Consider the following 115,434-nt stretch of genomic DNA (forward strand, 5'->3'; position numbering starts at 1 on the left):
TTTGTATATCTGTCTGTTTAATGGCAATACTTTTGCCTGTAAATACGAGCCAGAACCAGGTTAGTTTCCACTGAGTGCAAATAAGCTTTGCCGGCATGTAGCCTGGATTTCATCGGGTTATTTAGTAATGAACTCGGTCAACTGTGGCCTGGCCTCGGAGTGCCTCATTACTCCCAGTAGATCACAACTTTATTATGGACCATCATGTCAGGGTAAAAGTATGATACACAGCTTTAAAATAGTGGAGCGTAAAGCAGCATTAATTTGGTCCACTTTGTGTCCAATACAAACCTTATTGAAGGGAATTTGCCAAGAGAGAGAAAGCGAGAAGAACGCATGTATTGAAATGAGCTCTATGTGGCAGGGCCTGCTTACTTGTGGAATGAGATGCTAAGGTGTACAGATAAATTATTCAATTTTAAGAATCTTTTTTTTTTTGAAGTACAACAAACCTTCCATTTGGCGACAGGTGTAGAGAGCGATGCTGCTTGAAAACAAGAATGGCTCGGCGTAATGTACTCGCTGGGCCATTTTCTGGATGCGCAATAGCTCTGAATAATGGAAATGGTTTCCCTCAACAGATCTATTCAGCTTTCAAACAGCAAAGCAATATGCAGGGAAAATACAAGACCTAATACTCATTTCCTTTCATTCACATATACCGGTAACAACTGTTTGGGAAGTATTTTTAAAGTCTCATCTCATTTTATGAACCACTTTATCCTCACTAGGGTCACATGGGTGTCTTTGGAACGTGGGAGGAAAACGGAATACCCGGAATAAAACCCACGCAGACCTGGGGAGAACATGCAAACTACACACAGGTGGACCGATCTGGATTTGTGAGGCTGACGTGCTAACCACGCCGGGTATTTTAAAGTCTTGATAAAAAATAGAACGGTTTCAGAGATGACACTGTCTGTTTTGTTTATTTTCTAAAGAGTCCCCATAACACTGCACTCTAGCAGAGAATCATTCGAACTAATTAACCAATTCCTACCCTCAGTGATCGCTGCAGCCTTTATTACAGGCAAACTCTTTCCTACATCTGTAAAGTGCAAGGCTTTGCTTTACCGCTCATTTCCTATACCGCCTCCCCTTGGCTGGCTCTTTATTAAAAAAAAAAAATGGGTGAAGCGCCCTCAAGCCTTGACCGGCAACCTTTAAACCGCCCCACCGCCAAGTCTCATTCCATTCCTTAAACACCGGAGCCTAGTCGGCTCTCCTCTCTCCTTTGCTGTAAGCATAACCTCTCCCACTTCCATCATCTCAACTCCAGAGCCCTCACCTTCGGCCCGTTTCATTCCCTAGCCCGCACCCGCAGTCTCCTATCTAAGGTTGATCTTTGCAGTGATTAATGGGAAAGGGAGGAGGAACGACCCCGACATCCCCAGCGCCCAATCGAGGGTCATCCTCTGGGGCCTCGGGGTCTAATGGGAGAAGGAGTCGACACTATTTCCATCCCCCTTTTATTTGTGTTTCTGTATATGCGCCATTGCAGATTTTTAGCCAAGCAGGCTTCACAACACTTGACAAATATGGCACGGTATTGGCGCCTAACGTTCCTCCTTTATGTGCTGTTTATTTCTGTTTTTGGGCTTTCTATGACCAAAACGTGTAGACATTGCTGGAGGAAAGATGTTTTTACACTATGTTTCCATTATGTGAAATATCCACTTCAAGGAGTGTACCTGGAAAGTCATTAAGTCATTAAACCTTCCAGAAGGCTTTATAAATGACATACATAGGTGGCCATTTTTCACCAGGTTACCAGGGAAACGGATGAAATCAAATGCGTCGATCTGCGTGGCATCATCATATCCCCCCCCGTTGCTTGTCAACTGGAAGAAGGTGAATATTAGACATTCTACTAGGGTCTTGCAAACCTCATAAAAAGGAACGAGTGGCAAAACAATGTTTGAATTACGAGGATAAGGATCCCACTGATAGATAAAGTCTTCCTAAAAAGCACAGATGATAACTCAAAAGCACCTTATTATACGCCAAAAAATTGACATTTATGTATGTTCTTGAAATTGTCACTTTGCAATAGCGTTTATTTAAGAAAATCTTGACTGTTGTGATCCATGATTCCTCTTTAAAGGAAGCTATGGGCTAAGGTAAGCTTTAATTGGCGAGCCAGTACTTTGCTGTTGCTGGCCCATTGATTTTTATTTGCATTATTTGTTGATGGATACAAAGCCAGCGGCAGTCTATTGATCAGCCTCGCTGAAGCGGCGTTGAAAGTATGTGTGATTAATCTTTGAATTAGAAATAATGAAGATCAATATTACAGTATAGTAGAAATGAGAAACAGGATATTGTTGTTGTGTGGGGAATTGGAATATTGCAAGAATTGAGGAAAGAAGTTACATTTTTTTTCTTATTTGGACATAAAAAAGCATGCATTTGTTCAAAATTAATACTGTAGTCTTCATGTTTAGTTCCGATTAGTAGTCAATAATGCTAAATGATTATTTTTTCTAAAATGTCCTTTTGAGATTTCACAATAACCAATTGGAATATTAACTGTTGTTTTGGAGTAATATGCTGATGAGCATTAGGCTGGTTAGATGCTGTACAATTAATTTATAATATATATGCAAATGTTTTAATATTGAAGGTCAGACCTTACATCCTGCAGTTCATCGCCGTCACGTGTTTACTCCTGGGTTGCATCTTTTCCATCCCTATCAATCCACAGGCAAAGATTAGTGTTGTTTAACAAGGTTTTGTAGGCTGACTTTGACACATGATGCCAGCTTCCTTTCAGAATTTATTCCATTTAGGGGTTGCCAAAGTGATCCCACTCAATCTCTGTTTTCCACGCTTTCCACAGATGACAATGATGTTAAATGGATTAGCACAGGTGATTATTGGCGTTGTTGCAAAATGTTCAAGTTACGCCATTGCGGAAAGAAAGGGACAGAGCCATGCGGCAAAAAAAAGGGTGAAGAGGCAAATCGGCTATGCTGAATATGGAACAGAGGGCGACATTGGATTATAGCAAAGCAGTGGTTGGTGGCTTCAAGGGGAGAGGTGGAAACTATCGTCAGCACAATGCTGAGAGTCTTGGCCGCAGATGAGTCGGTAGGGAGGTTGGTCGCTCGGATTGGGATAGAAGAGGGAGGGATCGGAAAGAGGGAAGACAGATGGACGGAGGTGTGAGGAAGGGAGGCGGGCGAAGGGAGGCGGGCGACGGCAGGCGACGACGGCATGTCGACAAGGGAAGAATTGTTTCGGGTGCACCATGCCAAGAAAATGCTTCCATGAGGCTGCCAGGGCAAAAAGAGGGAAATCTGGATGGTTGGTGACTATAAATAGTAAGGGATGAGTCCAAATGTGGTCTAAAAAGAAGCGCTAGGAGGCCAGTTTTTAACACTTATGGTTGGGATTGAAATTAAATTGTACTGGATGAACAAATGAGAAAGGATTCATTAAGTGAAACGGGAAAATCGACCACAAACTTTGAATTGACATCTTTTATTGAAAGGTCAAGTATTCCTGATCCTATATCAAGTTGGTACACATATGTCTTCTGGGAAGATAACAAATCCGCACCAAAAGAAGGGAATTAGCTTAAGGTTGTGATTTTATGTGCATTTAAAAGGCTTATTTTATCACTTTCTTTATTCTTGCTGGTCTTCCTCATACTTTTGTCACAATACTAGCCAACTTCATTACCAAGCATCATGCCAAATTGAGAAGTTTACAGAAAAAAAACTTTGCATCCACTGAGAGTTGAACAATCAGACGCGACAAAAGTTCTGCCTTGAAATACTTTTAAAATGCAGAAGTCTCAATGGTAGTCCACTTTGTATGGCAACGCTAAAATGCAACCATCCATTCATATTAGAGGCCTTCCAGATGACCATAATTGATTGTAGATGAAAGCATTTAAGCACAATGTTGTGCCATGCTGAAGATTATTCCTAAAATAGTCTAACATATTTAGCACAATACTGTTACAATTTGACAATAACTTGCTTGTGTGAGTGCGTATTTAACTTCCGCAATTTGACATCATTCATCAGGGAGCAGAGTGTGTTCGAGTGGAACGTTACTTTTCCCCAACTAAACTTGAGTGCTCGGTAGAGCCGCCTGGGTTCTTACCCTTGTTATAATTAGACTCCACTTTTCTTCCTTTAGATTTTTAGTTTTAAATGTGTGTTTAAATATTATACATTTCCAGACAAAGTGGATGCCATTAACAATATGTTGATTATATTGGATTTAGTATGTAACTGTCCTGCTTTATACTGAAATATTCATTTTTCACTTTTTTAGGATGTTTTTTGCAACTATCTTTGATGCCTATGTAGCAAAAAAAACTACGATTCCTACCTTTTTGAGGCTACCGTATTTTTGGGACTATAAGGCGCACTTAAAAGTTTTAAATTTTCTCCAAAATAGACAGGGCGCCTTATAATCCAGTGTGCTTTATATATGGAAAAATTAAAGTGTCATTCATTTAGGGTGTGCCTTATAATGCGATGTCCCTTATAGTCGTGATTTTTCTTCATTAGACTCCTCCGCATGCATACTTTCATTGATTAGCAACAGTGAAATAATGTTCTCAAAAGAAAACTTTTTTTTTACTTTCAAAGTAGTGAAATGGATAATAAATGCTCACATTTTCATGTATTTTTACTTTTAAATTCTGAGTATGGCTCTCAAGGAATAATGTTTGAAAATATTAATTGTTTATGGCTCTCTTCGTCAAAAAAGGTTCCCGACTCCTGGTTTAGACGCTTCTAATTTGAGGTGGGAAAGGATTAGGGATTCTGTTTGGCTAAAATGTGAGGAAGTCCCTCTCAGAGCGAGTTTGAGTAGAGAGTTTGGTGAAATGTGCAATTTAGCATGAAGACAATTTCATACTTTAAGTTACATTTTTTCCAGCCGCCAGCCTGCTGGTGGCATTGCCGAAAGCCCTCCATTCTGATTTGTCGTGTGTTCACGGGAACAAATTGTCAGCGCCAATGAAACTCGGACCAAGCTGTCTGTCGGATTGAATGTCAGAGTTGATTTGATTCCTTTTTTTGCATCACATCTTACATCCATCGCACGTGTTATTTCTCACAATTTGTCATCCTGCAGTCACGGCGACATGAAGTGCCTTAAAAATGTGTACGCATCGATGGCCTCCTTTTGAGGTTCGTCTAAGTTCAAAACCTTCGGGGCGGCTTCATATTTAGGGCAGCGAACCCACAATTCTGCTTCCCCTTGACTTCAATTTCCACTTCATGGACATGTTTTCCCCCAAACTAATCCAAAAACTGGTTTAGTTACTGAGAATGTTCTTTAACCACAGTGACTTAGCTCTAGGGTGAGTCTAGCAATGTTTTCCCTATACGACGATTTTATTTTTTCCCCCATTTAGTACGATAAAATGGGAATTTGTTGTTGCAATAGCTGTCCACAAGGAGCAGAAAAGCACATGATTTGAAGAGATCTTAAGGGAAACTTGACATTCAGTCATTGTTTGGTACTCTGGCCACTGGGCCTTCACACCCTGCTGGGTTCAGTGAATGGACAATTGAACATGGTGCTCGCTTGTCCTCACACATCGTACTCAAACATGCACAAGGCAACTGAGATCACACATCCAGGCGGAGAGAAGACTATGTTAGAAGGCAATAGCTAGAAGGCATGTTTAAACAAAGCAAGAATTGAGTTGATTAAGGCATTCTTTGCTAACCTTTTTGGAGATGTGGTACACTTTTTTTTGCATTGAAAAATGGTCGGAAAATCATTTCATTTCAAACAATGTCGACTATATTAATAATAGAACTTTTCATCAAAGTTTTACCAGCATAAACCTCCCAAATGATTCCAAAATCTAATTTTTCACACTGACCTAATGTCACTAAAAGTTGATGTCTGCAAAACTTTCATAACTGCCGGTTCGAGTGATGCAAAAATAAGTCATGTCATGTTTTTTATTGCATAACATTTCTCCAAATATGACTTCAATCTGTTAATACTTTACATCGCCAAAAGTTGATGCCCCTACAAACCAAACAACTTCTACTTCAGGTTAGAGAAAAATAATCAACAAAATGACTTTCACAATTTGAATCTTGTAATAATATCATCTATAATTTAACATTCATCATATTTTCAATTGAACCTTATATTACTTCTATTTTAATCTCCTCTAGTGATAAGATTTTTTCTCTCTGAATATTACATTGTATGACTTCTTGCTCATTTGAACATTGCTTATGACACAGTAGCTAGGAAAGACTGGATTAAGGGAATTTGCCCCGATGCTATGAAATGCTAAATGCTAAAATCTGTAGTTTGAAAGTGACATTTGCCGCAAAGAAATTTCTCTGGACAGGATGCACTGATAAGCATCAAAACCGTCCTGCTTGCACTTTGCTGCTATTCCCTAACCGTATCGCTACTGTCTAAAGGATAACAACTCTGGGAAGGTCACGCTTTATAATGTTACCTGTCAGGCAGCCAATATGCCATTGCCCCGGAAGAAATTTAATTAACTTGAAACGACAGCAGAGAGAGAGAGAGAGAGAGAGAAGCGACATTAAAGGGATTGAACGATAACCAGCTTTTAATCCTGTCCTGGCAAAAGAATAGACGCAGTTGGAGAATCCTTCCATCGAGCCGCCATGACTTTGACGGAGGTGGAATTCTTTTAACGTGATATGCGGTGTAATTAGTAATGTGTGTGTGTGTTTACAAGATAAATAAACCACCTTCACATTCCTTCGTATATAAAGGAGACTTAGTTAAAGGGGAGAAAATAGCTAGGGCTCAACAATTTATGTTTCATTTGTTCATTTTAAAACCATAAAATGACTTGAATCTTGCAATGTTAGGACTTTTATTACTACTATTAGTTCACTATTAATAACACTGATAATAAATCCATTTCAAAAATACTCTCTATCCCAGACATGGGCAAACTACGGCCCGCGGGCCACATCCGGCCCACCGACAAGTCCAAACAATGTTTTTTTTCCCCAAGATGGCGCCGTTACGCGGAAGACAGTTGCAGTAGCTCTGTCCACTCTTATTTGTTTTTCGTGTTTTACAGCCCCGCTATCTTTTGTAAATTACATTTTAATATTTCTTAGTACATTCCTTTTTACTTTACTTTGTACTTTATACTTTTTACTTTAATGATGAGTGATGAGTATGTTAATACTTTAGTCCCTTTTTTCTGTCTATGTTTCATATTTACTCTTAACGGATGCACTTTTTTATGTCTGTATTGTGTCTTTATAGGTAGACTACTGGTGCCAGTTCAACACCAGACCACGGGGACCTGAAAAAAGCACCTGGCAACAGCAAAAACACAGACTGTCCCACCAAAATGAGTATGTTAATACTTTAGTCCTTTTTTTCTGTTTATGTTTCATATGTACTGTTAACAGATGCACTTTTTTATATGTATCGTATCTAGTGCTTGACCAAGTTAATGTGGCCCCCGGGCCGAAAAGTCTGCCCACCCCTGCTCTATCCTAATCACACGACTCCAAAGTATTCTGCAACCATATCTAGTACTAGTAATCTTGAAATGTATTGGAGCCTCTAAACGCAACAATCAGTGTTTTGATATGCCTCTCCCGCTTTGTGCGTATAGCCTTATGGGACCATCTCGTCTTTTAAAATATTCCCACAGAGACACTTAGTCTAATTAGTGATCATTCATACTCTACACTAATTAGTCCAAATGTTTTTTTTCTTTAGCATCTCATCTAAAACAATAACGCCAATGCGAGAGGGTTCAATAAGCCTCGCTCAAGCTCATTTAGTTAGACATGCATTGTTTGTTTTGATTGGCCTATTAGATTAGATACCGCATACAAATACGAGACTGTATAAACCGCTTATTAGTAAGTCAGGCACAATGAAAAATATTATATAAACTTAGGTTTGTAGCACCAAAATCAGAACTGAAACCTGATTAGCAGAAAGACCCCTTCATTGATTGACTGATAATTATCTACTTAAGGTGCATTTGTCTCGGGAATATTTATGAGACAAACATCTCCAATGTTTTTTAGTTTTTTTTTCTCCCCTAGACTTTGTTCAAAAGCAGTACATTCTCAACTTTAACGACATTGATTTTTGTCCAATTTGTGCCCATAAAATGTATTGGCTCTTGTTTGTTTCTGAGCTTCCCGTGGATCAGAATCATCCCTCCTTGCCTTTGAAAACACGTGAGGAAAGGAGGGGAGGTTGAAGATAAATCAAATCCTCCCCTTTTTTTTTTGCTTTCAAACGCCACAGGTCCATAAGGACAGTGGCTACTTCCTTGCATTAATCTTTTAATGGACTCTCCTCCCTTCTCTTTGGCAGCTGCACTTCCTCCGACAGGTCAGCCACGATTGCCAGGGTCATTAGTCCCGTGATAGGCTGAACGATAAGATCAGCAACAATCGGGACAAGGTGTGGGAGAGACGGCGCTGAGCAAGCGACATAGCTCCGAGTTATAGAGGGGGAGGAGGTGAGAGTCTTTGCAAGGTCGCTGCCACAGCGCAAAATGCTCCATTTAGCACCCAATGTTTGGGTTGGTGATCCAGTAGCCATATTTTACGTCCTGGGTGCTTTATTCTCAAAATAGCAATAGCGCCATTGATGGAATTGTCTTTTTTGTATCCCCCAAAACATTTGAGGAACCACACGTTTTAGGACAGCGTTTCATAAAACCTGGGAGAACAATTTTTTTTTGTCTGTCGTCTGAGGCGGTAAAATTAACTACAGACAAAAGCAGTTCAATCTACAATGTCCCAAGAGAACAAACGCTGTGGAGTTGATGGTTTGATAGCGCCGAGATGTATTTCTTAATCAACGCCGGGGTGGAGGGCTAACACAGTAAATGTGGCCCACTACTCACAACAAGTCCCCTGAGAGATTACACCAATTGCCTTTTCAGAAATGAATTCAGTGACCTACTGTAATATGAAATTCATTTGCACACTGCCAGACCAATGTGTGTGTGTGTCAGCATGACTGTGTGTATAAGAAAGAGATTGTAATGCATTCCACGCCAATGCCGCAATGCCGTTTGAAACAATAGAAAAAAAACACCCAAATGCTAGAGAGACCAGGATAGATAAGGCATCAGTTTACAGCTATGACAGCATATCTGATAATCGAGTACCGTATTTTAACGAGTATAAGGCGCACCGCATTATAAGGCGCACCCTCAATGAATGACGTTTTTTTCACATATAAGGCACACTGTATTATAAGGCGCACTGTCTATTTTGGAGAAAATTTAAGACTTAAGTACACCTTATAGTCGTGAAAATACAGTAATTGCTATTGACTTCCAGGTATGAAGCACTCACTACACAGTCACCTAGAGCCAGCCATTGTTGATGTTTTGATTTTTTTTCTATAAAATCTTGCAGTGGGGGAGAAGCTAGCTATATGATGGAAAATTTTGTAAACTAAGATGGCATTTGCATATTTAACAGTAATGTTTCAGTTCAGGCGTTTGTCTATTTTGGAGAAAATTTAAGACTTTTAAGTGCGCCTTATAGTCGTGAAAATACGGTAAGTTGTATGGTGTGTGTCAGGTATCGCATGTTGTTATCCTTGTACATTAAATCCGATTCAAGCCAGATGTGAAGTAGCAAAAAACCCAAACTAAAAACTATTGTTTTGTCTCAGTTCTAGCAGCGATGTATGTTTGAGTGGCTTTTCTAACTATGGCAATGGCGGCAAATTCGGTCAAGACACATGGCCCCATTTGTTCAATGGCTTATAATAGCCCACCCCGTCATTTACTGTGCGTGCACCATTAGCCTGTGATGACTTTGCACTTGATGACTGAGATTAACAAGGTAATTTGGTTTTAGGGAAAGTGCAAAGCACACCTAGTCGAAAACAATTAGTGCATCTAAATCAGCAAGATCACACATTCACAAGCATCAATTCTCCAAGATGTATCAGCAGTATTGGTTAGGTTTACATGGGAATCCATATAAATTTAGAGCTACCATTCTAAAAACCTGCACACAACAAGCAGTACTTAGAACCCAATTACTTCAATGACCAGCACAGATATCGCTTTCCGTACTATTGCATTTAAACAATGTCCAGGCTTCCTTTTAAATAGGTTGCGGTTGGGAGTAATGGATGGAAATGGAAAAGTGGGCAGCGAGATCGGGAAAACAGATGGGTGAAGGATTGGGACATTGTGGATTGTCGTCCAAAGCACTAAAAGCTTTAACGGGATTGTTCAAGATACCCCACTGGCTTTTGTTGCTTGCAGTGTAATGATCAGTTGGGGGGCTATTTTATATGCTGGATGGATAATTAAATGGGTGGGTACAGTTCTGCAATCAATATGAGCCCAGCGATAGAAAGTAATATTAAAGTCTGAACTGAAAATATGTGGAGACATACAGTTTTTGGAAGATTGTGCGGCCCTGTCTTTCTTTTTAGCAGACAGTTATGGAAATTATTTGGGATAATACTGACTGGCGGCTCTACCATTTAAGGATTCATATAGAAGTATAACCCTTATTCAGTTTTTTATAGATCGAAAACAATGTTTACTTTAGCTTTTTTAGATATTTTTAGATTTTACAAAAGAAATTGAAGAAAAAACAGAAAAAATGATTACCGAATTACAATTATTGATTTAAAAGGGGGAAAATCAGGAAATTTAATATCCATCTATACTCTTAATTTTAATTTGAACCTAAAACAGAAAGTTGGCACTCATGATTTACTTTCCCGGGCCACTCAAAATGATTTGGTGGGCCAGATTTGGCCCCCGAGCCGCCACTTTGACACATGTGATCTCGGCTTTGACATTTAAAATAATGCCATTTCAAAGGACGGAAATATCCCCATGTGTTTTTGCACATAGTAGCAGTCCGGCCAAATTGCAAAGGTACATTTTCATTTTGACATATTAGATGCTCGATTGAAATCTTTTAGACCGGAGATGCCATTAAAGAACACGGCTGCTTTAAATGTGGGTCACCTATCGACTTAACCTCACATTGGGCGTCGGCAGGGCCTCATTGGCGTGTAATTATGTCGGGAATAAATGGGGCATTTTGGCTTGTGGCACTCTACCACACAGCAGCGCTTGTAATGGACGGCGTGAAATCCATTTGTTCTCCTCTCCTCTGTCCTGATCCCTCTTCTCAACCTCCATTAACTCACTACATTTTTCATTTCTTTCTCTGAGCCCCTGCTACCCTTTGGTCCTCTTGCCATCTTTGTTTCTGTCCCTTTTTTTGGGCGGGGGGTAGTAGCTCCACTTGATCTTATTCTGGTCGGTCCTTCAGCTCAAAAGAAGTGGCAGTTAAAGTGCAAACTTCCTTGAACCATCCCCGTCGATTTGTTTTACTTGCTAAAGATTATTCTGACCGGATTTTAGCTTTAACGTATTATTACCCAAGAGAAGCTTTGAGCGACTACCGGTGAGTTCTGTCAATAACTGGTTGGGTGTCTTAATGTGGAGGTGAGCACCTCGGTAATTGGGCCTGGAGGCTTTTGTACCTGGAGTATCGACCAATCAAGTCAAGGGACTTTTTGTAGTGTATTTGACTGCTCATTATTGTGGGAATACTTTGCAAAACCTTGGTCCATTCAGACGGTCGCAACTTTGACAAAAATTGACGTGACCCAGGCTCTTTCAATTCTAACCTTAATATTCGGGATTGCAGCAACAAAAAAAAAAAAATAATAATAAAATAAAAAATTCAAAAACAAGTTAGTTTTGGACAAAAATATATGCAATCCACCAACATATAACACTGTTTATTCAGTGCTATGTATAGCCCAAATATAATAGCTAGTGACCCAAAATGTAAGTCCAAAAAATAAGTCACCCACTGGAATATAGAAGCATCAATTTAACATTATATGCAAATGAACAAAAATAGAAAATTGTGTCTTTCTGAAATCCACCCCACCCTCCAAAAAAAAACAGTCCATCTTTTTCCTCAAATCCATTGTCATTGTTTTTAATCTGGACTAATTAATTTGAAGAGTACCCTTCACAAAATAATAAAATTGTCGACGAGAGCTTGTCTGTGAATCCCGGGCTCGTGTTTGAGCAGAATACTCCAGCGCTATTCAATAATTAAGCACTTTTATGAGTCGCTTAGGGAATATCTCCTATTCAAAGCATATGGATGATCTTTTTAAAGGGCTTGTGAAAAAATCGCTCTACTAAGGTTTTGCTGGGAAGAGTTGATTTCATTTTTTTGGAGAGATATAGACACATCTAATGTTCATGTTTTTTTCAACAAATCAACAAGTATTGAACTAATGCGCAACAGAAAAAAATCTTGATTTCTCTGGACTAGATATGGTAGATGCATTATTTTTTTCTGTTCTCAAACTCTGTTGCAATTTTGATGTGTTTGAACCAAAGTGATGTCGCCAACCATTTACAAGACTTTCATTCTGATGTACTCATTAAAAAATACAAAATAATACATGAATCAAAGTATGCAGCTGTATCTGTACTTCATGAAAAATACAAATTGTCTAGGGTCTTTTCGTGAATAAATTCTTACCTCAGAAACCTTCACATCAAAGTGTAAACACTTACAATGTTGTTGTAAACAGATCCTTCATAAGCAATGGCAAAAATACAACCCCAACACTAATCATTTTTGGCTAGTTTTCATCAAATTCTGAACTTCTTGAACAAGTTTTCAACAGAAAATCTCTTCTATGTCAAGCTTCAAAGCCCCATTTCTGTCTGTTATTTGGGTCTGCCCTTTCCTGTCCAAAAGACAGACAGATAAACATTTCACTTTACGTACAGCAAGTCACATGGAAGCTGTAGGTTGCGTCTCTCTGAGTGCCCGTCTCAGGCTGACAGCAGGCGGTCCTCCAAGCATTCTGCAAAAACCGACCGTGACTGATTTCTCCCAGGCACGGCAGCACCGCAGGAAGCTAAATGCATGTTTCTGTTTGATTTGCTTTCAGTGTAACACTGCTTGACATTTTGTCTTTTGGGTGGACTGTCTGTATCACCAAAGAGTGCACATTAGTGCTTTTTTTGGTACTCTATTCACAGCTTGATGTTGCAACTAGCACAAAAAAAGGGGAGATTTTCAACTATTTTTAATCGGAAATTTCTTTCCTGCAACTGCCATACCTTTTTTTTTTTTTAAAGCTTAGCTAAATGCAAAATATTTTTCTTTAATTGCCTCCGGTCAGAAAATGCCATTGCGGTTATAGGAAAAGAAAACAATAACACAATATGCCATTATGTCCAGTATCAGGTGAGCAAACTTGGGATTACAATTTATGTGTTTCTGTCAAGTACCATATTTTGCCGTTTACTATACCCGGGTATATTAAATGATTTTTGCTTTTTTGATCCTCCCGTTTGTGCGCCATTTAATATACCTGGGTGTATCAAATGATTTTTGCTTTTCTGAGCCTCCCGTTTGTGCGCCTTTTAATATACCACTGCCGTTTAATATACCCGGGTATATTAAATGGGTACCATAAGTAGGAGTTGGTGTCATAATGGTCATGTTACAGATTAAGCCACAATGTTTAATTGTGCTCCAATATGTTACTTTGCTCAACTGTCTTGTTTGAGAATGTATCTAAACCAATCTGAGTTGTACAAGTGTTCAATATTATTTGAAAGGTTAAACTATCCTTGGGTCAATATCACCCTTGATGGAATTAGCACGAGGCTATTGATTGGAGCAAGTGATTATTCTTTATGTTGCCAGGTTGAAATACTTGCAAAAAGTAGGTTGCGTGGAAGAGCTTTTTGTTGAAAAATTGTTCAAGAAGTTAAGAATTTTATGAAAACTATCCAAAAATGATTAGCACTGGGCTTTTATTTTTGCCGTTGCTTATGAAGGATCTGTTTACAACAACATTGTAAGTGTTTACACTTTGATGTGAAGGTTTCTGAGGTAAGAATTTATTCACGAAAAGACCCTAGACAATTTGTATTTTTCATGAAGTACAGATACAGCTGCATACTATGATTCATGTATCATTTTGTATTATTTAATAAGCACAAATCTTGTAAATGGTTGGCGACATTACTTTGGTTCAAACACATCAAAATTGTATATAAAAAACTCCTTTAGAACGAGTTTGAGAACAGAGAAAATAATGCATCTACAAATCTAGTCCAGATAAATCAAGAATTTTTCTATTGCGCATCAGATCAATACTTGTTGATTTGTTGAAAAAACATGAACATTAGATGTGTCTATATCTACCAAAAAAATGAAATCAAGCCTTCCCAGCAAAACTTAAGTAAAGCGAGGCTGTACGTTTCTGACAGCACAATTCAGGAAAATATTCTATTTTGTATTGGCATGTTAATTATCTTGGTACCAGTGGTCCAAATGTATTTTGCTGAAACTTTGGTGTCTTTGTTTACATCTAAAATGATCTAAAATGTTGGTAACATTGGTGTACTAAGCAGGCCTTTTGTGTGATAGCGCAGGAATAAAGAAGTATTCACCATATCTATTGTCATATGGATGGTGGATGTTTACATTGACAGTCTTCCTATATAAGAATAAACATTCAGGTGTGAATAGCAAGTGTGGAAACCCCTCATGGCATTCGTGTGTACTCTGTGGAACAGTTGCCAGGGCGACGTTATCACCTATTATCCGTGGCTGGATGCAACAAATCTAGCCTATTCACGCTGTTGTTTTTTATAGAAATGGAGGTGACAGAGTGATAGCGCAGGGAGTTCTTTATTGATCAGCACAAGACTCGATTTGTCCCATTTGTTCTCTGGGAGCAGTTGTATACGTCCTCATGTGTGTGTGTAGGTAGGTGTGTGTGTGTGTGTGCACGGTGTGCCGTTGAATTCTCGTTCGATTGTGGTTTATGGCACCTGTCATTGGTATTCGGAGGAGTGTGGACCACAACAAGCTGAGCCCAAAGAATCCCTTGGGAAGGATAAATGTCTGAGGTGTGTGTCAAAGGTGGACGGTTATGTGTGAGACAATTGCCCAAGAATTTCAGAAAGACGTGGAAATTGAAAAAAATAAAAATGGTTTGGGGGATTTATTCACCCCAAGTTTTCTATTTATTCCTACGACAGTGGTACCTTGAGATACGAGCTTAATTCATTCCAGGACTTAGCTCGTATGTCGATTTTCTCGTGTATCAAATGAATGTTTCCCATTGAAATGGACTAAAACTAATTAATTTATTTTAACCCTCTGAAAAAACACCAAAAACAGGATATTGTATTGGAAAAATTTTTTTATTTGTTCTAATTCGCCATCTATTAACAAAGTAACACATAACTCGTGGTTTAATATTACTAAAATGTGTTTAATAGTACTAAAATTATATGGATTTCGAAGGGGGGTCTTTTTGCACGGCAACACACGTAACATAACATAAACACATTTAAATAAACTTGGATTCGGATGCAGACACACACAAAAATAAATATAATCGAACCTAACACTGTACTTACTTTTGCCTGAAATTTTACTCAAATTGCTCGTATGTCGGGCCACTCATATGTCGAAGTACCACTGTATTTGAAATAGTAACAACAACCATTATTCATAATACAAATACAGCAACAGAAAATCTCAACAAATGGGAAATTGTTATATGCTCATGCCCAATTTTTGTAGAATTCATTTTCTTTGTATAAAACACATGGGTGACTTTATTGTGTCAGAGATAATAAGTTAAAAGACGTATAAAATTGGAAATAGTTTAAGCGTTGATTTGCAGAAATGATGCCATGCCAGAAGAGAAATGTGAATTTAGATTTAGTTGTTTTGCAACACTATATATTTAGAATCAGAATATGATTGACATGTGTATTAGTTGTACTGTGCACGATGGAAATACGGCCCACGTAAGGCTGTAGGTTTTCCAACTCAATCATTCATAGCTTAATGGATGTTTTAAAAATTCGATAAGTGCCTCATTAAAAGTTAGAAATAATTACCCTGTCAAAAAACAAAAAAAAACAGGTTCCACAGGTTTTACCTTTTGGCAGAAAATATATTGGAGTTTAACAGCACATTTCTGCAAATTTCAGATTATTTCACCCTGCTTACACTTTTTAGTGGGAGGCTGAGTGTTTGTTTACCTTTCCAAATTGCGGCTATGGCAAACTGTACAATCCCGCTTGGTGGAAACGGGGCTTTAGTTGCATCAATTTGTGTTAAGCTGACAAATGCTCATAGCCACACAGGCGGTTAAGCTGGTGTGGGCCGACATTGTTACAGGCTGCTGTGAGTGATTTGAGCAATTCCTACTTGACTCCATGTCTTGGGCTTGCTGAACCCCCTCGACGATGCCTGCAATGTAAGACGAACAGGCGGGGGCGGAGCTTTTCCTTCTAATGATTTATATGGCAGACGGTCCTAACGAAATGTAATGCTCATCTAATTTGCTTTCCATTTTGCAAAAATTGATGGAACTTTCAAAAGGCCGTGTCGTTGTTGTGGAGACGGGGCCAATCAATGATCATCGGCAGTTACTAGTTTATTGACAAGGAAAATGGGGCAAAAAGCACAACACCTGGCGTGATATTTACAACAGCAAAATGTCAGTTGGAGGAATTTAAGCCTGATGTTCTGTCTGGCTTTTTAGCAATTTCTTCACATAATGTCTGAGTTCTTAGAATGTGAAAACGATGTTGAATTTCATTGGGGGAAAAAAATTGAGCTTAGCAATACACAATGAGTTAAGCGTGGGTTTTAAAAGGTAAAACTTTGCAAATATTTCTACTTAGGCTGTCTATTTAGGTATTAATTTAATAGGCTTTTTGTCATTTTCATGGAAAATTGATTAAAAAATGTTATCAATAAAATTAAAGTTGTCCAGGTCCTGAAGTAGCAAAGCCACCCACTTTTTTTTAATTTATTTTTTAATATTTTGTCCGCTCTCTTATTTTATCTGTGGAATTTTATTGCAGCTTTTGTTTTTATAATATCTTTATATCTGCCTGACTTCATTTTATCAGAAAAGGTTCTATTTAATTAAACAAGTCCAGAGGTAATTTAGGCTTCACTGAAGTCAGTTAAAATCAACTCGACCAAAAAAAAAAAAACCTGATTAGCCACAGTTAATGAGTTAACAAGGAGGAAAACACTTTTTTTTAAAAAGAAACAGTGCAACATAGCAACTAACTTTTCGCTACACATTACTACCCACTTTTACTACACCTAAAAACTGGTCCAATCCTATGGAAAACATTCACTATGACTACCCCTTCTTTTTCCACCACATTTCTCCCTTAAATGGAACCGAAAATGCTTTTAAACGCAAACCTGCACAGCCCTTCCAAATAAAAGTCCTGAACCACTTGTCTTCCACGTCGGCTTTCGAGATGGCCTTCCTCTGTTCGAGGAGATATATGAGATGGAAGATACAAAGCCAAGGCTCTTAATAAAAATCATCCATTTTTGTCAGAGGCAGCCAGGGGAACATTTGCAGCAGCGTCAATAGACAGCTACTCCCTGCATTCTCTCCCCCGCCACTTCTTCATCTCCATCTCATCTCTCCATCTTTCTGACTTTCTTTCAGAGCTTACATCGGTCGAGAAAGAGAGAGAGAGAGAGAGCGTCACCTCGCCTGACACGAAACATCCCTAAATCATTGCCATTCTCACTCTGCAGGGCTTCTTCCCTCGCCATTCATTTTTCACCTATCAAGTGACGTTGAAAGTTCCACTTATCACAAGGTAAGGGATGACAATCTCCTGCTGTTTATTCATCTCGTTTTCCCCAAATAAGCAAGTTTGTCATTATTTCCAACATATGCAATAGAGGCCCATAAAATGTTTGTAAAAAATCTTGAGTATTAGTCGCAGACCCAGCCAAATTATGATGGAAACAATGTGACTTATAGTCCAGAAAATATGGTACTTTACTGTATGTATTGACACAAGGATTATACCACATATGACTTACCGTATTTTCACGACTATAAGGCGCACCACATTATAAGGCGCACCCTCAATGAATGACATTTTTTCCATATATAAGGTGCACTGTATTATAAGGCCCACTGTATTATCAGGTGCACTGTATTATAAGGTGCACTGTCTATTTTTTCAGAAAATCTAAGACTTTTAAGTGCGCCTTATAGTCGTGAAAATACGATACTGCCTAACAAGTTGGTCATCGGCCTGCAAAACAACACTAAAACAGATTGAAACCATTTATAAGCAAGCTTTGAAAATATTGGACAGAATGGCAAAAAATGCACCCCCACAGTCAGATATAAAAAAAGCACAAATGCCTGAACTGGAACAATACTGTTAAATATGTGGATTCAGCCAAAGCACCTTCTTTGTTTACATAACCTATCGGTACGTGTCATCGTTTGTTTTCAACCTACACAAGGGACTAAAGATAGAAATTAGCCCTCGGCTAAAATCACATAAATATGTTCATTAACATGAATATAAATATGTGCTGTCCCCTTATAAATTCAGATAAAAGTAGCAAAAGCTTTACAATTGATCTGTAAACTGCCTATGAATTAATACATAGCAAAAAAATAACTAAAAAGGTGAATAAAGGCCTTTTTTTCAGGAATTCTGAAGTCAAAATGTCCTCCAATTCTAGTTAGATTAACTTCAACGTTCTCTCTTGAGTATTTAACCCCCTCCCCCTTTTATATTTGGCGAGCCATTCCACAAATAGATGATTAGGTTTTCTTTCTCGGTAGCCAATTTGCTGCTGCATGAAGAAAAATGCGCACCTCTCTGTTTTCAAATAACGGGACCCTGTTCTTGCCGAGCTGTGACTCATTGGCTGTGTAAGTTGAGGAGTCGCTCCCGTGAGTAGCGAGGGGTAAATGTGATAAGAAAGAACGTAAACACATCAGTCATAGCCGTGTTGCGGAGGTTTGCCGATACACTCATGTAGGTGGGATTGTCAAGCCTCGGGATGACGGTGCAACTCCGATCCACAAGAGCATGAAACGGGATTACCGGCACATCAGCGAATATGCAAACCACCAAGCTTTATTTTAAGGACAACTAACGTTTGGTTTTGCGGTTCCATTTATCTGCACTGTCGCATTAGTGTATGTCAAAATACTACAAGTCGGTGAAAGCCGGGGATTTGTAAATGGAACCATTTCATTGGCTTTTCAGGAAATTGCAAGGACTTATTGCTTATTTAGAGGGAGGGAATTTAGTGTTATTTATAGTAGCCATGTCAGTCGTTGTGGTTTCTGAGAGAGGTCACATACAGGGTGACCCAAAAAGATGCGTACCCATGAACATTTCTATTTTGACTTGATTAAAAAGCTATTTATTTCAAATTACAACCACATATTTTTCAGTTTATGGAAGAACATTCACCAGAGTTTCAGCTATTTCTGTCAATTTTTAGTCAATTTATGGCTTTCCCAAGATGTGTTTCAAATGTCCACCATTCCTTTGCAAGGAAACCTGTACTAGTCTGACAAAGTTGTCAATCACTTTTACACACTCCTCTTTCGGGATGGCTCTTATTTTTGCTGTGATGGCAGTTTTCAGTTCCTCAATTGTTTGAGGCATTCGTTAAAAATAGATTTTTTATCGAATGAAATATGGGTAAGCATCTTTTTAGGTCACCCTGCATTTTGAATTTGAGTTTTAGTAGGTTTCTTTAGTTTTGGTTTGGTGATCAGGTGTGGATTCCAAAATAATTAGACTTGACTTGAACATTTTGAAAAATGTTTACTAAGAATTTGAATACGCAATCATGACTGAGGTATAAAATTCAGGGAGGGCCTAATTCCTCTTTTCATTTTCAATTAGTTTTAATATGTTTCATTTAGTTGATCATTTTCATGAAAAATAAATCAATGTTACCGTATTCTCACGACAATAATGCACTCTTAAAAGTCTTACATTTTCTCCAAAATATAATCCAGTGTGATTTATGTATGGAAAAAAAAAATCAAATGTCTCATTCATTCAGGGTGCGCCTTATAATATGGTGCGCCTTATAATGTGGTGCGGTGCGGTTTGCCTTATAATCGTGAAAATACGGTAACGTTCAACCTTTTTGTATTTTTTAACAATAAATTTAAGTCATATTCTCTCTTTCATTTTGAAATGAATGCTGATAAACACACTATATAATGTAACCAAAAAGTATTCACAATCCCTAATTTTTGCTTTCCAAATCTCTATCCTTTTTACAGCCCCAATAAAAACCATTCACAGATGAAGATCATTTAACACAGAGTGATTTCCCCTCCTTCTTGGACATGATACCGCTATTTCCACCTGCCATTTTCATCACGATCACGTCAAATAAATCAAAAGGTGGAACTTTTTGGTAAATATGACCGGGCTATTACAGCCAAATGACTAACTGCTGCATTCATTTTCATTCCTGATGATATTTTAATCAATTTGGCAGGTGGCACATGCCCCATACAGATGTGGCAACCTGCACCCCATCACCACACGTGGCATGGTGATTCTCCCCAAGGTAGGAAATGTAACACATGCACCCCTTTTTGCACTTGATCTGTTCTGCCTGTCAGATTGCATACCTGAACTGTGCCAAATCTGCTGGCTCGCTAAAGCTTTGGCGTGAGCTTAATTGGCACTAAATGCGTGAAATAAACCGATGTGACCGATCACCATCTGTCCAAGCGTGAAAATGTAGCAGATAATACCACTCCTTTTATATGTTAGACACAATTTATATATATTGACGTGCGTTACAGAGTACCGTCTCCTCTCACTCGCTGTATGTTTTTCAAAGAAAACCATCTTGGTCTCGCCTCTATAGGTCTGTTTTTATTGATCTATTTTTTTTTTGTCGGATTCCGTTTGCCAGGGAAAAGATTTAGATGTAAATTCATGTGTTGCCTTCGCTGTCCGTCGAGAGCGAATCAGTCGGCGAGCCGGGAAATAGGTAGACATGTCGGGACGATAAGCGGCCAAATGTTCTCCTTCCCAGGCCGTCTTAAAGGAGCGGTGAATAAATTTCCATTGGCGTCGAGTGGGCGCTCTTTTCTTGACTTTCCTACCAAAGGACGCCTTTTCGCTCACAATATGTATGCAAAGTAGTTCACAGCACACAAGCGTTTAGTTGATATGTTTTCGGGCCAGCGGTTTCATGATAAATGCTGTTATTTATTATGGAAAATTTCCAGCTTGATGAAAAAGACAAACTCATGCCGCTGTGACATGAATGCAAAAGCAGCTGACTTGCTTCTTGGTTACATCCATATTGATGAACATCTACATTCAATATGTTGCTCCATTGATTCTTCATTATTCCAATTCCCGAGATCGTTCCAATGTGGCATGGCGGCAACGTGTACACAATTAACTTGCTTTGCCCATTAAAACGGAGGCTTTAAAGCATGCCACACAAGAGTTTATAATTAAAAAGCAGCTGCACAAACTATCAGGCGACAGCATCATTAGTATTTGCTCTGTGTAATGTTCATTCCCTGGAGTCAGTGAAATAGTCTTTAGCTATTCCTATGCTGATGGATGCACAAAACTAAATGTAAGGTGAAGCATTTTTAAAAATGGACTATTTTAATCTGAGAAGACTTTGATTTTTTTCTTATTTTAGGTTGAAATTTGGGTTAGAAACTGGCAAAGGTGCATTTTTTGCATGGGGTGCGATTCAATGCAAAAAACAATACGGTAAAAGCTATTATACAGGTTTGTTTACGACTTGGTTATGTTGGTACAATGACTTAAATGTTATTTAGTTACCCGGACATTTCGTCGATGGAGTATATCATTGTTTTACTGGTTAGTCAGCACCATGGACAGAGGTCGCATTTGTTCAAACTGGGCAGATGACCTTCGAAACCCTGATGCTGCTACACAAACTCAAGAGACTTCACAAGAAAATTTGCCAAGGGTGCTATTGTGCAATGTGCATTCATTGCAAACAATAAAGAAGTAGGTTAAGTTCGTCCAATCCCAGCAATTCAAGTCACAGGTGTGACCTCTGTCCATGGTGCTGACCGACCAGTAAAACAATGATTGAGGGATGCAATAATTCAGTCTATTTCCTATGTAATGCTGATTAATACAAGATTTAATTGTTGTTAGTTGTTTAATGTCGGCTTTTCTCTAATGAACGCAGTTTCCTATTCAAACAACAATAAATGAACAAACCAATGGTGATAAACAATTGGCCTTTATGTTGTAGTAGCACCCCTGGTCAGTTTCTTGGGCTGTCCATTGAAGAATCTGCCAGTATTGAATAGACAAAATTCCACAGAAAAGCTTAGACAAGTCAGTGTGTGAGGTTTAGTCGTATTCTGCCATTGACGGCAATAGGCATCCAATCCATTTTCATTGGCTGAACATATACATACAACAGATACCCCTACCGTTTAATATACCCATGCCGTTTAATATACCTGCGTCTATCAAACAGCAAAATACGGTACTATGATTTGAACACAACAGATAGGTAACAAGAACAAAAAAAATCAATGTAAACGTGTTTGAAATGTATTGAAACAAATGCTGAGATGAGAACAGTCTGAGAATATCTGAAATAAATATCAGTAACATTTAAAAATTTGATTTTTTTCAACACAGATGAAAGCTTAGGTATTAAAACCTATAGTTTACAGTCGCAAATGACCCTGCACGTTAACACAATGTTACCCAAGCTAATTCTTGTCAGAATTGTCCATAATCAATTCCATCCAAAATTTGCATGGCGACAGTGTAAGGGAAATGATGTGTACAGTTTCATGGTGATCATTATGATCTGCAGTCGGGAGGATGTTGTGGAGAAAAAAGCACAGTTTCAACACATGGACATGATTCATTGTGTTTGTAGATTACAATCTTCTGCTATTTATGTAATCAGCAGGGGACCTGCTTCTATTTGCGGGCTAGGGTCGCTCATAAGCAAGCAAAACGTTTTTCCCTAGCACTGATTTTCCCTCACATTATCTCACACTCTTTATTTCCGCCCATATTTAATGAAGATCTCCGATAATGAGTACCGTTAAATGCAAAACGTGGCCAACTTGACTAAATGACCATTTCTTATTCATTCCAATTTTGTTTTTAATTATGCAGAGGCCATTCAGAATGTTGAATTGTTTCAGGGTGGCGCTCAGTTCACATTTTAGAACCCAAAAGAATCCCCCCCCCCGTTAGGTACCAGTGCTCAAAATGTGTGTTTTTTCAGGAATTCAAGCAATGAATTTATTGTTGCATGTCATCGTGCAAGGCATTTACAGGATTTTCCCAGTAGCAATCCAAAATGGATTAAAAAGCCAGCGTATACGCTACGCTCCACTACGTACAAATGAGTTAAGCGACTACATGTTACCAAATCCTGAAAGGTCAGTTTATGCACCTGTTTTTCTCATTTTGATGTGAACTGCTCAAGCGTTAGAAGGCACCTGAACGACAGGAGCGTGAAATATCGAAATGAATTTCATTGTCAGGTGGCCAAATAAATAATACAGGCTTTGTCACTTATGCTTTTCCACGATTTAGTAACTGGATTTCTACTAGAAAGGTCCGCTCTTCACGATTTGGCCTTCTAACGTGACATGATGTGGTTGTATTTTTTAACGCGGTGTCTCAGCGGGTAGTGTCGAGATGGCTTGTGACTTTCCTCGCTCAGGATGGGCCGAGGATGACGTTATTCTAGTTGACAAGCTTCTCCGTATCAGGCTGTAATCACATTCCCGCTGCATGCTCTTATAACTTTTGCTCGTCCATAATTATTTTAACAATGGATTTCAGAAGGGCCAATGTGGATACGTAAGACATGCTTGCAACTAAAGCGATGAGACAGAGAAGTCTTTCTAAATAAAATATCACGTTTCTGTTCTTGTATGTGCCACTTTTCCATTGCAGAATAGCTACAATGACAATATTTGTCTAATATAAGAATAGAACAATTTGTAGTTCTTCTTTTAATATTCAATAGTACGAGGGGGGAAAAGAAGCTTTGCATTTCATTTTGTAGCTTTTATTCAGGATTTTATTAGAGTAGTGTTGGAATGGTTTGTTTTGAAAGGGTTGTATTTTTTAAACGATTTAGGATGATGCATTCTCATCTTAATATGACAAACTTATATACATATACAAATAGGCATATAGACTTATATACATATACACATATACAAATAGTCATATAGACTTATATACATATACATATACACATATACAAATATACATATAGACTTATATACATATACACATAGACATATAGACTTATATACATATACACATAGACATAGAGACTTGTATACGTATACACATAGACATACAGACTTATATACATATAGACATATATACTTATATACATATACATATAGACATACAGACTTATATACATATACACTATGTATATGTATATACATTCCTACTTTGTTGTAGTTTGACTTCTACCTGTTTCTTTACATTTTTCTTCTTCTTCTTTTTTTTACACTATTGCTTCATTAATTTATATTTTAGCCAGCTTTTGACCTTATTCGTGAGAATGCCTTACGTCCCTGAATTAGATAAACCAAGCGACCCCCAAATAACGCGTACACACTAAGGGCAAATACACAATCCTCTCACATGCTTGTGTAGTACGGCAGCTGTGTTGGCTACATTAGTGCATTAAATCAAAGCCAATTACTGCCGTCTCAATGGTCTTATTTCCCGAGAGGGGTAAAGATGCACGAGCAAAAGTACGCTATCCCTCAGTCTTATGAGCAAAGGCGTTTTGGATTATGTTAATTCTTTATTCCCTCTTTGTTAAACTGCAGGGAAAGATGTCAGTGTTCTGATAAATGTTATCAATACCTACCCAAATATGAAAAGTAAAGGATATATATATATATATATTTTCATTGAAATTATTGGCAAAACGCTAGTTTGAACAGGACTCGGAGTCAATTAAATTCTCTTTTTATAGCGTAGTTGTTATTGTTGCTCTCTGTTTCATTTGCCCTCAGGTTTTCTTGTTGGGTAATTACCGAAATCTGGACAGAAGTGCTAGTATTGTTGTTCTGGAGGGTGTTTTTTGCGTAAGTCTGTGACTTTTTAGGGTCAAACGGCACACTCCGACATCAACTCCAGCACTTAGACGCAGTGTGATGGAGGAGGCTTTTCGGGGACAGCGCTACAGGGAACGGGTCAAAGCGCTAACCTCTGAAATCGTGGTTCTTGTGAGCTTTTATGTGAGGATAAAAATAAGAAAAAATAATGTCAGACTAAAAAGAAAGACGGAATGAACTCGACGGGAAAAATGAGGAGTAAAAAAAACAAACAAAAAGACAAATCAAGTAGGGCAGACAGAGGAAAGATTGCCAGGTCGGAAAATTGCCAGGTCGGGACACCAGTCGTCTCCGGCGAGACACTTTGGAGGTGTGTGTCAGGTCAATTAGGAGTACAGTGCTTACATTTTCCCCTGACTTACTTCATTAGTGTTTTTTTTTTTTTGTCTGCAGCTTTGAGTGCCTTCAAAGTGTCAGCATGTTGAAGCCGACACTGGAACTGTCGGTCTTCACCGTTAGAAATCTAGTCAGAGTGCCAAGCGTTGGTCAAGGTTGTATTCATGCTTCAAACCTTTCAGGTTTACCGTATTTTCACGACTATAAGGCGCATCGCATTATAAGACGCACTGTATCATAAGGCGCACTGTCTATTTTGGAGAAAGTTTAAGACTTTTAAGTGCGCCTTATAGTGGTGAAAATACGGTAATTGCTATTGACTTCCAGGTATGAAGCACTCACTACACAGTCACCTCTAGAGCCAGCCATTGTTGATGTTTTGGATTATTTTGTATAAAATCTTGCAGTGGGGGAGGAGCTATATGATGGAAGATTTTGTAAACTAAGATGGTATCTGCATATTTAACAGTATTGTTTCAGTTCAGGCGTTTGTGTTTTTTAATATCCGACAGTGGTGGTTTTTGGTTTTCTGTTTTTTCCATATATTAGGCGCACTGTCTATTTTGGAGAAAATTTAAGACTTTTAAGTGTGCCTTATAGTCGTAAAAATATGGTACATTAAGCCACAACCTATTCGCCACTTGCCGCGTACAATTAAAGTCTTAAAAAGGATCATTCTGGAAGATTGTGTCAATTCAACCGACTCCCAAGAGTGGAAACTCTTGGTATCTCTGCAATCATCGATCAACTGTAAGCTTATGAGAAAAGCAGCTCAGCGTATTAGAAGGGTATTATAACGACCGATACAAATCGGATTGGGAAATCCACAGGATGTGCCGTAAGTTCATTGGAATTAGCTAACATAGGGTTTTTAGGGGATGCAAGATTCGTGATTAGGGTTCATTAGAAACGAGGAAAAGAGCTTAAAAAGATATCATATTTTGGATGGCTCATTTCGAGGCCATTTTTGGTGTTTTGGAGATGAAAAAAAACTAAAGTGTAGTTCTTAACCCCATTCTATGCCTTTAGCGTTTATTTTTTAAGTCTCTATTATCTATAGTTCATCACTAAAAACTAAAAAAAAAAAAAAAACTGAACACAACCGTTCACGGAAATTAAACCAGAAAGGGTGACACATCCTTTTGGTCAAGTGAATTTAAGCGAAAATCTGTAAAAAAAAAAAAAAAAAAAAAAAAAAAAAAAACTGTTTGTTTATTGGATCTAGCTCATGCCTCAGGAGATTTCTATTATTTTTTTATTTTTTTACAGCCATAGCGGGCAACCAAAAAGCTTTGAGTGAAGCGAGAGACATCCGGAAAAACCCGGTCGGTCAGGAGGGCTTCAGACGAGGTAGCTATGTGGGAGTTTTTGACAGCAGGGACATGTTTTTCCGATCCATCTTCCCTTTGGTCAGCTTAAAGCCTCAGTAGCTGTGTAATGGCTGAACTGCTAGCACTTTCAGGGGTTACGGTGCGGGAGATGAGGGATCTGCGATTGGTGAAGCCCAAATGAGAGGTGATTTCCTCACCAGAAGCCTCTTCATTTGGGCGCTTGAGAAGGTATCAGTGTGGCGACTGCTGTTGCAACCCTGCAGGGAAACAAGTAAATTGCTCCCCGCAGGAAGGTGGCACTGCTAATAAAGTGGATGTGACAATATGTAGAGTGCCGTCCGTCCCTGCCACTGCATTCCTTTCAACTGAATACCTTCATTCATTCAGCCTATTTCAGTCGTCTGTCCATTTTGGGCTACCGTTAATCCACAGATTTCTTCTTTTTCTTCCATCTGGCCAGCAAATGTAGCAATGCGCCCATCCATCTTAATCCCTTTTCTATCTTTTTAGACATCTATCTACGCTTTTACCCATTTTCTACCGTTCTCATTCCACTATTTGCTCCATTTGCTGAAGTGTCTGTTTTTTGGTTCTTTCTTTACATTGTCTTTTTCTTTTCTCTTGTAATGTGTTTGGTCACAGCTTCTTCTTTGTAATGTCTCTGCGAGCACTGGGCGGAGCATTGCATTTTTTCAGTGTTTTTTTCCGTTAGTCATTGGGAATGGCGGAGCTTGTTCGCTAATACGAGAGGAGTATTATATACTATATCTTGTTGGCAAGTGGTTGTGCGTTATACTAATGTGAGGACATTTGTGTGCATCATTTTAAGAGTATTTTGAAGGGAATACAAACGCAAACAACCCTCGATATTGACTGAAAGTCAGTGTGGAGGCTGGGCAAATGGAGCCAACTCGGGAGAGGAAAGGTATCAAAATTTAAAACAAAATTAGAATTAAATTTAGTCTAAGGTTAGATTCGATTTATTTTTGAGTGTGTCTGCATCGTAATACAAGTTCATTTAAATTTGTTTCCTATAATATGAGTGCATTGCCGTGCAAAAAATTATCTTCTCTCTATACTTTCGAAATACGTAGAATTTTAGTACTATTATACACATTTAAGTAATATTAAACTATTAGCAATGTGTTACTTTGTTAATAGGTGGCAAATTAGAACATATTTTCCAATCCAATATCCTATTTTTCATGTTTTTTCAGAGTGTTGGAATAAATTAATTTGTTTTGATTATGTTACAAGCGTGTTGCCGTGCAAAAAGCACCCCTCCTCTCTTCTATTAAACACATTCTAGTATACACGTACTATTAAACCACTAGGTATTTGATACTATGTTAATAGATGGCGAATCAGAACAAATCAAACATTTTTTTCCAATCCAATATCCTGTTTTTGGTGTTTTTCAGTGGGTTAAAACAAATTAATTAGTTTTTAGTTCATTTCAATGGGAAACATTTGTTTGAGTTACAAGAAAATGGACATATGAGCTCAGTCCTGTAACAAATTAAGCTCCAAAAAAATGACTTGCTTAAAAAGCCAGAGACCACAGAGCGCTTTGAACTTTCAGCCATCTTTAATTGATGCCGGTATACCAGAGGGACAATTTAGGATTCATTTAACTCGGTGAAGATGAGAATTAGAATTCCAAACCGTGGAACACACTGTTAGAACAGTCAAAGGCCGTGGGCTTCCTTTTAAAAGTGCAAAATGAATATTGTATAAAGGCATAAAAGGTCCTTAGCGAAGCGATATGAAATTGAATTACTGATAAGAAATGGCACATATTTAAAGAGACGCTTACTAAAAAATGCCGCATGATTGTTTATTTGTAGTCGTGGGTCGCATTTTGTCGCTCTCTAAATTCAAATCAGTCCCCTCCTTTTTCTCTGCCGTCAGGCAATATTTCATTAGTCACGATTGTTCCTTTACCACGCGAGTAAAAAAAGATAAAAGGAAACGTGCCTTTTTTTATGGCAAATGCTCTTGACGAGTTAATGAATCAGTCGGGATAAAATCAACAGTAGCGGATATGCACTTGTGCGCAGAAAAATTCAATTGTTTAAAAAAAAATGGCGGAGGAAAAAAATTGTAAACCCGTGAATAAAGTGGAAAAATAATGGAGCAAGATGTTATCGTTTCAAGTTTCCGTTCACTTGTGTTCCATGCAATGTTTCAACTAGAAAAGATCAGTCTAGTACAGGGGTGGGCTAGGTTTTTGGCCCGGGGGCCACATTGACTTTAAAAATTTGACAGATGGGCCGGGTCAGCACAAGATACGATACATGTAAAAAAGTGCATCCGTTAACAGTACATATGAAACATAAACAGAAAATAAAGACTAAAGTATTAACATACTCATCACTCATCCTTAAAGTATAAAGTACAAAGTAAAGTAAAAAGGAATGTATTAAGAAATATTAAAATGTCATTTAAAAAAAGATAGAGGGGCTGTAAAACACGAAAGACAAATAAGAGTGGACAGAGCTACTGCCACTGGCTCCCGCGTGACGGCGCCATCTTGGGGAAAAAAAATAAACGTTATTTGGACAATGTCGGCAGGCCGGATTAAAAACCCTAACGGGGCCGTATGTGGCCCGCAAGCCGTAGTTTGCTCATGTCTGGTCTAGTAAATACATATCTTGATAAACCACACGCAGATTCATAATTTTTTATCTATTTTTGGCTCCCGCGTGACGGCGCCATCTTGGGGAAAAAAAATAAACGTTATTTGGACAATGTCGGCAGGCCGGATTAAAAAGCCTAACGGGCCTATGTGACCCGCAAGCCGTAGTTTGCCCATGGCTGGTCTAGTAAATGCATATCTTGATAAACCACACGCAGATTCATATTTTTTTATCTATTTTTCTATCTATTTCATCTTATTTAGAAGAAAATCATCAAAATGAATGTGGATTTTTTGGGACAAAAGTCTTATTGTCTTCAATCTCTGCTTCAGTTTTTGCAGTATTTAAAAGGTCCGTCTTCATTTGATTCCAGTCTGACTGCAGCAAAGCAATAGCAAACGATATATCTGCCAGATTGCCATGGCAACGGGCTGTCTGTCAACGCTTTCCTTTTAACCGACATCCTTCAATCAAATAGGAAGATATGTTTTGATAGAAAAGGCCAATTTTAGAGCTTTTATTCAAACGGTAATAATTGAAGTATAACACAGGGAGGACTTATATTTCAAAATCGTTAACGGAAATCTACCTGATATGATCACTGAAGGAAAATACTGTAATGAGAGATGAGCATATTGTGATGTCAGCACCATGGACAGTTACCACACCAGGCTACTGCTTACCTGGTATCCTTGAAGAATAATCACTATAATATCAAGAAATGGAGATTGTTCCAATAAGAAATGACAACGTATGCCTTTTTTTATACCCCCTGCCAGAATTTTTATCCCAATCTTTTAGATTGACCTCGACTTAAATCCATCACCATGATGAACAATGAGCTTCAAAAAAATCCAATGATCATCTCCCCCCCATCTGCCCATCTTTGCCAGCAGGCTGATTAGAATTACAAACTTGTTCCGTCGCACCCTTCCAGCGTCTATAAAAGAGAACACGAAACCTTTGCTTAATAGCAAGACGCAATTATCGTAAGTGCGGAGCTCACGCAAAAAAAAATGGAATAATTGCCTTGAATCTAACTGTCTCTCACTATTCTATTTGTGATTGACGTTAAAGCGACAATCCAAACAGTTTTGACTACCGTGATAGACTTTTGATGAGCAAGACGTAGAGAGCCTGGCAGAAAGTGCTTTTGGGTAATGAAGCAGCAATGTCAAAGAATGATTTATGATGTCAAAAAATACTCTCTTGGTGGAAAGAAAATCACATTCTGACCACGTACAAAGTGATCAGTGTACTGTTTTGTAGGAATCGGATTGCATTGTTTGTTTAAAATACAATCGGAGGTCTTTCCATGTTAGGTCAGCATATTTTTGTGTTTTTTTTTTTTACATCAGAGCAGAGGCGTCCGATAAAGATGGCGCTGGAATTGCCTTTATGATTCCAGACAGAAGAGTCACGGCCGGGCGAGCCCGTGGGAGGGTCAGGGTGAGCTAATTAACAGTTTACAAGCAACAGTGTCAGGACACAAAGTCGATTTGCAGTTTACAATACGCCGTCAAATAGCATCATAAAGTCAATGAGTTGACATGTAATGCTGGATATTTACTATTTTATCATTAGAATTTATAAGAGCCCTGTTTTTATGCTGTACTGGCGCATGGCTGGGATATACATTTCAACCTGGAACGCCATTTTGCATAGTTTTCGAACACCACGAACAAACATGGAGTCGGCCGCCGATCAGATACTGACTTCATTTTGTCGAACGGGTCCTTTTACCCTCTCTGACATTTACGCCTGTTCCTGTCAGAGCTCGGCTCGGCGAGAACCGTAACCTATCACGGGCTTTCATTTGTCTTCATCGGCAGCACCTGGCGATGCAATCACAGTGACCTGTCTCTCCTGGAAGCGTGAAGAATGGATGTGACCGGTAGAGGAGGGCGGCCATGTTTATCTTCCGCATGACGCGTTAGATCGCCATCAGCCTTTCGCCGTAGACCAATCCTAATGTATAACCTAGAGTATTGAACAGACCATCACTTGCGAGACTATAATCCACTGGTGTCAAAGTGGCGGCACCGGGGGCCAAATCTGGGCCGCCGCATCATTTTCTGTGGCCCGAGAAAGTAAATCACGAGTGATGACTCTGTTTTATGATCAAATTAAAATGAAGATTAGAGATGTATATTAAATTTCCTGATTTCCCCCCTTTAAATCGATAATTGTAATTTTTTTTATAATTTTTTTCTGTTTTTAGTTCAAAAATCATTTTGTACAATCTAAAAATATAAGAAAAAAGGGTATTTCCTGATTTGCCCCCTTTTAAATAGATATTTGCAATTTTTAATCATTTTTTTCTGTTTTTTAGTTCATTAATCATTTTGTAAAATCTAGAAATATATAAAAATATTTTCTGTTTTCCACTTTAATATGGAACACAGAGAAAAATTTGGTTTCCTTTAAAAATCCATTAAAATATTTTCCTTTACTAAGAAAAAAAGCTCATACAGTTTTAGAGCTATAAAAAACGGAATATTTGGGGATTTTGATCCAGTTCCATTAATCCATTTATAAAAAAATAAATAAAAATCTAAATATTATGTCTAAAATGGTCCAGCCCACATGAAATCGAGTTGACATTAATGCAGCCCGCGAACCAACCCGACTCTGACACCCTTGCTATAATCAGTCGGCGTGAATTTCTGGAGGTCTGATTCATGGAGGTCTTGGGTTAGTTGGTAAGCATTGATCATCTCAAAATGCAGATCAGAGCACTGCTTTGTATGCACGCGACAACCTCGCTGCTAATCAGAGAGAACAAACTTAACTAAGCTTTTAATTGTTGTTTGTGTAAATGTCGGAGCCCATTGAAATCACAGCGGCGGCGGCGGGACTGTAGACCAAATGCAAAGTGGAGATTTGTTATGTCATCGCAAAGCCGTGCAATTAAAAAACAATCGGGAAGCGGCTCTCAGTCAATTTTGAGAGGGCTTAATCAGAGCGTGTATTATTCTCTTTTCCAAAACCATCTAAATCATTGAGAAGAAGCAGTAGATAAAGATGTGTATTGGAATACACCATTCACACCTGCCAATGTCAATGTGTAAGTGAATGAGTGCTCATGCAAATTGCCTTGGATATGGCAAAAAAATAAATAGAAATACTCGCCATTTACAATTTGATGTTCGGAGATTGAAGGTTTGAAACCCGGTGGCTTTGTGGGTCACTGTGTTCTCACTGGGACTGTGTGGGTTAACTCCGGGTACTCCGGGTTGTTCTCATGTCCCAATAACTGGTTTAATAGTCTGAAATGCTCAAAAGTTTAAGTGTGCGTTTGACTCGTTGTTTTTCAACTTGTGTACTGTGATAAGCTGGCGACCAGTTCCTTTGCTGGTTGGCCATAGCTCACCTGCTACCATTGAAAGTTCCCATTGAGAGTTAACTGGGAAGGCTGGCATTGAATCTTTTGAACCATTAGAAATGACCCTCGCCATCTTGACATTTTTCTGAAAGTGGTTTAGAACTTGATGATTGAAATAGTGGGAAAAATAAGCCTTCCATATAAAAGACAACAATGATAAATAGATCTCTTCTATATGCTTTGAAAGTCAACATGGAAATACCATCAGAGCCTGCGTCAATTTGTTGTTGTAGACTTAATCAAAGTGCGTAATGTATGAGTAGCTTAATGCTAAAATAAATGCATCATTGAGATTCTGTTTTCTCTCCCATCTTTTTCGTTACTTTTCCACTATTTGTTAGTCTCGTCGGGTTAGCCTCTAGCCTTTTAACGGATTAATTTTCAAGGGCTGTCATGATTTTTTTTTTCTCCCCTTCTTCACATTTTCCAGGGCTTATCAGCCTCCCCCTTTTCAGCGGTGCACCACACCGAGCGTTTTCACAATGCTGACTCCCAGAGCCTCTGTCCTGCTCCCGAGCATAAAAAATGGAACACGGATGAATTATACACAACACCTGCTCGTTTGACATGCCAAATATAAGGGCCTTATGCCACGGGACAGGAGCTTCTGCAGGAGCACACCTGTTCCATAATGTGACAAGGCTCTGACGCCTCATTTAGACGCACCCTGACGCCTCCTACTGAATCATTCTGTCAGGATGTATTATTGATACGTGTAATCTTTCACGTCTTTCAGACTCTGACCCTTCACTGCCTTTTTGAAAGCTAGGCTGTATCGTGGAATAGACTCTTTGATTCCTTACACTTTAATTGCTTTGTATGGAGATGAGTGTGGACAGAAGGTGTGGGTGGGTGGATGTGTATGTTATAGATTAAGACTGTCAATCACACTGAATTTTAAGTGTAGTTTGGAAATTGTACCTAATAATTAAGAGAAGAAAGTGACTGTCCAGATTGGAGTCAGAAGTACCATATTTTCACGACTATAAGGCATATATAAGGCACACTGTATTATAAGGCGCACTGTCTATTTTGGAGAAAATGTAAGACTTAAGTGCGCCTTATAGTCGTGAAAATGCGGTAATTGCTATTGACTTCCAGGTATGAAGCACTCACTACACAGTCACCTCGAGAGCCAGCCATTGTTGATGTTTTGGATTTTTTTATAGACTTGTGGGAAAATTCCACAATTAATTAAAATAGTACAGTCCATATTGTCTCGGCTACTTCGAGGCGTGATAAAATGCATTAATTGGTCTATGTTTTTTTTAATAATCTGCCTTTTCTGTTTTCCAGGTTAACAGTCACATACATCCACGTGAAGGATAAGAACTGTCCGGTACCACTCTTCAAAGGTCAAGCAAAAGAAGGTAAGGGCTTAATATAAGATCCAAACACACACACACATGCACACATACTTCGAGGCGTGATAAAATGCATTAATTGGTCTATGTTTTTTTTAATAATCTGCCTTTTCTGTTTTCCAGGTTAACAGTCACATACATCCACGTGAAGGATAAGAACTGTCCGGTACCACTCTTCAAAGGTCAAGCAAAAGAAGGTAAGGGCTTAATATAAGATCCAAACACACACACACATGCACACATAAACTGCATATAATTGCAATTGTAAATGAGAAAGTTGTCAGACCAGAAAATGAATCCAGAAGGCAAAGTGGAACAAATATTCACCTGAACATCTGTTCTTATGGAATGCAAAGGGGATGACTGCACATAAATGGCAGCCCTTTTTGGTGGTGGGCCAGTAAAGAATAGCCTAGAAATGAGAGTTATTTTCATAGTGTGACAATATGATATCATATTATATGCCATTACAACATTTATGGTCATTTTTATGAAAACGTGGAGCCAACAGCCAAATATTTTTCTGCTTTCCTCTCTCCCTAATTAATACTTGACCTGTGTAACTATTAACTGAAGTCAACATGGTTTATAACTTACTCTTTCCTATTGTCACTTATCTTACCCATTGGTTAATAGGCGTATATGGTCTCTATATTTCGGTAAGGTTATTCGTCAATAGCTTTTAACAACAACCCAAACTTGAGCTTGTTTTGTATACTTTTTTTTTGGAAGTACTGCATTTTGAATATTGTGCTTCTGCCACCAACAACGACGCTCCATTCTTTTGTATGTGACACCTCGATCGTTTACTGCAGAGTCAATGAGGCGGCTTTTAGAGTTGGTGGAAGTGACACTGAAATAACATTTTAAAGGTGCCTTGCCTCTATAATGGGACACTTGGAGAGAGCTAAGTGAATGTTTTGGCAGGACACCATATTTGCAGTGTGCCAACAAGGCCCAGAAGCTTTTGGAGCCAATCTTTTAAGGCTTTTTTTTTTTTTTTTTAAATCCAATAAAACTGACAAAGGAGTGCCATGATATACTGTAACTTTAAAACGCTCCTATTTGTTGTTTTCGCCTTGCATTTTTTGGCCCTTCATGGAGTCTTTCATAAGCATGTTATTTTTTCTTTTGCTGCTTAAGACTTTTAAAGTTTAAAACTAATGAGTTTGGTTTTTTCTGGGTGAAGACAATTGAAAGAACAGAAGGTAGTTGCTTTGATTAATAAGCATCTGGAAACCATTTTCTTCCTTATGCTGGAATTCAAAATGGCGACGTCGCCCGTGTTGCTCGGCACCATTCCACGATTACATTGAGTATGTATGGGATACCATGTCTGGGTTGGTATGAACGAACGTTGCATAGGAGAATGTTGCAATGCATCATTTGTATGTAAATCCCCTCAAGAGCTGGAAGCATGCAGTTAAAAGTCGTTTGTTTCCTTTCCCAAACACTCTGCGGCAATGTTTAGAGACGAAAAGCCGATGACTCGAAAGCAGATGAAATTGCAAACAAGGGGAATTGCTCACATGAGTTGAGATGCAGGCCTCCCATGACTGTTATCCCCTAAAAAAAAGCAATGAGCACCATTGTAACCTGTGACTAAGCACCCAGTGAAAGGCCGGAATCCCCATCGCAGACTATGTACCGTATTTTCACGACTATAAGGCGCACCGCATTATAAGACGCACCCTCAATGAATGACAGTTTTTCCATATATAAGGTGCACTGTATTATAAGGCGCACTGTATTATAGGGTGCACTGTATTATAAGGCGCACTGTATTATAAGGCGCACTGTATTATAAGGCGCACTGTATTATAAGGCGCACTGTATTTTAAGGTGCTCTGTCTATTTTGGAGAAAAAATAAGACTTTTAAGTGAGGCGTATTGTCGTGAAAATACGGTAATTGCGATTGACTTCCAGGTATGAAGTACTCAGTACACAGTCACCTCTAGAGTCAGCCGTTGTTGATGTTTTGGATTTTTTTGTATAAAATCTTGCAGTGGGGGACGAGCTATATGATGGAAGATTTTGTAAACTAAGATGGCATCTCCATATTTTACAGTATTGTTTCAGTTCAGACGTTTGTGTTTTTTTAAATATCCGACAGTGGTGGTTTTTCGTTTTTGGTTTTCAGTTTTTTCCATATATAAGGCGCACTGGATTATAAGGCGCACTGTCTATTTTGGAGAAAATTTAAGACTTTTAAGTGCACCTTATAGTGGTGAAAATACGGTACCTCTAACGAACAGCTCTTCTGACTCACATATTTGCCGCTACAATCATATCGTCCACAGTCCGGATGAAAGAACAACTATTTTGCCCAAGGCCGACTTGTTCACTTGCTAAAGAAATATACCACTATAATGCACCATTTGACTTGATGGCGATCCAATGAAGTCGAGCAGTCTAATGAGATTGGGATGCCTCAATAAATTAATTAAGAAGTCAATAAGTTCCACTACTAAGCCATGCCCCTTAGAAGAGGTTTCCACGCCACTAAATGTAGAATGAGCAATTTTGCTTGATGAGTTTATTGATTTGGGTCAAATGAAGTATAAATTATCTTATGAGCCAGTCACAATGTTATGACTGATATTCAAGCTGTGAGTTTAGAAACATGTATTTAACCTAATTTGGCCTCTGTCAGTGTAGAGTGTTATCCTTCAAATAGGCAATGAGTCGTGTTATTGAATCATACATTTTCATTAATGCACTGATTTTATTGCACTTGCCTGTTTCTGAAAGCCATTTTCATCCTTAAATGTACATATTTTTTTATATATAACATACAGTGGTCGGCCCATAGATGTGTCGTGGAATTTGCTCGCTCTTCCCGAGCTTGCATGGGTTTTCTCTGGGTACTCCAGTTTCCTCCCGCATCCTAAAAACATGCATAATAGGCTGGTTGAACCCTCTAAATTGCCCTTATCTTTGAGCGTGAATAGTGCGCTTAGCTCTAGCATTTTTATAGCTAGCTAGCTATTTTGATCTACAGCAAAATCAAGTATTAACTGAAACCACACTGCCATCTAGCATTTATATAGCTAGCTATACCGATTGATCTATTTTCATAGACAATTTTGACAACACAGTCAGTTCAGCTATCAGAACATCTATTTCAACCTTATTGGGTTGTTCTTTATTGCCCATATAAAGGGTATTAAAAGCCAAAATAGAGTTTCATCATCCAAACAGTTGGCTCCAATGTACACTTTTGTCATTTCTGAGCTTTTGACCCTCAAACAGGCAGTTCTTCAAAATGGTTGTTGCAGTGCTATACCAGAATTAAGGTTAATGTCAGGAGTCGCTGGATCGCCTCTCCTGACATGACGTCACGGTAGTTATCAGCCGTGGCTAATTACGTGATTGGATTATTTTTGGTATTTAAGCATTGTGACTTTCTGTAGACGCCGTTGGATCGTCTGATTTCGTTCTGGTGTAGTACTGGTTTAGTTCTGGTTTCGTTTCCTGTTAATCCTCGTAGTCATTGCTGTTTCCATGACGCCCCGCCGCATGTTGTTTTCGTTTGTAATGAGTGGTCAAGCTAAGTTGTTGAAGTTATGTTACCCCGTTCAATAAATCAACCTACAAGAGCTACAGACCTGCCTCACCTTTCCATTCCTTCGGCGACTCTGCATCTGGGTTCAACTTCCCCTCCGATCGCCTCGCACTTCGCGGCGGCGATCGTAACAGCACGATCCAACCCAATATGGACCCAGCGGAGCGCCACCCACGCTCGCGCCGACGCACTCGGCGACGCAAACCATCCACCTCGAAGACACCGGACTGCTTGGAATGTATAAGTAACCCCTCAGAATCGTTTAGGAATTTTGTAATGAACACACCGTGGTGCGGGGCTCTCAGGCACATCATTGCTAGAGATGAGCCGCAGCTGGTAGGAGAGTTAGAGCCGCAGCGTACTCATACGCCCCACCACTGCTATGCACGTCGCCCTGGGAAGCCTTTACCGTTTCATCATGAGGCCCAGGTGCGTACAACCACCAGAGAGCGCCCAAGTTATCTTATGCCTATGCCCAGAGGAATTGATTCACCATGGAGGGAGCCTGAGGATTCTGGTCAGGAGGACATCGTTGAGGAAATTGATTTTTTCGCTGGCGTTTCGGAATCCGATGATGAATTCTTTGACCAATTCGGACCCCGAGACCTTCCACTGGAGGAGGATTATCCCGATTGTTCCCCCGATAATTCCTATTACAAATACCCCGACCAGCAATTGCAGAGTGGGCTGGCCACCAATTGTGGGGCGCGGCGTGGTGGCGGGGGTGCTGTGCAGTCCTCCCAGAGGAGGCGCCGAGCGCCACGCCGTAGAGCGAAGCGAAAGCAATGCCTGGACACACTAACCACTGTCCAAGTTACGCGCCCGCCCACGTCCTTCCAAGCTCCCTTTCCGCCCACGTCCTTCCAAGCTCCTTTTCCGACCACGTCCCTCCAAGCTCCTTTTCCGACCACGTCCCTCCAAGCTCCTTTTCCGACCACGTCCCTCCAAGCTCCTTTTCCGACCACGTCCCTCCAAGCTCCTTTTCCGACCACGTCCCTCCAAGCTCCTTTTCCGACCACGTTCCTCCAAGCTCCTTTCCAAGTGCCCGAAGTTACTCGGCCGAACACGCCTTTCCAAGTGCCCGAAGTTACTCGGCCGAACACGCCTTTCCAAGTGCCCGAAGTTACTCGGCCGACCATGCCTTTCCAAGTGCCCGAAGTTACTCGGCCGACCCCGCTGTACCAGCAGCTCCTAAGGACTATGCAGCCCTCCCCGTTCCAAGTGGCCGAAGTCACTCGGCCGACCACGCTTTTCCAAGTGCCCGAAGTTACTCAGCCGACCCCGCTGTACCAGCAGCTGCTAAGGACTATGCAGCCCTCCCCGTTCCAAGTGCCCGAAGTCACTCGGCCGACCACGCCTGTCCAAGTGGCCGAAGTTACTCGGCCCAGCGCGCCGTTTCAAGTGCCCCAAGCTCCTGTGCCAAGGCCACGCAAATTACTCCCGTTGCCTTTGGGGTCGCCGGTCGCACCCGTACCGAAGCCACGGATCAGGTTTCTGGTGACGGACGGCCATTCTAACACCGCTCTCCCAAGCACCGCTCTCCCAAGCACCGCTCTCCCAAGCACCGCTCTCCCAAGCACCGCTCTCCCAAGCACCGCTCTCCCAAGCACCGCTCTCCCAAGCACCGCTCTACCAAGCACCGCTCTCCCTAGCACCGCTCTCCCAAGCGCCTGCCCGTCCTGCGCCTGCCCGCCCAGAAGTGGCGACGATGCTCCGGCGCTCGATGAAGACGGGGCCGGCGACGTCGAGAGTGGTATTTCGCCGGAGTCCCTGGAAGATGGGACTGGCGACATCGAGAGAGGCAATTCGCCGGAGTCCCTGGAGGAAGGGGCTGGCGACGTCGAGAGAGGCAATTCGCCGGAGTCCCTGGAGGAAGGGGCTGGCGATGTCGAGAGTGCCAATTCGCCGGTGCCCCTGGAGGAAGAAGCCGGTGACGTCGAGAGAGGCAATTCGCCGGAGTCCCTGGAGGAAGGGGCTGGCGATGTCGAGAGTGCCAATTCGCCGGTGCCCCTGGAGGAAGAAGCCGGTGACGTCGAGAGTGGTAATTCGCTGGTGCCCCTGGAGGAGGAAGCCGGTGACGTCGAGAGTGGCAATGCGCCGGAGTCCCTGGCAGTAGGGGCTGGCGACGTCAAGAGTGGTAATGCGCCGGAGTCCCTGGCAGTAGGGGCTGGCGTGGTCAAGAGTGGTAATTCGCCGGAGTCCCTGGAAGAAGGGACTGGCGACGTCGAGAGAAGCAATTCGCCGGAGCCCCTGGAGGAAGGGGCTGGCGACGTCGAGAGTGCCAATTCGCCGGTGTCCCTGGAGGAAGAAACTGGTGACGTCGAGAGAGGCAATTCGCCGGAGTCCCTGGAGGAAGGGGCTGGCGACGTCAAGAGTGGTAATTCGCCGGTGCTCCTGGAGGAAGAAGCCGGCGACGTCCAGAGAAGCAATGATCCGGGTTCCTGGGAGAAGAGGGCTGTCCACCCCCCGAGCAAACAGGGTAAGGTGCCCGACCGTACTAAACTTCTAATATTTCCTGAAGGCAGGCAGTTTGGCAAAGACTTAAGGGTCCAACTGGGATGCCTGCCGGACCGACCACCGCCTCGTCTCGTTTCTGGCCGGCGCGGACGCCCGCCGGATCGACCACTGCCTCGTCTCGTTTCTGGCCGGCGCGGACGCCCGCCGGATCGACCTCAGCCTCGTCTCGTTTCTGGCCGACGCGGACGCCCGCCGGACCGACCACTGCCTCGTCTCGTTCCTGGCCGGCGCGGACGCCCGCCGGATCGACCACTGCCTCGTCTCGTTTCTGGCCGGCGCGGACGCCCGCCGGATCGACCTCAGCCTCGTCTCGTTTCTGGCCGACACGGACGCCCGCCAAACTTGCCACTGCCCCGGCTTTTTTCTGGCCGACACGGACGCCCGCCAGACTTGCCTCTGCCCAGTCTTGTTTCTGACCGGCACGGACGCCCGCCAGACCTGCCACTGACTTGTCTCGTTTCTGGCTGGCGCGGACGCCCGCCGGAGCGACCTCTCCGTCTGTTCTTGGGTTGGGGTGGAAGACCACCGGACAATTCTAGATCTCCCACCCACCCTCCCTGCTTGTTCCCGTTTCTCATGTTGTAATTGACCTTGGGACGTCTAGAATCCGTCCCTTAGAGGGGGTGTACTGTCAGGAGTCGCTGGATCGCCTCTCCTGACATGACGTCACGGTAGTTATCAGCCGTGGCTAATTACGTGATTGGATTATTTTTGGTATTTAAGCATTGTGACTTTCTGTAGACGCCGTTGGATCGTCTGATTTCGTTCTGGTGTAGTACTGGTTTAGTTCTGGTTTCGTTTCCTGTTAATCCTCGTAGTCATTGCTGTTTCCATGACGCCCCGCCGCATGTTGTTTTCGTTTGTAATGAGTGGTCAAGCTAAGTTGTTGAAGTTATGTTACCCCGTTCAATAAATCAACCTACAAGAGCTACAGACCTGCCTCACCTTTCCATTCCTTCGGCGACTCTGCATCTGGGTTCAACTTCCCCTCCGATCGCCTCGCATTACGCGGCGGCGATCGTAACAGTTAATAGCCCTTTAGGAGCAAAGAATCGAAGCCGAATAATCCCATTATAGCAGATTTCAGTTGGAGTTTGCTCAGATCAGTGTGCATCAGAAGGGACACTTGTGGTAGAGGTTTTGCAAAGGGCAAAGCGGCAAAGACAGATGTTGCTTCTGCTGCTTCTGCTGCTACTGCTGCTGCTTCTGCGCACAGATGCTCCAGCTGCTCCGATTGCTCCGCCAAGGCCATCATACGCTCTCCCCAACACAATCTTCCCTAACACAACAGAGTTATTTGCTGTTTCGTTGCACTTTGTTCCCCTGGCTTTATTCTAATGGCTTGCAAATGATCTCTGGCTCACCTTTCCTTGCCTTGTCAGTTTAAATGACTGTGTAACTACCAAACTTGTGGAGTGGAAAGTGAAATCATTTAAAGATGGAGGGATTCTAACCGTATTCGTCTGCAGAAATTCCTCCCCGAAAACATTTTTATCCTTTGGCAGAATTGCTTTGCAAGCACTCAGGTGTGCCTGTTCAAAGTTGACTTTCTTTCAGTAGGTGGTCACTTCTTTTCAAACGATTTGGCCAATCTTTGCATGCTGTTGTCTAGAGGTCCATTTTTGTTCTATCCCTGAAAGTGGCCTTTAGTTTTAAAAGCTTGCAATTGTGTCTGAAAATGTGAAAGGGGTAAAAAAAATAATAATAATAAATAAATAAATCAAACGCAATGTCTTAAGGTGCTTCTAAACTGCACCTTTCATTTGTATATATTCATTTCACTACATATTTTTAGGATTAGTAACACCTTATTGGTGGACTGACTTTTGATAGATGTACTAAAACAGGTTTTGGTTATTTATTCAAAACTTTATACAGTAAATATTTCCTAGTTTGGGGTATATAAACTGCGCTTTAATATAAACAAAATATTCATTATGTTTGCCGTTTTGCGTCTTTTTCAGCCTTTTAGGATTTCATAATTGTCTCAGTGGTTTGTTTTGATGTTTTGTACTTTGAGTGTCATTCATTTGACATATCACCTAAAAGACCCAACCGGTCTTGCAGTGGTTCTTTTGGGATCAATTCCCACTCGGTAATTTTGAGTACGGATGGTTATCTGTTTCTATCTTTGTCCTACGATTTACTGGCGACCAGTCTAGGGTATGTCTTGTGATCTCAAAGACGAGGTGAGAAAATTCGAAAAAAGTTTAGTCCGCAGATAAATGGCCTAACCTTCTATCATTAATGATACGTTTACACCACGGAACAGTGAGGCGGGCAGAAACCCAGCTGACGGAGGCAAAGGGCCGTTGAGAAGGGGAGGGGAGGGCCGGGATGAAATATAGGACAAGAAGAGCCAGGGGCCCGTAGTAATTAGCCATGAAACAACGGGCCGAGTCAGCCTGGTTATGACTTGACACCTTGGGCCGTCTCTCCGTGCCTAACTGCGCTGCGGCGTCCGGCTTAAAGAGAGATCGCTGGTCTGGCGTGCCAGTAAAACCGCCTAATGCTTAACGGGTTGTAGCAAATGTTCGCTAAAGTTGAAGTTGCTTGAAACTGTTTTTTGGAGCTGTGGCAAGAGACTTTTTGCATTGAAAAAATCTCAAAGGACACCATGTGAAAGACTTTTTAAATTTTAAACCATGTTGTTTATATTAACAATAGTTGTTGTAATCAACGTTTTATCAGTAGAAATGCCATAAACCTCTAAAATGACTCCAACATTTTAAATTTTTCACACTGACCTAATGTCACCAAAAGTTGATTTCTGCAGACTTTGAAAAACTAAGTCATGTCATGTTTTTAATAGCATAATTTTATGACTTTTCTCCAAATATGACTCTAATATCCTAATATATAAATGTTTTTTTACGTCGCCAAAAGTTGATATAATACAAACCAACAACGTCCGGTTCATGATAGACAAAAAATAACAACAAAATGACCGTTTCACAATTGGAATCTCGTTATAATATCATCCATAATTGAACTCTTATCATATTTTGATTGTAACCTTGTGATAGTTCCATTTGAATCTCATTATATTCATTTTTCCCATTGAATATTACATGACATGACCTTGCAATTTCCCGCGACACACCTGACCTATGCTCACGATGGGAAACACTGACTTAATGGTTACTTGAAGTAGAATAAAATCATCTAAAATCTCTGAGAAATATCCATTTCATTCAAAGGAAAGCAGAATATTTACCTCTTCTAAAACATCTGCACTCCAAAGCTTCCATCTTTCCCAGAATGAATATGCTTTGTGTAGCTACTTAGTTCAAAACCGACACTTTGGCCCTTTTCAATCCACTAGAGAGTACGCATTATCGCAGCAACTCTTCTATAAACTCCCTTCTCAGGATCACGCCCAATCCGCTCAGGTAACCCTCACATCTTCCCGCCTTGTGTTGACAAGCTCTTCATTAGAGTCTTTGTCCTGGAAGAGCCCGCTACATAATTAATGTCTCCATGATGGATTACACGAGAGCCAGACGGCAAACAGCGAAGAGGTCAGGCAGGAAATAGGAGGATTGATGCGAAGGCTATTTTTTTTCTTCCCCTCTCGAACACGCCTCCCACGTGTGTTCCTTTTTGTAGCGGCGGTGAAAGTGCTGATTAGAAAAGTCACAATGTTTACACCGACCGTTCTATGTTGAGCGCTGGTGAAAATTAGTCCCACGCGTGTGACCCCCTTTGTAGCTTTTGTGTGATGGAAGACGGCCATCTTCGACGGTTCTGGTGGGCGGGGCTCTAGGTCGACAACGGTCATTAATCAAGGGCTTGGTTAATGACGGAGATGGTGCTGGGAAAATTCAAGTTGAATGCGTTCTACTTTTTTCGGAACACTGAGGAGACAGTTTGGTTTTTAGAGGTCCAACACGAACGAGGAAAAATCTGAGTCATTAGAGTTCAGTAACTTTTAATGTACTTGAATACAGTATTTTCACGGCTATATGGCGCACCACATGAAAAGGCGCACCGCATTATAAGGCGCACCCTCAATGAATGACACATTGAATTTTTTCTCCATATATAAGGCGCACTGGATTATAAGGCGCCCTGTCTATTTTGGAGAAAATTTAAGACTTTTAAGTGCGCCTTATAGTCGTGAAATTTTACTAACTTAGTCACAGAAGTATGACGATCTTAGGATAGGATCATTGAGACAATAAGAGTGTTGTAGTTGGCGTCCAGTCACTTGCAGAACTGATGTGGCTGGGAAAAACACAAAAACAATGCCCAAACAATGTGGATTTGGATTACGTGAAATTATGGAAGTTTCATTTGTGATTGACATTGTGGCCGGAAGAAGTCAGAACACGGATGCCTTCATCCCTGAATATATAGAAATTCTGAGTTTTTATGAATTTTTAATACAGCTTCTGGTGCTATGCTCAGAATCAAGTCTTGCCCAAGACCAGAATTCAGCAAAACTCATCTTATCTCAGTATTTGAAGGTCTTTTTTAGCAAAAATTCTGGCCTTAGATTAATCTTTTGGAGTTCTTGTTTTAGGGAATTTTTAGTCTGGTCTCAGTTTATCTTGGTCTTGATTCCAGTAAGTTTTGCGTTTGTCTCTGTGTTGTGTCAGGCAATACTTGGTCTCATTTCGGTTTTAGACTGCCAAAAGTCTTGATCTGATCTTGATTTCATGTTGTGCAACTCTTGGTTTTGTACCTTTTTGTCTACATCTTGTCTCAGACAATATGCCATCTTCAAACATGTCATATTTTCTACACTAGTTTGGTTTTACCATGTCTAATAAACAAAATATGAACCTTATTCATTCTTAATGTAACCCGTGGCATAAAAAGTATGGACAAGTACACAGCTCACACACTACTAGAATATTAAACAACACCAAATGTCAATCAAAACTTAACATAGAATACATTGTAGACCTCTTCATTGAATCACTGTTCTAATTGAGACTTGTTCTTTTATGACTTGCCTTCACTGGGAATGTCGAGGGTTTTTATATTTTATAAAAAAAATAGGGCAGATTTGCAGGTACTGTACGCCAGTCAGCTCCTTGGCAGTTGTAGCCATTTGCATACAGATGAATTTCCTCGTGTGGCACTCACTCACTGTAGATGAGGCGACTCAATTGAACATTTATTTGGACAAGTAATAAAGCCCTGCCACTCTGCTAATTCTCGTGCTGATTTTGCCAGCTGTACATGATGTTTTTCTTCCCCTTTTTACTCATCAATGCATCCTTTCCTTTGAAAAAAATTGTAGTTCTCAGCGAAAGAAGCTGTCTTTTTTTACAGTTTTTCTTTTTCATGAAAAAGGCATACTTGCCGATGCTAATCTTAACTCAGAGTAGAAACGGACTATTTCCAACATTCCAGTGACACTATCAGTCCAAGCTCAGAGCATGCCTCATGTCTAAAAAACTGATAAGGCTTTCACACACTGATTTTTTTTTTTATGTTTATTTCTATATTCCTACCTTGAGGATAGTAGAACGGAAGGTATAGTCAAATATTACTTGTGTTTTCAAGCAATAACCTTTATGAATATACGTTCATTTCAGTTTTAGGTTTTATCCACTGCGTTGTGATACATTTTTATGATAGAAAAATGTTCATAGACCACAAAATATAGAATATTACAAGGGTGTTAGACTTGGGTTGGTTCGTAGGCCGCTTTAACGTCAACTCGATTTCACCTGGGTCGCACCATTTTAGATATAATATTTAATTTTTTTTTAATAAATGGATTAAAAGAACTGGATGAAAAGCCCTGAATATTCCTTTTTTATAGATCTAAAACAGTTTATTTTTGCTTTTTTATATATTTTTAGATTTTACAAAATGGTTTTTTATACTAAAAACTGAAAAAAAATGATAAAAAATTACAATTATTGATTTAAAAGGGGGAGAATCATTAAATTTGATATACATCTATACTCTTCATTTTCATTTGATCTTAAAACCGAATGTCAGAACTCATGATTTACTTTTCCGGGCCACACAAAATGATTCGGCGGGCCAGAATTGGCCCCTGGGCCGCCACTTTGACACCTGTGCTATATAATATGACATTTTGCAGACTATAAATCACACTTTATTTCATAGTTTGATTTATTCTGCGACTGATAAAGACGACAAATACTACTGCTGCTGTTCATTTCAAAACAAAACATCTTTCAGCCCATTTCTGACAGAAAAATGTCTTCATATGACAAAATTGGCCATTAAAATTTGGTCATCACTGCATTCTTTCTTGTGTTATCCTGAACACAGACATTTGGAACAGTACACATAACTTGAGTCTATTGGGATAACATTCTATTCTAAAAAAAAAAACACTTCTGAGTCCATTTTTCGTTCCGTTTGGCCAACGATGACCGGACGAGACTCTTATTACGCGCCGTTAATTGGACACGGCTTCTTTTTAAAAGCAATTAGCCGACAAGAGTCTCACATCAACCTGAGCTTGCTGTAGGCAAAGTTTATTTTCATTCTCCCCCACAAAAAAATAATAAACACTTTGACACAGCTTCTTCCTGGAAGAAAACAAATTAGTGAAGATCAACATCATTTTTTTTCACATTATTATTACCGCTGCCATCTTTTTGACTGCAGAAGAAAAGCGTCTCCAATAAATATCCAAACGCAAACAATTATCCGTCATTTTCTAATGTGTGGTTATAAAGATGGATACCTGTAAAATCACTGGCGCGTCCACTTGTGGCTTCATCATCTGCCAAATGGCAAATCACGCTTAAAATCAGCCATTTGAAAACAAATAAACGAGCACTTTAAGATTAAGTCGCTTTCAGTCATCTTAAGAGAAAACCTTCCATTTCTGGCTCCAAAGAGATTTGTACCTCAATCTAACACTCAGTTGCTATGGAAACCTTCTCTGCGTATGTGCACCTGTGTTGATTCTCTCTGTTTTTTATTTTTTAAGATGTACTACTCTGATCACGGTATTTGAACAGGAATAGAACAACTTGCATACGCATTGGCGTAAGATTACTGGTGGGAAATTCATGCGCTTTAGAAATTTTCACCAGATTGGTCCAAATTACGAGTAATTCAATGATCATAAAGATTGAATTATTTGTTTAGCGATTGTTAACCTAATCTGTCAACACATGTTTTGTAATGTTGATCACCTCTGTCATAGTTTAAATAGGATTTGTTTCTCGTTGTTCCCTGCAATTGGCTGGCTACCAATCATATTCAGGTTGCGTCCCCACCCCCGTGCTCATCATTGTTGGGGATAGGCCCCAGCACCCCACGCAACCTGTGAGGATAAGTAGTACAGAAAATGAATGATCAATTTACATCAAGGGTGTCAGACTCGGGTTGATTCCCGGGCTACATTAACTCTATTTCATGTGGGCCGGACCATTTTAGAAATAACATTTAATTAATTTATTTATTTTTTATAAATGGAATAAAATAATTTTTATTAAAACCCTAAATGTTCATTTTTTATAGATCTAAAACAATGTTGATTTGAGTTTTTTTATTAGTAAGGGAAAATTTGTTTTTCATTGCGAAAGGAAACCAAATTTTCTTTATGTTCCATATTAAAGTGGAAAACAGAAATATTTTTATATATTTTTAGATTTTATAAAATGATTTCTGAACTAAAAACACAGAAAAAATGATTAAAAAATTGCAATCATTGATTTAAAAGGGGGAAAATCAGGAAATATAATATACATTTATAATCTTCATTTGAATTCGATTCTAAAACAGAAAGTCAGCACTCATGATTTACTTTCCCGGGCCACACAAAAGGATGCAGTGGGCCATATTTAGCCCCCGAGCCGCCACTTTGACACCTGTGATTTACATTGTTGCACTAATTTTGTCCCAACCCATATTTGCAGGAAATATGTATAGCCCAGAGTAATATAATCTATTTTTTTCGACTAATTGCACAAAACATCAATAATTCTGCCGTCAAAGTTATCATTTGTGGCCCTACTACACCACTTTATTTGATGAGTATAACAGCGCCTTTTCAAGGATGTCATAAGTGTTCCTTCTCAGAAATGTTGTTCGGTTGTTTCACCCGTTTCCAAGAAATCCACACGAGATTGCACCAAATGATGTTCTTTGTATAAGTTTGGATATTAAATATATTATTTTTATTCCTGAGAAACCTATCCTGCCTATGAAATGCTGAGTGTAAGACAACAATCCTGATTGGCTGCTAAACCACCCAGCAATCACCCTACCACGTATCTACTTTTTCATAAAATCTAGTGCTCTTTTTTTTCCCCATTTCCTTAGAAAGTCGAAACATCCTAATTTAGATAGCAAAACAATTAGCGACGCTGCGTGTGGTCGGTCAATTAACGAGTAAAGGGTGACCACTTTTGTTTTAAAGGGAAAAATACTGATTCGCTTGGAGCAGTTGCCAGGCAACCAGTAGATACTCCAGTAATATTATGGACCCATAAAGCATTCTGACATACCTCCCAAATAAAAGCAAAAAATTATTTATTTTTTGTTCTTTTTCAATACAATGAACTAGTAAGGAGTGACTTAGTTTTTGTAACTCTGCTATTACATCACCTGAAGGTATTTTTGTTTTGTTTTTTTTGTTTTTGCTGACTTTAAGCCTGGCTGCGAGCTTCTGCCTGTTTCCAGTCGGTAATTAGCAATGATATGAAAGAAAATAGCATCAAATTATTCATTCATCAAGATGCTGAATGAAAATGACAATATTCAGAAAAAAACAATGCAAAAACGGTTAGTGTGCGGCCATTTTTCTTTCTTTCAGCAATTGTATTGACATTTTAATAGGGGTGGATATATATATAGTAGTAGAATGTACACAAACATAAAACAAATGTCTCCAAAACATACTCCTAACCCTAACCAGGAAATCAGCAGGTAGCAACATACTGTCTGGCGAGGACTCGGCTTTTTAGCTCATGCTAATTAGTAATACATAGACGAACAATGATGTCATCATGGCGTAGGTTTAAGACATGTAAACCTATGAACTCCTTCTGTTCCTAGCAAATTGAACAATGGATCTTTTTGCCTGTTTGTGAATCTATGAGCACTCCAGCAGTTTCCCGGTTGATATTTTTGTCACTTTCCCCAACCCTAACCTTGTCCAGAGCTTTCCACGTCACCATCTCTTGTCATTTGTGACTGCCACCAAGCCCACACAACAAATATGGTCGCCGATTGTTGAGAAATTGAATCCCTCCAACCTCGCCCAAGCCGAATTTTGTTCCCCAAACAGCTTCTCCTTCCACCGAATGCAAATTACTGCAGCAGAGTTTTGAGTTCCCTTACGTACCGTGTTCTCTTTAATCCTCACAAACCTACAGAAGAAAACTGGAGCTCCTAGTTCATCATATTGCAATTTGCAAGTCCCTCCGCCACTGTTTAATTGCAACCGACCAAATCCAATAGGCTTGATCCTTTAGGGCAGATGTAAAAGCATGCATCTTATCTATAAATCAGCTTCATAGGGCTGATGAAGGCAGCCATGGCAGTTATATAGGATCCCAGGCCCAATCGCCAACCCGCTGTGAGGAAATGGACCTGTCGGAGAGGCTGTGAAATAGTGCGACCTGCCATGTCACTCACACCTCTGCCCGCTTTTATTTCATTATCTCATTAGAACACATTCTGCTAGCGTTTGTTTGATTGTTTTAATGTACGGATGGGCTTCTCCAACTCTACTTTTAAGTGAATCATTTGTAATAAAGGCTACATTTGATTACCTCATCCCCCAAGAAGCGCCTTAAACCACGTCTTCTTTTATTGATTTGGGTTCCCGTATCAGTGCCGTGCAAAGTTCCCCGCCGCCTTAAGTCCGGCATTTAATTGAAGCGTGCCGGAGGCTAACTGGCTCGATCGCTCTGACACGTCAAAAAGCATCAGTCAGTTAAATGGGGCAGAGAGATGGAGAGGCGGCATCGCTGCCTCGGCAGCAGCCGCCTGCAGGCTGTGACCTTGCGGTGAGATTGAGCTTGAAATGTCTTTTCTAAACTCGTCGCTTCCACGGAAATTCCGACTTCTATTTTCAGCCAGAAATACACTGGGGAATTGTGGTGGTGCTGTTGTTATTGTTGTTGTAGTAGTTTGCCTTGTTTGTAAGCGGTGTATTGTCTTAAACTAAGCCGACAGTTTGGTGCCAACATTTCCGCTCAATAATGCCGTTTTCTAGGATAAGTCAGACTTTCAAAATGAGGCAAAATCAAATTCCCCAACTTATTAAATTGTTATCCACTCTGATGGAAATGGGAATGAACTAGACTAGACAAATCAATGACTTCAATAATCTATTGCTGCAAACTTATTACTTTACTTCTGATTGGTTAAAAAATGGGACATTGGGATGTGTTTTGTTTTAGTTTGAAATCATTTTCAAGTCTCACAGGAGCAACCAAATGATCAACACTTTGCCTTCAGGTGATGTAAAACACTGGCCTAGGTTGCCGTATTTTCACGACTATAAGGCGCACTTAAAAGTCTCACATTTTCTCCAAAATAGACAAGGCGCCTTATAATCCAGTGTGCTTTATATATGAAAAAAATGTGTCCTTCATTGAAGGGTGCGCCTTATAGTCGTGAAAATAGAGTAGTAAAATTACTACTTTATCACACTTATGTCACATTTGTTGCCATGTCCATGGCTTCAACTGACCCAATCACAACATTCCCTGCCTTCCCTCATTTGCTTTTAATTACAATTCCCCGCTATCGCTGACTAGAAAACTAGGCACAATGATTCTTCCATAGATAGTTGCCATAGTAACAACTCTGATGCGTAGTAAAAAAAAGTTCCTTCCAGATGAACGTGTGTCGGTTTCCTTTTGTTTCCAAGAAACGCTTAAAGAGACGGCGACATCTTTCCCGCATTTGACGATTTGAAGCTGTTACTCGAGTTGCCGTGACGACAAAAGGCTAGCAAAATCTTCACTTGCCTTGATATGATGGAGTAGACCATTTCGCAGTGCTTGCAAAGTGGAGGGAAAACACAAAACATGTTACTTTCTCCAGCCTGGAGGCAACAGCAGGGGCACAGAATGGGCACACAATGAACTACCTGTTCCTTGGCTTGCACACCTCACATGGTGTAGCGGTCCAGTTCCAGCCTCTGGCTTCTATTTCCCCCCTAAGGTGCAACACGAAGCGCTGTGGGCGTTCTTGTTGTTCCCGCGGCCAATTGACTTCACTCTTCTTGTTGTTTGGGTAGTGGAGAACCATCCACAAGTCGCCTAGATGAAGCTTTTCCTCAGTGAGACTGGATAATTGCTTTCACCAGGACCTTGTAGTGAACAAAAGACCGCTTCAACCTTTAATAGAAGACAACCAACCCAACAATCTATTCGATAATGAAGCAGAACTGCTTATTTAAAGTGAAAGCGTGGCAATAGCGGTAGAAATAGTCACATTTTACATTGTTCTCATCAACAAAAGCAGAATTGAACATATTTTTGCCCTTCTGTCAATGACAGCAGGCTGAAATGAGATTTCAAATGCAACAGAATGATTCCGTATCTTTGAGTCACTTCCTATATTATACATAGGATTGACATCTATTTTATTAGGCTGTCTGTAATTGGTTTGATTTGCTTCTGTTAGTCCGGCAGATTCTATTCTTCTATGACCTTGCAGAATAGTGTGACATCTAGATAAATCAAAGGGCAATTGAAGACACTGCATGTCTCCTCCAATTAAAAACGGCAGCCTTAATCCTAGATAAATAGTCCAAGTAATCTAATTCCTAAGCGTAACTGTTCAAACAGGCAATAAATCCCTGTTTTTTTTCTGCCTCAGTCGCTTCTTCTTTTGACCCTCAACCCTGACCGTGTTCCAGCCTTACCCGGCGAATGCATGCAGGCGCTTGTTACCCTTCCTGCTGTGTAGTCCTGACCTTTGCTGCCTTGCCTTGTCACAGTGCTATCACATTCAAATCTGATGCTATCGCATGCCCAAAGCGGGAAGGCGCCATCTGTCTGGATGCTTTTAAAAGACGGTCGGTCTGTGCTTTTTGTTTGTTCACTTTGTCTGCATACAACTCCAGGGTGTAACAGTTTACATGGTAGTATTGAACCGTTTCGGTTTTGCGGCTTTGGTTGGGTTTTGTTCGGTAAAATTAATCCCCCCCCCTGTAACATGGATCAATAGCGTGATAGAAGTGCTGTGTGTGGATCAAAAATCTGTGCAGGCATGAAATATAGTACAGTATGAGGATTTTTGTTGGAAATTAAACAGATTCAGTAAAAGATTATTACAGTGGTACCTCGACATATGAGTGGCCCGACATACGAGCAGTTTAAGACACAAGTAAAATTTTGGGCAGATATTTATCTTGAGATACAAGACAAGTTTTGATATACGAGTAGACAAAGGACGCGAGAGGCTGCTCATAAGAACATCATGGACACTGTCAACTGCCTTGTGTAATGTCTCTGGTCGCAACTCCTTCTTTGTAATGTCTCTGTGAGCACTGGGCGGAGCGTTGCATTCTTTTCAGTGTTTTTTCTTCCCCGTTGGTCAGTAAATAGATACTACTTTTCGCTGGCAAGTGGTGGAGATTTGTGTGCCACATTTTGGGAATATTTTGAAGGGAATACATACTCAAACAACCCTCGATATTGACTGAAAGTCAGTGTGGAGGCGGGGCAAAAAGAGCCATCCCGAGAGAAGAAAGGTATCAAAATGTCAAACAAAATTAGATTTAAGTTTAGTGTTAGGTTCAATTAAACTTATTTTTGTCTGCATCGTAATCCAAGTTCATTTAAATTTGTTTATTTTATGTTAAGTGTATTGCTGTCCAAAATTAAGAGTTTCACATATATGATTTAGAACTATACGACTTAAATCTTGATAGATAATTTAATATGTTGGTCTATTTGGACCCATTTTAAACACGGACATTGGCAAAAATTGTTTTAATCTGGGAGTGGTTGCCAACATGGCACACTACATTCAACTAATTTAACATAGCTCGGATGTTTTTCTTATTCCTTCAAACATAGACGGCCACTGTTTATTTTCCTCTTTTCATGGTGACATCACAATTTGGCAGGTGGTGCTAGTGCTTATTTCCATTAGGGGGGCTAAAACAAAGAGTTAGGGAGGGGGTTGCATCTACAAAAGCAAATAAACAAGAGTGGGCTTGCATTCTGCTCGGCATAATAGAATTCCAAGTGTGATAAGGCTCTTGTATAACCTCCCACGTTGAGGTGCTGCTGAGTTCATTTTCCCTTGTCCTGCATTTAGAATCAGGCTTCTGGTACAACTTCACGATTGCCAGTAAAATGGTGGGTACTTTTGATGTTTGCTTATTTTGCCCTCACTTTTATGAGGAGGAAGCAGGTGGAGGCTACGTGGGTTCATCTGCAACTAATTTTACCGTTAAAGTGACAGCATGGCTTTCTGTCAGGAGCTACTTACGCATGCCAGACTGGATTGTAACACGGAAAAACAACAATTCTAATCCTAATTTGGATTGTCAACTACAGTTGTGCCACTGTTTTACAAAAGATGGCGTTTGCAGCTGACGAGTGAAAAGAGCAACTGAAATGTATTTGATACCTGTATTTGTCCGTATTTTATACGTTTTTTTTTAGCATTTTACATTGTCGTATAACAACTTTTGTACGGTGAAAAACTTTTTATGGAAAACCGATGTCGTTTGAACCATTTTGGCTCTAATCCGTATCATCTCGGTCTGGTAGCAGATGAAAACATCATCGTCGATTGCTAATGTTTTCGCCTGCCACGCTCACATTCATACCAAAGGACAATTTAGAGCACAAGTGTCAAAGTGGCGGCCCGGGGGCCGAATTATGGCCTGTCACATCATTTTGTGTGGACCGGGAAAGTAAATCATGAGTGCTGACTTTCTGTTTTAAAATCAAATTAAAATTAAGAGTATAGATATATATTAAATTTCCTGATTTTCCCCTTTTAAATTAATAATTGTAATTTTTAATCATTCTTTTCTGTTTCTAGTTCAAAAATAATTTTTTAAAATCTAAAAATATATACAAAAAGATAAAATAAACATTGTTTTAGATCTATAAAAAAACTGAATACTCAAGTGCTTTTAATCCACTTCTTTTAATCCCTTTATATTAAAAAAATCTAAATGTTATATATAAAATTTGGAGCATTCAACTGGCCTAGCCTGCATGTTTTGGGGAGTTATTTTCCCATTTAAAAAAAAATAATAATCTTCCTTTTCATTCCAATAGTTCTAATTTTATCATTGCATCGTTTTTGTTTCCAATACACTTTTCCACCAAAATGTAAAGCCCACTAAAAAAAAAAAAAAAAACTGAACCATAACACATAAATGACCCACTCGGTGTACTTCTCTACATCATCCCCACTTGAAGTACGTATCCTCTTGGCTGTAACTTTCAAAGCTTTTTTGAATCATCCTTTCAGATGTATTATCCCTGTTAAGCTTAATTACCTCTGGAGTGCGTGTGTGGGTCATTGTGGGATGGCGCCCGCAGCTCCTAAAGATGAGAAAAATGGCTGCCACTGTACCACACAGAGGATATTTTTCTTAAGAGAGTGTAGATGAAGGGCCAAATGATGAAGAGACACACAAAGAGACTTCCTGGAACCTCGGGCTCATCCGTCCTACAGTGGTCGCGGACCCTTAGCGCTCACATGTCTTTAATGAGCTTCCCCCCATGTTGTGTGTTTGTGTACTAATGCTCAAAGTGGGAGCTTCGTGTGGAGGTTTAGTTCTACCGGTTTGTTCTGTAGTATGGTCTTCCAATACAGATTTTTTGCCATTTTTTTGATAGTTTGATATCTTTTTATCGCTCAAATTCACCCATAGTTCATCCAGAGTTGTGAGACTGCTCGTCCATTGCCATCTACCGTATTTTCTGGACTATAAGATGCATTTTTTTTCATAGTTATGCTGGCCCTGTTTGACTAATACTCAAGTGTGGTTGACATTTTCTTTTCAAAACACCGCCACTCTGTTTTGTTAGTTTTTTTTTCTAGTTATCTAAAGCAAAAGCTTATCTGAAAATGATTCCTCTTCAGCCTGTTTTTCTCCTTTTTACTATTTGTTAATTTATCATAGTTTTTCATCAAATTAAAAATTGCCCTCCAAAATATGCAGTTTATACTCCACTGTGATTTTATAATCTTTAATTGTGATTTAGTTAAAAAAAAGGCCAACATAAAAAATAAAAAAAACACCAAAAATACGAGTGAAGTGAAGCGACAAGCTGCAAACCGTCCCTTGTTTTGTTTTCCTTTTTTTATAACACCCTGAGCCCAATTCTGCATGGAGGAAACTGCATTTAAATCCCTCATTATCCTCGTTATTTGCGCCATGTGTGGAAGTGTGAATGTGTGTCTTGTTTTGTCAGGGCTGCATGTTCATACTTTAAATAAACGGTGGTAGGGGCGAGCGCACTGATTGGCTGACACAAAAAAATCAGACAGTGCCGAAGGCCATCATAGTGCAGTACATTCATGGAGTGTGCCTAATGAGTTTAAAGGTTCAGGCGGTTGATTTCTTGTCAGCTGATGCTGAAGGCCACCCTGTTTTTGCACAGGTTGGCAACCATGCCCTCTTAGATTACACGGGGAGGTGCAATCTATGTTTAGCACGTTTGCCCTTAGAGGCATCATGGGATAAACATGGAGGCGGTCTCTCATCACCACAAACAAGAAGAAAAGCAGAGGGGCTCCCGCCAGGTACTAAAGGGCAGATGCAAAGAGACGACGGAAGTTTTGACACCGTCATTTGCTGTACGTTTTATCTCTAAAAGACACGTGCCTCGGATGCCTGATTCATTTTACGCTTCTTGTCATTACAGTGGTACCTCGACATATGAGTGGCCCGACATATTCGAGATACGCGTCAAATTTCGGGCAAATATTTATCTTGAGATACGAGATTTTTTTTGATATATGAGCAGACATGGGCACTGTCTCTCTCCCTGTAACTGCCTTGTGTAATGTCTCTGGTTGCAACTCCCTCTTTGTAATGTCTCTGCGAGCACTGGGCGGAGCGTTGCATTTTTTCTGTGTTTTTTACGCCGTTAGTCAGTGCGAATGGCGGAGCTTGTTCGCTAATACGAGAGGAGTATATACTACTTCTAGTTGGCAAGTGGCCGTGCCTTATCCTATTGTGAGGACATTTGTGTGTATCATTTTGGGAATATTTTGAAGGGAATACAAACTCAAACAACCCTCGATATTGACTGAAAGTCAGTGTGGAGGCGGGGCAAAAAGAGCCAAAAAGAATGGTATACAAATTTTAAAAAAAAATAGAATTGAATTTAGTGTTAGGTTCGATTAAACTTATTCTTGAGTGTGTCTGCATCGTAATTCAAGTTCATTTAAATTGGTTTATGTTATGTTACGATAGCATTGTCGTGCACCTTTAGCTGAAGGACAACATTTACTAGGGGTTGTAGTGCCTAACAGCTGACATTACTAGCAGCATACTTCCTTCTTCTTCCTATCTCTCCCCTCTCCCCCGCAGGTTTGGCTTTTTTTTTGTATCATGGTGTAATTAACCACGCGACGGGGAGCAGCACAGCATACCACTTCCAAGCTCGACCCACAGCAGCGGCGTCACGCCAAAACCATCTGCTCTCTTTTCATTTAGTAAAGAAATTAGTACATGTAAGATAAAGTGGATGTTCGTTTTTTGGCGGGGGCAACATTTCCAGAAGCACCTTAGCATGCGTTTACGTTTGTTTAAACTACAGTAAATATCCATTTGTAGGTTTTTATGTTGATCATTTATGGGAATAAACATGGGGTTTCCCATCTAATAACATTTTTGGACATTTTACCCACCATTTTGAACTATAATCTGAATTTGGCATCACATTTTCTCCATGGAAAATTCCTATTATTCACATTATTGATATAGTATCATTTTTTAATGTCTTAATTCAAGCTACAAGAAGACAAAGGACATCCAATCATAGCTAAGGACAATTCAGAGTGTCCAATCAGCCTACCGCGCATTTCTTTGGAATGTGGGAGTAAACCGGAGTACCCGGAGAAAACCCACATAGTACCAGGGGGAACATGTAAACTCCACCAAAGTGGACTGACCTAGATTTGAACCCAAATCTCTCACCGTGAGGCCAACGTGCTAACCACTCACCCACTGGGCCGCCCCTCGACTCAATGATTTATTCATTAAATGTTGAAGCCAAGGTCTGTTGATGCCATTTCCTCAAATCGCATGTGTTGGAATTCAAAGTTTTCATAAATAGCCTGAGGAATCATGGGTATTTTTTTCCTTTTGATTTTTTCGACAGTCTCTTCATATCTTTTATTGTGGTTGATGGCTTTTTGATGAGAAATATTTCAAAGTGTTAACTATCAAATCATTTTTTTTCCAAATGCTATTCACAGTATGTGTCTTAACGCCCAACGTAGGTTACGTCATGCCGGCGTCCGATTGCACAATATGATTCAAAACCAACATTCATTCCGGAGTTTCAGCATCTCCGCCGAGTCAAAACAGGATGACAATTTATCCCCTTCCTTTTGTAAAGGCGCCACTCTCTCTCAGGGCGCTATTGAAAAGATGCTCCGGGCTTTCCCCCAGCATTGCACCAAGCCCAGGGGCCCCTGGGAAATATTTTATTCAGGCAGCGCCAATTTTTGTACTCTGCACACTCGCAATGGCGCGTACAAAGCAAAGGATGTTTTTTTTGTATTTTTTTCTTATAGCAAATGCTTCTTTGTCCTATATCAAGCAAGAGTTCATTCGTATTCTGACCAATTCTATTATTCAATGTGCAAATCAGCCCAGTTACTTTGAGCTACCTGACCTGTTTTAACCCCAAATCACAAATGGAGTTCTTCATTTTCTTGCTAGCATACTCGCATACTAGTAGTATCATATCGTATTCAGTTTGCCATAATGGTAAGAGCTGTAAAACGTCTTTCTGGATTGTGTTTACTGTATTTTTACGACTATATGGCGCACCACATTTAAAGGCGCAGTCTCAGTAACAAGTGCTATTTCTGTATTTGACTCACACACACAAGGCGCACTGCACTAATGCACAAAGCCAACATCTTAAACATACACCACCTTAAACATACGGACACACTAAAATCATGTTTTCAAAAAGGCAACAGAAGCAAAACTAACCAGTACTTTTTACTTAGTATTTAAGTAGAAAGGCTGCTTGAGGTACAGACAGTAAATAGTGCCATGACAGCACAAAACCATGTGGCCAATGAATTTAATTATAAAGCAAAACATGAGCGTTAAAAAAATGCTCCAGTGTTTTGCAATGTCCACAAAAGTTTTTTATTTGACCTTTTTAAAATGACATGCTAATTTTACCTGTAGAAATGTTAGTGTGGAAATGGATGGTTTCCAAATGACAGCATTTTTATGTAACTACTTAGAAGCCTGATAACTAACCATCCTGATTTTTTTTCCAGGTTTCTTGGTGGAAGGAGACATAAGAAACTGAATAGGAGCCCACAAGGACCTAAGTCCGGCACCCATCTGAAGACCATCTGATTTGACCCATAAAGGTACGTGATATGCTCATTCATGGGGTAACACCCCACACAGCTATCTGTTAGCCAAATTCAAATTTTCCACATTTAAATGGAATACCAAGAGCCACTTTGACCCCATTTTTTGAAGATAGCGTGAGCCAAATTCGAACTCCCCCAACCTTAGAACTGCTAAACAAATATGCATACAACTTATTCCATCATGTCAACAGTAGGTCAAAATAGAATAACTCTACAATTAACATGGTCAAGACAAATAAACATGCAAACCACCTTCGGTCTTCCATCACATTTTCCTTTATTTTATTTTTATTTTTTTTACACTACCCAAGGAGCAGTGATTATGCCGCCCACACTCATAGACACACATACACAAACACCCACACACTATCTATCCCGAATGTTCTGCCTCATTAGACTAGCGCACGTGCCAGAGCACCTTGTTCTCCGCCTACCCTCCCAAACAAAGACCCTTACTGGAGTTAATGAAGCGGAAGTCCCCTGGTATTGTGAAGGCCCTTGAATACATTCCCGGGAATTCTCTACGTCTCGACTTGTGAGGGCGGATAGTTTGAGACGGTGTGTGTCATTTGCTTTGAGTCATTACAAGGTGTGAATGTCATATTTCACACTTATTGCCTTTGTATAGCTATGAGGAAAATCCATTTGACTTAATGACAAGGCAATTTAACAACAACAACACACAAAGGAGACGTAGCATCCAACAATAATTTATAGGTAATTGCAGCCTTGTAGAATGTTGAAATGATTTTGACTTCATTTGACCTTTTCTTTAGCCAGTTTGATTGGAACTCACATAATAGGAGGGGAAAAGCATTCAAGTATTCTCTTCTGATGTGTATAAATATGAGTTGTTAGCATTTGGCGGGTTTTGATTGTCATCCAGTTCAACTTGAATTTTCGAGTTTAAATGGACTCATTGATAAACCACAACAAAGTTATGGTTAAAACTAAAGCAAATATCAAATCCAGGATGCTTCAACAGCGAATGAGCAAAAAAATGCCCTTGCTTTAGTCCTCTAACTTCTAACAAAATTGAAAATCTTTCAATATTTACACTCATATTTTCAATATTAACGTGATCATATAATAGTTGTACATACCGGTCAACCATTGCCCAATTTTTTTAGTGCAAAAATCATTTTTTAAAATCTAAAAATATATAAAAATGTTATGTTTTCCGCTTTAATATGGAACATAATTAAAGAAAAAATTGTTATCTCTGGCAAGAGATTTCCCCTTACTAAGACAAAAAGCTCAAATAAACATTGTTTTAGATCTATAAAAACTAAATATTCAGGGATTTTAATCCAGTTCTTTTAATCCATTTATTAAAAAAAAAATCTAAATATTATATGTAAAATGGTCCAGCCCAAATGAAATCATGTTAACGTTAATGCGGCCCGCAAACCAACCCGAATCTGACACCCTTGTTTATACTGTACGAAATAATCATCCTAAATGCCTGAAGAAAGAATGGTTAGGTTGGAAGGATTTGTTTTGTTTTTGTTTTTGTCGGCATTGGCAACGGATTACCATTGTCTTGTTTGTGCTCTTAGTTGCAAATATTGAACGCTCAACCAAAGCTTGTGTTGCCCTTGAACTTTCAATCTGATGTCCAGAATGGAAGAGAAATGATTTCCTTGAAACTAAGCTGTGCTATATTACCCAATAATTGGAGAATGGTGGAGCCATCAGCAACTGAGACTTGTCCAGCACCAAAACAAGGCTTTTCTATTATTAAACTCATTTCTCTTGGGTGCCGAGTAATGAGGGTTTGAAGAATAGGAAAAAAAAGAAAGACGGCGGACATCTGGTGGAAAGCTTTTTTTTGTTGTCTTTTTTTTAAAAACATCCCTCAGGTGAGGTACTCACTTATTATAGAGCACGAAATTGCCTAATGTGCTTATTCCTGGTGCTAATGCAGCAGGCAAACAGGAAGCCAGTCTATTGCTCTCCAAGGGAACGGTACAGCACAGTAAGACCTGTAAGCAATTCGAAAATAATTAGACGGCAGGGTTGGAATAGTAGCTGAAATGGTCTTGGCTGAATTTTGCTGCCTTTATACTCTGTTTTTAAAAAAAAAAAATAGCTTGAGAAATTTTGACAGATGGGCCGGGTCAGCACAAGATACGATACATATAAAAAAGTGCATCCGTTAACAGTACATATGAAACATAAACAGAAAATAAGGACTAAAGTATTAACATACTCATCACTCATCATTAAAGTAAAAAGTATAAAGTACAAAGTAAAGTAAAAAGGAATGTATTAAGAAATATTAAAATGTAATTTTTAAAAAGATGGGGGGGCTGTAAAACATGGAAAATAAATAAGAGTCGGCACAGCTACTGCCACTGGCTTCCGTGTGACGACGCCATCTTGGAGAAAGAGAACAAAAGAGAAAAAAATAAAATACATAAAATAAAAATAAAATACAAAAAATAAAATGTGCTCTTTCTAAAAATCCGAAATATGATTTATAATGATTTAAAATAACCAAAATAGATTGAAATTTCTCTGCATGTCCATTTCAAGCAAAATGACAACACTATTGTCATTTATACTAAATTAAATGTTAATATATTACGGCTAAGCTAAAACAGTCAACGATAAATATTCCACTGAATCAGAGTTAACAAAAGTTGGCCATGAAAACATTAATTTGTGCTTTCACTAGTTGAACGTTTGCATTTGTGTGACCTCTAATTGATCCAATGCGTTTTGGCGGCGGTTGGGAATATTCCCGATATTTGCGCGTCTTTGTCTACGTTAGATGAGTCGATATGGCTGTGCCTGCCTGTCAGTTGACATTAGCTGTAATTACCCGAAAGAAAAAAAACCCGGGATATTCCCCTGGGGCCGATGCACACGCGGATAACACAACAATGTGTTTATAAACATTCAGACAATGCAGCCTCTTAATTGACTCCTCTTGTGGCGCGTCTTATGTAGTGGAAAGCAACTTTTGACGGGTTCGCTAGCCATCTTACTGCAGGCAATGACGCCCCACTTTCTTTTCTCCCAATCATCTTCAAGGAAATGATATATGATGCGGCGTGCCGGCGCTTAAGTATGCCCGCATGCACAGCGGACTCAGCGTGGGTCGGAATTTCACTTTCCTATTTGCATTAATTTACGCGCTACCCAGTGTCTAGGCCATTATGTATGCAATTAACCAAACGTAGTTCACAGATGGGAAGACAAAAGGAATGGCCAGTAAAACAATTATAGTCAACCGCGATGAAGTCTTTTTCTGAGCGGATGAGGAAGCGGCGATGTCGGGGAATTTGATGGCTTAATTTTGATTTAATAATATAACTCGAATATTACTCTTAATAATATTTCAGGCTTTTTTTTACTTTTATGGAAAAACACGCGTGTATAAGTAAATTGGATACAACAAACAAACAAATCGCTGAAGAAAATTATTTGAACCGTGTTTTGATAGCAAACTGTAATATAAGTATTATGCAAAACTGCCTCTTTCGGGTTTTGAACCCTTGCCATCACTGTAGCAATTAAACTTACAGAACACTGAGGGTACTCGGACGTTTGGTCGCCTGACGTTTGGTCGCCAGACGCCAAAAGTCCGGGCGACCAAACATTCGGGCGACCAAACGTCCGGGTGATCAAACATCCGGTGACCAAACGTCCGGCCAGGACCACGGAGCTAATAGGCCACTCCAAACCGTATTCAGTTCCTCAACAGTCAGCACGTTTGAATGCCAATGACTGTCAAGACATAAGAATCGCTCTGAAATAATAATTATTTTTAAATGGTCTTCAGTTTATTATTATTATTATGTTATTTTTTTGGTTGCCTGGTCTGGTTTTCCCGTAACATCAAGCGAGTGAAGTAGTCATTGACTGCTTGAGGTTTTTACAACCCCAACAAATAGAGGAGGTTTCAGGTTAGAACATACAGTGCCTGTCATACAGATCAAGGTCCTGAGACAAGATGTGCAAGATGGATGTTCGAGGCGGGGCGATATGACGGCAGAGCGGTGTAGGGAGATAAAGGCAGGGAGTCGTGAGCTACCACCATCGCTGACTGATGAGTTAGAGATCCTGACGGGGGAGGGGTTAAAAGGGGGAGTGAGGAGAGGAGAATCGGAGTGAAATATAAATCATTAATGGCTGTTTGGGAGAAAGGATAAGGGAGCTCCAAGGAAGTCATCCATTGTCGGATGAGGGTTTATTTGTTAACTCATTGTTGATTTAATAGTGGACGCATTTTGCATCAGTTTTTTAGCAAACTATTTGGGGATTTCTGCATCACCTGTTAATTGCTTGGAGTAATTCGGTCTGCATTGCAATTGGTTGATTTTCATAGTTGTTTTGATTGTTTTGAGAAGAATACACTGCCCCTGTTGGCCACAGTGAATATAACTTCCGCTTACCATAGTCATATCCTCGTGTGAGCATCTTTTTTAATTAATTATTAGCCAGAATCCTGTATTGCGTTTTCAAAATGGAACAATCAGTATGTGTAGCATTCTATATTTTCTGTTCTTGTTGGGAGAAACCCCGAATTTTAATAGAAATAATTGCTGTACAGGCACACTTCAAAATAGAAATGGTCCGTCACTTCATCAAGTATGATACTGGGTCTTTCCTAGAACTGAGAAATGGGGGGTAGGGAGGTGCCAGGCGATAAGGCGACGGTAATCTTTAATTTAAAGTTGTGCATATTATTAATGCAAACATCTCTACGGAGAGTGCGGCTTTTGAATTCTTCAGCTTTTTCATTCTATACAGCAAACTCACTTGAGGACTTAAAATTCCCAGTCAGATGGCGTGTCTATTTCTATCCTCCCTCCACTGGCGCCCAATCCACTCCAGCCAGTGAGTTGAACCCAAGTTGACCTGATTTCTACTGGAAAAACCTTTTAACGAAAGCAAACGGATGAATATGCATTCTTTCTCTTGTTGACAAATGAAAAATGTTACGAAAGCATCTTTCATCTCTGGGACGTAGTCCAAAAAAAAAAAAAAGCCAACTTGCAAAACAAATATACACACGCTCCAGTTGGTTATTACATTATTGATCAGCCAGCGAGTATTGAAGTATGAACAATCTTTTACAGGCCAAAGTATATTGATTCCAACTCGCCCCATTTTTCTAGGCGGCTTCAAAACAAAGCAGATGAATTCTCTCTCATTTACCGGTGTGTTGCTTTCACACTCTTAGATTTCCTCGCAATGTGTCGGTTGACTCCTCCTTCTTCTTACCCGACATTGTGCCATAGAAAAGTTCATTTCAAGCCACTGAGATTCCTGCTATCTTTCTACACCAGGAGAGCATTTTAAAGAGAAAAAACTGTGGTTTTGTTGTGACTTGAGGGCGGGAGCTTCACATGGCGCTCTGTAGGAACGGACCCAAGTAATAATAGCAAAACAACAAACTCCAGTGCTTTAAGCCAGGCTAGTGAATTAAACTAATTAGTAGCTTTTCACCGACGTTGTTTAGTTACACATCTGAGGAGGCCGTTGAAGGACTGCCCTTGCTCTTTTCCAAAGGCGCTATGTTCAAATTTTGGCCCGATTTCAGTCATTTTGTATCTCTCAATAAAGCAGTTCATAGATCACAGTCGTATCCGTGACTATGTTAACCAGTCGCATAATCACAGCACATCGCATCGGCATTGTAATAGCCTTTATTGACTCTTCATTTCCGCTGGAATCCGTCTGAGTTGTCTCTCGGGGGTCTTTGCCCTATTTTCCCTTAAATTGTCATTACACCTTGTACTATCTCATTGCTCTGGATTGCCTGTGTGTGTGTTTGAGCTTGATATTCAGACGACAGAAACCTTTTGGGGATGTTCTTCTATTATTATCTGCTGTCTACTGCATCATGACGCACATCCTAATTTGGACATTATAGTGCTTTTTTTTTTATACCTACCCCTGTTTTGGAAATGTTGCGTATTTTTTTTGGAAAGGCCAAACAATGCTTTTGCACGCTGTACGCAGCAGGATCACGAGGCGGTACATGAGATGGTATGAGTTCAAACCCAGCCAGAATCAATACAAGCAAAGGTCAGCCCTGCTGAAAATGTAGCACGGCTAAATTCACTATTCGCACTTTATGTCTGGAAAGGATAAGGGCTAGCTACCTAGAAACATGATAATCTCAAATGCCTGTAAAATTTTAAATGATAATGATTTTAAAATGCCATTTTCTCAGTTGATGGGCATTTTACCCACATTTTTTTCGTGAATGTCCCGACAGAGAACAGTGTTATATTTCTTCAGTTTCTCATTGTCAAGAAATTTGTATCTTAAGGCAACCTTGCACTTTTTTCCCAGTAGTTCGATAGGTCAACTTCAAATCATTTTTCTTTAAAAAGTTCTTCGATTTTGGCTCGTGAGCATCTGCTCTGTGAATCTATGGTGCCAGAGGAAATTTTCTACGCTGACTGAACTTGCAATTTTTTGTGAGGACACAGCGAGAATCCTACAAATCTAACACGCTGATGCACGCCAGTGAAATTGCGACTGTAGGTGTCCGCCATCTGTGTGCGTGACCTGGCCAAATGCTTCTTCGTTTTACGTCATCGGCAACAGTCAAAGACACGCAAATCTCCATCTGTTTATGCCTGGGAACAAAAATCTGCTCTTTGCCCGGTTTTATGCACCTTTTGCTCAATTTTTTTTTCTCATGCCAAAGCTACACGATTCCTTTTCGATACTTGACATACCTCTGTGTACAGCTTCTGCCCATTTGTGTGTTAGCGTATAATGATTCACGTCCATCTGCTGTAGAGGCTCCAGCAGGCTCCATTTACCGTCAGATGGCAGATCTGATGGGAGAACCCACATTGTTTTTTTAGCTCCAACATTTGTTTTTAAATATTAAAATGTTTCATGTATTTTAAATGAGAAAAGCGAAGGATCAATTCATTTCAAGATATTTGACTCCACGCTACGTTCCACTTATTCTTATTGACTCATTTGACTGGATACTCCCTTGTTGTTGCCTAGATCTCTCTAAGAAATATAAAGTCTGCAATCTTTGCAGCGCGGAAATTCCCATTCTACCCATGATTACCCAGAATTTGTATGGGAACTGATAGATTCACCAATAAGTATTCCCAAGTTCACCCTTCAATAATGGAGGCATCTGAGATCATATTATTTCATTCTTGTAAGAAGAGAATCCATCCATACGCACCTCCGGTCAGATGATTGTGAAGACCCTGGTGTCCCTTTTTGCTAATATATTCATAAGATTTAAACAACATGCATAACAGAAGTCTAAACATTATTCAGAGTCTCATAACAATTAGTCTCAGTTCTCCAGAAGTCCAGGTTTGAAGTATAAATGACCTCCAAATGTGTTTTGGTTAACTTTGGAGCGAGCATTTCTTTTGCAAGAGATGTATTAAAATGCCTTGTATTAATGTCACATTTATAATAATGATGAACCTAACATTGCTAATAAGCAAAGCGTTCATATATGTAATGTTTAATATACAAAATAAGGCAGTGTTCTTCATTGCAAACACATATATATAATGATAATGATAAACCTAACAAGAACCAATCATGTGATGAGATAAATGTATCCTCCCTGAACCTGGCGTTATATTTGATGGCTGCCTTGATAGCAAAATTTAGCTCCTTCCCCAGATTTCTAAAGGCTTTCAGTCAGTTCTCATCACAAGTCTCATTTGTGCGCACATAAGCCGTACCCTCGATTAACTCATCATTTTTTGGAGCGTCAAATACAGAGTATATGCAAGAAAATATGATACCTGAGAATTAACAACAAATCCGCAACAATCGGTTCATTTTCATTAGAATAACTAGGTTTCTAATTGATTTTATGTTCTTTCGAAATCTGATACTGTTCACAATGATTTACAAAGTATTTGCCAGGCAACCTAGGTGGCATTCAAAAATGATGCACCAAAAAAACTCCATCATCTCAATCCATAGCATCTCTCCAGTGATGAGGGATCTGGGCTTCTGACTCTGTTATTCCATGACTATGAAGCTCATGAAAAAAAAAAAACAACTTCCCTTCCACTCATCTCCAAAATCAGATTTGGATTGATTAAATGCCACCATGGCGAGGGAGGATCATTGACTTTGACTCATGTGTTGCCTCCAACCGATGGGTAGGAGGCCTGACTTAGTCCTGGAGACCTAAGATGGATGCATTGAGAAGCTGGAGGGAGGGAGTATTAATGTATAGTGGAAAGGAGTGAGATAGAACGGAGACAGAAGGGAACCAAGTGAAAGCAGGGGGTGATAGATAGTAAGCGGAGAATCGTGGGTGTTGGGAGTGAAAAAAATTCAGAGTGATTGGCTCAGGACTGCTGCATAATCAGACAATGTGTCTCCGTCTGGCTTGGCAAAGACATCATTAAGGAAACCCGAGGTCCTCCGGGTTCACCGAGCCACTGGGTCTCCGTTTTTGCGCCCCCATCCCTCCTGCCACTCAATTTGTTTAATTTACCTCTGTTCCAAGACTGTTTGGGCGGGGAAAGGTGACTCCCTTGACCCGTGACGCCAAAGAGTCAAAAAGTCCTGTCTGAAAGGAAGGGACGGCTGAGAGGCTTCAGGCGAATGTGTGGCCAGTCGATAGGCCGGTGAGGCGACACTGATGATGATGCTAGGAGATGGCCGCACTAGAATGGACTCGTTTAGGTATGCAGGAAGAGCAAGTCTGTGAGGGGGAAGGATGTGACTGGAAGGAAATGAAACATTGAAAGGGAACCACTCTCTGGGGCGGGGGGGACGTAAACGAGTGGCCACAGCCTCAAGGAAGTAATGCAATGTGGCATGGCTCACTACAACAGGCACATGTTTTACTTGGGTTTCTGTTGAGGCAGGATGTGATAGCTGTGGTGAGGTTCTTTCTATTTAAATGACATAGTATTTTCAGTTCCACTTCTTAGGCTGTCTCCTACTTTGAAATCTCGGAGAGATGTACACAGATATATCGTATTTTCACTACAATAAGACCTCATGGATTTAGGATCCCAGGCAAATTTTACTGGCAGATCCTTTGTGGTCTTGTGTTTAAGGGCGTATTCACACCAGGAATTTCCTAGGAGTTTCCGTAAATAATCGGACATTCGTCATCATCATTGTTTCGACAAAAGACTAATTGTTATCATACCCAGAAACTGAGTATGACGAAATTGGTAGTGCTTCTCCATAAAGTGTTTTTTCACGGCAAAAGACCCAAATAAGTGATAATTTCAGACTCGTAATTTGGCATTCTGACATTACTTACCTCTCACTGTCTTTAACTTACCTTCAGTCAGCCAGTAGGGGGCAGATCACCGCCCAACGTCTTTACCTCAACCCGAATTTATTACACAGAAGGGATTGTGTGCCGTGCTACCGCAAGTTTAGAGTCCTGATGAATGTGGGGAAAAAAACTGTCCTTAAGCCTATTAGTCCGTACTTAGTGAGACAGGACAGACACAATGGTCAAATAGTCAAATACGGATGGAAAAAATAATTGCAGAGCTGTGATGCTGAACAAATGTTTCACTACAAATGCCTGACGTGTGTAAAGAGTGTAGGATTTCAGATCTGGTTTACGCACACTGGTCTGCAATGGTGTTTGCGGATTTGTATTTCAAAGCAGCCCAAAGGTGCGCCTGATCAACTTTCGGATTTTAGTCCTGACTTAAAAATTTCAGATGTGAATACACCCTAAAAGTGCCACTAATAGCTGTTGAACTGTATGAATCACATTGTAGTGACTGCTGGAAATGGCGCTATAAACATTACATGCATTGGTACTCGGTCAACATGAGGCAGCAGTCTGAGGGATGGCGGAAGAGAGGTTGGGAATATATGATGCCGTGCAGAAGTGATTACCCTGCATGGAACTGAGGGATGAGAGCCAAACGGCTATTTTATTTTGCCAATTGAAGTGTGCAAATGGAAATGTCAGAGTAGCTGGAAAACTAATGAATCTGATAGGAGAGATGCCACCTCTCTCATCCAATCCGTGATCAATTGCCATTGTCTTCTCTCCGCCAATGTTTGTCGTTAGTTTTGTAATTGTTTTCTCCCGACAAAAACGCAATCCCTCGACAACACTAACACACCTTGGACCAAAAATATTTTTAAATAAGGCTAAGTTACAGGAGAGTTTGTTTGTATTTCACATATTTTTTTTCTTGGCTTCCAGTTCAGTTTTAAAAAAATGAGACGTCAATTTCCTAATGGCCAAGAAAATAAAAGTAGTTTTACTTCAATTTAATTGGGTAACTTCTATAATCTTGGAACATCATTTTACGTTGTTATTGGTGCCACTAAGTTAAGATGTTAAAAAATATGAATATCTAGTGCACGGGTCGGGAACCTTTTTTGATGAAGAGAGCCAGAAACAATTCATATTTTTTTAATGTTATTCCTTGAGAGCATACTCCGGATTTAAAAGTCAAAATACATGTACATGGTTGTCTTTTATTTTAGTAATTTCACTACTTTTAAAGCGGAAAAAAAGGAATACTTTTGACAAAATTCTTATACAGTTTCTAATCAAAAGTATGCATTCTACCAGTCTAATGCAAAAATAATAGAAGATTAAAGCAGCACTCGACTTAGTATCTCAGTTTTATCACCAGCGGGTTCCATATTTTAGTGAAGACCCAGAGGCACCCACCGAAAGAGCCACATGTAGCTCCCGAGCCATAGGTTCCCTACCCCTGATCTAGTGTCTAATCCAGGGGTGTCAAACTATCTTCGGTCTGCGGGCCGAATACAGCTTAATTTGATATCAAGTGGGCCGGACCAGTAAACTCATTGCAAAATGACATCGAACTAACAATAAGCCCACTTTTTTCCTTTGTATTAGTCACTAATACTAATAATTAGTGCAAAGAATGAGTAAAGTATTAAAAAGTTTATTAAAATAATTTTCCTTTTACATTATGACCAATATATTATGAACAAGAGAATAACATAAGAACATAAATAAATGTCAATTCATGTTGTCTGCACGTACTAAAACACTGCGGATAATACAAGAACTACAAATTTTAAAGAAAATTCTTTTTTTTTTTGTATACAATGCAGCTTTCTTCCCCGGGCCGTACCAAACCACCAGACGGGCCAGATCCGGCGCGCGGGCCGTATGTTTGACACCATTGGTCTAATCTATGTTTACTGGACCTCCCTCTTGTTTTGTTCAATTTCGACTGGCAGACTAATTCTGTCTTAGGTAATCAATATTTCTGACACTTCAATGGCAGCATAAATTTAGAACCCATGTACCTTTGTTATGCTCAGGGGAGTCGCGCATCTCAAAACATCAACAAAAATCACTCGCATCCCTTTGCTTGTTCAGTCAGTCGATGAGACTGTCGACGGTCCCTCCCGGATTGTGTCTGCCTTCAATATCACGCAGCATGAACATCACCCACTTTTAGATTGTTCATCTATGAAAACACACTGCGACAGTCAGATGTCAAAAAAAAAACAAAAAAAACAGCTGTTGGAGTGATGAGAAAAAGCACAACAATTCAACCGTATGATAGAGTTGAGAGAAGAAGAAAATATGCTCTAGTGCAGGGGTGTCAAACATATGGCCCGCGGGCCCGATCCGGCCCGTCTGGTGGTTTGGTACGGCCTGGGGAAGAAAGCTGCATTGTATAAAAAAAAAATGAATTTTCTTTAAAATGTGTAGTTCTTGTATTAGCAGTGTTTTAGTACGTGCAGACAACATGAATTGACATGTATTTATGTTATGTTATTCTCTTGTTCAAAATATATTGTTTATTATGTAAAAGGAAAATTCTGTTAATAACATTTTGATAATTTACTCATTCTTTGCACTAATTATTAGTATTAGTAACTAATACAAAGGAAAAAAAAGTGGGCTTATTGTTAGTTCTATGTCATTTTGCAATGAGTTTACTGGTCCGGCCCGCTTGATCTCAAATTAAGCTGTATTCCGCCCGCAGACCAAAGTTTTGACACCCCTGCTCTAGTGGATGGGTGAAGGAAATATTCTAAACATGATACTAATGTAGTTCAGTTCAAACATTTGGTCTTGATGATAGCGAACAGAACTGTTCCCGTTCTTTTGATTGACTCTCCCTCATTACTGCCAAGATTCTTTGAAACCAACTGGTCTTGGAAAACATCTCCCATTGGTTCATTTTAATCCCAGTATGTCTCTCTTCTTCTTCTTGTTCTGTTTGAACTCTTCGTTTCTCCCAATCCGATGAGAGGACAGCCATGTTTTTTTTCTAGATCAAAATCTCCTAATGACCCTCCCTCCTTGACCTAGATACCAAGTCCTCGTTATCAGCCATGTTCTTTTCCACACTCTTCAAAAGACTGACGAGGATTGTCTCATTTGAAACAAGTGGATACAAATAGGGAGGCTCTTAGACTGAATACATCAATGAAAGGTTCCGTGTGTAATTATGGGCAGCTTGTAAATCTTTTCTAGCGGCCTGTAGCAATCTTTCACCCAATGAAATGGCAGCTTTTATTCGCCATACATGGCCTCATGAGGAAATCATTAGTTACGGGGACACTAATGAACATGGCGGTGTTCAACGGCAACGATTAACCTGACAGAATTTATTCCTTTTTGGTTCACTCGAATGGTTTCAAGACAGAAAATTATTTACGGATGGTCACATTAGAAAATAATCGCCATTTTCATTTCACATGTAAATATTTCTCCTCTTATTATTTACCATGAATTCAATTATTAGTCAGAGGACACTAATGCAAGGGAGGCGGAAACTAGCAATTTAGCCATAGACAAAAAATGGAAGGAAACAGAAGGAATTTATCAAAACTATAATGAAGATTAAAAGGTTGGTTTGTAGATATAGTTTGCAGGGAAGCGTGTAATGAACTGAAGGCTTGTTTTAGCAAGCTGCGCACTGTGTGAACTCTTTGAAAGGTAACGTTACCTTTCAAAAAAAGCCACCATTGGACCAATCGGCTGGGAGATTGATGGCAGACTGCCGCCATTTGTGTTCATTTGCTGTGTTGGGCTAAGTTTAAAATACTGTTGTAAACAATCTTGACAGAAAGTGGCGAGGTGCATACTGACGATATTTCTTCTTGATTGCAGCCTGTAGAGAAAACCTGCATTGCTGTTTTTTTTTATTTTTATTGTTTACGTACACCTAGTGTTTGTTTTTTGGTTTTTTTAACATACATTTCGTTGCATCATTGTAAACGGTCATCTGGGGAATCTTCATTTGCAGTGGGATTTCCTCATTAACTGAAATATATAAAAGCGTTATTAAACAACACAATGTTTGATATGAATTCATAACTAACACTTTTTTTGTGTTTTGTAGTTCCAAAAACAGGAAAAAAAAGAGTAGTGCAGGGATTATTGTGAACGGCACAATTATCTTGGGCCTAGTTATCTCGAGGCAGTGGAAGTACGACACAATGGCGGTGTTTATCCTCGCTATGAATGCGTATCAGACAGTCTCAATCCATTATATCATACACGAGCAAAGATTATGGCGGCAGACTCTGCAGGAGTTCTGACCCCGAGTGTTCCTTTAAAATACTATTCTCTATTTTTTACTCCAACAAAGTCGAACTGCTTTCATTGTATTTACGAAAATGCCTGACTGTTACAACGAATAATAGTATTTATTGTATTTTCGCTTTTATTTTTTATTTGCTTTTGCGATCACTTTTTTTTACTTAACAGCTAGTACAGTGGTACCTCGAGATACAAGTTTAATTTGTTTTTGGGACTGAGCTCGTATGTCGATTTTCTCGTAATTCGAACGAACGTTTCCCATTGAAATGAATTCAAAGCAAATTAATTTGTTCCAACCCTCTGAAAAACACCAAAAACAGGATATTGGATTGGAAAAAAATGTTTTATTTCTTATAATTCCCCATCTATTAACAAAGTAACACATAACTAGTGATTTAATATTACTAAAATGTGTTTAATAGTACTAAAATTAGATGGATTTTGCGGAGGGTAGAGAGAGGGGTGTAGAGAGGGGGGATTTTTGAAAAAAAAACACTGAAAAAAATGCAACGCTCCGCTCAGTACTCGTAGATATCTGTTATACACAAAAAAGATGCGACAAAAAAGACATCATTAACAGCCTCTCATTTCTTGGCCACCTGGCTTTCCCGTATCTCGAAATTTGTCGCATATCTAGAGATAATTATTTTCTCAAAATTGTACATGTATCTCGAAAATTTCGTATGTCGGGGTGCTCGTATGTCGAGGTACCACTGTATATGTAAATGGTCATTTATATTTTTTTTAAAGAGGCTTCATGAATACCAATAATCTTTACAAAAACAACTATATAATGCAAAAATTTAAGTGTAGTCAACTTGTTTTTCCTGCTACAGCTCACACATAGGACTAAAATGTGCTTATACATCGAAATACAGGTCTATTGTTAGCCACATAAAGTATAATACAAGTCGAGGTACTAGCTGTCAACATTTTTACTGCTGATTCACAACAAGACTAATAATCACCGATGATGAATATCAGCCTCCTCCACGCTAATGAGGCCGCCGCCAGCCGCCTCGGCGGCAACCTACAGAGAGGAGCACGTCCATATATTCGCCGCCAAGTTAGGAGCAACAATTTCCGCCCTTCCTCATCTTTAATCCTAATCCTCATTAATCATGATTTGAGCACGCGCATGAGCATTGCCCATTAGTCGCCACATCGATCTGACCCACAGTCGTAGCCCACGTCACAGAGGACGACATATGTGAAACAAAAGGCAGGCGGTAATCTATTAAAAGCCAGGCACGGCCATCGTACGTCCAAGAACGGGGTTTCCAATTAGTGAAAAAGCCCTCCATGGAGTAATAACGTTGCTACATTCAATCTACTTGATTTTTTTTTTTGTTCCTTTACCCTCCATCGTTCTATTAATACAGTGTTCCCTCGCTACTTTGCGGTTCAGCTACCGCGGACTCAGAGCTTCGTGGATTTTTTTGGGGAAAAAAATACAAATATTACATTGAAACAACGTATTTTACAGGTTTTTTTTGTTATAACATGAATGTCACTCTCTCTACCCGTATTATATATGGTGTACTGTATACAGGGGGGTAAAAAAAAATAAAACTAAATTTAAAAAAAATAAAAAATAATATATTTTTTTAATTAAATTCAAATTAAGAATTTTTGAAGGGGAATCCCTACTCCGCGGAAATTCACTTATCGCGGGTGGTCCCGGTCCCCATTAACTGCGATAACCGAGGGAACACCGTACACTGTTTTTTTTTTTTTAAATGTATTTATTTTTATTTTTTTTTAATTAAAAAAAAATACCCCCCTGTATACAATACACCATATAAAATACGGGTTGAGAGAATGAAATTCATGTTATAACAAAAAAAACTGTAAAATATGTTGTTTCAATGTAATATTTGTATATATTTTTTTCCCCAAAAAAATCTGCAAAGCTCTGAGTCCGCGGTAGCTGAACCACAAAGTAGTGGGGGAACACTGTATATTCACCTACTTCAAGAAATCTTATTTGCCTCTTCTATGAATGGTCGCCTATCGCCAGCACGTGTTTATCTCGAGTTAAAAAATGAGGCCGAGGGTGAGTGCGCTAATGGACGTCATAGGAACGCATGTTAAGTGTTTGACAGCTGAGGCAAAGGTGGCTAAGAGGCGTTATCATTTTCCTCTGCATGTTGACGGGTTGTGAGTAATATTTATGCAAAGGTAGACACTTAAGAAGGGCTGAGTGAACTGTAGCCCCCAGTGGGTTTTTGATGAGCGAGGACAAATCTGCCGTGACAGCCTGTCTCTACTTTTCTGGATCGACGTTATATTGTATGTTTGCAATCAAAGTGCAAATGGAAAGGGTCGGATTTACATAAGGTTTGCCAATGCAAAATGATGTGGAAGCTGATGTGATAACTGCAGAGAAGTTTGGCGGTGTATTATCAGAGAGGATTATACACGTTGAGTATACCTGAAATCAACTGAGGTGGCTGTGTTGCCATCTTTAAACCATATTTTAGAAGGTTTTTAATGCCGTTTTCTGCAAGTCTTGGTCTCTGATAGAATATTTTTTAGCGACAGAATACATTCCAGCGTGCGTGGACATTTTTGAAATGTTTTCTTGGAGTCAGCAAAGTGATTTTGGACCTTTTAATAAGGGAATCAGACTCGGGTTGGTTCGCGGGCCGCTTTAACGTCAACTTGATTTCATGTGGGCTGGACCATTTTAAATATAATATTTATATATTTTTTATAAATGGATTAAAAGAACTGGATTAAGATCCCTGACTATTCATTTTTTTATAGATCTAAGTCAATGTTTATTTGAGCTTTTTAAATCTATTTTTAGATATTACAAAGTTATTTTTGAACTTAAAACACAGAAAAAATTGATTAAACAATTAAAATTATTGATTAGTAAGGGGGGAAAATCAGGAAATGTAATATACATCTATACTCTTCATTTTATTTTGATCCTAAAACAGAAAGTTGGCACTCATGATTTACTTTCCCGGGCCACACAAAATGATGCGGTGGACCAGATTTGGCCCCCGGGCCAAAACTTTGACATTTAAATGATCTGACAACTCACTCGGAACCAATTACTGATGAGAAAACTGCTTTTAACGTGTACCTGCCCAGGTCACAATTGGCTACTTGTGCTCCATTTCTCCATCATTTGTCCTTTTACAATTCTTTAACAGGAATAACGACGCAGTTCTTGTAATGCATTTCTACCATCTAATTTATGTGCAGCATTTGTTTTCAACTGCAGTCGTTTTCTAAAGTGCTGTTCTGTTAATTTTATGCTTGTTTTGCTCTTTACAACGTTCTGTTGTAAAAAGTGCCACCTATAGCACATAGAAGCACTTTTTTTTTATATATTGGGAACTGCACGTGCCATTTGTTTAGCACATACTTTTCAGGGTATGTAGTAGGGTGCCGCCAAAGGCTTAATACTTGAATCAATATTAGATTGTGTTGATGTGTCAATGTACTGTACATGTTTAAAAGAATATGCCTCCAACCAGGCCAATCCATTTTTACTATACTGTTAAAAGCAATCAGCGCTTTGCTATGGCAATTCATAGGTCATGTTCTTGTTCCACTGCCCATAAAGATGCCGGTAAAGGGAGCGAGTAGCAAGAGAGTAAATGTGTATTGACATTATACTTCTCATCGGAATGTGGGCAACCATAGTGACACCTATGATGGAATTTGTATTTTGACGTGGTGCTGTCAGATATGGAGAAAATGTGACATTTGTGTTTGAAATTAGGCTGTTTGAATCAAACCATTTACAGGTTGTTTGGAGTATTAAGAATTTGATGTAAGGCATGTGTGTCAAAGTGCCGGCCCGGGGGGTTAAATCTGGCCCGTCGCATCATTTTGTGTGGCCCGGGAAAGTAAATCATGAGTGCTGACTTATTGTTTTAGGATCAAATTAAAATGAAGAGTATAGATGTATATTAAATTTCCTGATTTCCCCCTTTTAAATCAATGATTGCACTATTTTAATCATTTTTTTCAGTTTTTAGTTCAAAAATCATTTTCTAAATACTAAGAAAATATAAAAATATTTCGGTTTTCCACCTTAACATGGCACATAATTTAAGAAAAAAATTGGTTTCTTTTTTCCATTAAAACAAATGATTAAATAAATGATTTTCCTCTCCTGAGAATAAAAAAGCTTAAATTGAAATTGTATTAAATCTATAAAAAAAGAATATTTAGGGCTTTTAATCCAGTTATTTTAATCAATTTATAAAACAAAAAATATTGTATCTAAAATTGTCTTATCTACTCAGACGCTGTTAAATGTATTTCTTATCATAAACTATTGAAATCAGGGCAGTCAATTCAATTTGGCGGAACTGTCCAAGGTACCAGTTCGCCGCAGTTAAGTTAAAAGCCAACATGCAATGTGTGCAAAATTCCAATCGAAGCTTGTCACGTTGCTATCAGCCTCAATGCAGATTTGTATTTAGTTTTTCTTTTTTTTTTTTTTTTTGCCAAGAACACAGTCATTTGACTAATTAAAATAACTGGAAGCATGTGTGATTTCAGTCAAATCCAGAAAGTTTTTTGTTTCTTAATATAGACTCTTATTACTGAAGATATTGGAAGCAGATAAAACAAGCAGTTGTGATTATACGCCTGCCAATTTTAGGAAAGTGTCGAGGAATGCCTGAATTTGACAGAAAATTCTGGAAAAAAGGACAGTTTGAGCTCTGTTTTTAAATTTTTTTTTTAAGTAATCATCTTATGTTGCGCGTAAAGCGTACTGCCTTTGTGCCTTTGTGCTTGGTGGTAATGCAGTACGATACCCGAGGACTCCGCCTTGTCATATTTTAACCCCGTTTTGTCTTTGACGGATGACTCGCCTCTAAAAGCCTCCGCCCATGCCGCTGAAGGCCGGGCCTTGACGTACGTAGTTTGATAAATCCACAACGTCGCTCTCAACCTGACAACCATTTATCACGCTTGAATTTCTCATAGGCAACGCTTCAGATTATTCAGTAGGTCCAAGAAAATGGGAGTCCTAGCACTTTTTTTTAAAGTCTTCACAAAGGTTTTCGTCCCTGACTAATCATGGCGCTCATTTGCTTGCTTCACTTAGCTTTAAAATGCAGACATTCACATTACGGTTCATTAGACCTAAGGATCTTTAAAGAAACCCTTTTAAAAAGCAAAGAGTTGGTAGGATTCTGGTGGTTAGCAGCAAAAAAATAAAGCAAACATTTGCAGCTGTTTGTAAAAGAAACAATGACATTTATTTATTTTCTCTTAGCACTTTAGTCTGTTGTGCCCGCAGATCACATATAGAACAGTTATTATATAAAAATGGCTTTTAACTTTACACCCAAAGCAACAACGAAATGTTTTTTTTTAAAATAAGTTTGCTAAAAATACGGACAGGGTATTATTCTTCACATAATACTGGAGAATAGCTTGTTAATCTGCAATAAGTCATATTTTCCATTTTCTCTTGTTTTGTTTTTTTATGCCATTGACAAATTACTTTGACGTCATTAATTATTATCCCAAACACATGTAGCTCTTTTTAGGCACTTACCAAATTACGTTTTATTTTTGTTTTTAGCCACAGGATAGCGACCATCTTAACTTTATAGTAAGAAAGTAACTACAGATCATTTCCTCATAGATAACTGACCATTTTGTAGCAGAATTCCATTAAGCATAATATGACACTGTCATCAAACATAGTGTACCGCTTTGCATTCATTTGAAGCCAATTATTTCAAACTGCCGCAATACAGACCATTGATAGTGGCTTTAACATAATCGAATATATAACAATATTTCCATGAAAAACCAATGATTCCTTTTAAATAGAAAATAGGAGAAGATTACGGTTCATCAAAAGGCTTTACACCGCAGTTCACTGTTATTTGTCTACTCTACTAAATCTCCTTCCTTCGATATAGACAGTTGTTATTACTGTTTTGGCTAACTCGTCTATGAATGTTGGACAAAGCACAGACGGTATTGCTTGGGACCACACAGACATTTCCACAACTCAGGACAAATTGAACAGTCAGTTACAAGAGAGCAGGTCCACCCCCTTCTCTTGATCCGCCTCCTCATCGAATCGTTCTGAGCAGCCATGTTTCTGCACTAGGCTTAATTCAATGTATCTTCCGGCAAAAAAATGCCCCGTCTGGTCGATGTACGCGTTGTTTGAAGTCGCAGTTACAAAGCCACCCCAAGCGTTTTAGGGGCTGAAACTGGGGAAAGCAGCAAATGGGAGTTCAGACTGTCCTATCCCAGTCCAATGATAGTCTTGCCAGAGTATCTGAGCTAAAACTCAACAATGGGTTTAGCTTATAAACAGTATGACATTGTTGTTGTCCACCTTCGCCCGTATGTATCGGTGTAGCTCCTTAAAAGGCATTGTCCGAAACATTTATGACCGTGGCTTTCACTTCCACGCCACTCGGCAACGCCCTTCCCGAAAACCACAGCTCGGTAAAGAACGAGGGTTGACCGGCTGTAGCTTCCGCTGGAAACAGCAAAGCTTTGGATTGGCATTTCCTTAAATCCCCATTTAGTTGGTGGATCCTAAGAGACGCATACATTAGAAGGCAGCCCACTGAAATCCCAGCTAGGAGCACACCAAAGGATGTGATTAGTGCTGTGTCCCATTTTTCTACGCCCTTGGCTGTGAGCGCTAATCCCTTGGTGGTGACATTGACACATTTGGTGTCATGCTTGTAGTGGATACTGCGGACATCCACGCAAACTATGTACTGAGTAGCGGGGCTGAGATGGGTAAGGTTGTAGATTTGAACGTCAGAGGGTACCCTGGTGGAAAATGAAGTGGCAGGATGGTTGGCGCTTGGTGGGGCGTACCACTTTATGCTGGGAGATAGAGTGCCTGGGCTTGCCTTCCACCAAACCAGAATGGCATTGGACCCCACTGACTTGACCTTGACATCGAGGGAACCGTTGGCGGGTTGTGGAAAATGGCCGTTCACTTCTACAGAAACTGATTTCAAATCAGCGCCAACTAGGTTGTGGGCTACACAAGTGTAAGGACCGGCTTCTTTTTCGGTGATGTCGTAGATGTCAAATGTTCCCTCTGGGTGCATGTAGAATTTGTCGGATACAGTGTTGGGCATGACTTTATTTCCCGATGGAGTGATCCAGTAGATCTCCGGCTCGGGTTCGGCGAAGGCTCGGCAATGGAGCGACACGGAGCTTCTACCGCGTACTTTGATGTGGCCAGGCATGCTTTCGGGGGATATGAGAGGCAGACAAATCTCCATCATCTCCCTGAAGTGAACCTGCCGGACATGTTGGCCCTCGTATTCCGGAGGCTCGACGCAGTAAAGCGAATCGGGTTCCATGAAGCGGATGTTGGTCTTGTTCATGTTCATCCACCGGACTACGCAGTCACAGCGAATGGGGTTGCTGTGCATGCTAACTTCTCGGAGATTGGGAAGCGATTCGACGGTAATTCTGTGGAGGGCGCTGAGTGCGTTGCCGTTTAGCATTAGCGTCTCCAGCCGTGGCAGTTTGTAGAAAGCATTTGGGTGAATGTAGGACAATTTGGGGTTGTTTGTAGCTTCTATTTTGGTCAACTCAGGCAGATTATTGAGGGCAAAGCTGTCAATAGAAACCAGCTCTGGCATGCTATTAATCCCTAGCTCTTTTAAATGGAGCATGTCCACGAAATCCCCGCGCTGTATTCTGGCGATTGGGTTTTTATTCAGATCCAAAAACTTGAGGTTTTTGGCATTTTTCAGCGCCGAATGTGGCACCTCGGGGAAGGTATTATCATAGAAAGAGAGGCTTTCTAGGTTATCGAGGCCGAGTAAAGCCTTGTCAGGGAGCTGAGACAGATTCATTCTAGTGAGAACAAGACTGCGGAGACTGCTGAGAGGTTTGAAATTCATCTCCTTGATCGACAGAACGGGATTCTCGCCAATCATTAGAATCTCCAGGTTTGGCATCGGGTCGAACCACTCTCTGTGAATGACTTCCAGCTTGTTTGAATTGAGGTGGAGTCGTAGAAGCTTACCGAGACCCTGGAAAGCCATTTTGGAAATGGAAGAAATGAGGTTGTGATTTAGATAGAGCTCTTGGAGATTTGCCACTTCATCTAGACATTGGTCGGGCAGCTCACGTATCCGGTTCTCCTCCATATGTAGAGATAGGAGCTGAGGCAAAGTCCCCAGATGGACATTGCTCATGGATGAGATGTTATTTTGAGATAAATCAATCTCTGTGATGTTGGCCAGGTAATCCAAAGGTCTGTCAATTTCTGCAACGTTGTTGGTTTGCAGTAACAGTACTTGTGTTCCCACGGGTAGTTTTTCTGGCAGATGAAATACTCCCAAATCATTACAGTCAACCGTCTGTGCCTCCATGTATACGGAACTGGGAGAGAACCAAGGTCTAATCTCACAAACGCAGAGTTTAGGGCAGTCTGGCTTTTCGTCAGTGGCTAAAACAAAAAAGGCCATGGCCAAGCCCACGAAGAGACGATCCACGAATGACGACATGTCCTTCATATTGGTCTCCAGTCAGAAATTGGTCCTTGTAAATAATGTATTCGTAGCTGTTCACGAGTAATGAATAATTTGTTGCATCTGCCGAGGTGAATGACTCACCAGCCCTGCCACCTCCACATTCCACCAAAGCTTCCAACTCCCAAGAGTCTAAGCTTCGTTCTTGTCGTCTTGCTTCGAAAATTGCTCCCCCTGGAGGCGATTACTAATCACTTGAATTCAGGGTTCAGGGGGGCTAAGGCTCCAGTCAAGTGGACCAAAGAATTGGAAGGGAATGCAGTGACTTAGACTTTGCAGATTGGCGGGTGTCCATAAAATCTGTCGTCCTCTTTAGAAAGGCAGACGTCCTCGTCCATTCCCACCTACAAGAGAGACAACAAACAAGCTATAAATCATGGAGACCATTATGTAACATGTAACAGCAAAGCATTTGGACATGTTGACATTTATTATCAACGCAGTGATAAATGTTGACATTTATTCATGTTCGCTTTCTTCAGAGTTGTGCTTTTAAAAAATGTTTGACCTTCTGGACAATCCCGTCCTCTAAAGGGCATTTTTTTCTGATGCTCGCCAATGGTTGGTTCAAATCGACACTTTAGTGGGATTCTAAAACTGGCATATTCTGTTGCTTAAGTATTAGCCACATGGCAAGCTGCTTCAGAAGTCTGGAATGTGTCAGTCACCATAGCAACCCGTCAGCGAATGAAGCTCTGAGCTTGACCCAAGTGCCATTTTTAAGTGGCTGTTTGAAAACAGAAATGGCAACAATATACGTTCTCTAATTAGCATAATTAAACAAGAGTACCCGTCGAAAACCCACGCATTGCTGGGGAGACAAATACAAACTCCACAAAGGAAGGTCCTGCAGACCTGGCATCAAACCCTCGATCTTAGAACTCTGAGGATAACCGTTGCACTAATTGTTTTGATTCAAAAATAAATAGGAGAAAATGTAGGAGGCCCCATGGCATAAGTGGTTTGTGCAGGAATGGGCAAACTACGGCCCGCGGGCCACATCCGGTCTGCGAGGCGTTTTAAGAAAGTCGGCACTCATGATTTACTTTCTCGGGCCGCACAAAATGATTAGACGGGCCATATTTGGCCCCCGGGCCGCCACTTTGACACCTATAACCTACAACATGCTGGAATCTCGACAAAATAATCTTAATACAGCTCGTAACAAATCTTTCAAAAATATCTTTTTTTCAGGAATGGCACTCACAGTTACATTTTGGTCGGTACTCAACTATCCTATCTACATTTTCAATTGGTATTCCCGTATTACTCCAAATTTCTCACCATCTCACAGAAAAACATTACTAGCCATACAAGTTAAAGCAATTTACTGAAATAATGCAGCTGCAAGATGCAAATGAGGCCACGCAGCTATTAGTAAAAGTTCCAGTCAGCGACCTGGCAGTAGCTAGCCCTCCCTCAACACTAATTTACCGCAAAGCTCTGCTCACTGGCAGTTTTAATTGGCAGAGAACGAGGGAAGAGAGTTAAAATCTGGAGAGAGGCCAAAAAGAACAGTTTGACATGACGCCAGTGATGTTGTGTTGACCGCTGTGAACTCCAGACAATGCAGTCAATTTAGTGCCGCAATTAGTGGAAAATGTAGATGTTAATGCAAGGGAAGTGGTTGTTAGTTGAATGGAGCTATAGAAGAAAAAAAAACAATGGATTTGGTACATACTTTTTAGTGCTTTTTTTTCACATTGCAATTTTTTTGCAAGCGACCCAGAGTTTCATAACAAACCTGTGCATGTGCAAACATTGTTTAATTGTTGGAAAAAAATGTTATTGGTGGGCTAACATGATAAAATGTTGAAGTAAACAATCGCAGAGCTGTATTGAAATAATTCATTCAAATTTAATGCAAGTTTTTTTTTTTTATATAAATGGATTAAAAGAACTGGATTAAAAGCCCTGAATATTCAGTTTTTTTATAGATCTAAAACAATGTTTATTTTAGCTTTTCTAAATATATTTTTAGATTTTACAAAATGATTTTTGAACTAAAAACAGACAAAGTTGTTAAAAAAATGACAATTATTGATTTAAAAGGAGGAAAATCATTAAATGTAATATACATTTATACTCTTCATTTTAATTTGATCCTAAAAAAAAGAAAGTTGGCACTTTCCCGGGCCACACAAAATGATGCGACGGGCCAGATTAGGCCCCCGGGCCGCCACTTTGACACATGTGCTCTCAAATCTTAATACAACTCCAAAACAAATTAAGCATTTGTATGGGAGAACCTAATTTAAAAAAAAAAATGTTTCCTTTCGCAATGAAAAACAAATGATTAAATAAATGAAGCTTAAATTAAAATGCTATTAAATATATAGAAAATTGAATATTTAGGGCTTTTAATCCAGTTCTTTTAATCCATTTATAAAACAAAAAAAAATCTAAATATTATATCTAAAATTGTCCTACCCACATGAAATCAAGTTGACATTAAAGCGGCTCGCGAACCAACCCGAGTACGACACCCTTGATTCTACCTAAACCTGAATGAGTTTTCCTCACAGTTCAAGGTGAAAACCTTCCCCCCCCCCCCCCCCCCCCCATTCAGGGCATGGCAACATCTCACACTTCCTGTCCCACTGGGACACCTCCATTATACGCTGAGGCTGTTCTGGACAGTAATAGCGCAAATACCTTTTGATTGGAGGCCAGTGAGATATGACCACTTTAAATTAATGAGTGTTCACACCAGGGGCTCAAAGCGTCAGTGCGGGCGGCTCGGCGGTACTAATTCAGACCCGATGCTTGACTCAAGTCGGCCATGTCGCCCAACGACCGGGTAGAACTGTTTGTTTTTTGGCTATTTGTTGAAAAGGGGGGGATAAATCTTCCCTCTGGCTTTCACGGGGCTTGGGTGGGATGTAGTGGAGCAAGGACCTAAAATGATTGCTTTGCCGCAGGGAGGGTGTTGATCTGTGCCCCCATGTGGTTACAGGGTGACCTACGATTCATGGGGGGGAAAATGAATGACTTACTATACAAAATAGGTATGAGCTATGGAGGGAAATTGGACTAAAGGTTTGGAAGGAGTACACAATGGCGCTAGGTTTCGTGGGTCCAATGGAGAGGGATGGCAAGGAGTACATGGTCCAAGTTGGGTGGACAAATTGGAGCCTACTTGTGTCCTGCTGTAGTTTTTATTTGGAACAAGGCGAATTATGGAAATTATATTGAACATGGCTCACAAATGAATCTTGAATACAGGATGTTATTTTTGTAGGTTTTAGATCAAGGGTGTCAGACTCGGGTTGGTTTGTGAGCCGCTTTAATGTCCACTTGATTTCACGTGGGGTGGACCATTTTAGATATATTATTTAGATTTTTTTTAAAATAAATGGATTAAAATAAGTGGATTAAAAGCCCTGAATATTCAGGTTTTATTATACATCTAAAACAATGTTTATGTTAGCTTTTTTTAATATTTTTAGATTGTACAAAATTATTTTTTGAACTAAAAACACTGGAAAATTGATTAAAAATTATAATTATTGATTTAAAAGGAGGAAAATCAGGAAATGTAATATACATCTATACTTTTAACTATATTCACATAACTATATTCTTTATTTTGAATTTGATCTTTAAAGAGAAAGTTGGCACTCATGATTTACTTTCCCGGGCCGAACAAAATGATGCGGCGGGCCAGATTTGGCCCCCGAACCTCCACTTTGACACCTGTGTCTTAGATTGAACCTTAAGTTTAGTCAGGTGAACACTTCCTCATTTTTTTCTAATCATTGTAGGAAATTGTAGAATTCATTTTTGTCACATGAATGTATATGAAAAATGATGGATTTATGGTGATGATTTGATTTGAAAAAATCAGGAAAATAACACATAATATGACCTTTTTTTCTGTTTCAGATCATCTAATGATGAAAAATGAATGTGGAGGCCACAAGTAGACTGGACTTGCATCCTTTGATTTTTCTGGAAGCCGCCCTCAGAGAAGAAAAGTTGGCCGACCCCTGCTCTTAAAAGGTAAGGCTACCGTAAAAACACAATTGACGGTTAAAGGTCAAACATATGCTGAAATAGGGCACGGTCAAACTACTTTGACCTTAAATCAATCCCTGCTTTTTTATGGGAACAAGAAGGCAATTAGCCATTTTGTTGATCTTCACTTCCCAAATGCGTTTCAGTTATACTCATTTGTGTCTACCCAGGGTCTGAATAGTCATTGTTGTAGTATTTTTTTTGCTTGCTTCTGCACATTTTCCAAACCCACACAACTACACGGGTCGGGGCTCTTTTTTTTTTGCTCCCTCTGGGTTTGTTTTAAGGCTGACCTCCCCTCAAGTGTGCTGACTGTAAATAGAAGAGACTGCAAGTGCAGGGAGGGCACGGATCAAGAGGTGGAAGGGGTTGTCTCGTAATTGGTAGTTTGATGTCCCCAAGACGCGATGGAGATGTGTCCTTGAGGGAAAACAATTATCCTTAAAATGTCCCCTGCTTGAGCAGCATATAGCGGTGGTCTTTTTTGACTGGAAGCCCCATGTGGTAGTACTGCTTCTAGGATTCAAGGAATATTCAAATCACTACATGGATATTAGAATAGTTCCTCATCTTTGATGCTGTATTTTAGTACCAATGTCGGTTGCTGAAAATGCAAACATGTACCAGTGCTCTCTGTTTGTAGTATAGCTGTCAACATATACATTTTTCTTGTATTTTATACGTTTTTTTGGGGTTATGTCTAGTAGTGTAAACACTGTATAGTTACAGCTTTTGTATGATATTTTTTGGAGTAGAGTAGTACCTCGAGATAGGAGCTTAATTCGTTGCGGTTTGTTCGTATGTCGATATTCTCGTAAGTTGAATGAACATTTCCCATTGAAATGAACTAGAGACAAATTAATTTGTTCCAACCCTCTGAAAAAACACTAAAAACAGGATATTGGATTGAGAAAAATGTTTGGTTTGTTGTAATTCGCCATCTATTCACAAAGTAACACATAAATAGTGGTTTAATAGTATACGAAATGTGTTTAAAAGGACTAAAATGAGATGTATTTTGTGGAGAGTAGAGAGAGACGGACTGAGAGAGGAGGAGGGGGGGCTTTTTGCATGGCAACGCGTTCGTAACATAACAGAAATAAATTGAAATGAACTTGGATTAAGATGCAGACATACTCAAATCATCTAATCTTAGACTAAACTTAATTCTAATTTTGTATTGTAGTTTGATACCTTTCTTCATCTCAAAAACGTCATCATCAAATGCTAATATTGTCATACTTTAAGCATGATATGCGTCAGTCACTTCTGCCTTTTCACTATATAAATATAGCATGTCAGCAAGCAATGTAACCATACAGTCAAGCTGTCAACATCATACAGTGACATCTACACAATCTTGAATTTAGTGCATTTTGGGGGATATTTTAGACTTTTATATGTGCCCAATATGAGTAAACATTGTTTTTTTATGGCTTATTAAGCGGAATTGCATTAATTCATAAGGGGAAAAATTGGCCGAGGTTGCCAGGTATGGGATAGGGTCTCCTGCCAGTCACTAATTTCCCGCCTTCACCTCTTCGATTTACTATTATACATTGACCTAGGTAAGAAGCCAGTCCATTAAAGAAAATGTTTAGCATAATGATGCCCTGTTTGAACCTGGTGGTCGCTTTTAAAGCTGTGGTGGTCATTGTTGACTCTTTCGTTAATGTAAAAATCCATAATCTAAATTAACCAAAGGACCCCATCTTTTCCCCTCCTCCTAGCCTTTTTCCCTTGACACAATTTGCCCTTGGGTTCTTGTAGGGTGAGAACACACGCAAGCCACGGTATCGAACCGCGACTACATCATGCTGCATTAATGACTGTGGGCAAAATAGCTGACGATGTCTTGGCGGTTTGAAACAAAAACACACTCAAAACGCACGTTCGGGTTGCTTTTAATTCATACCGAGACGCATTTATTAAACTTTAAAGCAAGGTATCGCATGATAAGGTCAAAGGCATAGCGAACAGTCCTACAATCATTTGCACGCCGGCGTAATCACACTCACTTTTGACAGGAATTTGCATAATTTGCCGCGTATTGCCCGCCGGCTAAGAATGAAGGGAGGGATATAAAATGCCGCCACTGGCATATCCCTCAACCCCACCCCCAAATTGAATCTGCAGGTGCAAATGTGGCATGTGCTGCCTCACAGATTCACAGCTATCTATATTCCTATAAATAATACATGACCGGTCAAGAGGCCGCTAGCCCGTAGGCGGATATTCCCGGAAACGTACGCTATAGAAATACATTTACGGCGAGTGTAGATCGCTTTGTCACACGGCTACGTGTTGTCTAGTCTTCTGTTTTTTTTTTAGTGGAGGGAAAATTATTGTTTTATCTCTCAATACAAGAACGTAAATTGCAAATTCCCGGCTGTACCAAAACGGCATCAAACGTCACACGGTGACCTTTCGATACGTTCCCGCCGAAGAAATCCTTTCATATTTTCTTTGTTTGCTGCTTTTTTTTTTATACATCCTGTCGAAGTACAGCAGAAAAAGCATCTCCACCCAAAATCATACCCCCTTTTTCCCCGCACCTTCCTTGTTCCCGGTGCCCTCTGTTTGTGCTCATTCCATTTTAATGTGCATCTCTGCCTGTTTGGGAACAAGACGCTATCGGAGAACCGACGCTCGGATGCGCCGGCTCATCCCCCGAAGCCGTACTACGAATATGTTTACATGCATTTCGCCCGGCGACCCCGATCTTGCAGCATCCATCTCGTTACCGCCGTGTCGGAAAACATAGGGGCATATCTGAAGATACATTCGATTTTATACAAGCCCCACCCACCAACCAACCTCTATGGCCCACCCATTTGTCACCTACCAGGGGCTTCTGCCCTCTACTTAAGGAAACATAATGTTAAACACCCATATCGTTTTAAACGACGGTTTGTTAGCCTTCACAAGGCCTATGCAGACCCCCCCAACCACCACCCCAACCACCCTTCCCCCCCTACCGCACCAGCACTACCCATTATTGTGTAGCGATCAATAGGCAATTCCCTAAACCACTCACGTTAAGCATATGACTTGTTGTGGACATGTAATATTGATTTGTTTTGGAGCAAATGTGCCCAAAATAATGAAGCCAGCCATTAGGGCTACGCTTCCATCTTTTGTTTTGTATCACTGCCAAGCAGAAACAATGCATTTAATAATCATAAACTCCTTGTTTGACTTTACTGGTTTGCCCTGAAGTACAGGTCCCCAATGTAAGGCCGGGGGCCAAATCTGGTCTGGTAGCCTTGTTTTGCATGGCCCACAAATGTTAATCATGTGTGTGTCCATGTTTTTTGGGGAAAATAGACATTTCTATTATCCTCAATAGAAGGTGAAGGATGTCTGCTATGAAAGAATATTTTTGGAAAAATTGATACTGTTTTGCTCAATAAATATAAACAAAAAAAATTAAAAAATAAAGGATAGGTATATAATCTAAAATATAATTTCAGCTATAAAATATTGAGGACTAGTGGAATCAAATATTTACAGTTATTTCCCCTATTAAATCAATAAATCAATTATTTTTCCCATCCTTTAATTAAAGAAATTAAGTCCTACTTGGAGTATATTTGTGGATTTACCCATTTTTGATTCCTCATTAAAAATGTCAATAAAAAATGAATACAAAAAAATGCTGAAATAATCAATTGAATTACCCAATAGAAATTTAAAGTTACATGACTTTTTTGCCCAAAAATATGACCAAAAATGAAAAAATGCATGCAAAAATGAATACAACAATTGCTGAAATAATCAATTGAATTACACAATGTAAATGTAAAGGTACATTACTTTTTGCCCCAAAAATATGACCAAACATTAATACAAAAATTGCTGAAATAATCCATTGATTTACACAACAGAAACGTAAAGGTACATTACTTTCTGCCCCAAAAATATGACCAAAAATGAATACAAAAATTGCTAAAATAATCAATTGAATTAAACAATAGAAACGTAAAGGTACATTACTTTCTGCCCCAAAAATATGACCAAAATAATTAAAAATTGCTGAAATAATCCATTGATTTACACAATAGAAACATAAAGGTACATTACTTTCTGCCCCAAAAATATGACCAAAAATGAATACAAAAATGCAAGCAAGAAGCTCACAACAAATTTCTCAGATTAAGAACAAAACCTAAAAATCCATCCTATCGAAAATCATTTGTCGATGAATCCAGGCAGAGTAACACAACACTACTACCAATCGTGTGACAAACATGGCTTTGACACCCCTGCCCTCAAGCGCCATTCCAATCAAAACCACGTCGCCTTACCAAAAATCATGAAATGATTTCCCTGTCCATTTAAGTCTGACACTCACTCTCCCCTTCCCATGGATCTGTTTTTAAACCACCTGCTTTTAAAACGGTCACCGGCACATCTGCCGGATGCCTTTCGTTCTGAACCGAGAGGGTGCGAGAAGGGTTAGATAAACGCCCTATTGCTTCTGAGATGAGCTTTCTCTCCCTCACTTTTCGCTCATTCCCTCTCTCTCTATCGCCAGACACTCGTTGTGTGGGAGCTCAAAGATGCCTCACAGTGGCCTCTTTAATTACCCGTTGGACACTCCACGTCTATGCAACCGGCTTACAAAGACAGACGAATCTGTTCGGACTGTGTAAAATACCCGTGTGGATATCCCAACTAAAAAAGGTGGTTACCAAAAAAAATAAAAAATATAAATAAAAATGACGGCTGAAGGTTGCCAATATGCAACGCTCGACTTATGTATTGGCAGTCGAGAAGGAAAGAAGGGAGTAGGGGGGGGTCGGCCACCATTCCGTGGATTTCTTCGAGCCGTGTCTGGAGTGCGCTCAGTACAACCCGAGGACATGCGACTGTGCGCCCCTCACTTTCACACTTTACATCCTAGAACAACCTTCTCTCATGTTAAGCCGCACACAATCACACATGACGCGCATTGTGCATAGTTGAGATCATCCGCACATTTTTTTTTAGGGGGGGGGGGGGGGGGGGGGTGGAAAACTAATGCCGAGCTGGAGGAAAATACGGATGAGGGAATATGTATACCGAAATCATTAAAAGCATGAACTTGATTTAAGCATGTTTTTGGCTGGTATGCTAAAATTCCCTCATGGCAAACTTACCGTTTTTAACATTGAAGCCGATATGAAGCAGCGACGGTTGACTATATTCCCGTCAAGCGCGTGGCGTTGTGCTGACGACGCGCCAGTCAGGGGGGTCTTCTCTGTTCTTTACACGCATATGGAAAAGTCCAGGTGGGAGGAAAACACAAAGAAGGCTGACGCGTGTCCTTCCGTCGGCGTCCTCAGAGATGGAGGCAGCAGCAGCAGCAGCATCCCTCTCCTCCGTCGTCTGAATGTCAGGCGCACCGAGTCGACGCGCCGCCGCCTCCTCACCCGTCATTAGTGTATGAGACTTAGTCTCCGCCTCCCAGGGAGTCGGCCAATAGCGGTAGGGGAGCTGGCTGCATCCATTTCTTGATTGGACGCGGTCAGTTGTCGCTCTTGCCTGACAGGCGCTGCTTCTCATCTGATGGAGGGCAAGAAGAACACTGTAAAAAGTGTTCGGCTAACTTTTTAGTAGTAAATTGATTTAATTCTGACAAATTTTAAAGTCAATTTATTTCCCCCAAAAACACAAAGAAAGAAATATGCTTTTCTTGAATTGTTGTTAATAGATAGTGATAGTGTAAAGCATATCTAGTGGAGAAATAATTTTGATTTGGGATGTTGTTTAAGTCGTATAGTAGTAGGTTTTATAATGTGTATACATATTTGTGAGTATTTGCAGTGCAGTGGTTCGGTTATAGCGTTTACTCTGGAGGTTAAAGAAAATGTAGTTTAATTACTAAGCACATTGGGAAAACATTGCAATTTAACTGAATCAAGGGTGCGGCTTATATGCGCACAAATTAGACTTGACTTGCATGAACTGCAAAGTGACAAAGACGAAACGCCATAACGCAAGGCAATGCCGTCCGATAAGGTCATTTGTTTCAAGATAGAGTAAAGATAAACAGATAACATGCTAAACAATATGTATTTGGAAGTCTATGAATGAAAACCAAGGGAAAAAATCACCGTATCTTGCGTAAAACGGGGAAAAAAACTGACTTGTGCCTGCCATTGCTCGCTCATGGCGCCGCCATCTTACCTAGGGATGACAAACGTGACCCTCAAAGTAACAGATTTGTACGATGAATATGGAATTGTTTGTCTTACACAAAGAAAACTGTCAAATTCAATGATTTTTAAGGCCATTTTAAGGGTACGGCTTATACGCGCATGCGACTTATATACGAAAAAATATGGCATTTTATTCTTCTTCTTTTTGTCATTCCATTATTCTCAAGAAAATATTCAGCAATTTTTAAGCATTATCTTCATGCAAACGTAAATAAGAAGAATTAAGATGCATGCATCATTCTTACTGGTCTACAAACTCCATCCAATCCAAGATTGAACAAGAGTGGAAATTGACATTTTTTACAGTGTGTGGGAGAAGGCAGAGTAAAGGAAGAAAAAAGGGTATCTGTACCTATTAGCTCCAGAGCTCCCCACTCAAATCCCAGGAGGTTTTCTAACACAATGTTCTACAAACTGATGATCCTGGAGGTCGAGCAGGGTTATCCGCAGCCTCTTAGCTAGACAGAGACATCCTTCATCTGTCAGTTCGCAGAGTTCGGATCCAAAACCAGTTCTGCTCTAGGCGGCCTTTGAATTTAACGCAATTGTTCCTAGTCGTAATGATGTCACAGTGCATCAACATTTCCATTTGACAGTGACATAAAACTAAACACGTTCGACCAGTGACCTTTCTTGCTTTATTTTTTAATAGTGTCCAATAACTACTACTATTACACATTTGTTTTTGGCTACTTTTTGGTGGGGAGGGGTTATAAATAGACGTCATTTATTCTGGTGGAGGACTGGGTGCTTGATAACAATTTTCAGATTGTTAAATGAATATACAGTGGTACCTCGAGATATGAGATTGATTCTTTCCGGGACTGAGCTCGTATGTCAGATTTTCTTGTAACTTGAATGAACGTTTCCCATTGAAATGAACTAAAAACAAATTAATTTGTTGCAAACATCTGAAAAAAACACCAAAAACAAGATATTGGTTTGAAAAAAATGTTTGATTTGTTCTAATTCGCTATCTATTAACAAAGTAACACATAACTAGTGGTGTAATTTTACTAAAATGTGTTTAAAAGTACTAAAATGATATGGATTTCGCAGGGGGATGAGAGGGAGGAATTTTTTGCATGGCAACACGCTCATAACATAACAAACTAATTTAAATGAACTTAGATTACGATACAGACACACTTGTTTAATCGAACCTAACCTATTCTCTTTGATTTTGACTTACATTTTTCCTAGTAATGATATCTATCATCATCGCACACTTTTATTGAGCTTTTTCGTAATTATGATCAGAATTGGGGAAATCATGGTCTTTTCTCAATGGAAAATTGGTGCTACTGTGGTTGTAATTGTTCATAAATGCAAATTTCGCAGACGGGAAACGTTGGAGTTTTTCTTGGGCAAACCTTGGAGTGAAAGTTTCTGAAGTGAGTTTATTCACAACCCCTTTTAACCTAGTTAATTCAAAATAATCTCCCACAGAGAATTTCCGTTTTAAATATACTTGCGGTGCTCTTCACAATTGCTTTTTGATACCATTCTTCAGTAATGATTTATTGTCAAAATTAAAGCCCAATCTAATCTGCAATATCATATCAAATGCAAATATATATACAACCATGCCTGAAAACAAATATTTTCTAATATCTTGCCGTATAAATGTGCTAATCCCTAATATGTTTGCCATTTTTTTTAACATAAGCACCAAAGATGAGACTTTTTGCATGAATCTTTGCTCTGGATTCCAATATAAGAAATTTATACCTAAAAGGACTTGTCAGTACTCCGATTCTGTTGGAGTGTGTTAATATGCGCTACAGTGGAAGGACTATTTTTAATTTCCCCAGATGTTTGGTCTCCCGTGACTTGCAATGCTTCTCGCGCCATCATCCCTAGAGAATGACAGCCAGATTGTACGTTTTTGCACCATTTGTCTACATGCTGCCTTTGTCCTTTGTTTTGAAGCTTTTTTTGCTTCCTTTTAATATGATCGGTGGGCATGAACATGATGTCTTGTCATTATTTGAAGGGGGTTTTATTTTTGGAAGCCAAGTCTGATAGCTTAGCAATTTTCTACTTTAAAGGCTTGTTCAATTTTTCTGTCCAAAATAATGAATGTACAGCGACATTGTCATGTCATGTTATATTCTACTCGATAGGTTCATGTTTTACATTTAAGGTGAAGATGTATTGGCTACTATTGACTGAAATAGAAGTCCAAATCATTTGAAAAAAGGGAATGATTGTGAGTTTGAAATTTGTGGAATTTTAAGTCAAACCTGAGCTTTTACTGCCAATAATTGCAGTTTAAATGAATTGGACGAAATACTTTTTTATTAGGGGACATAGGCAAAGCACATTTTCTATACCTTGAGATATGAGCTTAATTCCTCCATGATGTTCTTATGAGCAGCATCTCGCATCTGCTAACTGCTCTTATATCAAAATTTGTCTCGTATCTTAAGCTAAATATATGCTCAAAATTTGACTTGGATCTCAAATTGCTCATATGTCGGGCCACTCGTATGTCGAGGTAACACTGTATACTACTTTTTGATTAGGGGACAAAAGCAGAGCACATTTTTCTATGTTTATTCATATGGTATTCATTTTGGGTTGTAAATATTTCATGAATTTATCTTGCAAATCATTCCGAATCATTTGAATAAAAACCTAGGATTTTAGGCTATAACATGTGGATGCAATATTTTAGGAAGAAGACTGAATCTGGTTACATTACATATTGTCTGCACATTAGTGAAATAGACTGCAAATACGTCAACCTTGTAAAATGCTATGATATAGTAGCATACTAAGAAGTGATTTTGGTATCCTTGTGAGCCAAAATGGCTGATGAATGTGCCTGTGTAGTGGCCCACACTGGAGAAATGGGGCAGTGACAGCTGATCCAGCATTTTTCTCTCCCATTTATGCAGTACCTCAGACCTTATAAGTTGACCATGGAGACTTCACAGCTCATGAAGCAAGTCAAGGGTGCAGTCAAACTCCCCCATAAAACCACTCCAAGTCACAGGGAAGGGTTGGGGGTTCTGCATTGTTTCTGGACAAAAGCAGCAAATTGCCCTGCCATGAAAAATATGCGTTAAATGTAATGCTATAAACCACTATTTTGGGGGGGCGAAAAGAAGCTCAGGCCACCGCATCGCGTTAAAGAAGACCCGGGGTGTTTACAGTCTCAATTATGTCTATGCGCGTACTTGTTTATAGCCGGCTTTTGGGAATATTCCGAAGGCGTTTCATGGTGACATTTTGTGATGCGTTCCGCCGTGGGAGAAAAGGCCAAGGAGGGCAAGGGGAATTTATTGACTGAATTTCACACTTATAAATGGCTCTTTTACAAGTGACATAAAGAAAATGATATGTCCTCTGCTGAGGCGGCGCACATCCGTGAGCTTGTTCCGTGCAGTGGCGGCAGTCACGGCACTTATCGTGAATAACGTCTCGCTCGATAGACTATAACTTGGCTTCTGATAAAGATTGCAGAGCGAATGGAAGATTACGGCCTAGTATTTTTTTAGTACTTGCAGCATTTCTGGTTGAAAGTAATGCTAAAGAAATATGCCGCGCGTGTAAAGTTCACTTGTATTGTCTTTTGCAATGCAAGTGCAGATTTTAAAGTCGTATCCTATAGAATTAAAAATGATACTTATCTCGGAGAAAAGCCACGCACAAAAGAGGACACTATCTCCTCGCACATGTGCCAGGAACAAAAGAAAAATATCTTGAGGCTTGTCGTCACTTTTTGAAATCTGGAATGGATTGAAGTGTTCTAAATGGAGGGAAAACTTTTGTCAATATAAAGTGTAATTTGTAATCCAAGCATGTGTAAAACTTTGAAACAAGCATAGATGATCTACCAATACGATTTTTAACTGACAGTTTAAATGTGAGTAATGGAAGTGTCGTAATGCTATAAAAAATCAAAACAAAATGTATTCTAAGTACATTCTGGGGTGCTCGGACGTTTGGTCGCCGGTCTTTTGGAACCTTTTGGTCGCCGGTCTTTTGGTCGCCGGTCAAATAGTGACAGCGAGTTTACTGTTGAAGCCAGCTCTCAAAATTATATTCATGAAAGAGAGTTTAATATCTAAGTACTGTTTAATATCTAAGTCCTGTTTAATATCTAAGTACTGTTAAATATCTAAGTACTGTTTAATATCTAAGTACTGTTTAATAGCTAAGTACTGTTTAATATCTAAGTACTGTTTAATATCTAAGTATAGTCAGGGTTTTTTTTAAATAATTCATTTCAAAATTGATAGTACTTTCCTGTAATTTGTGATGACGTTTTCTTGGGTAGGCATTTTATATTGGCTTTAAAGTTTGTGAGCTTTAATACGAAAGCTATTTGGAGCTAATCACACCCACAACAGTAGCCACAAGCGTCATGCATCAACCCTGTGGGTGGGCTTTTAAAAATAGTTAAGTCTCACGGTGCAGTTAGAGAATGACAGCTTATCATCTTTAAATGTCTAATGTCTTGAAATTAGCATGACCATATTTATTCTTCATAGGCTAAAACAAATGCAAATTTCCATTTATTCTTGTTCATGCTGTGAGGGAGTCAATTAACTTGGCTATCCCCATGAGAAGTCCTATTTTTATCCTTTATGATAATTATAGTTTTGCGTCATATATATACATATATAATTTTCTTTTTAAAACATTTTTTTCTGCATATCACCCCCACCCCAGAGTTATAGGAAAAACGGCAGGTGTTTGATACAACCCGTTGCTTATTTGTATCAGCCTGGGATAGATCACGATCAACATACAGTGGTACTTCGAGATACGAGCTTAATTTGTTCCGAGAATGAGCTCGTATGTCAATTTTGTCGTAACTCAAACGAACGTTTCCCATTGAAATGAACTAAAGACTAATTAATTTGTTCCAACCCTCTGAAATAACAGCAAAAACAGGATATTGGATTGGAAAAAAATGTTTTATTTCTTCTAATTCACCATCTATTACCAAAGTAACACATAACTAGTGGTTTAATATTTCTAAAATGCGTTTAATAGTCCTAAAATTATACGGATTTTGAAAGGGGGAGAGAGATTTTTGCATGGCAACTTGCTGGTAAAATAACAAAGACATTTAAATGAACTTGGATTACGATGCAGACACACTGAAGAATAAGTTTAATCTAACTTTACACTAAACTTAATTCTAATTAAGTTTGACATTTTGCTACCTTTCTTCTTTGGTTCTTTTTTTTTTGCCACGCCTCTAAACTGACCTCCAGTCAATATCGAGGGTTGTTTGAGTTTGTATTCCCTTCAAAATATTCCCAAAATAATGCATACAAATGTCCTCACAATAGGATAACGCACGACCACTTGCCAACGAGAAGTAGTATATACGCCATTTGCACTGACTAATGGGAAAAAAACAACAAAAAATGCAACGCTCGTATATCAAAATATGTCTCGTATCTCAAGATAAACATTTGCCCGAAATTGTCCTCATATCTCGAATTGCTCGTATGTCGGGTCACTCATATGTCGAGGTACCACAGTATAAAAAAATGCATGATGTGTACTAGGAAAATAATGCTATTTGTCGCATTTAAAAAAAAATCAATTGTATTAATAGAGTTGGCTGCCGCATACAATTAATAGAAGAAAGTATAATTGATGCCAAATGTCCTGCAACGTTTTGGGAAAGGTACACCGAAGACTTGAAAATTGAAATGAAAACGCTTGTTGAACAAATGTAATCATGAGTTCCATTTCTCAGCTCAGCGGCTGCTCCCCCCCCCCCCCCCCCCCCCCTTGGTTACGGTTGCTATGCTGGTCAAGTCTCATAAGAGACAGGTGGACGGATGGGTGGTCATATGACTTGGACAATGTTCAGCCGAGCTGGGACTCTGTGCTTGTATTATATTGGAATTACGGCTGGGGAGTCACTACCTCATATTGTTTCTACGTTTTGAGATAAGACTATAGTACGTGCCTTTAAGAGTCAGGGGAGGCTCAGCGAAAGGTCACAGCTGAGCCACCTGCTAGAGCTTAAAGCATTTGGAGCCATTGATTTTCATCTTAATTATTGGACAGCAGCGCTCTGTCCTTTGACTTGTTCGTTATTCGTAACATTGTAAACACACGAAAAAAAAGCTTACAGTCTAAGTTGAAATCAACGTCAAGTGTCCTTCATTGGCTTTTCATGGGGCGGGGCTATGGCGAGGCACATTTCAATTTCCTTATTTGTAATAACATACTACTATAAAATACCTACTTTGTATCACTACAGCACGGCCATTTTATCTCATTTTAGAGCAGGGGTCTCCAAACTATGGCCCGCTTCCCAGTTTTTGTCCCACAAGAAGCTTCAATTTATCCTACGGTCATGTCACCTTTGCTATCTTGAACACTAGATGGAGCTAGTCAGTTAAACTATTAACATTATCTTACTGTTAAAGGCAAGGTTGGAAACAGTAATATTTTAGTATTTGATAATTAATATGATAATTGAGCTATTCCAGTTTAATTTCGATCTTTTTTTCCGATTCTACTAATTTGCATGTCATATTTAATGCTGCCATAAGAGGGCAGTACATCATCCCAAATCAATACAACTAAAAACAACACTTTCAAAACAAACCATTGTCATGCCGCTACAATTTAACAATTTGTCGAAGCAGCAAAAGTTAATTGAAATATTTTTTTAAATTTTTTATTATGGGATGCCTCAATTGAAACAATGAATCCTTCTAATCGTCATACCCCAGCTTCAGTCTGTTTTCGTTGAAAGACGCTAATAAAATCAAACTTGATACACTTTACGTTGCTTTTAAAATCGGAAAATAGTTTCATACGCAAAGTTAGCTACGCTGTCATATATCTCCGCAAGATGATTTCCATCTAGCAGCCGGTCAGATGTCAAAAAAACACCACCAACTCGGGTTTGAACACTTTTCTATATTTCCCATTGCTTTTCCCAGTCGGAGGAAGAGTTAAACATTTGTATTCGTCATCATATCCTTTCCGCACCAGCCTTTTCTCAAGTGCAGTGGCATAAAAAGCAAAGTTTTTTGGTCTTTTTCTTTCACCGTGAGAGAAGGAGAGGCTCAGGAAAATCGCCTGAGGATGTTTCGTATCCTTCCTGGATTCACGCACACTTGTGAGCCTTTTTCAACCTTTTTCTTTTTTTTTCGCCTCCACCCTAATCACTCATCTTTCCTCTTATCTCACTTATATCTCTCCCTTTCAAGTTGTCCTTTCTTCCTATCTTCATCTTTATCTCCCCTTCATAGCAACACTCCAAATCCTTATTTCTTATTTATTAAATGCTAAACAATCTCTTGTTTTTTCTTACATCTGGAAGACCATTCATTATTTATTCCATCAACCTTATAGGTAAAATAAAGGACATGTGACTGACTAAATATGTTCAGAGCGTAGAATAAATATATGAAGTATCCTTTGAGAAATCTTTCCTGATCAAATCATACTTTTGTTTCACAACAATAATATCGGTGTTAAACCAGAGCTTATTGAGGGAACTGTACATCATAATGTCATTTATTATTGTTTCCAACATGGCAATAGCCATTAAAATGAAAGCTCAATTTAGTAAGAGTATCTTTATCTGTTGTTAGATATGCGTTATTCTTACAGCAGAGGGAAAAATGAACTCAGTCAATGTAAAAAAATCGAATCCCAAGCACTAATCTGGTTGTTGGTGATTGGATTGGATTAGATAACTTTATTCATCCCATATTCGGGAAATTATACATACCTGTATATATACACATATACATACATACACCTATGTATATGTACATACACATACCTATATATTTACACATATACATACACATACTTATATATATATATATATATATATATATATATATATATATATATATATATATATATATATATATATATATATATATATATATATATATATATATATATATATATATATATATATATATATATATATATATATATATATATATATATATATATATATATATATATATATATATATATATATATATATATATATATATATATATATATATATATATATATATATATATATATATATATATATATATATATATATATATATATATATATATATATATATATATATATATATATATATATATATATATATATATATATATATATATATATATATATATATATATATATATATATATATATATATATATATATATATATATATATATATATATATATATATATATATATATATATATATATATATATATATATATATATATATATATATATATATATATATATATATATATATATATATATATATATATATATATATATATATATATATATATATATATATATATATATATATATATATATATATATATATATATATATATATATATATATATATATATATATATATATATATATATATATATACACATACCTATATATACACACATGTACATACACATACCTATATATACACACATGTACATACACATACCTATATATACACACATGTACATACACATACCTATATATACACACATGTACATACACATACCTATATATACACACATGTACATACACATACCTATATATACACACATGTACATACACATACCTATATATACACACATGTACATACACATACCTATATATACACACATGTACATACACATACCTATATATACACACATGTACATACACATACCTATATATACACACATGTACATACACATACCTATATATACACACATGTACATACACATACCTATATATACACACATGTACATACACATACCTATATATACACACATGTACATACCTATATATTTACACATACATACACATACCTATATATTTACACATATACATACACATCTATATATTTACACATATACATACATATATTTCCTCCAAGTTGGCATTTTGAAAGTGTTTCAAAATTGTACTTAAAGCTGTTAAGGCCATGGATGGACATGTATTGCAATCAGGTGGCAACAACTGCCCTCTCCATGCACATCTTGAGTGGCTCCCCATAATGCCGCTTGTTCCTCTGTTGTCTCATTATGCTCTCTTGTGAGTCCTCGTTGAAAAGACCGCCATGATTATGCAAATTCGCCATCAGAAAGCCGCGTGGATAATTATCTCGAGCGAGGAGAAGGCGGCGAATGTGAAAATGCAGTCTGCGCGGCAAGTTACATTTTGTCCATCGTACTTGTTTTTGTGCTTTTTTAAATATTTTTTTTACTGTCATTACTTGCGATCTTGTACTATGTCCAATCAGGCTGGAATGCAGTTGTGCCAAACTAATCGTGGTAGTTACGGTTTCCTTTCAAGGTCGATTACCAATGGCTGCCGCCATTCCTTTATTATTCAAAAACTCATCAGTTGGGAAATGACACGAATGCTAGTTTGATAGTCGAATTGCCAAGCTAAATAATTTCCAAAACTTTATGAAAAATACAACTTTTGATTGTTTTTATTGAACTAAAAATACATATTTTTTGTCATTTTATAGGAAAAAAGGTACATTGTTTCCAAATGTGAAGTCCATCCACATCGCATGTGTCAAAGTGGCGGCCCTGGGGCCAAATCTGGCCCGCCGCATCATGTTGTGTGACCTGGAAAAGTAAGTCATGAAAGCCAACTTTGTATTTTAGGAACAAATTAAAATTAAGAGTATAGATGTATATTACATTTCCTGATTTTCCCCCTTTTAAATCAACTGTCATTTTTTAATCATTTTTTCAGTTTTTAGCTCAGATATAATTTAGTAAAATCTAAAAATATATATAAAAAAAAGCTAAAATAAACATTGTTTTAGATCTATAAAAAAACGGAATATTCAGGGCTTTTAATCCAGTTCTTTTAATCCATTTATAAAACAAATCTAAAAATTATATCTAAAATGGTCCGGCCCACGTGAAATCAAGTTGACAATACAAAGTGCCATTCTTTAACCGTCTATCCCATTTTTTGCTATACTAGGATGACCTTGCATGGAACTGGCTTGCCCATTTTCGGAAAACTTCCTTAAATCGCCTCCTCATTTTCAAAGAAAAAAAAAACCTACTGTAGAGTTTACCTCCGAGATTGTCTTTTGAAATGATCTATTTCCATTGTTGTAAAGAAGAAAGCCATTTCATCTCTAAGCAATCTGAACGATAGGTGGAAAAATAAAAACACTTGGAACTCCGTCGAGTACACGGCCGCAGTCGTCGAGGGTACAAATACGACATCAATCATCGGCACGAAACGTCGACGTCCGATGAGGGAAAAAAAAAAAAACTAAAATAAGTCCATTTGTCAGGAAAGACGGCAAACTTCCTTGAGTTCTTAAAAACCGCCTGGAATGTTGCCATAGCAAAGGTAGTTTAAGCAAATGCCGTACTCCATTCACCTCTCCATTTCAATCCTAACGTTATTATGCCGGCTAATGAAATAATCCCGCAACAATGCACAGCCTAATGCTCTAATCAATGGCAATTAAAGTGTGATTCTTTCCTACTGTTTGCTATGACAAAAACATACAAATCATCAGGCCGCCTTGGCGCTTCTTCTCTTGCCTCCATTTCATTTTAACGCATGTCGGACAACTAATAAACTAGTGAGACACCTAAATGGGAAAAAAGGATTTAAGAAACAAAGTAGAAGGTGTACAGATGAGCTGAAGAAGGCTGGTACTCATCTCAGCATGTCTGAGGACCATTAAAATGCTTAATTACCGGTAGATGTCGAGCGTAACGAGTAGGGGCAAAAGATGGAGTCGCAACGTCACCGAGAAAAAAAAACAATGAAATGCAAATGCGTTGATTCAATTTCAAAATGGCAGTGTCACGTTATATAGTCCGACCTTGAAAAACTGCTTGTAAAACCAAGAGTTGAAAAGCATAGTGTAGTGAAACTGCTCCTGAAAAATGATCCCTACGTATTGTGAGCTCCAAGGTTTGACGGTCAGATGGATTGTTTTGCGGTTTGCGCCATTTGCCATGTTGTTTGCAAATTTAATGAGATCATTTGAATAAGGAATTGTAGGAGGAATAAATATAAGGACTAATGACTATGTGCTCCAGTGAAGTATGTTATTTGCAGTTATTTCATACAATTAGTGTTTGTTATTACAATGTGCAGTGAAACAAGTAAATATGTATATATGTGTGTTTACGTATATTATAGGTGTGTGTATGTGTGTATTTGTGATGTTCCAATCCGCTACTCAGTATTGCCATTAGATTCAATCACAATGCTACCCCGCCCAGACCGCTTTATCCAATGATTGACCATCTTTGTAGGCTGGGGTTATTGTCAAAATCATGGGACATTTGCAAGTTTTGTAATGTAAATCGGACTCCAATGTACTTTGGTCTAGACCACCGGTGTCAAAGTGGCGACCTGGGGGCCAAATCTGGCCCGCCGCATCATTTTGTGTGGCCCGAGAAAATAAATTATTAGCGCCGATTTTGTGTTTTAGGATAAAATTAAAATGAAGAGTATAGATTTATATTAAATATCCTGATTTTGCCCTTTTTAAATCAATAATGGTAATTTTTTAATCATTTTTTTCAGTTTTTAGTTCAAAAATCATTTTGTAAAATCTAAAAATATAAAAAAGAGGCTAAAATAAACATTGTTTTAGATCTATAAAAAAAAATGAATATTCAGGGATTTTAATCCAGTTCTTTTAATCCATTTATATAAAAAAAAATCGAAATGTTACATCTAAAAGGGTCCGGCCCACATGAAATCGAGTTGACGTTAATGCGGCCCGCGAACCAACCCGAGTCTGTCTCCTTTAGTCTAGAGTCTCTAGACCTAAACACGCCAACTACTGGTAGCTCTCGTGCTAGGTTTAATCTCTTGCTCCAATAAATATCCAAGACTCACAGTTTGTAGGAAGTTAAAAGCAAAACATCTGCCCATTTCTAATTTGCCAAATGTATGATCATTCAACTTCTGAAACAGAGTCCTCTTCTGTAAAACATCACAAATGTAACCAGCTAGCAACTAACAGTGTCCAAACCCTGTCTTCACTTTGTTCCCCATAGATAATCTATTGTTTTTTTACAACTGGGAATATGGCGTTCATCTTATTGTCCTGAAGAATTTGATTTTCTGCCACCTTTGGGGCCCAACGTTTTCAGCAAGTGTCCCCGTTATCAATGTCACTCAGCATGTGGAATTGAGCGTTTGAATCGCGCCTGAAATCAAAGCGTGAGATTTCCCGACAAGACTTACTAGGACAAAAGAGGGCTTCGGGAAAAGTTTGGATATTTTCCTTTTGTCACTGTGATTACAGAGTGTCGGATTAGATCCGGTCCTGAAGCAGACGCCGTTTGCCTCATTAGGCAATTACCTTCAAGTGCATCGAAGGCATTTAGAACACATGCTTGGAGGTCAACCACTTAGGACTGAGTCAGCACTGAATGTCACTCTGCTGGACGCAGTTGCTGAACTCAGTGGTGTTCCAACTCCACCGCGGGGGCAACGGAGGCGCCGCATTAGCTAAGTTGACCGTTGAGGTATCACATTAGCACATCTGGCTGGGAAAAAAACAACAACACTTAGATCTGCAGGTTGCTACATGATGCGACTAATGACTCGATAGAAATTGTAGTACAGTGTATTAAGCAAAAACGCAAATAAGCATACATGGAATACAATAGGCCCACCTACAAGGCAATATCACTCACCTGTAATTATTTTACATGGAGCCTTGTATTACATGCACCACTAGCAATTGTACTGCAGCAAACAATGTGAGATGTCGCATCGATACAGCAACAAAAATCCAAATCAATGTTATATTTACCTTCCTTTCGGTTGGTAGTGTCCAAGCTATTATGTTAGTCCTGCATGGCTTTTAATCTTAACATGTGAAGCAAACAGAAAAAGGCACTTCTCTCATTGATTTGTGCAAGGAAAGGGGCATTATCAAGCTGACCTTGACCATATGCTCACCTCCATTATTGAGTCCTCTACAGTAAATGTGAGCAGCAAAGAACAAAGTATGTTTAGCGTGTGTTCACTGTTGCGTGATAGCAAATGAAAGTAGTGCATACAAGAGGGAATGGCCGACTGTTACTAAGGGAGATTTCATTAGGCATGTGGTGGAGTGAAGACCTACATCAAGGAAAAGCATTTTAAATGTAAATAATGACACTAAAAGGACTGCAAATCTGTACACGTGTCAGATTATTATAGGTGTAGAAGCTAGCTGTTAGAGCTCATCTAGAGGGCAAATGTATGGAAATATGTCCGTGAGTGGTAGGTTAAAATATAAAATACCTATTTGTTTGACTCATTGGGTCACAGGTGTTAAAGTGGTGGCCCGGGGGCCAAATCTGGCCCGCCGCATCATTTTGTGTGGCCCGGGAAAGTTTTCTGTTTTAGGTTCAAATTTAAATGAAGAGTATAGATTTATATTAAATTTGCTGGTTTTCCCCCTTTTCAATCAATAATTATAGTTTTTTAATCCATTTTATTGTGTTTTTAGTTCAAAAATCATTTTGTAAAAACTAAAAATATATTCTGTTTCTACTTTAATATGGCACATAATTAAAAAGAAATTTGGTTTCCTTTTGCAGTGAAAAACAAATTATTAAATAATGTTTTCTGTGTTCTTAGTTCAGAAATAATTTAGTAAAATCTAAATACATTCATATATATATAAAAAAGCTAAAATAAACATGGTTTAAGATCTATAAAAAAAAACTGGGAACCATTAATACCCCAAATTTGAATAAATCTTTACCGTTTTGAGCTTCAGTTTTGTCTTTAAAGGGTGGGCTGTGCTTGAGGAAGATTTCCTACAGTAGATTTATTTTTTTAAATGAAATATTTGATGTTAAGAGCGGAATATTTATGTGGAAACAACATTTTTATTTTTTTTACTATTCCTTACAATTGTCAAGTCTAATTTAAAGGGTATGACATACAATGTAATGATTCCAGAACGACCCATATCCAGTATTAAGACCCACATTTTAAATACCTGGCCACAGCGATCATACTTTAAACCTCTAGAGACTAACATGTTGCGTCCAAATTAGGTCAGCTCTCCTGGAGCCTTTTGCTTCTGACCCCATTTCACCTGTAAGCTTATCATAGCTGTGAGACTGCCGCCGCGGCCGCTCAGTACAAGCAAACCTGTCAGCTCAAGCCGGCTCAACTCGTCCGTGCCTAATACCTGCTCCTGTACACGCCAGCAGCATTAAACATGAAACTATAGTCGCTCTCGAGCTGGTCTAAGAGAAGAGCCCGTACACCCAGTGTGTTTTATCGCTAACTCTTGACAGAATTCTGGCAGCAACCGAATCACTTTAGCCAACAGAAGGGCCAGCCTGTGAGAAGCTGTGATCTGATTTTATGCTACTCGCGTTGCCAGAGTAAAGGAGGTGCTGAGGAATTGAGCGCCTGGAGCACCTCATCTCATCCAGTAGCCCGCTTTGGAACTTTTTCCCTCCCTTGACCTCTTTCTCTGCACAACATGCTTGAGTCGTCATCCACATGCCAGAAAAACCAAAGCCGAACTAACTGGTAGTTTAACTAAACTCACTTATAGGTTGGGAAAAGTATGTTAGGAAAAATATGTAAACCTTGACCATGATGTAGTGGTGAATGTGTACGTCTTTTTGTATGTCGACATGAAAATTGTCAGTATTTTCATGACTATAAGGGGCATTTAAAAGTCTTACATTTTCTCCATAATAGACAGTGTGCCTTATAATCCAGTGCGCCTTATATATGGAAAAAACTGAAAACCAAAAACTAAAAACCACCACTGTCGGTTATTAAAAAAGACACAAACGCCTGAACTGAAACAATACTGTTACATATGCAGATGCCTTCTTAGTATACAAAATCTTCCATCATATAGCTCCTCCCCCACTGCAAGATTTTAAACAAAAAATCCAAAACATCAACAATGGCTGGCTATAGAGGTGACTGTGTAGTGGGTGCTTTCTACCTGGAAGTCAAAAGCAATTACCGTATTTTCATGACTATAAGGCGGACTTAAAAGTCTTACATTTTCTCCAAAATAGACAGTGCGCCTTATAATACAGTGCACCTTATAATACAGTGCGCCTTATAATACAGTGTGCCTTATATATGGAAAAAATGTCATTCATTGGGGTGCGCCTTATAATGTGGTGCGCCATATAGTCGTGAAAATACGGTACTGTATTTTCTCATATATAAGCCGTATCATTCGCTAAAAAAATGATGACTGAATGCAGGGTACGGCTTATATGCGCACGAATTAGACTTGACATGCACAAAACTGCAAAGTGACTAAGACAAAATGTGATAATGCAAGACAATGCGGGCGATTTGGTCTTTTCTTTCAAATTAGAGAAAAGATCAACAGATAAAACACTAAACAAAAAAACATCAGTTACTTGTGTCTGTTATTGTTTGCTCAGGGTGCTGACATCTTGTTTTTATTTCTTGTTCAACAGTGACAACTATTGCAGTAATAATATGAACCATCAAAAGAATCAAGATATTTCAACATCGGAAGCAATATTGCCACCACAACATCTTCAAATTCTGGTAAGAAAATTGTCATTTCTTTCATTAAAAGGCATTAGATAGACTTTTTTTCAAATTAATCAATTTGATATTTTGCATTTACAAAGACAGGCATATTAACTTCCTTAAGATATTGACCCAAATAATGTGCGAAATGATTTTTCTGAAGATTTTCCCTTCAAAGTAACACATTTGTACTCCCTATTAAAACCATTAATATGGAGATTAAAATTATGAATCAGGGGACATCTTATGCAAGAGAAATAGTAAAATTCAACGATTTTAAGGGTATGGCTTATACGCGGAGGCGGCTTATATGCGAGAAAATAGTCTTTTTTAGCAGTACTTTTTCCTCTTATTGAATTGAATTAGAATCGTATCATTTTTAAATGAAAATAAATAGTGGCATGGTGGCTATGTGGTTAGCACGTCCCTCTCTCGGTTCTCAGATCGAGTTTTTTTTCCAGGACCTCCACTTTCCTCCCAAAAACATGCAAGGTAGGCTAGTTGAACATTTTAAATGGCCGCCAAGCTGTGAGCGTGATTACTCGCAAAATAATACTTTGTGGTTGCCCAGATATAAAAACTTCATGCTGTAGCCACCCATTAGATTCCCTTTCAGGACATGATTAAGCTCTATTTAGACACATTTATTATCAGGGCGTATGGCTTGCACATAACCTCATTTTATCCTGCGCTGCAGCGGTTTTGATTAGCAACATTAAAAAGTTAGTGCTGTTTGTACGCTTCACTGCCCTGCGGCAAAACCTGGAACTATACCGGTAAACTTGATCCGCTAATTCGACGAAAGAAAAGTGGCGTTGATGTAAAACTGGGGAACCTTTGAGGACGCTCGGGGTCGATTCCTCACAAAAGTCAGCAAGCCATCCTCATCATTTGGTCGTGCATCGCTCATTTCTTGACAGCAGAGCTTTAATTCATTCGTCTTGCACCGACCACCTCCTTGACCTCAAGGATGGAGATTAATGAAGAGCTTTAGCGGTGATGAAGGCGATCAGGCTCGATGCTCCCTCTTCAGCTAATAGTGAGAATTTTACAAAGCCAATCATGTCGTTTGAGTTTCGGCTTTTTTTGTTTGTGAAAGCTTGCTTGCAGTCAGTCTCTTGAGTGTTGGTAAAAATATCAAAATATGTCTGAGTCCTGAGCCATTAATCGTTCCAGATAGCTATTTTGTGAAAATTGGGCAAAAATGCCCAAAAACATTTAAGTGAGACGCCAATATTTTGGTGTTTTTGCCTCAGCTTTAACACCATGTGAGTATAATGGCGTGTTATTGTGTGTGTACTTACAAAAACACCGTAATCGATGTTTCTTTTTATACCCTCACTCTACTAACAAAGAAAATGACGTGAATTGCACTTTGAAAGAAAAAAACGGAGAAGTAATGCCTTGCTTCTTATTCATGACAGTTTTAAACAACTTGGTCAGTTTTTTTTAATTGACTAGTGTTTTTTTTTTTTTTTTTTAATCCAAGGGTCTTATACTCGGGTTGGTTCGCGGGCCGCTTTAAAGTCAACTCGATTTTATGTGGGCCGGACCATTTTAGATATAATATTTAGATTTTTTTTTTTTTGTAAATGGATTAAATGTACTGGATTAAAGGGCCTGAATATTCCTTTTTTTTTTTTTTGAAAGATTTAATACAATGTTTATTTCAGCTTTTTTTGTATATATATTTTTAGATTTTACAAAGTTATTTTTCAAATGAAAACAGAATAAATGCATTAAAAATAACAATTATTGATTTAAAAGGAGGAAAATCAGAAAATGTAACATACATCTATATTTCTTTGTTTCTGACATAGGCCCATTGTTAATTTAAGATGCACACAATATAAACATCAAGTCATTCGGACCTCAGGAAATCTGAAAGTTGCCTCCCGCTGTCATATTGTAACATTTTTGGCCATTTTGCAATCAAGCATAGTTGAGACAGAATATCGAGGGGGGCACCACGAACTGAGCTACGCAACCAATAAATAATAGAAAACGAACTGAGTCAGTTGGGATTCGTTATTACGCCAGACTGCGATTAGTCCCGTTTAGTAAACAAAGCACAGGGCACCGTGTTTTGGAGGAACTCTTATTAGAGAGCAATAACGCGCTCACTCGACTTCAAGAGGATCGCTTGACCTCGCCACGATGAACGGGCGACCCCACGCTTTGTGATCCGGCATTCGGGGGAACGGGAGACAGAAAAGCCAGACAAGGGGCTAATTAGCCGTGTCGTTCGTCTCTCTGTGTGCTCGGGTGGGCTGGAAGCCGGGAAGATGCCGTAAGAGTAGGTTAAAGTCAAGTCTTTATACGGGTGACTTGTGCGTACTGTTCGAATGTTGACAGACTAACTTGTAAAAAGCATGTAGTTGTTGTCTTGCTGGTAAGCTACTTAACAACAGATACAGTGGTACCTCGGGATACGAGTGACTGTATTATAAAGTGCACTGTCTATTTTGGAGAAAATTTAAGACTTTTAAGTGCGCCTTATAGTCGTGAAAAAACGGTAATTGCTATTGACTTCCAGGTATGAAGCACTCACTACACAGTCACCTCTAGAGCCAGCCATTGTTGATGTTTTGGATTTTTTTTGATAAAATCTTGCAATGGGGGAGGAGCTATATGATGGAAGATGTTGTTAACTAAGATGGCATCTGCATAATTAACAGTATTGTTTCAGTTCAGGCATTTGTGTTTTTTTAATATCCGACAGTGGTGGTTTTTCGTTTTTCGTTTTCTGTTTTTTTAGGATGAGGGTATTGTCTATTTTGGCACTGTCTATTTTGGAGAAAATTTAAGACTTTTAAGTGCGCCTTATAGTCGTGAAAATATGATAATTGATAATGACTTCCAGGTATGAAGCACTCACTACACAGTCACCTCTAGAGCCAGCCATTGTTGATGTTTTGGATTATTTTGTATAAAATCTTGCAGTGGGGGAGGAGCTATATGATGGAAGATTTTGTGAACTAAGATGGCATCTGCATATTTAACAGTAATTTTGCAGGTCAGGCGTTTGTGTTTTTTTAATATCCGACAGTGGTGGTTTCTGGTTTTTGGTTTTCTGTTTATTCCATATATAAGGCGCACTGGATTATAAGGCGCTGTCTATTTTGGAGAAAATTTAAGACTTTTAAGTGTGCCTTATAGTCGTGAAAATACGGTAATATCATCACTATGACTGTCTCAGTGGAGGTTTACAGGCCAAAGATTGCAACTGCAATAATGAGTCTGTTTATTGCTAAGCTGTTGTCAGAAGAAATGGCAGACGCCGGTTGATTTACGACTTTCATTCCTCCACCTGCTCATTTGATGGTCGACTCCCCCCGCTTCTATCTCGCCATGTATATATACAAGTCTCTGCTCAACTGAAAGGAAAAGAGAATTTATTTTGCTACCATTTTCGCCATGTTGCAGGAATTGGAATTTCGTGGCTATGCAGTCTCACGTGGCCCCTCATATGTCATAGTTAAGCAACCTGAGGTAATTTTCTAGAGCGAGGGATAACTTTTCTTTGTTTTGTCATGTTTGCAGAATCCATTGTCTAAGGACAAAGTCATTCCATTTTTTTTTTACATTGGGAAAAATGGCAGGGTTTTATTGAGTGTCTTACTTTCAAGCAGTACTGCTTTGTACAATAACCTCACAGTCAAATCTGAAGGCGGTCCACGGGGAAGCGCTTCTTCGCCGAGGGAAGCAAGGAATCCTTACATCCCTCTTAATTAAAAAATAATTTAGGCTTAGTCCCATCTGTGAAGTTGCCTTTGATGGTTCTTTTGTCAATTAAAAGTAACTCCTCCGGAAGATTACGGCACACTCATTACAGGCAGGTTATTCTCAAGGACACACCGCAGTTCTGCCTTTCAAGAAAAAGAAATCCGTCGCTTGGAACTTAGAGCCGAGCTTGTCAAAAAATATTATAAAAGATGAAATAATATTTCTCATTTGGCTCTTCTGCTAAGTCTCTAAAAAAAGGACTTGCCCCTGATACAAGCAAATGGTGATATCGCTTTTAGATGTCTTAGCAATCTTTGACCCTTTATTTGACTTCCTTCTCTTACATTAGAAAACTATATTCATTTTAACCCGCCCGCATTTTCACTCGATATAGCACGTCAGCAAGCAATGTACCCAGACAGTCAAGAATTTTGAATTTAGTGCATTACAAAGGCTATTTTATAAAAAGTTTTTGACTTTTAAGTGCGCCCTATGTGAGTAAGCATCTATTTTTTATTGCTTGATACGGGAAATTGTAATCCCTAATAGGTTGACAGGTATGTGAGTATATAACAAAGACGTAGCTTTCTGACTGTGTTTTAAAGAAATATATTAAAAGTCACTGGCATTCTCCTAAACCACATATGTCAAAGTAGCGGCCCGGGGGCCAAATCTGGCCCGCCACATCATTTTGTGTGGCCCAGGAAAGTAAATCATGAGTGCCGACTTTCTGTTTTAGGAACAAATTAAAATGAAGAGTATAGATGTGTATTAAATTTCCTGATTTTCCCCTTTTAAATCTATAATTGTAATTTTTTAATCATTTTTTCTGTTTTTAGTTCAAATATCATTGTGTAAAATCTAAAAATATATTTTTAAAAAGCTCCAAAAAAATTGTTTTTGACCTATAAAAAAAACTGAATATTCAGGGATTTTAATCCAGTTCTTTTAATCTATTTATTTAAAAAAATCTAAATATTATATCTAAAATAGTCCAGCCCACGTGAAATCAAATTGACGTTAAAACGCCCCGCGAACCAACCTGAGTCTGACACCCTTGTCCTAAACACCCTGAAATAACGTCCTTTAAGATTTAGTATAAGTGTACACAGTATTTCAGGAGAGGGAGCTGTCCAAATTCTGAAACAAGACAGCATATGTCAATCATTAATGACTCTTGAATTCTATTGTCCTAGCTTTAATTGTGCTCTGAGACAATCTGTAGAAGACCGTTCATCGCTAAACACTTAGATTCAATATAGCTAATTCCCCTTTTGGCCCACACTAAAAGCCATGCAATGATTTACACTGACAGCACAACAACAGAGTGCCTAGCGGGAAGACGGTGAAAAAAATAAGACTGCGCCTCTTGACATCAGTCACCTTGCATCTACGTGGGCTTCAACGCTTTTTCTCGACTTTGCCCGTGTAGATTGAAATGGAAATGACAGGATCAAATGGGATCAATTATTAAGTCGGCTGTTTTACACACACAGCAAGAGAGAGAGAAAGAGAAAAAATGCTTTCCTGGACGTGTGTATGACGAGGAAACAGATTTTAAAGCTGGGAAACAAAAACTTGTGCACAAGAGTAGGTCGCAAAACAAGGCTGGCGATTGACAGTTTATTTCAGAAGCCATTAACATTACATACGCTGCTTTGAGAAGAGGTACACAAAAGAATAGTTTCAATCTCCCAGGGCCAGTGCTGACAACATTTCAGATTAGGCCAAACATTTCTCTAATGAAAACGTCAAATATTTATTGGCAGATCATTTTGGGAATGAAAGGTTGGCGTTGATATTTATGCCTCAACTTGCTCTCTTACTTAATAGAGTCCGCAAAAAGTCGGGGAATTTGACGGATTGACCTTTTGAATATAGTGCTCGTCTTGGAAAAGAGGGGAGGGAATATTGAATTACCAAGCAGTCACGCATTTATCATATACAGCGTATACTAGAAGTTTTAAGTATTGGACAAAACTTATAAGCGGCTACTGTGTGGGTTATTGATGTGGTTTGGAAGAAGGTAGAAATGAGCTTTGGTGGGCTTTGACTTCTCCATTAGGCTGACTGGTGTTTTCCTCATATATATGAAATGATATGGAAAGACTAGTCCAAGAAATAAAGGCGAGTTTGTTATTGCCCTTGATTATCCTCTGGGAATTTAGATCATTTCATGTAGGCCGTAAGATAGCTAAATTAATCTATTGGTTGTTGGTCTATCGTATGTTGATTAATCGGATAAATTGAGACGTTGGATGATGAGTATTTTATACTTTGCAGAATAAATGGAGTTGTAAAATGAAGAAATAGTTGTTCCGATTGGGTCAAATTGATTTGGACCAGATTACGCTTTGAAATGGGTATTAAATGCTGAAAGAAAACACTTAAGTGTACGTATCTCAAAATTTGACAGAATTTCCAAAACAGCCAAAAAATATATGGTCTTATTTTCATCATATACGCCAAGGGGTCAGGAAACTTTTTGACGAAGAGAGCCATAAACAATTCATATTTTCCAACATTATTCCTTACGAGCCATAGAATTTAAAAGTAAAAATGCATGTAAATGTGAGCATTTATTATTCATTTCATCACTTTGAAAGAAGAAAAAAGTGAATTATTTTGAGAACATTATTTCACTGTTGCTAATCAATGAGTATCAATGAGAATATGTATGCAGAAGAGTCTAATGAAGAAAAAATATGATTTAAAAAGGCGCTAGAGATAGTTTCGGTGCTCCACAGGTTCCCGGAGAGCCATATACACCTATCTAAAGAGCCACATATGGCTCACAAGCCATAGGTTCCCTACCCCTGACATACACTATAATCAATACAGGTCATATAATATGAAACTCACGAATACAAACCATAACAATGTCACTCTAAACGAATCATCAGAGCAGAAATATTCAATTGGAAGCTTTTTTTCCGGTTGATTTATTTAATTTGAAGAATTAATAGTATAGTTGCAGCCCTATTCTTGTAGCCATGAAACTTACATCTAGAAACACATAGTTGTAGGAATATATTTACTGGTTATTATATCACTGGTCTGATTTGTATGTACTTTATAAGATGAATTACGATGACCTGCCCATTCTGTATATTCATTTTTGAACTCTGACAGCTTTAACATAGACAGTGCATGTACATATGCCAATCTACAGTGTAGGTTATACTGTGGACCACCTGCTTTCCTATTTATTCTCCTTTTGAATGAGTCTATACTATCAAAGGTTGCTGCTAGTTTTTTCCCTTTTCACATCCATCTGCTTTATTACATCAAGCAAGGCCTACTGAGTCAGCAAGAAACTGATTTAAACCACCAGCACCACCAAACTGGGGCTCAACTTTCATTAGCCGTTGTCATTATTCCCTGACCGCTGTCTGACAGATGGCATTGTGGGATATCGGATTTCGTGGCAGGTCGTTCATATCCAATTTCTTTTCCCTTTCGATGAGGACTTCTCTCAGCCGTCAAATTCATTTTGCAGTTTGATGATTGACCGCATTTTTTACCTCTTTTCTCGACCGAGATTTGTACACGGGCCACCTCAGACAACCCGATTTCACTTATGGATTGCTCACGTTCGATTTAGCCACCCGCGTCACATTACATGGATTTGATAGTCAATTAATAAGCTGGTGAATGCATCAGTTTTTCCAAGGCTGCATAATGCAATCATTGTCTGTTATTACTGTGGGACTTAATTGCCCAAGTACATTGAAATGAAATGGAATTAGCAATGCAAGACAAACAAATGGCATGCAGTAGAGCTGAAAAGATGCAGTACCACGTAAACCATTAATGTCACATTAACGTCAACTGGATTTCATGTGGGCCAGACCATTTTAGATACATATATTTTTTTAATAAATTGATTAAAAGAACTGAATTAAAATCCCTGAATATCCGTTTTTTTATAAATCCAAACAATGTTTATTTTAGCTTTTTTTTAAATATATTTTTAGATTTTACAAAATGATTTTTGAACTAAAAACTCAAAAAATGATTAAAAAATTACAATTATTTATTTAAAAGGGGGAAAATTGGGAAATTTTATGTACATCTATACTCTTCATTTTAATTTGATCCTAAAACCGAAAGTGAATATCCTGTTTTTTTTTATAGATCTAAAACTGTTTATTTCAGCTTTTTTTAAATATATTTTCAGATTTTACAAAAAATATTTTTGAACTAAAAACAGAAAAAAATGATTAAAAAATGAAAATTATTGATTTAAAAGGGGTAAAATCAAGAAATTTAATATACATCTATATCATTTTAATTTTATCCCAAAACAGAAAGTCGGCACTTATGATTTACTTTCTCGGGCCACACAAAATAATGCGGCGGGCCAGATTTGGCCCCCGGGCCGCTACTTAGACACACCTGACGTAAACGCTTGTATCTGCAAATCCATTGAGGGCTGTTGAAATGAGTTTCAGTCCCAGCCAAAGCTAAAAGGATGCTTTATGAAAGGTAGCGTATGTCTGGCGGCCAATCCGCAAGGACTTTAGGGGTCAAGATCCGGCTCTGATTACAGCTGCAGTCAGCTTTTATTCCCTGTCATTTTTTTTCATTTAGCCGACAGGAGATAGCTAAAGCAATCCGCCCGCCATCCTTTGCCGGCGTGGACGATGACCTGACTATTCCGACCCGTTTGCTCAGACAGAGGCAATGCGGTTAAATGGCCGACTGCAATGAGCTGTTAATAATTCACACTTTGGCTTAATGAGATGATTGTGCCCGGTAAAGGTTGGGGGGGTTAAGAAGCTCCCTGTTAATTTTGTGAAAGTGAAAACTTCCAAAGACTGCAGATTGAAGTTGGTGGAATAGATGAATCAGGTGTTGTTTAATACTGGACAATACAGGGCAAATGGTGTTGCTAAAAAAGAAGTAGTGAAATAACTTGGAAGTAGACAAACCGTTAATGTTGTCAAAGTGGCGGTCCGGGGGCTAAATCTGGCCCGCGGTATCATTTTGTGCGGCCCGAGTGAGTAAATCATGAGTGCCAACTTTCTGTTTTAGGATCAAATTAAAATGAAGAGTATAGATGTGTATTAAATTGATAATTGTATTTTTTTAATCCAATTTTCTGTGTTTTTAGTTAAAAAATCATTTTGTAAAATCTAATAATAGATTAGATTTATTATATTTCCTGATTTTCCCATTTTTAAATCTATAAATGCAATTTTTTATCCATTTTTTTTCCTTTGGTGTTAGGTCAAAAAGCATTTTGTAAAATCTTAAAATAAATATCTAAAAATAGTTTCGGTTTTCCACTTTAATA

At 39.0% G+C, this 115,434-nt stretch overlaps 1 protein-coding gene and 3 long non-coding RNA genes across 4 annotated transcripts; 2 read left to right on the plus strand and 2 right to left on the minus strand.

Moving 5' to 3' along the window:
• Positions 1–17,529: 17,529 nt before the first annotated feature.
• Positions 17,530–20,471, plus strand: LOC144181045 (uncharacterized). The gene is made up of 3 exons (XR_013324601.1): positions 17,530–17,665; positions 20,128–20,264; positions 20,349–20,471. It is a non-coding gene; the product is annotated as an uncharacterized LOC144181045 (long non-coding RNA).
• A 13,704-nt stretch (positions 20,472–34,175) lies between these two features.
• Positions 34,176–84,673, plus strand: LOC144181384 (uncharacterized). The gene is made up of 3 exons (XR_013324669.1): positions 34,176–34,242; positions 58,549–58,644; positions 84,556–84,673. It is a non-coding gene; the product is annotated as an uncharacterized LOC144181384 (long non-coding RNA).
• Positions 50,771–54,723, minus strand: LOC144180947 (uncharacterized). The gene is made up of 3 exons (XR_013324573.1): positions 54,566–54,723; positions 51,182–51,403; positions 50,771–51,091 (listed from the first exon to the last, which is right to left on the minus strand). It is a non-coding gene; the product is annotated as an uncharacterized LOC144180947 (long non-coding RNA).
• On the minus strand, positions 77,592–90,100 carry lrrn3b (leucine rich repeat neuronal 3b). Its single transcript, XM_077709801.1, has 2 exons — positions 89,829–90,100; positions 77,592–81,014 (listed from the first exon to the last, which is right to left on the minus strand). The coding sequence occupies exon 2, from the start codon at positions 80,653–80,655 to the stop codon at positions 78,523–78,525; it is 2,133 nt and encodes a 710-aa protein (XP_077565927.1). The 5' UTR covers positions 80,656–81,014; positions 89,829–90,100; the 3' UTR covers positions 77,592–78,522.
• Positions 90,101–115,434: the final 25,334 nt, after the last annotated feature.

This window comes from Stigmatopora nigra, chromosome 23 (assembly GCF_051989575.1).
Source record: "Stigmatopora nigra isolate UIUO_SnigA chromosome 23, RoL_Snig_1.1, whole genome shotgun sequence".
Taxonomy (NCBI): Eukaryota; Metazoa; Chordata; class Actinopteri; order Syngnathiformes; family Syngnathidae; genus Stigmatopora; species Stigmatopora nigra.

What these genes read in the sequence shown, in the direction of transcription:
- lrrn3b (XM_077709801.1), bottom strand. Translation starts at nt 80,655, where the DNA reads ATGAAGGACATGTCGTCATTCGTGGATCGTCTCTTCGTGGGCTTGGCC.